The sequence below is a fragment of the Globicephala melas genome, chromosome 10 (genome assembly GCF_963455315.2).
Source record: "Globicephala melas chromosome 10, mGloMel1.2, whole genome shotgun sequence".
NCBI lineage: Eukaryota > Metazoa > Chordata > Mammalia > Artiodactyla > Delphinidae > Globicephala > Globicephala melas.
In genome coordinates this window covers 10,252,469-10,389,439 of record NC_083323.1, presented here as the reverse complement: position 1 = coordinate 10,389,439, position 136,971 = coordinate 10,252,469, and the positions used below count along the sequence as shown (strand labels likewise).

General features: G+C 56.4%; 5 protein-coding genes across 17 annotated transcripts in view; all 5 read left to right on the top strand.

The window, feature by feature from the left end:
* Window positions 1-18,884, top strand: part of GGA1 (golgi associated, gamma adaptin ear containing, ARF binding protein 1) — a 20,131-nt gene extending 1,247 nt beyond the window's left edge. The window contains exons 2-17 of one of the 2 annotated variants that reach the window (XM_060305821.2): window positions 3,077-3,161; window positions 4,427-4,528; window positions 6,080-6,191; window positions 7,181-7,304; window positions 7,696-7,796; window positions 8,476-8,556; window positions 9,605-9,745; window positions 9,823-9,904; window positions 10,993-11,100; window positions 11,767-11,919; window positions 14,761-14,825; window positions 15,296-15,462; window positions 15,930-16,123; window positions 17,047-17,216; window positions 17,434-17,544; window positions 17,636-18,884. In XM_060305821.2, the coding sequence (XP_060161804.1) occupies window positions 3,077-3,161; window positions 4,427-4,528; window positions 6,080-6,191; window positions 7,181-7,304; window positions 7,696-7,796; window positions 8,476-8,556; window positions 9,605-9,745; window positions 9,823-9,904; window positions 10,993-11,100; window positions 11,767-11,919; window positions 14,761-14,825; window positions 15,296-15,462; window positions 15,930-16,123; window positions 17,047-17,216; window positions 17,434-17,544; window positions 17,636-17,746 (1,907 nt within the window). In that variant the 3' untranslated portion in view covers window positions 17,747-18,884. The remainder of the gene's footprint in view (window positions 1-3,076; window positions 3,162-4,426; window positions 4,529-6,079; window positions 6,192-7,180; window positions 7,305-7,695; window positions 7,797-8,475; window positions 8,557-9,604; window positions 9,746-9,822; window positions 9,905-10,992; window positions 11,101-11,766; window positions 11,920-14,760; window positions 14,826-15,295; window positions 15,463-15,929; window positions 16,124-17,046; window positions 17,217-17,433; window positions 17,545-17,635) is intronic. The other variant, XM_030856038.3, reaches the window with a different exon arrangement.
* A 6,033-nt stretch (window positions 18,885-24,917) lies between these two features.
* On the top strand, window positions 24,918-46,422 carry LOC115852827 (chronophin). 5 transcript variants are annotated; one of them, XM_030856034.3, is made up of 18 exons: window positions 24,918-25,100; window positions 26,256-26,298; window positions 26,531-26,635; window positions 27,783-27,859; window positions 28,169-28,280; window positions 28,372-28,448; window positions 28,950-29,088; window positions 29,648-29,716; window positions 29,868-29,958; window positions 30,386-30,531; window positions 31,506-31,617; window positions 31,973-32,054; window positions 32,145-32,225; window positions 32,755-32,871; window positions 33,421-33,518; window positions 33,853-34,018; window positions 35,043-35,148; window positions 37,225-37,397. In XM_030856034.3, exons 1-18 carry the CDS (start codon window positions 25,042-25,044, stop codon window positions 37,360-37,362), a joined length of 1,818 nt encoding a protein of 605 aa, XP_030711894.1. In that variant the 5' UTR covers window positions 24,918-25,041; the 3' UTR covers window positions 37,363-37,397. The 5 variants fall into 5 exon arrangements, with proteins under 5 accessions (XP_030711894.1, XP_030711896.1, XP_030711888.2 ...); XM_030856036.2 differs by having other exon boundaries at window positions 35,043-35,137; window positions 37,225-37,346; XM_030856028.2 differs by lacking the exon at window positions 37,225-37,397 and adding an exon at window positions 36,566-37,126 and having other exon boundaries at window positions 35,043-35,137.
* Window positions 46,423-53,902: 7,480 nt separating this feature from the next.
* On the top strand, window positions 53,903-57,242 carry LGALS1 (galectin 1). Its single transcript, XM_030856037.3, has 4 exons — window positions 53,903-54,133; window positions 55,352-55,431; window positions 56,555-56,726; window positions 57,043-57,242. Exons 1-4 carry the CDS (start codon window positions 54,125-54,127, stop codon window positions 57,187-57,189), a joined length of 408 nt encoding a protein of 135 aa, XP_030711897.1. The 5' UTR covers window positions 53,903-54,124; the 3' UTR covers window positions 57,190-57,242.
* Window positions 57,243-62,216: 4,974 nt separating this feature from the next.
* NOL12 (nucleolar protein 12) lies at window positions 62,217-74,687 on the top strand. 4 transcript variants are annotated; one of them, XM_060307102.1, is made up of 8 exons: window positions 62,217-62,355; window positions 63,898-64,003; window positions 64,286-64,334; window positions 64,872-65,014; window positions 65,760-65,863; window positions 65,974-66,071; window positions 66,471-66,583; window positions 74,643-74,687. In XM_060307102.1, exons 1-8 carry the CDS (start codon window positions 62,273-62,275, stop codon window positions 74,670-74,672), a joined length of 726 nt encoding a protein of 241 aa, XP_060163085.1. In that variant the 5' UTR covers window positions 62,217-62,272; the 3' UTR covers window positions 74,673-74,687. The 4 variants fall into 4 exon arrangements, with proteins under 4 accessions (XP_060163085.1, XP_060163084.1, XP_060163083.1 ...); XM_060307101.2 differs by lacking the exon at window positions 74,643-74,687 and adding an exon at window positions 67,443-73,610; XM_060307100.2 differs by lacking the exons at window positions 65,760-65,863; window positions 74,643-74,687 and adding an exon at window positions 67,443-73,607.
* Window positions 74,688-74,912: 225 nt separating this feature from the next.
* On the top strand, window positions 74,913-132,824 carry TRIOBP (TRIO and F-actin binding protein). Of its 5 annotated transcripts, XM_060307097.1 has the most exons (24): window positions 74,913-75,064; window positions 75,562-75,691; window positions 76,641-76,801; window positions 81,869-82,008; window positions 83,507-83,696; window positions 85,150-85,318; window positions 90,855-93,204; window positions 97,281-97,395; window positions 98,093-99,223; window positions 102,629-102,706; window positions 104,908-105,045; window positions 114,364-114,420; window positions 117,019-117,087; window positions 117,210-117,299; window positions 117,691-117,800; window positions 119,271-119,796; window positions 120,434-120,565; window positions 125,737-125,884; window positions 127,955-128,057; window positions 128,625-128,784; window positions 128,863-128,976; window positions 129,956-130,042; window positions 130,802-130,965; window positions 132,516-132,824. In XM_060307097.1, exons 3-23 carry the CDS (start codon window positions 76,688-76,690, stop codon window positions 130,961-130,963), a joined length of 6,183 nt encoding a protein of 2,060 aa, XP_060163080.1. In that variant the 5' UTR covers window positions 74,913-75,064; window positions 75,562-75,691; window positions 76,641-76,687; the 3' UTR covers window positions 130,964-130,965; window positions 132,516-132,824. The 5 variants fall into 5 exon arrangements, with proteins under 5 accessions (XP_060163080.1, XP_060163081.1, XP_060163082.1 ...); XM_060307098.1 differs by lacking the exon at window positions 104,908-105,045; XM_060307099.1 differs by lacking the exons at window positions 125,737-125,884; window positions 127,955-128,057; window positions 128,625-128,784; ... (2 more) ...; window positions 130,802-130,965; window positions 132,516-132,824 and adding an exon at window positions 120,714-122,006.
* The last annotated feature ends 4,147 nt before the right edge of the window (window positions 132,825-136,971 follow it).

Below are 136,971 nucleotides of genomic sequence, written 5' to 3'. Positions count from 1 at the left end.
CTCGGCTCTCATAACCCACTACTGGACTCTGAGAGCACGGCTTGCTTCCCCCACTGGACTAGGGACAGCTCCCTCCCAAGTCTTTGCTCCCATTCAGGTCACATCTGTACCAGGGCCTCAGAGAGTCCTCTGGGTCTACTTTCATCTCAGCCCCTTGACTCCAGGCACACCAGGTAGCTGCGCAGGGTGATTTGGGATTATGACCAGCCCCTTTTAAGCCAGTCTTGTGCAGAGCTGAATCCTGAGGATGGTCCCAGAAGCACACCGTCTCCACGGATGTTTCAGAGTCAGTTGGCCAGTGGTGGGGGAGGGCATGGAAAGGAAGCACTCAGCGGCCGTGGAGACTGTTCTGGAACGCCAGAAGTGTCCAGGTCTCCGCAGTAACTTAAGGGGGATGGGCAGGGCCCTGGCTGACAGATCTGACAGGCCGCAAGCCTTGAGCCGTGGGTGCTACAGAACTGTGTCAGGTTTAGCAACAGTGGGGACTTTCTGAGAGGCCAAAGAGTCTGATCTGAAAAACAGACAGGAGGCAGGCCCCTCAGGTTTGGCAGGAGGCTAGGCTCTGATAGATCGCGGCTGATGGGGTTTTCTCTTTTCCTTGCCCTTTGTGCCCTAGCAAAATTGTAAGCTCTTACCTTGCAGTGACTGGAGGTGAAGAGTAGCTTTTGGTGGGTAACTGATGACATTGTCACCACTGTAGAGTGACAGGGTGGAGTCATGCCCTGTTGTGAAACAATTCCCTCCTTCCCTCTGTGTTCTACCCTGCTGCCTGCTGGGGAAAGTGCGCCCCCCAGGTAGAGGTGAGAGGGCTGGGAGTTGGGAGCCAGGGCCAGAGAGGTTGGTCAGATCTCCTTGGACCCAGAGGCCCCCGCTCTGAACCAGATGCAGAGAAGGTGTCTCATGATGCCACTACTTCTTCCTCACTGGCTTCTGACTTAGGAGCAGGCTCTAGAACCAGTTTCTCTGTCCTCACTCAGACTCATGTGTCTCTGACACTCTAAGGGACTTCCTGTTTTAGGGTCCCCCGGCTGGATGTCATTGAGTAGGCGATATCCAGCCCCATTCTAGTTTTCTAAGCAGCCTCTGGCCGTGCTGAGGGGCTGGGGGGCTGGGAGGCAGAGTAGATGGGGGGGCAGCTGTTTCTGGTGTTCCTGGGTGGTCAGCAGGGGCTTCATTTCTCCCAGGGACTGGCGGGCTCTGCAGGGCTCCTGGAGCAGAGATTTGTATGCACAGAGGAAATGTTTCTTTCAGATCTTTGCTCAGCTGTACCTCTGAGAGCCCTCCCAGAAAGCAGCCCCCCCCACACACTTCTTTATACCTTCTCCCTGCTCTGGTTTTCTTTCTTTCTTTCTGTTTTTTTTTAATGCTCTGTTTCTCTTTATAGCGCTGTGCAACAGTGTACAGTATCCTGTTTGTTTGTTTATCTGAGTAGTCAGTGTTTCTCTTGCTGGGCGGTGAGCTCCAAGAGGGCAGGGATTTTGTCTTGTTCACTGCTGTGGTCCCACACTCAGAATATTTATTGAATAAATATGAATTGAATGATTGGCTGCCAGGCACTGGGATCCTAGGGCTCCAGGCCTCCGGCCAGAGCACAGGGCCCCAAATAGGCAGGCGTCACAGGCCGAGTCCCCAGCCTCCTCCTGACCACAGATCCTTCCGTGTCCCACCTCCTGGGCTGTGCCCTCCACACCCTCGGCTCCGTCCTCAGGTTTGGGCAGAACTGACCAGCACAGGGTGACGCTTGGAGACAGGCTGTCGGGAGGTGATGAAGATCCAGCTCCGGCTGCCCCACGCCTTACCCTGGATAGAGTTGCTGTCATCCCAAATCACTTCTTACTTTGCTCCAACTTTACAGATGGGGAAATGGAGGTTCGGGGAAGTTAAGTGACCTACTAAATTTTGGGGGCTTTTAAAAAGTCTTACTGAAATACAGCTGATTTACAATGTGTTAATTGCTGCTATACAGCAAAGTGACTCACCTTTACACATATATACATTCTTGTTTTATACTCTTCCATTGTGGTTTATCCCAGGATATTGAATGCAGTTGCCTGTGCTATACAGTAGGACCTTGTTGTTTATTTTTAGCTGTTGTCTCACCAGCGTTGGGGGTCGGGGGGTACTGTCTGGCTTTGTTTACCACCCCTTCTTGTTGGCCCTTTCTTGGCCACTACCTACTCCTGGATTCGGATTCCCCCAGAACCTCCCCTGCCCGCCTGCAGCTGAGCCCGCGTCCATTCACTCATTTACTGGGTGTGCATTTACGGACGTGTGCACACGTGGCTGGGATGCGGTGCAATGGCAGGCTTGGACCCACGATGCAGGTCGGGTCTGGGGGACACAGCAGAGAGCTGCCTCGGCAGTGCTGCCCCGGGCAGGTGGCGCTGTTAGGGAAGAAGGAGGCGATACCTGAGCCGCACTCCTTCCCAAGGTCCCCCATGCCCTGCCCTGAGCTGTTATCCACAGCTCTTCTCACCCGCAACCCGTGAACTGTTCCGAGGCACATCATGCCCAGCCTGGTTAAGTCCCTCCAGTGCTTCTTGTGTTGCCTCTTCCAGGCAGCCTGCCCTGGCTCCAGGCTCCCCTGAGTCCCCTCCTCCAGTTACCGGTTCCCACGGCTCCTTTGCCTCCCTCTGTCACATTCTATTGAGAACCTAGCTGACCTTGGCCCACTTCCCAGCTGCAAAGCTCCTTGAGGTTGGAACTACTGCTTTTTTCCCTTACCTCTGGATCTCCTCTGAGAGTAAATTCTGTGAGAATTATGGGGACACTTCAGGAGCAGAATCAGAGGAGGTGCAGACAGGCGTACAGCAGCAGGGGGTGGGGCAATGCGGGAGGGGAACGACCCCTGAGCACAATCTCTAGACGCGGGGCCCTTCGGGGAGAAGCTGCAAGGAGAAGCCCGCAGACGGCAGCTCCTCTGCGCATTGACTTGACGGACGTCAGCGCTGGGGTCTTGGGGCCATCGGAGCAGGGAGTCCAGGGGAGGCCTTTTCGCATGCTCAGCCATGCGCCAGGGCAGGGGGTGGGAGAGGCAGGGATCCCTTCACCGGGCCACTGGCCCTCTCTCCTCCAGACAGAGCCACAAACCCCCTGAACAAGGAGCTGCACTGGGCCAGCATCAACGGCTTCTGCGAGCAGCTCAACGAGGACTTTGAGGGGTAGGTGGCTTCCCCGTCTTTCACTCACACACTCAGCACCTGCCGTGCACACTCCAGACCCTGGCCTTGGGCAGAGACGAGGATGAGTTGAGACCCAGTTTCCATTCTTAAGTGCTCCCAAATTAACAATGGCAGCACGCACTTTGTACTCAGCGCCACTGTGTGCTACCCTCTGAGGTGGGCCTTGCTGGACCCATCTTACAGGTGAAGAAACCGAGGCTCGGGGGGCTCAGCAGTTGCCCCAAGATCTCGTAGAGAGGAGGAGGTAGTCCCGGGCTTGATGAAGCCCAGGGCTGCCTGACCCGCACCCGTGCTTTGTTGGGGAGGGCCTCCCAGAGAACTGCGTGCTCCCCAGCTGGGAGGGGCCAGCAGGCCCTTTGCTCAAGGAAGAATCAGAACCATCTGCATTAGGATCACCCGGTGTGTTTGTCAAAAATGTCCATTTGTGGGCTGCACCCAGACTCGGACTAGACTGCCCGGCGGGGAGCTTGGCGGAGACGTTGTTAGCAGGCTCCCCAGGTGGCACTGAAGTTTGGGGAGCACAGCTCAGTGTGCTTCGCTTCTGCCGCACCCCATTAGCATAGACGCTCCACTTGGGATGCTGTGCAGACAGCGTGACGTGTGTGCTCCCCAGTCCAGCTGCTCAGGTGACAGTCCCATCCCTTCTGTTAACTGAGTCGCCTGGACGAGTAACTAGATGCCTCTGAGCCCCCATTTCTGAGACTGTAAAGTGGAGGTGATAGTGCTGCCTACCTCGGGGGGCTCTTATGGAGGTTAGGCAGGAAAATGGACGTGAGGTGCCTCGCACATCGTAAGTGCTCCGTATGTGTTAGCTGTTACTGTCACTGGTGACAGGTCTTTCATGATCTGGTAGATGATGTCACCATTGCCACCGTGACTTCTCCCAGCAGAATATTCTGTGCACATTGTCATGTTCTGCTCCCAGGCTGGGCCCTTGAAGGCTGTGGCCATCTCTCCGTACTTGTCCCTACGGCAAGCCAAGGGCACGGCAGGTCACAGTTCTCAGTAAAGCCGGCCAACGGGCTGAGCTCGCGCCTTTCAAAGGTCCCCGGCCTGCGCTCCCTACCTGGTCCTGCCCTCTGGTGCCACAGTCTCCAGCCCCGTCCGGAGAGGGAGCTGGACCCTTGCATGTGTCCTGGAGAAGCCGCTGCCGGCCGCAGTTCCAGTGGGGAAGGGTGGCCGCCCTCCCTGGGGTGCCCGGGGCTCTGTGGCTAGTCTGGCTCTCTGCTGTTCCTCTCACCCAGGCCTCCACTTGCCACCCGGCTGTTGGCCCACAAGATCCAGTCCCCGCAGGAGTGGGAGGCGATCCAGGCCCTGACGGTGAGGAGAAGGGGAAGCACGGTGCCATCTGTCCCCTGACCATGTGGGTGGCACCGGGGGGGCCAAGACTGAGGTTTTTGGGGTCCCAACAGGTTCTTCTTTTTTAAAAAAAAATAAGTTTATTTATTTATTTATTTTTGGCTGCATTGGCTCTTCATTGTTGGGTCTTCGTTGCTGCGCGCGGGCTTTCTCTAGTTGTGGTGAACGGGGGCTACTCTTCGTTATGGTGCATGGGCTTCTCTTGTTGCAGAGCTTGGGCTCTAGGCACGCAGGCTTCAGTAGTTGTGGCACGCAGGCTCAGTAGTTGTGGCTCGCAGGCTCTAGAGCTCAGGCTCAGTAGTTGTGGTGCACGGGCTTAGTTGCTCCGTGGCATGTGGGATCTTCCCGGACCAGGGCTCGAACCCGTGTCCCCTGCATTGGCAGGCGGATTCTTAACCACTGCACCACCAGGGAAGCCCCCAAGTTCTTCTTTAGAGCCCAAGGGAGTTGTGCCCAGATGGCCTTGAATGGGGGTGTGGCCCAGCCCCTGAGGGTCCCGTGGCAACCAGTGAACCGGTGGGCTGGCCTCCCACCCCAGACCCTGCACAGTTAGGCTTCTTGTGGGGAGGAAGCCCTAGGTTGTTCGGGCTAGGGATTCCCAGCTCCAGCTGTGCCTCAGACCTTCAGGAGGCTGAATCAGGGCCCCACCCCAGACCCGCTGCCCAGAACCCCTATAGTATGTGCATCCAGGAATCTTTGTGTTTATAGAGCTCCGTGTTTATAGATGCATTACGGGGCCGGGCCGGGCCAGCCCATCGATGGCCTCCAGGCACAGGACAGCACAGGGGTGCAAGGGGTGACAACTGGGCTCAGGCCAGAGGTTTCAAAGCTGAGCCAGTAGCAGAAGAGCAGGGGGTGCACTGTTGTGGCACCCAAGCATGGGTCAGATAGCAACAAACCATAGAGCAAAGCTGATTTTAGATGGTGGTAGATAAACAGTTTTCCTTTTAATAGTTCTGTGTTTGTTTTAACATGTTAGGGTTTGGGTGGGGTTTTTCCCCTGAAATACATGTTAGTCCTCTGATCTCACACGCATCTAGCTTAGGATGAGGCTGAGATACACGTTAGTCCTCTGATCTCACACGCATCTAGCTTAGGATGAGGCTGAGATACACGTTAGTCCTCTGATCTCACACGCATCTAGCTTAGGATGAGGCTGAGATACACGTTAGTCCTCTGATCTCACACGCATCTAGCTTAGGATGAGGCTGAGTCTGATGGTGCCTATTTACGTTTCAAAAAATCATCAAAGGAAAATAGTAAGAAAGTAATTTACAAGTGGTCCTCAGATATGGCCAAGCCACGGAGGGACTAAGTCGGTGCTGCGAGTTGGGCATCGCCAGGCTCGCGGGGTGGCCCAGCCCTGTCCCCCAGCGGGTGGTGATCAATCTCAGGGGGTCTCTGAACTTCAGAATCCTCTTTTTCTCAAGAGTCATCTTCCCCCTTCTCACTGCCGGTTCCTGGGCTTCTGGGCCCTGGCTGAGGCGTGGGAGGGAGGGTACCTCCTCTGATCCTCCCTGGGGGTCCCCGCACCTCACACCACCCCCCCAGGTGCTGGAAACATGCATGAAGAGCTGCGGCAAAAGGTTCCACGACGAGGTGGGCAAGTTCCGCTTCCTCAACGAGCTCATCAAGGTCGTGTCTCCCAAGGTGGGTGCTCCCAGCGCACGCTCAGACCTGCGCTGTCAGATGGCGGTTGAGGAGGGGTGACTGACTGGCCTCATCCTGACCCAACACAAACACAGACCCTTTCTCAGGGTTCCCTTCACAGCTGAGCCCGGGACGGCTGGGTTTCCAGGAAGAACGCTTCCAGGCTGCCTGGTGGCCGGCCAGCTCTGGAGCTGCCTGGCGCTTAGGGAGGAATGAGTGCACTGAACACAGAACAGCCTCCCCAGCGCGGGCTGCTCGGGCTCTGAGGTCTCTCCCTGCGGACCTGGCCACGGCACCCCGCCTAGGTGTCTAGTGGAGGGTCTCCCTGTCTCCACCTCACAAGAGTGGCCTCCTTGAGGCCTTGGATGCTGAGGCCCCAAACCTGAGTGACAGAGCCTCTGATGGGCCTGAGGAGTCCTCCCCTAGGGCAGGAACATGTTTGATGCCCCTTGGGTGAGAGCCCGCCTCTTCGCCCATCCTTGCTCAGATGCATCCCTTGACCAGAGCAGCTGAATGACCCAGCAGCTCTTCTCAGGAGATGACCAGAGTGAGAGCCAGTTCCCTCTGCTGAGTTTGCTGCTGGGAGACTGAATGGAGCCCAGGGCCGAGCGGTTCCACACCTGCTCCTTCCGTGGTCAGCCCGGAGCCTGGTGGCTCCTCCTTCCTGAGGTCACAGTTAAGGTTTCCACGAGCTGGCCGAGAGCAGGCGCCAGGCTCTGGGCCTTACCTGTGTCAGCTTTGCTTCCCCAGCACGGTGCTGCTGCTGTCATCCCCACTCAACAGGCGGGGCACTGGGACACCCAGGGCTCGCACAGCTAGTGAGCAGCAGCAGGGCCAGGAGGTGAGCTCAGGCCGGTCAGGTGGGAGGATCGTGTAGGCTGAGGTTTCTGAAGGAGTCCTGGGGACGCAGCCAGGTTTAGGCTGGGCTTGGGACTACAGTGAGTGGGGCCGGGCAATGTCAAAGCCGCCTCTCCCTTCCGTCCCCGAAGTACCTGGGCTCTCGGACATCGGAGAAGGTGAAGAACAAGATCTTGGAGCTTCTCTACAGCTGGACGGTCGGCCTCCCTGAGGAGGTGAAGATCGCAGAGGCCTACCAGATGCTGAAGAAGCAGGGTGAGGCACCAGAGGTGGGGTGTGACCACCTCCTCCCTGGGGCTCTGGCAGCAAGGTCCTAGGTCTGCCCTTTTAACTTCTCAAGAACATAGAGCCAGTGGGGCCTCTTTATGGTTCTGCCTGAGGCCAGCTTGGATGGAGAAAAGATGGGGTTGAGTCAGAGACTGGTCCCCATGGTACGGCCTCAAAATACAGGTTTCTAACTGCCCCGACCCCGCACACACACTCTTTGGCGTGGTAGTTCAGGAGCAGGCCCTGACCCCACACAGTGCGGCGCCAGCATGCTGGAGAAAGCCTGCCCTCCACCTTCCAGCCTACCACTGCCTGCCCCCATCCCCTCTCCCCTCCGCCCCAGACGCTGAGACAGTCTCCCCACCGCTGTCCACTGCAGGGATTGTGAAGGCCGACCCCAAGCTTCCAGATGATGCCACCTTTCCCCTTCCTCCGCCGCGGCCCAAGAATGTGATCTTTGAAGACGAGGAGAAATCCAAGGTGAGGCTTCAGGGAGGGCCAGATGAGGACTCCAGGCCCACTGCGGGTCAGTGGGTTCCAGCCCCTGGCGGCCCTGTCCCTGGAGCAGAGGCTACGCTGAGCACGGCCGCCGTGGTGGGTGACGGGCACCGGGTGTTGAGCCCTTACACATGCTGAGTGCTGCCCACGCAGTGCCCTTCACTTAGTAAATGCAGGCCTGAGGCTGGTGGCCCTGGGCTTGGTTTGAGGGCATTTCATAGGTTGATCAGGAAGGAGCTTGCCTGTCTTTATGTCTGCGACCTTCTCAATGATTTTACTAGCTTTTTGTTAAAGAAGCATGTGGTCATGGGCAAGAACTTAAACAGCACGGGGGTAGGATAAAAACTAAAAGCTCCTCTTCTACCCAGGCTAGTCCCGGGGGTAAAGGTTGAGTTTCCTGTACATCCTTCTAGAAGAATCCTCTAGCAATAGTAACGTAATGTTTCGCACCATTTCTGGAAAGCTTATTTCTGCCGGCGCTGCGGAGAGCACTTACGTGCAGTGTGTCACTTGTCCCACGGCCACCCTGTAAGGTGTCAGATCCTTGCCATCCCATGGAGAGCTTAGTAACTTATTCACATCCTACCACCAGGAAAAGGAGCCAGCATGGGACCCCAGGCCCAGGGACTGCTGTCACAGCCACGTCCCTCTGTCTCCACAGATGCTGGCCCGCCTGCTGAAGAGCTCCCACCCTGAGGACCTCCGAGCAGCCAACAAACTCATCAAGGAGATGGTGCAGGAGGTGATGGCCAAGGCCAGAGTGCAAGGAGGTGGCGGGATGGGATGTGGAGCTGAGCCACTGAGGGAGGTCGTGTGTACGTGTGCGCAGTGGCCCAACTAAAGGGCTGTGACAGCAGAGAAAGAGCTGACCGAGTCAGGGGGACCCTGCGGGCAGAGCCAGGATCAACGTGTGGAAGGAAGAATTTCCCAGCAGCCAAGCTGACCTGCATTGGCTTCTGTGAGGCTGAATACCTCTTCTGTAAAAGTTAGAGGGAAATTAGGCCTTACTATGTTCAAAATATAGTATATTTTACATACATATACATGTAGAGAGAATAATATACATGTATCTTATAAGTATGTATACCTGTGTTGTGGGTGCGTGCTGAAAACTTTTTTATTGATAAGGGTATGTCATCAAAAAAGTGCAGTCCAGAGACCCAAAGGGCAGACACTCTTGGCTGTCTTAGGGCAAACTGTGTGCTCTGAGAGCCCAGAGAAAGGGCAGCTCTTCTCGAGGAGGGCGATTGTATCAGACGGCACAGCACAAGCCCACCTTTCATTCCCCAAGGGAGGAGCATGCCTGGTGAGCAGAGTGGGAGAGGGAGAGCAGGGTCACTGCTGCAGTGGCCTTTCAAGGGGGCCACGGCACTAGTTTCTCAGTTGTACTTGGTGACCGCTAAGGTCCCCTTTCACTCTCAAGTACTGAACCTCCTTTCAAGGGACAAATACAGAGAGGGGGAGGGTTCTGTAGAACCACAGGTGTGAATCTAGCGCCCAGCCCTCCAGAATCAGCTGGTGAGTGTGCTGGAAACCCAGAATCCTGGGCCACCCCTAGAGATTCTGATGGACTCGTGCAGAGGCCTGGGTCCAGGGGGCATTGGCAAGAGGAGAGAAAGTGAACACAGGGTTGGTCAAGGGCTTCTTGGACCAGAGTGCCCTGTCCTGGGCCCGAAGGGCTCTTAGCAGGGGCTGATCTCACACCCAGCAGAGGCTGGTGTGGGACAGTGCCTGGCTCAGGTCCAGGCCTGACTCGGGTGCTCTGGGGCCGTTTGCCAATGCCTCCCCAGGACCAGAAGCGAATGGAGAAGATCTCAAAGCGGGTGAGCGCCATCGAGGAGGTGAACAACAACGTGAAGCTGCTGACGGAGATGGTGATGAACCACAGCCAGGGCGGCGCGGCTGCCCCAAGCAGTGAGGATCTCATGAAGGTGCGCCCGCCCCCACCCACCCCCCACGCACTGCAGGGCCCCCGCCGGCCCTGACCTGCCCGCCCTGCTGCCCCCAGGAACTGTACCAGCGCTGTGAGCGCTTGCGGCCCACACTCTTCCGACTGGCCAGCGACACGGAGGACAATGACGAGGCCTTAGGTGAGCTGCAGTTGGAAGGAGCTGCCACCAGGGGGCCCCCTTCTCCAGCAGTGACCTTGGGTTTCTCCACTTTGAGGAAGAAGGAAGCAGAGATCAGGGGCTGATGTGCTTTAGAGACCCTTTGGGTCAAGCCCCTTCACAGACACCTTCTTTACTGCCCGTGAGCTGCACAGGAGGGAGAATTGTCCCTATTTCACAACTGAGCCTCAGGGAGGGAAGTGACCTGTCCAGATCAGAGAGCAGAACGGTGGCAGAGCCAGGATGGACCGGACACTCTCTCCCTCCAGACACTGCCTCCCCAGTAAGGGTGAGCTCGAAACCTAGAGCAAATCCCTCAGGCCTGAGCGCTTCCAGAGCTGGACCCTGTGGCTCCTGCTAGGGCCACACGTCAGGGTCTCGTCCTTTTTTGTGCCACCACATCGGTCAGGGCCTCTCGGGCAGCAGGCTAGGTACAGTCTCAGCCTCCGTTCCTCAGGAGTTCCCTGAGCACCTCCCATGTGCCAGGCACCTGGTCCCCACCCGAGAGGCTTGCCGCTCAGATCCCTCTAAGCCTTGACCCCCAGGAGGTGACATCAGCGAGGGCCTAGTTTGTGCCAGGCACTGTTCTGGGCCCGGGGGGTATGGCAGTGATCAGAAACAGAGCCAAGTCCTCATGGAGCTTGTAGCCTGATGAGACAGACAGTAAAGCAGGGGTGTGAGTGGGGCAGTTTGTCAGACGGTGGTAAGGGGCGTGGAGAAAAACAGAGGCGGGACTGGTGGTGCGGGCTGGGGGTTAGAGAGGGCCTCCCTGAGGTGAATTGGATAAAGACCTGAAGTAGGAAGGGGTGAAGCCATGCAGAGATCCGGGGGTCTCCAGACAGCAGAGCCCGCCTGGAGGCCGGGGCACGCCTGTGTGTTCGGGGGCCGGCACGGGGCAGCGTGGAGGGGACTGGGCGAGGGCAGGTTGCAGAGGGCCTTAGTCTGAGGAGTCGAGGTGGGCTGCCCCCGGGCCCCTCCCACGAGGCTTGAGATGACCGTGGGGTGCTCATCCCCCCCCCGGAGGCCCCCACATTCTTTCAGCCTGGCCTCTCCCCTCCTGCCTGTTGCAGCGGAGATCCTGCAAGCCAACGACAGCCTCACCCAGGTCATCAACCTGTACAAGCAGCTGGTGCGGGGCGAGGAGGTCAACGGCGATGCCACAGCCGCCTCCATCCCTGGTGAGGAGGTGGCAGGAGAGCTGGGAGGGCCCCCGAGTCGGAGGGCCATGGGGTCCCAGCTAGGGTGCTGGTCACAGAGCTTGGTGGCCCCTTAAGATGGGGGAGGCCCCCGCTGAGAGAGCTGGGGGTGGAGTCTGTGCCAAGCCTGCAGCTGCGGGGGAAGAGGTCTGGATGCAGTCGGAGGGGAGGGAGCCGAGGGTTTGGTGAGGACAGGCAGAAGAAGGAAGGCCTTTCTTTCGCTTGACAAGTCTGGCACCTGTTGTGTGGGGCTAGGTCACACCCCCGAGGCTTAGTTTAATTATCAGAAGTGGGCACGGAGGGTTTGATACATCAGCATTACAGGCTGGGCTCCACTCAGGGTAAAGTGACGGCCCCCCCGGGAGAGCTTAGAATTGGCCCTGTTTGGGAGAGGTGGGGGTGGGGTACTACACAGAAACATCGGAGTCTAAGAGGGGCCTTAAAGGATGGGAGGCAATTGGCCAAGAGAGAGGGAAGAAGGAAGTACATTCTGTGAGGAAGGGACACCATGTGCCAAAGAAGAGGCCTGGCAAGCAGATTCGGGGCAGAGGGAGTGTGGCCAAGGAGGGGAAGCCCGCTGCTCCCAGACCCCAGGGACTCAGAGTGGCCTCCGCCCCAGGCTGGCCTGACTCTCCTTTCCCACCCCAGGGAGCACCTCGGCCTTGTTGGACCTCTCAGGTCTGGATCTCCCTCCGGTGGGCACCACTGACCCAGCCACGCCCACCCGCCCTGGTGACCAGGCCAGCCTGGAGCAGCCCAGCACCTCAGCTTCCCTACTTGACGATGAGCTCATGTCTCTGGGTGAGGAAGGGGCGGGGCCCAGAGCGGGACAGGCTCTGCTGCAGGTGGGGGGTGATGCCCCCAGCACACGAGGCAGCTTTCAGAGCGCAGTCAGGTCAGCGTGTTCCTCCTCCTCCTGTGAGTCCTCTGGAGGATGGGGGAGAGGCATCAGGCCCATTTCACAGCTGAGGAAGCTGAGGCTCAGGGAAATGAAAGAGCTTGTGCCAGGTCCTACAGTCAAAGGGTGAGGCTGGTAGGACTTCCCTGGTGGCGCAGTGGTTAAGAATCCGCCTGCCAATTCAGGGCACATGGGTTTGAGCCCTGGTCCAGGAAGATCCCACATGCCGCGGAGCAGTTAAGCCCCTGCGCCACAACTACTGAGCCTGCGCTCTAGAGCCCGTGAGCCACAACTAATGAGCCCGTGTGCCACAACTACCGAAGTCGGCGCGCCTAGAGCCCATGCTCTGCAACAAGAGAAGCCACCACAATGAGAAGCCCACGCACCACAACGAAGAGTAGGCCCTGCTCGCCGCAACTAGAGAAAACCCGCGCACAGCAACGAAGACCCAATGCAGCCAAAAATAAATAAATAAGTTTATTAAAAAAAAAGAATCCACCTGCCAATGCAGGGGACACAGGTTCGAGCCCTGGTCTGGGAAGATCCCACATGCCACGGAGCAACTAAGCCCGTGCACCACAACTATTGAAGCCCACACACCTAGAGCCGGTGCTCCACAACAAGAGAAGCCACCGCAATGAGAAGCCCACGCACCGCAACTAAGAGTAGCCCCTGCTCGTCGCAACTAGAGAAAGCCCACATGCGATAACAAAGACCCAACGCAGCCAAAAGAAAAAAAAAATTTTTTTTTTTTTTTTAAAAACGGTAAGGCTGGCATCACCTCTGATAAGCCAGCCACACCTAGGCTCTGGTGGCCTGTGGGAAAACAAAGGGATTTCCCTGTAGCAGGTTAGAGCCTAGAATTGGGAGCTCCCCAGGCAAGTCAGCATTTCCTCGCCACTGAGAGAAAGAGGTGGGGAGCTCTGGAAGCTCCAGGGAAGCCCGTGTGGGAGCACAGGGCACTCTGTGAGCCACGCTGGTCCCAGGCCAGGCCTGCAGACACTATGGTGGGCTCGGGGCTCCAGAGGCCAGTGGGGAGCAGGCTCATCCCTGGGGAAGAAGCAGAGGGCACCCCGCTGGCCAAGCAGTTTTAGAGTTTGCAGCTTTCAGGCGCAGTAGCGCCCCCTGAGAGCGTAGCCTCAGGAGAGTCTCAGGGCAGCCTCCTCACAATGGCCCGAAGTCGTGAAGAAATAGAGGTGATCGGGTCTGTCAAGGAGACCTTGCCCTGTCGAGGGAGTCTCGGAGGATGTGTTGGGAAACTAACTTGGAAGCCAAGTCAGACTGTGTTCTCCTGAGTTAGTTCTGAGGTGAAAACCACACCGGACGGACTCCGAGAAGCGATGGTGTGCCGGGGTCCCGGCGGGGGCTCCCTGACCGCGGCCTCCGAGCGCTGCTGTGTCTTAGCCCACCCTCCACTCAGCCCAGAAGACGGTGCTGGCAACGGCCCTGGTCTGCAGATACCAGAGCAAGTCACTCAGACTTGCCTGACGGGGCACCAGGCTTTGCACGAGGCCCTCAGATCCTGAAGCCTCACTCGTAGCTGCTCTGACTCAGCTCATCAGTCGGGAACGGGAAGTGAGGGCCTGGAGCGACGAGCGGGAGACAAGGGGGTCAGCAGACCAGGTCCAGTTCCCCTGTGCGGGCCCGTCAGCCAGCACCCCCCAGGAGGCCCTGACCACAGGGTGTTGCGGGGGCTTCCTGAGGAGTCCCACCCACCTGCGCCCTCTTCATTCAGAGCCAGGGGTGACTCAGGGAGAGGGGACCCTGGCCCCGCTTGAGAGGTCAAGATGGCCCCATGACCAGAAGGCACACACAGGCTCGTCCTCCCCAGCAGAGCCTGCGCCGGGCGGCAGCGGGAGCATGTGGCCCAGACCCCAGCGAGGCACTGTGTGCTTTGCACTTCCTGTCCCCAGGTCGCTTCAGCAGAGCCCTGAGCCTCCAGCTTCCTCTGGTTGCTACTCAAAGCAAGGAAAGTGTGGGAACCAGAACCAGAAGTGGCAGGGCAGCAGCCGTCCAGCTCCCCGGCTCGGGGGAGTGGAGGAAGCCTTGGGACCACAAAGGAGGCTCATCCTAAACGGTTCTCTGCGGCAGGAAGGGGGAGGGGAGGGTGGGGTAGGCAAAACGCACTTCCCGTCTGCCGGAGAGGGCGCCCCAGCGCCAGGCAGGCACCGTGTCTGAATCGTCCCGTTCAGTAGTGACAGCAGTCCTCTGATGCAGATGCTACTGTTGTCTCGTCTTACAGACGAGGCACAGGAAAGTTGCCACCCAGCCCGAGGTCACACAGCTGGGTGGCAGAGCTGTGTTTGAGCTCCAGTAATTAGGCCTTGCTCTGTCCAAGTCTAGACTCTATCGCTTTCCAGTTGTGTGACTGCGGGCAGGTTACTTAGCTCCTCTGAGCACCCGTTTCCTCATCTCTAAAGAAGGCATGAGAACCTTGTAAGGCTGTGGGAGGACTGAGACTCATGTCTGCAGTGCCTGACCCGGGGCTGTTAGCCTCCACTGTGTTGTCCCTCCCCTTCGGCCCAGGGAATGGGCTCTTGTGGTCTTTGGTTTCTACTTCTGCTCTGCTGCTGGTTCCCTCTGGGGGGGAAGGGGGCGTGTCCCCTTCGAGCTGAGCCTCTCGGAGGAGGGGGTGCAGGGGGAGGGTAGCAGTCAGGGAACCCTGACTCAGCACATAGTCGCCCTGGCTCTCTTGCCTCTGCTCACGAATCCAGCCGCTCTACCTCGGTCTTGCCTCCCTGCAGGCCTAGGCGACCCCACACCCCCTTCAGGCCCAGGATTGGACGGTGCTGGGTGGAACAGCTTCCAGGTAGGAGGGGCCCATCCCAGGGTCAGAGCAGCCGGGACAGGCAGCCTGAGGGGCAGTGAAGGGATGGCTGGGCAGGAGGGCTGGGGGAAGGGGTGGCCCTGGGGGCGGAAGCACCCATCCCAGGATGGAGGAAGGTGGACGGGCCTCCCCTCACAGCGCTTTTCCCTGCATGTCTCAGCCTTGGGTTTCTCTTGGGTTGAGATGGGGGTTCCCCGTTCCTTTTCTCTTGAGGGTGACTCCGAGGTCCCTGGAACGGGATGGTTTCTCGAGTAGAATCCCAGACCAGGCCTGGCCCACCGATGGCCCTGGGGTGAGAGGGGCGCAGGCTGGCGGGAATGTTGTCCACACCCCTGCTGCTGCTTCCCCAGATGTCTCCTGCCGGGAGGGGCAGGGGCCTCAGGGCAGTGCCAGGTGACCTGACGCCTTCTCAGCACAGCCTCACCCACCCGCATCCTTTGTATGCCCAACAGTCGTCTGATGGCACGGAGCCCCCCCACCCCGCTCCGGCCCCCAACGTGGACAGTCGGCCCCCGGCGCAGACGTCCCTGCCCACGAGCAGTGGTCTGGATGACTTGGACCTCCTGGGGAAGACCCTCCTGCAGCAGTCGCTGCCCCCAGAGTCCCAGCAAGTGCGGTGGTGAGGGCACGCCCTGCCCGGACCCTGCCCCTGCCCCAGGCCCATCAGGGAGAAGCCCGGTGCTGCTTTGTCCCTGTGAGCAGCACTGCCGGAGCACCACCGTGTGCCAAGTGCTGTCCTGGGCTCGAGGGACACAGCAGTGACCACAGCAGGTGCAGGGCCCATCCAACAGGGCGTGGAGGGTATGAGAGATAGGGGACCGTGCCCCACTCACGCCCTCCCCTAGGCCTGGCCTGCCAGCACCTGACAAAGACTGAAGGCCCAGAGGGCTGCCAGGGACGAGGGCATTGACCCCGAGTGGGTGGGGTGAGCAAGAGCTGCCCGCTCCAAGGTGAGGAGACCGAGGCCAGAGAGACGGGGGGCGTCTGAGCCAGCCGTCAGGGACAGCCGGGAAGCCCAGCGTTCCCTGTGCCCCTCGGCTCTTGGCCACCAAAGCTTCACCTCTCAATGCACCACGCCCCAATAAGGGAGAAGCAGCAGCCAGCCCCCCGCCTCACACTCCGGGACCTGCAGAATAAAAGCAGCTGCAGCGTGTCCAGCTCCGGCGCCACCAGCCTCCTCCACGCCGTGTCCCCCGAGGCCCCTGGGCCCCTGCAGCAGCCCACACCGACGGAGCTCTCGCTGGCCAACATCACTGTGCCTCTGGAGTCCATCAAACCCAGTGAGTAGGGCGAGGGCACGGCGGGTACTGGCTGGGCTGGGTCAGCTCGCGGCCCCACCCGCCTTGCCTGCTGTCAGGAGCTGGATCTGGGGCAGCCAGTGGGAAGGCAGGGCTCCCCTCCCAGCCCTGCCCGACTCAGCGGGGCCTCTGGGCAAGACCCTTCCTCTTGCCAGGACTCCGTTTTCTCACTGGTCCCAGAGTGTCACAAAACTGCGTTCTAAACTCCAGGGTGACCCAGGCAAGAGGACTTCTCATGGATGGCCCCTGCGCCCCTCCCCGGGAAGGCAGGGCCAGGACAGGGGAGGTCTGTGGGACTCCCCAAGATCATAAAACCAAAACAGGATAAAGATTGAGGTCCAAGCCTAGGCTTCTGCCTGGGAGCAAAAGGGCCGCTCACGGCACCAGGCTGTGAGCAGACTGATGAAGACGGGCTAGTCTTCTCGGCACTGTCCATCTTGTGAGCTCACTGTGACCAGGGTGTCGCCCCCTTGGGGTCCCCAGGAGCTAGGCAGTGGTACTGCCGTCTTAGCGGCATGGAGGACCCTGAGCTCACAGAAGCAGAGTGGCTGTGCCGGGGCCACACAGAGCATGCGTGAAGCTCAGGCACAGCCCTTCACTCAGCGCTCGGGAGCAGCCGCCCGGCACTCCGGGAGCCTGGTTGGGACGCGGTTCCAGGGTGGGCATTCTGCCTTCACCGTCACACTAGAAGTCCACCTGCCTGTCTGAGCCCCGGACTGCACCCGACTGCACTGCTGCCCAGGGTCAAGGCGACAGCCTGGGTCTGGGTCTGTTCACTCATCCCCAGCAGAGCAGCGAGTGCCCGGGGTCGGCCGGGTGTGGGGAGCTGGTTGGATGTGCTTGGGCTCAGGCCTGGCACCCACCCCCCGCCCCCGCCATTGCCCTCTCCCCTTCTCCTCTGCCAGGCAGCATCTTGCCGGTGACCGTGTATGACCAACATGGCTTCCGGGTCCTCTTCCACTTCGCCCGAGACCCACTGCCCGGGCGCTCCGATGTGCTGGTGGTGGTAGTTTCCATGCTGAGCACCGCCCCCCAGCCCATCCGCAACATTGTTTTCCAGTCAGCTGTCCCCAAGGTGACAATGGGCAGACCCCCCCCCCCAAGGCAGGGTGACTTGGGGCTGGATGGGGGGGCCAGCTCTCCAGGGCGGGGGTAGGGTCTCTGTCTCCGTGTCTCTGTCTCTCTCTTCTTGGGGAGTTGGGGGTAGACGGGCCCCTAGAGGAGGAGCTGGCAGGAGGCTGGGCCTTGTTCCCCAGGGCTAGCTGTGCCCCATCCTGCCCTCCTGTCCGCAGATCATGAAGGTGAAGCTGCAGCCGCCCTCAGGCACAGAGCTGCCAGCGTTTAACCCCATCGTCCACCCCTCAGCCATCACCCAGGTCCTGCTCCTTGCCAACCCCCAGAAGGTGAGGGGCCCAGCTGTGCCCGGGCACCGCTGTGGGGTGGGGCAGCCTCTCTTCCCCGTCCGACCCTCTGCCTTCACCATGTCTGCCCCAGGAGAAGGTTCGTCTCCGCTACAAGCTGCTGTTCACCATGGGCGACCAGACCTACAACGAGATGGGGGACGTGGATCAGTTCCCCCCACCGGAGACCTGGGGGAGCCTCTAGAACAGAGGGGCTGGGGAGAGGAGGGGCGACGGGACTGGCCACCACTGAGCCTGGGTTCCCACGGCCATATTCCCCTGGGTCTGGTGCTTCTCCCCTCCCCTCTGTGGCCCCCTCCTTCCTTGCCCTCTCCCCTGCTGAGCCAAACCCAGCAGGAGGCTAGGCCTCGGTTTGCACTGGTGGGGACCTTCGTCACAGGTGGGAGGCTGGAGCAGGGAAGTGCTGCACACGGGCCCCGGAAGGACTTGGGGTCGTGGGGGAGAAGCATGGCTGTCGGGCAAGGGCCAGGACCTCAGGCCCAGCCCCGACCCCAGCCTGGGGAGGGGTCATCCCTGCCTGTCTCTTATGCCTTATGGGAAGGCCCAGCCATAACTTGGGGCCGTGCTGGAGCCGGGACCAGCTCAGGCCTCCATAGGAACCGGGTGACTGGGGGCGTGGCGCCTGCACCCCCAGCTCTTTGCACTCTCGGGTGTGTGGTTTGACTCTCTTAGCTTTTCTCTCTGCGTGGCCCTGTGGTCACCGTCTCAGGGGGCCCAGTGAGGGGAGCCCCACCTCTCCCCCACTCCTCCTGGGGGTCTCACTCCACTCTCCTGGCCCCTTTGCTGTCAGGCCTCCAGGGGGACTGTGGGAGAGACAGGTGGCCCCAGCTGGGGGCTCCCAGGCCCCTGGCCAAGGGAGGTCCTGCACTGGAGTTCTCAGTGTGTCTCTTTCATTCATTGGGTTTTGTCCATCCGTCTGTCCATGGGCAGAAGTGGGGTCAGTGTGTGAGTGAGAGCAGGAGTATTTATGGAAATAAAACGTCCTTTTTCCTGGACCAGCAGCTCTCGTGGTCCTTCTGAGGTAGAGGGAGTCAGGAGGGGTCCAAGAGTGGGAGGACCCCGGGCTGCCCCGCAGACCCCTCTGCCTCTCCTTGGAGATCAGGCCACGGTTCCTCTGCTCACCACTCCCAGTCCCTGTACCGGAAGAGGCCCAGCTCAGGGGCCTGTGGCCACTGCTGAGTCACCAGAGAGGACCCAGGGCTGTGGTGGGCACAGAGCCGTCCCGGCTGGAAGCGAGCGGCTGCTCGGGCCTGCCAGGAGCCCCAGCTGCTGCAGACGCTGAGGGGGAGGCCCCTGGCCACTCACAACTTCCTCTTGCTGCACTCAGCCCTCAAAACACAGCTGCGGTGCAGCACCACCCGAGGCCCGCGCCTCAGCTGCTCCCTCTCCCCAGAGGCTACTCCCAGGGAGCAGGGTGCCAGCTGCAGCTTGTTTCCGGAGAGGCCCACGGACCCTGCACGTCCCCTGCACGTCCCCACTGGGTTATCAGTGTTTCTCTAACTGGGAGGCTGGGGAGTGGCTTAGAGGCTAGCAGGTGAGGGAGCCAACCAGCACGGAGCAGAGCCAGGAGCTAGTCCAGGGCTTGCTCTGTGGTGGGGAGCCCGCCCTCCGTGCCCTCTGCGCTCTGCTGGGGAGGGTTCCTGCTCACAGACATCTGGGGAAGGCTGCCCGCCCTTCCTCTTCTAGCAGACGGTGGAAGTTCTGCATTTAAGACATCAATTTCCCTTTGTCTAATCTAGTTTTTTGCAGTGTGAACTTGGGCGCTGAACACCTTTACCTAGATGCTATTGAGAAGTGCTGGAGGCCAGCCGAGCCTGCGCGCTCTTTTCAGTTCTGCAAATGAGGGCCCTTCTCTGTGCCAGGCCGACCCTTGGAAGTGCACGGCAAGAGCTCCTCGACGTGGGCCGTGCTGTCAAGGGCACAGGAGAGGGAGCAAAGCCTCAGAGCCAGCATATCCAGTTCCCTACTGCCCCCACAGTGTGACCACCATCCTGCATCCAGGCCCCCAGACACCCTGACCTCTCAGCCACGTGGCCTCCTTCCTGTTCCCCTCCCTGCCCGCCAGGCAGGACTCTGCCTAAACCCTTGTGATGTCTCCGAAAGATAATCTCTTGTTGGAAGCTTCTTCCTTTAAATGAAACAAAACCCTATTCCCTGTGGCGTACCCCTGGGGTCCCAGAAGCACCCTCAGGAGCACGCACTCTACAGGTTGCGTGAGCCTGTGGCTGCCGGCTGGGAGCCTGGGCCTCTTCCAGTGGGGTCTCTAGCTTGCTGTGAGACTTTGAACAAGGTGCTTCCTTCTCTGGCCTTTAGGTTCCTTGTTTGAAAAGGTGGGAGGGACCCAGTGAGCTGTAAGGCCCCTCAGAGGCCTTCTGAAGAGTCCTTGGGCAAAAGGGTCCCCCAGTCGGCTTGGAGTGACCCAGATGTCACAGGGACAGGGAGATCCCTTCAGTCTTTCTGACCACCTTTCCCTGTTCCTAGGCCACCCATCCAGCTGTCTGCCTGTCTGTCCTGCAAGTGCCTCTTGAGCAGCACCTGTGCCAGGCACAGCCCTGTCCTCAGAGCTCACAGCCTGGCACGGGACCCTTGAGCCAGGAGCATGACCGCCGAGAGTTGGGAGGGAGATGCACAGGGGAGCTGCCGCAGGAGCCCGCACCTGTCTGAGGGGCTAGAGGGGGTGTCTGATCAGAGGAGGGGACCCTTTGCTTTCACCACTTGGAGGAGGCATCCCCCAAATACTGCATGTCAATCCAGACACAGGTCCAGAGCCCCTGGAGACCTCAGGCTGGAAGGGGGTACTCGCAGGAGTGTTCTCTGTCTCTGCAAGGGTCACCCCCACCCCCGCCCACGCCAGGAGCAGTGGGACTTCCCAGGCCTTGAAGGCACACTTCCACTTCTATCTGTGCGGCTGGAAGCAGCAGCTCTTTTTTTTTTTTTTTTTTTTTTAAATAACCACAGCACACTGGGCTCGTCTGTTCATAGCAGCCAAGAGAAACAGAAGCCACCGCTCGCCTGGGGAGCCTGTCCCTGCAGTCGTCTTGATGCCCCTGCCCCCATTCTCCGCGGGCCTCCTGGCGGGGACACGGGCCCAGCAAGGCAGATAAGAGGGGAGCCGGCTCTAGCCCAGCGCCGCTCTAGGCCGGCAGCACGCAGCCCCTCCCTCCAGCTGCCCTGTGAAAATGGGAAACCGAGGCTTAGGGAGCTTATGAAGTGCTTGAGGGCATATGTTAGGGCCCAGATGTGACCAGGAGTCCTATGAGGTGGCCACCCTGACTGCACATCGCACCCCCCCACCCCACCCCCATCCGCTGCCGTCCTCTGGGGCCCGGGTTAAGGGCACACGCCCTCCGGGGCTGTCAGGATTGCGGTGGAGTCGCCGTGCCTCAGCCCCACTTGGGGTTCCCCAGTAAGTCCTTTTGGCTGGAGGAGGAGGCAAGGAAGTTTTCGGAGCCCCAGAAGTGACAGCACATGCCTAACTGCTCTGGGCAGAAGCCTCCCCTTGGAGGGCAGCAGTGATACGGCCACAAACAATTTCTCAAGTGTCTGAAGTGGGATGTTCCTGTTCAGTCCCGCGGCCCCACAGCTGACCCCTGCTACCACCGCCTCAGCGCCAGCCACTGGCCTCCCTGCCCACATCCTGCTGGAGCTTCAGCAGCAGACGTTTCCCAGACCGTTGCGGGTTTTGGCAGACAACCTGCAATGAAGCCTCTGGACCCCCCGAAGCAGCCGCAGGGATTAAGGCGGGCGGGGGCGGGGGGGGGGTGGGCAGGGACCAGCATTTCTAGAGTCTTCAGGCAGTGCCATCTGGTACAGCAGGAGAGCACGCGGATGCTTTGGGGCCTGTCAGATCTGCTTTCTAACTTGGCCTCTACCACTCAGCCAGCTAGGGACCTGGGCCAGGAGCCTGGGTCTGCTCACCTATAAAACCACACGAGGGCTTCCCTCGTGGCGCAGTGGTTAGGAATCCCCCTGCCAATGCAGGGCACACGGGTTCGAGCCCTGGTCCGGGAAGATCCCACATGCTGCAGAGCAACTAAGCCCGTGTACCACAACTACTGAGCCCACGTGCCACAACTGCTGAAGCTGGCGCGCCTAGAGCCCGTGCTCCGCAACAAGAGAAGTCACCGCAATGAGAGGCCCGTGCACCGCCACGAAGAGGAGCACCCGCTCGCTGCAAATAGAGAAAGCACTCCTACAGCAACGAAGACCCAACACAGTCCAAAATTAATTAATTAATTTTAAAATAAATAAAACCACATGATACCAACCTCACTGGAGGATGTGCTGAAGTACATGACAATAAATGCCATTGACCCCAGGCTGCAGGACACATTTAGGGGGAAACTGAGGCAGGAATGGGGGTTAAAAGGTCTTTCCGTTACTGACATCGCAGGCTGAATAATAAACAGGGCCAGGCACTGTCCTAAGTAGTTTACAAATTAATTTATTTAACCCTCACAACCCATCAGGTAGATGCTATTATTCTCAAGCTACCGAGGAGGACACAGGCTCAAAAAGGTGAACTACCTCAGCCCAGGTCACCCAGCTGGTGAGAGGCTGAGCCCAGCCAGCCAGCTCCATCCACACCAGTAAACTCTGTCTCTTGGGTTGGAAATAAACGTCCATCGATGCGATGTCTTCGCTTGCCATTCAAGTCGGCTGTGTTTATTGAGCTCCTGTGACTATGGCATATTGCTAGGCCCCTGATTTCAGCCTAAGCCAGACAAGGCCCAGGCCCTCCTCAGGAGGAGACGCAGCAAGTCATTAGAGAAGGGGTTGGCTGGTGACCTCTGAGGTCCCCTTCCGCATCTGCAGTTCTAAAACTATGATCTCAATATCCACTGATTGAAACCTCTGAGTCCAGAAGTCTCTGATGACAACATCCTTCGAAAGAACAGCCAATGACCCAAACTTCAGGGCTTCCAACCTTTTCACGATTCAACATCTGAGTGTGCTCGAGCCTAAATATACCCTAAAACATACCCCTTACCCAGCAGCCCCATCCAGGCTGGACATGGAGGAGCCAGGTGCCCTTCCTGCAAAGGCTCTTGGGTCTGGCTGGAGGGGAGTCTGGAGCCCAGATGGGAGGCCCAGAGCTCACGTGGCCTGATTATACGGCTCAGTTGTTTCCACAGCAGCTGCTGCTACAGCCCACATAGGTTGACCCCTCCCCAGGCTGCAGCTGGGGGCTCAGGCCCCGGGCAAGACTAGGAGGGACAGGGGTAGAAGCCAGGCCTTGCCCTCAAGGACCTTTAGAACAGCTGGGGAAGTGGACGAGCCCAGACCAGTGTGGTCTGGGCCAGAGGCAGGGCTGGAACAGGATGGGGACGCCATGTAGCCTGGAGATTTCCCAAACGGCAGGACAGTGGCACCTGGTGTCAAGTTGCTGCCTTGGGAGTCTTCAGTTCCCTAATTCTGCACACAGTAGGTTGTGCGCATTACGGAGACAGGGGAAACTGAGTCACCACCAAGTTCTGGGATCTGTCCAGTGAGGGAGGTGGAGAGGCCAGGACTAGAACCCAAACATTGCAAAGCGCAGCGCCACATTTTAAGAAGCCAAGTCGGGACTTCCCTGGTGGCGCAGTGGTTAAGAATCCGCCTGTCAACGCAGGGGACACAGGTTCGATCCCTGGTCCAGGAAGATCCCACATGCTGTGGAGCAACTAGGCCCGCGCGCTGCAACTACTGAGCCCGTGAGCCTAGAGCCCGCGCTCCGCAACAAGAGAAGCCACCGCAATGAGAAGCCCACGCACCGCAATGAAGAGTAGCCCCCGCTCACCGCACCTAGAGAAAGCCCACGCGCAGCATCGAAGACCCAACACAGCCAAAAAAAAATAAAAAACAGAAGCCAAGTCTATACTGGACTCTAATGTCTCCCTCCATCGAGGCATTCCTCAAGCCCTGCCCACCCTAGAATCCCCCCTCCAGGGGCCTTCCAGCTGGGAGAAGGGGAAGTGGGCAAGGAAACCTAGCCTGGGATCAATCCCCTCATCCTGGCCTGAGCCTTTGATCCAGGAGCCTCCCAACTTCCGGCCAGGATTCCACACTCGGGTTCCCTTTGCAGCCCCTCCCCATCCCACCAGGGTCTGCCTGGCTCTCCCTTTGGAGAGTTGGAGGGGTGGCCAGCACGTGCCCACTGTGTGCCAGGCCCATGTTGGGCCCGGGGCACACTGAGATGTCTGAGGTGGAGGTCCTGCCCTCAGAAGTGCCCAGTCTGCCCACCCACACACAGTAGGTGCTCAAGTAACCCTCAAATTGAACTGAAACTCCAACAAGGCAAAGTGCAGTAGGTGTGCTAGGACCCTACCCCAGGCCCCTCCCTCTCCCCCCCCCCCGGAGCTCCTGATGCCCAAGGGGTGCAGGGGTTCAGACTAAGAAGAGCCTACTGCTTGCCAAAGGCTCTCATCTTGTATTAACTGGCAGTTATAGAGCATCTGCTGTATGTCCCAGTGTGTTCTGGGTGGAGAGCCGAAGAAATTACTACAGTACCGAGTTTGGGGAGGTCAGAGCAGTATCCACGTCCTTGCCTTACAAGAAGTTAGTGCAGGGACTGAGGAAGTCTGCCGGGGAAGGGATTTCACAGACAGCGGAAACTCGTGGCTGGGGCTGGAAGACGGCAGGGTGTCAGGGAACTGCTCTGGGAGGTTTCGCTGTGGCTGGATGGTGGTGGGGACCCCCGTGAAAAGGGCGATGGGAGCACTGGAGGAGCAGGCAGGAGTGTCTTATCCACTCTTCCAGGTGGGCAGCGTCAGGACAGCTGACCCACAGGCCATTAGAGACAGTGAGTCCAGAGTTCCAGGGACTTGTCCAAGGGCACGCTGCAGCAGCGTGGCCCCAGGAAGCCAAAGCCTCCAGCCCATCTTCCAGCAGAGGAGCAGGGGTTGACCTTTAGCTCAAGGTGGCCAGGAGGTCCTTCCGGAAGGGAGTCTAGGACAGCATCCTTTGGGAGGCCTAGATGGGCCTGTCCTTGGCCGCTGCCTCCTAAACATGGAACGCTGTTTTCCCTTTAAGAGGGTGCCAAGGTTATTTATACCCAGGGCTTGCAGGCCGGAGGGTGGGGCAGGAACCCAGGAAGCCGGGCAGGCGCGGTGGCAGGAACGGGCTTACCTGCTTCCCGCCACCGGGGCTGGGCGGGGAGGAGCGGGGAGGAGGGGCCGCGCGCACAACCTGTGGATCTCCAGGCGGCCGGCGGACCCACACTCGCCGGGACCGTAGGGGGGGCGCCCTTGGGGGGCCCGGAAGACGCGAAAGAGCGAGAAAACAAACTTGGAGAGAGGAGTGACCTGGGGGCCGGGGGCGGAGTCGCCAGCGGGGGAGGAGAGAGTGAGCTGCAGCGAGAGCGCGGCTGGCCCAGGAAGCGGAGAGCGCCGCCCACCCACCCGGGGCGAGAGAGGCGCCGCGGGCAGAGGCAGGCTGGGCCGGGGGCTGCCGGGCCCTCGACCCCCACCGTGACCCCGCAGCCCCCAGCCCGCCCCCAAGATGATGAAGAGGCAGCTGCATCGCATGCGGCAGCTGGCCCACACGGGCAGCTTGGGACGGTGAGTGTCAACCCCTTCCCTTCCAGTCCCATTCTCACCCGGCAGGACCCTAGAGGAGGTGGGAGGTCGGGGGGAGACTGAGGACAGCTGGACAGCCACCTTCTGACTGGCCACCTCTTTTCCTCCCCTCTGAATGCCATCCCCTCTCCTAGCCAGAGCAGGAGGGGCAGGCGCTGGCCTTTGGGGGAAGGGGCACCCCTACCCCTGACTGGAGGGTGGGTGGAGGATCAAGGATGCTGGGTCTTCTCTGTCTCCATGAGCCCCTGAGTGGACGGTCCTCCCTGGCCTCACTTGTCCCCTCTGTACAAGGGGGGACTGTTAACCATCTCTGGTTGCCTGCGGGGGAGGGATGGTCAGGGCCCCAGACCTTGGGGGAGCAGCAGAGATAGGGTCCTGGTAGTGATGGGAGGAGGGGCCGCCCCTGACCTGCCCTGCCCTGCGCCTCTTCCCACCGTCCTCCAGCCCAGAGGCGTCCTTGCTTCTCTGTCTTGCTTCTGCTTTTCTCAGCCTCAGGTGGAAACATCCCCACATTCCCACCACAGTCCCTGAGCTGGTGGTGTGGAGGGTGGAAATTTGGGGAGCTCCCAGGGCCTGTCTTCTCTCCTCTTCCCCCTGCGCTGGGAGTTTCTCATTCTCTGGGCTCAGGGGAGCGGACTGGGTGTCCACAGACCTGCTGTAGTCACACACTGGCAGAGATGCCTATATGAGCGTGGGCAGTCAGGCCGACTTGCTCGGAGCCTGTCCCCACGTGTCCCCGGGCAGGGGCCCAGGACCTGCCCACCACCACAGTCCAGAGCCCTTTGTAACCAACAGCCCAGGAGTCTGAGCTCGCACACTTCCTGTTCTTGGGGCAGCCCGGGCCTCCTTTCCCCAGGTCAGCAGAAGAGAGAGGCGCCCCCAGTCCCCGCTTCGGTTTCGTCCGCCCTCTCTGGGGACACAGCCCTGGGTGGAGGAGGAAAAAGTCCGGTATCCTATTCCCGCCCCCATGGAATGTGTTCCGACGGGGATGAGGCAGGCGGGCCACCCAGGGCGGCCTGACTGGGAGGGGCACTGGAAGCATCTGGGGTTCAGGTGCCCTGTTTGCAGTGGGGGGGCAGGAGGAGGCGGGGGTTTCCTAACCTGGGCCAGCTCAGCAGAAGCTGTCTCCCCCTGCAGCACCCCGGAGACTGCCGAGTTCCTGGGGGAGGACCTGCAGCAGGTATGTGCCTGGGCCGGCAGCGGGTGGCAGGACAGGCCCATGCAGGCTGTCAGCAGAGGGCCAGGCAGGGATGCCAGGTGGGGGCCCGAGTTGAGTCATTCCAATGCTGTTGGCAATGGGGTCCCCAGGAGGAGGGAAGAGAAAGGCAGTTCCTGCTCTGGGGGAGAACAGGACAGTGGGGCATGGGGGACAACAGCCCCCCACGATCCATAACCCCTGGACCCCCTCCCAGGTGGAGCAGCGACTGGAGCCGGCCAAGCGAGCAGCCCACAATGTCCACAAACGGCTGCAGGCCTGTCTGCAGGGCCAGAGCGGGGCGGACATGGACAAGCGGGTGGTGAGTGGGGGTCCCAGGGAGGAGGGGCCTGGGCAGGACACCTCTGTCCAGCGGGGCAGCGGGGTCGGGGCTGGGGTCTCCCCACTAGTCTGAGTCTCTGGCACCAAGGGGGTGGAGACTGCTCTGTCCCAAGGCTCCTCCGGCACCCCACTCATGAGGCCCTATTTCTTCCCCATCCCCTTCTTGACGCCGCCCGCCTGCACCAATCTTCTGAGCCACAGCCAGGCTTCTGACAGCACCTGAACCTCTCTGTCCAATCAGCACCCAGAGCAGGTGCTCACAACTGGGCAGTCTGTGAGGGCTTCCTGAAAGAAGTGCCATTTGAGCTGGATTTTGAGTGTTACTCACTGGTCTTAACCAGTAGCCAGTATTTATGGACTGATTACTGCTAGTCTGTTACTAGGATATCTCCATGCATTGCCTCACTTAATGTGAAAACAACCTTAGGAGGAGGCTGCCCTTATTAGCACTGTGTACCGAGAAGGAAACAGAGACAGAGAGGTAAAGTGACCCACTCAAGGTCACACAGCTAGTAAGTGGCAAAACTGAGATTCGAATTCTGGTCTCCCTGACCTAAGCTGGTGCTCTGTACAACGCTAGGTAGGAATGTGGGGGGCAAACTTGTAACTGGGCAACAGTTCCGTGTGGCCAGAGCAATAGGGAACCGTGGAGGGTTTTGAGCTCCGCAGGGGCTAGGTCAGCCACAGATGCCCTGCGGCAGGGGAGAGGGCCCACTCTGAGGTTGTGTTCCTGGCTCCTCCGCCCTCCCTCTAACTGTGAACTGGGACAAGCTCCATGCCATGCCCTCTGTTTTTAGTTTTCCATTCAGTGATGGGACTTGGTCCATGACTCCTTCCTGCCCAATCGTGTGGCTTCTGGGAGGGGGCAGGGGGGCCTCAGATGGGTGGGGGCTCTGTACATGGTTACGGGGAGCTGTCACCTCCACCGTGCCTTGTCATCTTCCTGCTTCTACTGTCACCTGTGTCCGTGGCCCTCCTGGGTTCCCGCTTCCCCTGTCCACGCCCAGGGCCTTGCTGGGGATTCTGCCCCTAGGAGACTCACCATGTGCTCAGGCAGGGGCGTGGAAGCAACCCAGTGGGCGAGCGCACGCGCTCACGCTCACAGCCGGCCCTGCCCTTCCCTGCAGAAGAAGCTTCCCCTCATGGCTCTGTCCACCACGATGGCCGAGAGCTTCAAGGAGCTGGACCCCGATTCCAGCATGGGGTGAGCACGGACAGGGACCTTGGCCCTCACCTGGAGATGCCAAGGAGGGATCTGGGTCAGGAGAGGGTCCCAGTCAGGGAGGGCATCCACGGTGGAAGGATGACCAGGCTGGGAAGAGTGTCTGGGCTGGGAACAGTGTCCAGGTCAGTGAGGGTGGCCAGGCCTGCAAGGGCGTTGGGCTCAGTGAAGACGAAGGAGAGACAGAAGAGATAGGGGGTGATGGGGAGGGAGGAGGTGACCCTGCCCAGTCTCTCCAGAGGGGGGTAAGGGGCTGTGGGAGCCCGGGCCCACTGGGTGCTGTGTCCACAGGAAGGCCTTGGAGATGAGCTGTGCCATTCAGAACCAGCTTGCTCGCATCCTGGCTGAGTTTGAGATGACCCTGGAGCGGGACGTCCTGCAGCCGCTCAACAGGCTGAGTGAGGTGACCCTGCCCCCTCCCTCTGCCCCCAGCTTCCCCAGCCTCCAGCTCCCACCTCCGCAGCCCGCTGAACCCTTCCTGTGCCCGCCCCCAGGAGGAGCTGCCAGCCATCCTCAAGCACAAGAAGAGCCTGCAGAAGCTGGTGTCTGACTGGAACACACTCAAGAGCAGGTGGGAGCCACAGCCTCTAGGTGAGGTTCACGCCTACTTCAGCCTACGGATGTGGCCACAGGGCTTCGAGGCCCTTCCCCCACCAGGAGGACGCTGCAGGGCCCACTGAGTACAGTGTGTGTCCTTGTGCACACGCCTGGTCCTTAAGAAGACATATGGGGACAGTGCATGTGAGGGTGCCTCTGTGCGCGTATGTGCATGTGCTTGTGCCAGCTGGGGTACCCAAAAGCCCGGGATAGCCATAAACAATCCTCCAAGATCCCTGGATGGCGGGAGGGGCCCCACCCTCCACTCTGGAGGTGCGTGGCCATGATCACCAAGCCCACCACCAGGGGGTGCGCCAGAGCACTCTGCCCAGGGTGGGCAGAGACCCAAGGCCAGTTCAGCTCTGGGATTTGCATCTATAAATTCCGGAACCCTATGTGGTCAGGCCTGTGGAGGGGCCCTTGGCTCTGGACATGCGATGGGGATGTAACCACCCCACCTTGGGATCCTCCCCAGGCTCAGTCAGGCAGCTAAGAACTCAGGCAGTGGCCAGGGCCTGGGTGGCGGCCCGGGCAGTTACACCACCACAGCCAACAAGGTGGAGATGCTGAAGGAGGAGGAGGAGGAGCTGAAGAGGAAGGTGGAGCAGTGCAAGGTGAGGGGCACTTGGGCTTCCTGCATGTGTGGTGGTGGCACGGGTGGGTGCTGTCCCCATTTCTCAGATGGCAAAACTGAGGCTCAGAGAGGTGACGTGACTTGCCCCAGGCCACATAGCTAGGAAGCAGCAGAGCCGGGATTTGAACCCAGGCTGTCAGGCTCCAAGGTCTGTGTACTTAGCCATCACCTTGTAGCCACTTCTGTCTGTACCATACGCATAACACGTGGGCGGGAGAGACGCCTGTTCACCGGAGTCTCAGTGCATTTGCTAAGTGAGTGAATGTATGAATGAAGGATGGGTGAACAAATGAGGGGTGAGTAACACAAGGCACTGTGCTGAGGATATAGGGACACAGAGAAGAGGACTAGGAGCTGTAAAAGCCCCCCAAGAGTTCAAAGGGGACCCTGCGGGCTGGCCCCAGGAGCAAACCGTAAGCAGAGAGAGGAGAGCTGGTTGTGACCCTCCCCGTACAGCTTGGGCAAGTTGCTGTCCCCTCCAAGCTTCCCCGCTGGGCCCCAGCCTCGCTGGTATAAGCCCTCCCCTCTCTGTCCCCAAGGACGAGTACTTAGCCGATCTGTACCACTTTGCCACCAAGGAGGACAGCTATGCCAACCACTTTATCCACGTGAGTCCAAGACCAGGCTCCTGCCACCCGGAGCTCCGGGGCCACTGAGACCCCCTGCGAGATGGTGGGAGGGAGGGGTCTGCGTTTGTGGCCCCTGGGGGAGGCTCAGCTTCCCTCACTTCCCCCGGGGGGTGCCCTCTTGTCCCCATAGCTCATGGAGATTCAGGCCGATTACCATCGCAAGTCTCTGAGCTCGCTGGACACGGCCCTGGCTGAGCTGAGGGAGAACCACAGCCAAACAGGTGGGGACACAGGCAGGCCCCGACCCCCACCCCTGACCCCCACCCTGCTTGGGGCACGTTAAGAAGCTTGCACTCCATCACGAAAGGCAGCAGGGAGCCAGAGATGCGTTCTGAGCAGGGGAGCGCTCAATTAGATTTGCGATGAAGAGATTGCTCCGGCTGCGGCTGCGTGGAGGATGGAATGAAGGGGCAGGACTGGAACCCTGTTAGGAGGCAGGAGGGAGGTGACTGTGTCCCGGACTGGGGTGGGGGCAGTGGAGGTGGGCGGATTCAAGAGATGTGTTGGATAATTTCAGGATGTGTGGCATGGGTGGTCAGGAGGGAGGTGGTAGCCCCTTGAGAATGTCTGGGGATGCCCCTGTCTGCCCTGACCTCGATGCTCAGAGGTGGGAGGACCCTGGGCCGCTGATCTGTCTCGTCCCTGCAGACCCCTCCCCCTCGATGATGGCCGCCCCCTTCTCCAGGGTGTATGGGGTGCCTCTGGGAACCCACCTGCGAGAGCTGGGCCGGGACATCGCCCTGCCCATCGAGGCCTGCGTCATGATGCTGCTTTCTGAGGGCATGAAGGAAGAGGTGGGGCTCACTGGAGTGGGTGGGGAAGGAACACCAGGGCCCTCACTCGGTCCCACACCTCCCACATGCTGCCCGTCGCTGGGACCTGTAATCTCATCACCATTAGCGTACAGGTGCCGGGAGAAGGCGTGGCCTCCTGCTGCTGAAGTGATACCACCTCCCACTTAACGATGCTCACGTGGGCCGGGCACTGTGCCATCAGCCCTTTGCGCTCCTTGTTCCATTGGATTATCCCAATAACCCTTGGTGGGAGCCCTCATTGGCTCCATTTTGCAAGGGGGAGGCAGAGGCCAGTGGGTAGACGTGCCCAGCAGGTGAGAAAGTGGCGGTGAAGCCGGAGACTCCACGTGAGTCACAGCCACACGCTGCCCTCATCCGTCCTTTGCACCTCGGTCGTGCTAGTGTATCGGCTGCTTTCCTAAGGACAGACCCTTAGGAGGTGGACCACACCCAAAGGCAGACCTAGGCTTCAGGACAGTCCTGCTGGGCCTCCTATCTCCCTTTCACTCCTAACCAGACTCCTGTCTCCCCACGACTTTTCTGAGCTCCTCCCAGACTTCCCGGTTTTGTTTTGGTTTTTTTTGTGGTACGCGGGCCTCTCACTGTTGTGGCCTCTCCCGTTGCGGAGCGCAGGCTCCGGACGCGCAGGCTCAGCGGCCATGGCTCACGGGCCCAGCCGCTCCGCGGCATGTGGGATCTTTCCGGACCGGGGCACAAACCCACGTCCCCTGCATCGGCAGGCGGACTCCCAACCACTGCGCCACCAGGGAAGCCCCTAGACTTCCCCTTTTGCTCAGAATCTTAGACCTTAAGAGTCGAGAGGAACCACGAATACGGTGGTATTCACTCTGCCCACCAGCCCAGTGGGCCCCCAAGGCCTACTCCAGGCCATGAGTGGGCCAGGGCCTCCCAACCGGGGTGTCCTGCCCCGCCCACCCCTCTGTGATCCCCACCTTCCCCCTCTCGCACCTCAGGGCCTCTTCCGTCTGGCCGCCGGGGCCTCGGTGCTGAAGCGCCTCAAGCAGACAATGGCCTCGGACCCGTGCAGCCTGCAGGAGTTCTGCTCTGACCCCCACGCTGTGGCAGGTAGCTGCTCTGAGGAGCCCTGGGTGGAGAGCCTTCCCCCCAAATCCCTTCCCTGAAGCTGCCTGAAATGATCCCATGATAGTTGGCTTAAGGCCTGATAGACATCTGAGGAGACACAGGAGTCCTTAATGTTGAGGTCCATGGTGAGCCCCCTGAAACGTGTGTATGTTTTTCTGCGGACAACATCACTAGGCTTCATCATTTTCTCAGAAGGGCCCGTGGCCCAAAGAAATGATCAGACCTAGACACGTTAGTGTGAACAAGAGCTAAAGGTTCCTAACATGGAGAGAGCTGAGGCCTGGGGGTAAAGTTGGGGGCTTGGAGGGCTGCATCTGAGCCCCCGCCACCACTCCAGGTGCCCTCAAGTCCTACCTGCGGGAGCTGCCGGAGCCCCTGATGACCTTTGACCTCTATGATGACTGGATGAGGGCAGCCAGGTGAGGATGGCGGGGGGCAGGTGCTGGGGAGGACGAGGCTACAGAGGGGCCACCCAGGGCAGGCTCACCAGGTCTCTCCCCCGTCCACAGCCTGAAGGAGCCAGGAGCCCGGCTGGAGGCCCTCCAGGAGGTGTGCAGCCGCCTGCCCCGTGAGAACCTCAGCAACCTCAGGTGAGCCCCCAGCCCACACCCAGGCCTCCCCCAGCCAAGGCCCAGCTGCCACTTCAGGGCCGTGGGCTGGTATCCTTGTCCTAAGCAATATTTCTGAAAATACCACTTTGATGTATTAACTGTATTTTCTTTATGCTAGACATCGAACTGAACACATACCTTGAACCTTGAAGCCACACCACCCGGCTTTAAATCCCACCTCTGCCACTATGTGGTCCTAGGCTAGCCATTTAACTCTCTGTGCCTCTCAGCACAGAGTTAACTCTCAGCACCCTCATGTGGAAGACCTGGAGCATAACAGTCCCTACTCTAGGGTGGCTGGAGGTTCTCAACTTAGTGCCTGACACGTAGGTGGTGTTCAGTAGGTCAGCTAATGTAACTAGTAAAAATGTTCCTCAATGTCCTGTGCGGTGTCTGCCACTCTTTGGCAATCCCAGGCTGGAGAAGTCTCAGGTCCTGGGGGGCCTCCATGGGTGTTCATGGCCCAAGATGCCCTGCCCCTGGTCCAAGTGCCCCTCCCACGCCCCAGGTACCTGATGAAGTTCCTGGCACTGCTGGCCGAGGCACAGGAGGTGAACAAGATGACACCCAGCAACATCGCCATTGTCCTGGGGCCCAACCTGCTGTGGCCCCCTGAGAAAGAAGGGTGAGTGGCCACAGGTTGGGGGGAAGGCGGCAGTCCCCTCCCCCCCCCACATCTGCTGCTTACTTTTCCCCTGGGCCTCCGTTTCCCCATCCTCGGAGTAGGTTGAGCAGCTGCAATTGTCAAAGCTGCTGTGACGAGCAGCCAAAGGGATCATGGATCCCATGGGGCTTTGGAGATAGGCATTCTGGGTAAAGGCAGTAATGCGGTGCTTGGTGGCCTGTTACGGGGAGCTGGGCGCCCAGAGATCTGATTCTAGCGCGCCCCCCCCGCCCCCCACCTTGCAGAGATGGGCCTTAGGAAGTCACTCTGGACCTTCATTTCCTCATCTGTAAATGGGAGAGAAACTAGACAGACATTGAGGATGTTTGCTTTGGGAGTTAGATGAGATAATAAACGGAGAACTGTTTTGTAAACTGTAAAGAGCTGTGATATGTGAGGGGTTGTTATTCACCTGGTCCTTGTGTCCCCAGTGCCCAGCACAGGGCCAGAGAGTTGGGGTCACTAGACTTTGCTAAATGATGACTCACTTTCACTTTCTTTTCGTCCCAGGGACCTGGCCCAGCTGGACGCAGCCTCCGTCTCATCCATCCAGGTGGTGGGCATGGTCGAGGCTCTGATACAGAATGCAGACACCCTCTTCCCTGGAGGTAAAGCTCCCGCCTTTGTGAACGTGTCCCTTTTTGTGCCTTCATCTGCCCAGCTTGGTGCCCTCCAGACTCAGCTTCAGTCCCTGGCAACCCTGCAAACTCACCACGAGGCCTGGAGGAAATGGCTCCTCCACTCTGAGCCTCCGTTTCTCATCTGTAAAATGGGGATGATGATGCCTGCTTCGTGGGATTCTTGTGAGGCCCACCTGGGAGTGGGAAGGCGAAACATGGTCCAGACAACATCCGGAGAAAGGGAAAGTGGTCCCAACACCGGCTGAGGAGGGGAGGCCTGCGGAAACTCTGTAAGTTCAGATCTGCTCCCTTCTGTCTGCAGATATCAACTTCAACGTGTCAGGCCTGTTCTCAGCGCCTGCACCCCAGGACAAGGTCAGCGACAGGCCGGCTTCCGAGGAGCTTCCATCGATTGCCACACCCACCCCGGCCCCTGTACCAGCTCCGGCTCCGGCCCCTGCCCCAGCCTCAGTGGCTCTCAAGGAAAGGTAAGGACTGATGGGTATGAATGGCCCCTGTCCTGGCCTTGAGATGCCTAGCCTGAGACACCATCTCTCAGGGTGTCCAGTAGCATTTTAGGAAATATAATTATTATATTTTCATCCCAAATACCAGGTTTCCCAGTTTGGAGTGGGTAGGATAGAGACCTCAGAGGCATATTCTTCTCAACCTCTGATGTGTTCCCTTCTGTGTTATATGCTTCTTTACTGAGCACCTACTGTGTGCCAGGCGCTGTTTCAGACCCTGGAGATTTAGGGAACTAGGGAACTGATCATTTTGGAATGTGTAAATTCTGTACCTTCCAGTCTTCTCTTTGATCCTTTAAATCGGGAGGTTTAACACGGTGCCACGTTGCCTCCGTACCCAGCGGGTATTGATCAGTTATCACAGACTGCTGGGGCCCAAACCATGAATTTCCTCAGATGAGCAAGACAGACAAATGCTGCCCTTAGAGCTCGCATTCCAGGGAGTGGGGAGACAGAATCAACCAGAACACTGATAAAGGCACAGTATAACGTCAGGCAGTGATGTGTGCTACGAAGGACAGTAGAGCAGGGTCGGGGGGTCGAGTAGGGAACAGGAGTCAGGCAAGGGGGGCTCAGGAAAGGCCTCCCCAAGGAGTAGCCAACGGAGCAGAGCCAGGAATGAGCCCTGGCCTCCTCCCCTGCTTCTCGTCCGTTCTCTGGCTTCTAGTGGCCAGAACATCCCGTAAAGGTCACATGGAGGCTGAGAGCTGAGATACAGGGGAGGCCCTGCTTTCTACCCCACATCTTGGTCACATGAGGGACCTCAGACAGTGTCGCAGTGTCACACAGCAGCCAGGGCTCAGTGGATACAAACTCTGGCCCATGCCAGAAGCATCTTATCAGATCCCAGGCCCAGCCACAAAGTGGTGGAGAACAACTCCTGGGAGGACCCAAACTCAGCCTGTTGGCTGGAAATCTCCCCAGGATTCCAGGAGTCCTCTGGGTGATGGCCAAGGCTGACCCTGACCCTCTCCTTCCCTCGCAGGGCAGAGTCTGAGGCACCCCCCAGACCAGCCTCCCCCAAGGTCAGTAGGAGCTCCCTGGAGGCAGCGACCCCAACAGAGGACATGGCTCGGAGGAGTGAGTTGGCTGTGGGAGGAGAAGGGGGGCAGAGGGTGGGCAGGGAAAGGGGCCGGGCAATCCCAGACTGTCCCATGTTTTCAGACAGCCAGGGGAGACCAGGAATCCAGGTGGCTAAGGGCCCAGGTTTGCTGCCGGACACTCTGGGTTCAGATTCCAGCTCTGTGACCTTGGGCAGGTGACTTCACCTGTCTGTGCCTCAGCTTCCTCCTCTGTGTAATGGGACAATAACTGCACCTGCCTTGTAGGGCTGTTTGGAGAATTAAATGGTGCTGCCTGGCCCATACCCAGCACACAGTAAATGCTCGATAAAGGTCAGCGATTGAGTGTTGGGGGCGGTGGAGTTCAGTCCCTCAAGAAGACCAGGGATCACAGAGTGAAGAGGGAGGATGGGGTCTTCAAAAGACAGCGAAGGAGGGTGGTGGTGGTGGTGGTGGTGGTTTGGTAGCCTCCTTCTGAGCCCCTTTGGTGCGTTCACCTGTTCAGGTGGCCTAAAGCCAGGCAGGTGAGGAGGCCGAGGGTTCAGGTGCAGAGTCTGCCAGGGTAACTAGGACACTTGGGACACCCAGCCCAGGAGGCTCTAGAGTTTTCCACCTGGATGGGAGCAGATGGAACAGCGTCAGGAGCCTCTGGACCAGCAGGAGCTGGCAGGTCGCACAGGGATCTTCTTACAGGAGGGGGCTTCTAGCCACCTTTCCTGGATGGGGTGCAAGCAGGATGTTTGCTCACTGGAGCACAAGTCAAAGGACGGTCACAGCATCACCTGCGCTGGTCCTCACGTCAGCCCTGGGAGGTCAAGGCTGTCATCTTATCTCACCGATGAAGAAACTGAGGCTCCCGGGGGCAAGTGATTTGCCCAGGCCCTCCAGTGGGTGGAGACAGAGCTAGGACCAGGGGCCAGATGTCCTGCCCCACCTAGCCCCTCGGCTGCCTTGTGAGGTTGGACTGTGCAGGGGCATCTGAGCGCTGGGGTGGGGCAGTTCTGGTGGGCTTCTGAGAGGAAGTGAGGAGGACCCAGGTGGCAGGTGGAACAGGCAGCAGTTCTTCATTCAGCAGCTCTGTACTGAACACATACACGGCGCTAGCCAGCTGGACATCAGCTGGCCTCACTCAGTTTACATTCTAGTCAGGGAGACAAGCAATAATCGAGCAAAATTAAAACTGACGAGATCATTTCAGAGGGCAAGAAGTCCCGTGAAGAAAATGCGACCGGAAAATATGCCAGTAACTGGGGCAGGGCGGGGGAGGGGCCCTCTAGCTGAGGACAGATGTGGACCGAGGCCCGAATGGTGAGCAGCCAGCGTGGAAACTGTTCCCGGCAGAGCGAACGGCAGATACAGCAGATTCGAAGATCCCAGGGTGGCATCGAGCTTGGGGATTTGCCGCAGGCAGTGTGAACGCCTAACCGCCCCTCTCCTTCCTCCACAGCCAAGCGCCCAGCGCCGGCCAGACCCACCATGCCGCCCCCCCAGGTCTCCAGCACCCGCGGCTCCCCTCCAGCCCCACCCCCGCCCCCTGGCTCTGGCAGCCCTGCGACCCCCCGGGCTCTGCCCCGCCGTCTGGTTGGCAGCAGCCTCCGGGCCCCCACGGTGCCACCCCCGTTGCCCCCCACTGCCCCCCAGCCTGCCCGGCGCCAGAGCCGGCCCCCACCAGCCTCCCCCAGCCCGGCCTCCCCGGGGCCAGCCTCCCTCGTCCCAGTCTCTCTGAGCACACCTGCCGATGTGGACCTGGGGGCGGCCGCAGAGGAGGGAGGGGCCCCTGAGGCTGCAGGCAGGGCCCCCACTCCCCCGGTTATCCCCCCTCAGCCCCGGCCCAGGAGCCTCGCCTCAGAGACCGACTGAGCTGGCGGCTTCTCCCCGACAGCCCTCAGCATCCCCTCCTCCCCACCTTGTCCTCCCAGGACACAGCCCTCACCCCTCCCAAGGGGGTGAGGGCCTCCAGCCTTTGCCTACAAGTGCCTCGGTGTCCGCTGGGTCGGCCCCCACGGCAAGGAGGACTCAGGACAGTCCTCCACTTCCAGACCTCTTACTCTTGGCTCCACCCTGGGCTTGGGGGCGCCCCTCAGCCAACTCCCCACTCTCTGGCAGGGTCCCAGGGGAGCCGCCGGAAGGAAGGAGACGCTTGCCTGCTCCTACAGGACTTTTATTTTTCTCTTGCCAACATATTTTTTTGTAAGGCTGGTAAATAAATTATTTTGGACAAAACTGGAGCAGCTGCCCAAATGATAGTTTTATTTTCTGTTCTTGAAATAAAGAAGCCACTTTGATAAAGGGGAAAAAATTACCTATTCTTTGCCTCCTTTCTTTTTCCCTGTCTGAAATAATAACAGCCAACATTTTTAGCACTTACTCTGTGCTACCTATCATGCTTTTCTATTCATGATTTCCATTTAATCCTCTTCCAGGGAAGTAGATCCCATTACCTCTTACAGGTGAGGAGACTGAAGCTCAGAAAATGACCAAGGTCACGTGGCAAGTGAGGCATGGACCTGGCCCAGGTCTGCCTGATTCCAGAGCCTGGATCAGTCCCTCACATCCTGAGCAATTTATTTAACTTCTTGGAGTCTCCTTCATCTGTGAAAACATTTAACAACTTCCACCACAGAAATGTTGGTTTGAGGATTAAAAGAGACACACTTGTAAAGACCAAGGTACCGCCCTTGCACACAGAAGTGCCCTATAAGTGATGACTGCTTGCTGTTTCCCCCAACCTGTGGTGTTCTCTGTTCCCAGAGAAGGCAGGGAAGGCTCCCCTGTGGAGCAGGGATGGATCTGTCCTCAAATATTCCCTGAGGCTGCTCTGTGCCAGACTCTGGGCTAGGTCCCAGCTCAGCCCTATGCCCTAGGAGCTCCTGGGAACGGACGGGCAGGAGAACTGACAATTACAATCAAGTGTCATGGGGGTTCCCTGATGGTCCAGTGGTTAGGACTCCACGCTTTCACTGCCGAGCGCGCAGGTTCAGTCCCTGGTTGGAGAACTGAGATCCCGTAAGCCGCGTGGCAAGGCCAAAAAAAAGAAAAAGAATCAAGTGTCATGGCACTGGGAACCCATGTTAGCACACTTAGGGGCAAGCCAATTAACCCAGACTGGTGTGTGTGTGGGGGGGGTGAAGGCCAAGAAGGCTTCCTGGAGGAGGTGATATTGAGGGGGAGTCTTTCAGGAGCTGGCCAGCTAAAAAAGGGAAGAAGGAAGAACATTCCAAGCAAAGGAGACCACCTATGCAAAGGCCAGGAGCAAATGCCCAGGGCACTGAGGCACAGAAAATATCAGCCTCAGAGCCTGAGTGACAGGGTGTGGTTTTTCCCAGGTCTTTGAAGCTCCAGTTGCTCCTGGGGGTCAGACACGTCTTCAGAACCTTCTCAGAGGTTGGCAGACCACCTCAGAATTGTGACACATTCCTCCCCAAGTGGGGACCTAGGCAGCTGGGTCCCATCACTGCCCTGGGCAACTGGCTACTGCTGCTCTGTCTCCTTCCCGCTCCAGGGTCCTCGGGTGACAGACTGCCTCTAGCCCAGTGCCTCTCCACTCTGGCCTCACAGTAGAATCCCTGGGTAATTAAAAAAGCAAAGAAATTTTGAAATGCCAGGTCTCACCCAAAACAATTAAACTAGAATTTCTGGGATCCTGCAACACATTGGTATTTTTAAAAAACGTTTCTCAAAAGTCATGGAACTGGACTTCCCTGGTGGCGCAGTGGTTAAGAATCCACCTGTCAACACGGGGGACACAGGTTTGAGCCCTGGTCCGGGAAGATCCCACATGCTGCGGAGCAACTGAGCCTGTGCGCCACAACTACTGAGCCTGCACTCTAGATCCCGCAAGCCACAACTACTGAGCCCGTGTGCCACAGCTACTGAAGCCTGCGCGCCTAGAACCCGTGCTCCCCAACAAAGAGAAGCCACCTCAATGAGAAGCCCGTGCCCGCAAGGAAGAGTAGCCCCCACTTGCCGCAACTAGAGAAAGCCCACGCACAGCAACGAAGACCCAAAGCAGCCAAAAATAAATAAATAAAATAAATAAATATATATTTTTTAAGTCATGGAACTGTACATTTAAGATCTACACATCTTACTGTATGTAAATTATATCTCAAAAAAAAAAAAATTCGTTCCCCTGGGGACTCCACCGCACAGCCAGATTGGAGAACCACTGGTCTAGACCAAGGGCTCCAGCGTCCGAGAGGACACCGTGTGCCTCTCTCCTCAACACACCCACACTCTTCTCAAGACTTCGCTCGTAACTGGTGTGATCACGGTTCAGAGAGCAATGAGATTTGACCCAAAGATCACATCTCCTTTAGCATCTGTTTTCCTCCTAGCAACCAGCCGTCTTAAGCTTCTGATTGGCTGGGGAACGCGGAGCGGGCCATATTTTCTACTTGTAACTCCTTATTGGTCAAAAGGAGCGTCAGTCTCTCAGCCTCCCATCCCTGCAAGAAGCTAGTTAGGACTGAAGCTCAGCGACTACTGGCCCAGCGGAACTAAGGGGAGTGACGAAGGACCAAGCTAGGCCGTCGTTGGTCCCTTTCCCTCGGTGGCGGCCGCGATTCCGCCCTTTTCTCCAGGTTCCCTTAGCTCGCAGCCCAGCTCCTCCCCGAGACTCTAGCCCCCATTGGCCGCGGGCCAGGCCGTGACCCCGCCCCCTGGCCCTTGCGGCGCGCCGATTGGCAGGTGCCGGAAACCAGCCAGCTGCGGACGAGCGCGCCGTGCCCGCGGAAACAGAGCGGCGCGGCGCGAGCGTGCGGGCAGCCAGCCGGCTGCATGGCGCGCTGCGAACGGCTGCGCGGCGCGACCCTGCGCGACGTGCTGGGCCGGGCGCAGGGGGTCCTTTTCGATTGCGACGGGGTGCTGTGGAACGGCGAGCGCGCCGTGCCGGGCGCCCCGGAGCTGCTGGAGCGGCTGGCGCGGGCTGGCAAGGCGACGCTGTTCGTGAGCAACAACAGCCGGCGCGCGCGGCCCGAGCTGGCCCTCCGCTTCGCGCGCCTCGGCTTCGGGGGGCTGCGCGCCGAGCAGCTCTTCAGCTCCGCGCTGTGCGCTGCGCGCTTCCTGCGCCAGCGCCAGCTCGGGCCGCCGGACGCGCAGGGCGCGGTGTTCGTGTTGGGCGGCGAGGGGCTGCGGGCCGAGCTGCGCGCCGCGGGGCTGCGCCTGGCGGGGGACCCCGACGAGGACCCGGGCTCGGCCCCGCGCGTGCGCGCCGTGCTGGTGGGCTACGACGAGCACTTCTCCTTCGCTAAGCTGAGCGAGGCCTGCGCGCACTTGCGCGACCCCGACTGCCTGCTGGTGGCCACCGACCGCGACCCGTGGCACCCGCTCAGCGACGGCAGCCGGACTCCCGGTGAGCGCGGGGCTGGCGGGGAAACTGAGCTAGGGCGCTTATGCCTCCACTCCTGCGAGTGGGGTGGGGAAGGGGCGTATCCAGGTGCCAGGTGGGGAACAGGAGGGATGTGAGGGCGGTCCCCACCCAGCAAGAGCCCAGGATGCTTTCATGTCCACATGTGGTAATTCTTGCAACCGTCACCCTGTGAGGGGCAGCAGTGGGGTCCCGGTTTGACAGATGAGGAAACTGAGGCCCATTGTGGCTCAAGGAGTTGCAGGCGGAATCCAGGGCCCCGACTCCCAATCCTAGCCTTTCTGAACCAGCCTCAAGGGCTCCTGTCATTTTCCCCACCCGCCATCGGGGTGAGGTCGGAGAATTGGGGACAAAGCCTGGAAGGATTCCCCCCGCCACCGTTGGAGGTTTGGAACAGGAGTTTCTAGCGGCAGGTTGAAGGCAGGTGTGCGGGGAGCACAGAAAGTGGATGGAGTTTGACCTGAGTTCCAGTTCCAGCTCCAGGGCTCTGTAATCTTGTTAAGTTACATAACCTTTGAGCATCTCTGCCCTGGGTGTAAAATGGGAATAGTAACCATGACAATTTCGCTGAGGAGAGAGTGATCAGGATGAGTGCCTGCTACACAGTAGGTGCTCAGATGATGTAAATTGTATCCAAGACCTCTCCTATTACAGAGCTTTATGAAGCACCTTGGTGTCTTATTTTGTTTCAGAATTACTCTGGAGATGGAAGTTATTGTCCCATTTCCCAGTTAAACTGAGGCTAAGAGAAGGGAAGTGAGCCACCCAAGAAAGAGCAAGAGGATCTGAACTTGGCTCTTGAGGCCACCTTACCCCCAGCCTCTAAACCCCACCCCCTCCATCCAAGGCACTCTTCACTGCTGTCATTTGGGAATTCAGATCTGCAGAGAAAGCAGGAGCAAGTGAGCCTCCTACATCTTGGAGGGTTCAAGTTAGACAAGAGCAGGTGGTAGCAGAGGCTAACTGACAGTAGTGAGTGTGTGTGTGGACAACCAGTCAGTAAGCTGAGGGCAGGGTGAGATCTCCATGACTCACTCCCTGCTGGCCGCTGACTCGATTGATACCAGACCCTAGGAGGGCAGGGTGGGATCGATTGAGGAGTAGACACAGTATTAAGATGGGTGGCAGGGAGGTCCTAGAGCTGAGGAGATCTGAGAAAGCTTCCTGGAGGAGGCATCTTGCAGGACAGGGCACTAGGGAATGGAACAGGGCTTGAGCCATGGCAGAACCAGTTCCAGGCTGAGAATCTTATAGTTCTAGGCCCGTCTTAGCTTTGCTGCATGACCACTTCAGTCTCAGTTTCCCCATAAATCCAAGGTGAGGGCGCTGGTCAGGGCTCCCAGCTGCACTAGCTCCTGCCTACCCTAGGCCATGCTATGAAAAGTGAGTTTCTTTGGGGGCCTCAAAGCTCAGGTTAAGGTTTTGGGTTCAGAAGCTCCCCCAGGGGCTCAGGAAGGATGGTGTGGAGGAGCTGGGGAGAGACCAGGCCCTGCCCACGCGTGCCCCTTGGGTCTCACCACCCATCTGGCTTTGCCCGCCAGCTCTGCTGGTCATTCCCACAGCCAAGAGGGGGAGACAGAGCTTAACAAATACAGCGCTGGTGTCCTGTTTGGGCACAACTGAATCATGCAGCTTTGAAAGTGGAATAAAAACACTAATAAAGGCCCCAATATGCATAAAATCTGAAATAATGCTAATCTCACCCCAGTTCCCCCTCCCCAGTCCCTATGGGTCTCCTAAATTGTGTGTTTACCTATCTACCATGTGGCAGCCACTTGAGATGGCAAATAGAAATGCCTGTTGTCTTAGGAATACATCACCAGCAAAACATACGCCAGCCTTGGATGACAGGTTGTTGAGAAGAGTGGGATGTAGTGGTCTGAGGACACAGTTACGTTCATAGACTCCCCTGCTTGGATGCTCGCTCACCCAGGGTACGGATCTTAGCTTCATTCACTGCTCTATTCCCAGTGCCTCACACAGTGCCTGGCATATAGTTGGGCCTCAGTAATATTGGCTGAGTGAGTGAGGTGGGACATGGGGGGCCAAGAGGGATCGGCTCCGACCTGGTAGGAAAGGAAGATGCTGGGACTTCCCTGGTGGCTCAGTGGTTAAGAATCTGCCTGCCAATGCAGGGGACACGGGTTCAAGCCCTGGTGCGGGAAGATCCCACATGCTGCGGAGCAACTAAGCCCGTGCACCACAACTGCTGAGCCTGCACTGTGGAGCCCGGGTGCCACAACTGCTGAGGCCCACGCGCCTGGAGCCCATGCTCTGCAACAGGAGAAGCCACCGCAACAAGAGGCCTGCACACAGCAACGAAGAGTAGCCCCTGCTCACTGCAACTAGAGAAAGGCCCCGTGCAGCAACAAAGACCCAACACAGCCAAAAATAAATAAGTAAATTTATTTTAAAAAGGAAAGGAATATGCTAACAGAGCTACCATTCTTTTTTTTTTTAATATTTATTATTTATTTATTTATTTATTTATTTTGACTGTGCCAGGTCTTAGTTGTGGCATGCAAGATCTTTAGTTGCGGCATGCATGCAGGATCTAGTTTCCCGACTAGGGATCGAACCCAGGCCCCCTGTATTGGGAGCACGGAGTCTTACCCACTGGACCACCAGGGAAGTCCCCAGAGCTACCATTCTTTTTTTTTTTTTTTTCTCTTTGGCAGCACGTGGGCCTCAGCGGCCATGGCTCACGGGCCCAGCCGCTCCACAGCATGTGGGATCTTCCCGGACCGGGGCATGAACCCGTGTCCCCTGCATCGGCAGGCGGACTCTCAACCACTGCGCCACCAGAGAAGCCCAAAGAGCTACCATTCTTGAGCTGAGAAAATCACTTTGGGGTGACGCAGTTGAGCCCTTCCCATCCTGGAAGGAATTTCTAACTAACAGGGCAAATGGCTTTTCTTCCCTACCCAGTTCTCAGGAAAACAAGCAGGCGAGTTCTAGGTCAGAGGTCAGGGAGACCTTCCCAACAGGGTTGCTCTGGGCCAGCTCTGCCTTGATCCTAAGGAAGTTCCTCCTCATCTGGGGGCCACAGGGCTGAGGATTCTTCCTGTTTGTGCACCTTCTGTGTCTTGGGCTTAATCAAGTTGAGTGTCATCCCCTATGAGAAGGGAGACAGGAGGCCCAGAGCATTTGGGGTCAGACCAGTGGAGTACTGATGTCTAGGAACTGGAAGAGTCTTGATTTATGCCTTTTGCCAATTTCTGTGGTGTAAGTACTCCCCCCACTGTGGCTGATTTCAGCCTACCAACGTGAAGTCACTTATCATGGGGTTGGGAAGATATGTACACGCCATTCTGTAATATTTCCATCATTAGGATGCAAGTAACCTCAAGAGCATAGATAATGGTAAAATAATTAGGAAGTGATGAGTTTTGAGAATTTATTAGCTTTGTTTTAAACATATTTCACTTGATTGTTAAGTTTATATAAGTTGACTTTTAATAGTGGCTTTGTTTAACCACCAACTCATTTCAGAATTCCTGAAAATGAAACATTCAGCACTCCCAAGCCCGTACAGGCTGGCCCTGCATGTGTCTGGGTCAGACCTACCTGAATGCATATCCTTTATCTGCCACTTATTAAGCTGTGCAACCCTGGACAAGTTACTTAACGACACCGAACATCAGCTTTCTCATCTGTAAAATGGGCGTTCATGAGCTCCCACACAGCCCCTGGCACTTTAGAATGTGCTCATCATTAGTGTGAAGGTAGAACATTCTGGCACAAAGATGTACCCCTGAGACGGGCACAGTGGACTCATTGTGTGGGACAGGATGGTACTGGGCTGGGAATTAGCCTTTTCTAGACAGTCCTCCTATTGTTAAACACTTGGGTGTGTTCCACAGTTTTGCTTATTATAGTTACTGAGGCCACGGACATCTTCAACCATGTAGCTGTTTGTCTCCAGTTTGAATTCTTGCCTTGTGATCACTTTCCCAGTGGAGGCTGACTGGGTCAGAGGTGCGAACATTTCTGTGCCCTGCTGTGTTCCAAAAGGGCTGTGCCAGTTTCTGATGCCAGGAGCACACATTCTTGTAGCAATGACCACAACTGCTGTTTGTTAAGGGCTTTTCTGTTTCCAAAGCATTTGCCCCTGTGGTGCTCACAGCACCTCTTTGAAGGTAGGCATTACTTGGATCCCCCTTTCCAGCGAGTCTAGGGAAACTCAGAGAGGTTGGCTTGCCCAAAGGCGTGTGGCCGCCTGGGTAAACTTGTGAACGGCACGCAGGGCTGACTGAGCCAGGCCCGGTTAATGCAGTGGCTCAGTCAGGCCTTACAATACCCACGTGAGATACTGCCATTGATATCCCCATACAAGAGATGGGAAAACTGAGGCACAGGGAGGTTAAGTAGCCTGCCCAAGAAAGGTGGAGATGGGGTGTGAATGCAGGCATCTGGTTGCAGAGTCTGTGCCCTTAACCCCTACACTAAGACTTGGAAGCAGGTGGCCTTTTAACTCATTTCAGTGCCTAATTTGACCCCCATGCCAAGCTGCCTCGATGGGAATTCCAGTTTCCGAGCCTGGATGCTTTCCCCGCTGCCACCCGCATTAACCGAGTCTCCATGTCCCTGCAGGCACCGGGAGCCTGGCTGCTGCCGTAGAGACAGCCTCAGGCCGCCAGGCCCTGGTGGTGGGCAAGCCCAGCCCCTACATGTTTGAGTGCATCACAGAGCACTTCAGCGTGGACCCCAGCCGCATACTCATGGTGGGCGACCGCCTGGAGACCGACATCCTCTTCGGCCACCGCTGTGGCATGACCACCGTGCTCACGCTCACAGGCGTCTCCCGTCTGGAGGAGGCCCAGACCTACCTGGCAGCCGGCCAGCACGACCTCGTGCCCCATTACTATGTGGAGAGCATCGCGGACATGATGGAGGGGTTGGAGGACTGAGCCCACCTGACCAGCAACTGTGGCTGCAACCCTTGCTCACCCTGTTCCTGTAGATGGAGGTGATGGGCCAAGAGCTGCATTAAGGGCTACCAGCTCCCTGGCCCCAGTTTCTACCCTGGTGGGGCTGGAACCCAGGGAAGATGTCAGGGCCCTCGGACCCCCTTCCAGCAGTGGCTGGGCACTCTCCTGTCCCAGAAGCTGCCCCCTCCCTGCCACTGGTTTACCCTGGCCTGACCCAGCCAGGTGGCCTTATATCCTGACCTGTGACCTCCGCTTGTTTAAATCTGGGCCCTGCTGCCTTGTGAGGACTTCCCCCAACCCTGAGCACTTAATCCCCTACCTCCTCCCTGGGGCCTCTAGGGCTCTGCCTGCTCCTGGGTCCTGGCCCTGGGTTCCTATTGACCGATCAGAGGTCTAGGTAGCCATGAATCATTATTGTCCTGAGCCCTGAATGGACCGATCAGAAGGCTAAGTGATAGTGACTCGTTGCTGTTGGGTCTTGAGTGGACCAGTTGGGAGCCTAAGCGACAATGACCCTTTCTTGTCCTAGGTCCTTGGTAGACCAATCAGGACCCTAGGTAATAATGACCCATTAGTCTCTTGGATCCTGAATAGAACAATCCAGAAGTCTGAGAGACTGGCCTCTGGACAATCTGGGTCTGACTGGACCAGCCAGGGGTCCAGATTTCTGTTCATAAATACGGGTCCAAGTGCTGAAGACACCCCTCCTCCACAAAGGGGGCCACTTGGTGGCTCTGGGGGCTTCTGTAGCTGAGAGCCCCACCCTCCCTGATCACGGTACCAGACCAGTGTTGACGGTGGTCACAGCTTGGGAGGGGGGCTTTTGTGGCCCGCCCCCCGTGCTGTCAGTGTTTGCTGTGCCACCTCTCCCCCGCGCCCACCCCCAGCTATTTATTTATTATTGCGTGCCCGTGATGGTGGGGATGGGGGCTGGGCCTTCCCTGCCACCTCCACCCCTGTTGTAACCAGTCCTCCCGTACTTAATAAAGTGCGAGTGGGAGTGTCTGTGGGTTGAAGTCTGTGTCCAGGGTGGGGCGGGGGGAGGAGCCCCTGCCTGAGCCTGCTCTCCCCGGAACTGGCCCACCCGCTTCGTGAAATGATTTACCCCAGTTGCAGAGTATTCTCTGTGTGCAGTGGTACCTTAGCACAATAGCACTTTGTGCCTCACTGAGTCGTTATATACCAATCTGCCTCAGTCCTTCAGAAAATCCAGCAAGCTTGCATTACTCATCCCACTCTACTCCTTGGGGAATGAGCATCTTAAAGGTGATGTTAAGTTAAACACGACGGCACACCCCTGGAAAGTGTGACCACCTGAGGCAGGATCTGAACTTGTGTGGGCTGACTCCGGGAGGCTGCGGCCCCTCTCTGTGGAGACAGGTGCGAGACCGGTCCTCACCCTCCAGGAGGCTCAGGTGAGGTGCTGCGCACCCCCCTCCATTTCAGGCATCCTTCACACCTGGGCTGCTGCTGTGAACGTGTGCCCTGCTGGCCTCGAGCATCCTCAGTGCCTTCTGCAGAGCAGGTGGCCATCTGTGAGCTGGCTGAGGGGAGGACTTCGAGGTCTGGAAAATTCTCTTCACTATGATTCTTCTGGGGAAGAGGGAGTACTTGACTGAGCCTGGCTGCATCAGGAAGTGGGAGCAAATGTGCTCTTGTGGAGACTTCTGGTTGTGACGGACTTGGCTCAACCTGGCTAAGGCGTAAGAGAGTTTATTGGCTGCCCCAACACCCTCCAGGTGCATCCCTCTCATCCTCTCACTCTTCTGGGCTTTGGGTGTGGAAGCGGTTGCAGCTATTATGTGATCGCAAAGCATGGCCCAGTGTATTTCTCTGCTTGTGACTCTGCTTCAGAAAGATGGGAAGAGCTTGTTGGGGTTGTTTCCTCCAGACCTCTAAAAGTTACAAACCAACAGAAAAAGTCTAAGAACAGCACAGTGAATACCATATGGCCTTCGCTGGACTCCCAGCTAATATTTCAGGAAGCTGATGACACCAATCCACAAAATGAAACAACTCCTTCACATTATACCCCCTGGTTTCAATAGTTACCTAGTTTTGCCTCCCTCCTCCCCCACCCCTGCATGTTGACTACTTTCTTGGTGACCAGAGGCCTTAGGGGTACTTTCTGTTGTCCCTGCCATAATTTTTTCCTCTGGGGGTGGCTCTGAAACAGTGGCCGAAGCTCAGACTCGCTGAAATCTGAGCTTGGTCTAGCATCAGAGTCCCACCCAGCACTCTTTTTATTTCACCTTAGCTATTAGAGATAAGCATAACCACAGGACTGTAAGTTTTACTTTTTTCGCAATTCCTTATGCATCAGTAAGCCAGCTCCCCAGGACTTGGAGCCATGTCTAAATTCCATTGGTAACGTTAACCTTTTTAAAAAAAAATTATTTAGTTAGTTAAGAAAGCACATAGGGCTTCCCTGGTGGCGCAGTAGTTGAGAGTCCGCCTGCCGATTCAGGGACACGGGTTCGTGCCCTGGTCCGGGAAGATCCCATATGCCGCGGAGCGGCTGGGCCCGTGAGCCATGGCCGCTGAGCCTGCGCGTCTGGAGCCTGTGCTCCGCAATGGGAGAGGCCACAACAGTGAGAGGCCCGCGTACCGCAAAAAGTAAAATAAATAAAGCACATACTCTTGGGACTTCCCTGGTGGTCCAGTGGTTAAGACTCCACACTCCCAACGGAGGGGTCACGGGTTCGGTCCCTGGTCGGGGAACTAAGATCCCACATGCCACACAGCATGGCCAAAAAAAAAAAAAAAAAAAAACTTTTTTTTTTTTTGACTGCAATGCATCGCTTGCGGGATCTTAGTTCCCCGACCAGGGATTGAATCCAGGCCCTCGGCAGTGGAAGCATGGAGTCCTAACCACTGGACCACCAGAGGATTCCCCCACGTTTACCTTTAGACAATGCAGCACAGCTGCTGCTCATGCCATGGGTGACCACGTGACCACATAGGAATCAAAGGTTCCTCATCCCGCGCCGTTTCACACTTTCTCTTCCCAAACCACACGTTCCCATGAGCCAGGGCCTTTGTAGCAAATCCCACTTGTCTGACACCAACTGAAAGGGAAAACTGTTTCCTCTGCCCACAGAGTACAGCACTCTGACACCAAATGTGTGTGTTTTCTACATCAAGCAACTCACCAGTTTTCTGCAGACACCAACTGGGTATCCTACAATCTATCAATAATTCAATTCCGACACTACCTGGAGTTCGTGCAGACCCCACAGGTTAAGTGCTCAGTCCCCCAAGACTTTCCCTCACTTCAATGCCAGTCGCAAGTGTCAGGTCATCACCTGGCACTCTGACCAACTGGCTATAAATCAGAGGCTCCCACAGCTCCCCTCTCGGGTCTGATCATTTGTTACAAAGGCTCACAAAACTCGGGAAACACTACGAATACGGTTTTATTATATAATAAAGGATATGATAAAGCTTACGGATGAACAGCTAGATGAAGACATATACGTAGCGTGAGGTCCTGGAGGGTACAAAGTGAGGGGCTTCTGTTCCCGTGGGGTTAGGGTGTGCCACCCTCCCAGCATGTGGATGTGTTCACCAAACCAGAAGCTCTCCAGACTGTGTGGTTTGGGGATTCTCATGGAGGGGTTCATCACATAGGCATGACTGATTGTTAGTCTCTAGTCCCTCACCCCTCCCTGGAGGATGGGGGGCGGGGCTGAAAGTTACAAGCTTCTGATCACTGCTTGGTCTTTCTGGTGACCAGCCCCCCTCCTGAAGCCATCCAGGTACCCACCAAGAGTCACCTCATTAGAACAAAAGAAGATCCTATCACCCAGGAAATTCCAAGGGAGTTAGGAGCTCTGTGTCAGGAACTGGGGTCAGAGACCAAAATGTTAGAACAAAAGATGCTCTTTCAGGCACCCATATCACTTAGGAAATTCCAAAGGATTTAGGAACTCTGTGTCAGGAACTAGGGTCATGGACCAAATATACATTTCTTATTGTGTCACACTCCCCAAATTTTAATTTAGAAATGTTTCAAACCAACAGAAAGGTGCAAGAACAGCACAGTGAACACTCACGTGCCCTTCACCTAGATTCCCAATTTGTCTGATTTGCTTAACTGCTCTGTATATATTGGGTTGGCCAAAAAGATCGTTCACTTTTTGGCCCATCCAATATCTTCACATTTTTTAACTGACTCATTCGAGAGTCTGTTGCAGATGTGAAGACAGTTCATCCCAAATCCTTTAGCCTGTCTGTCCTAAGAGCAAGGATGAATTGTGGATTGTGGTTGTGCAGCAGAGCAAGGACTGTCTACATGGCCACAATCCATGATCATGCAGGAACCCAGATCTTTGATTTCATTGAGCCACTGCATTAACCTACCATGGAAACCTCCTAGCTCCAGACTGCTTGGTATGTGAATTTTCCTTAATTTTCAAGCAGTTTTCGTTGAGATTTCTGTTATTTGCAGCCCCAAACTCTCCTGATACACAGGTCCCAGGCACATTATAGAAAACATTAAAATGTACCCACAGGCCCCATTAAATATATTTATGGGGTGTTTTTGCTATACATTTTTCCAAATATTTTTATGCTTTTGTTTTAGACATGATTTGGCTATGGGGATCTAATTTAGGAGTGACCAACCTCTAGAGAGAACTGGGCACACTTTCGAAGAAAATTCAACCCACAAAATGGTTTTCAAGGTAATACAATTTTTATGACTACCGAGTGTTAGGTTTGAGCACAGTAAACGTTCATTAATTTCAGCTCTTCAGTCTTAGAATTTTGGGGCCAACACATTTTTTTCTTCAAGTCTCAAATATTTTCTAAGCTTTTAAAAAACTCTTAGCTTCCTCTGAGTCTATAATTGTCACACACACACCCCCCCAAACGTTTAAAAAAATAAAAAAGACTCATGCCTGAGCCCTGGAGGGCTAATGAATGACAGGGTCTGGACCCCACCCAGCCCTCCTATGAGAGGAGGAGTGTTCCCCAAAGGCGAGCTGGGGCATGTGTTCAGAGGGCGACAAACACCAGGTGGGAAGGCAAAAGTGACAGAGTGTACTGTGTTTGGGGAGGTGGCTGGCTGGGGCAGGTGGAACAGCATAAGCAAAGGCAGGGAGGTGGGACTGGATGAGTGGGTAAGTGGGGAGGCGGGCTCCAGCACAAACTGGTTGGAAAAGTATCTGAAGTTGGGGGCAGCCCCCAACTAGTCCTTCCTTCATGGAGCAGGAGGAAAAGATCATTTTGAGGTCCAGGTATCCCCAGACCACAGTGTTCTTTCCTTGGCTAGGCAGATGAGAGGGCTGCAGCGCTAGCTCCATGTGTGACCCTGGCCACGTGGCCACGCTCTCTGGGTGGTCTCTGCATCATTCAATGAAGGAGCTCTGGAGGCTCTGACCACCCACACTTTCCCCAGCTGAGCCAGCCAGGTTGCCTGGGGGTGTGGATGGTGTCTCAGTGGGCCTGGCAGCCCTCTCCACCACGGCCAGCTGGAGGAGGCGCGGCCTTCACGGGGGGCAGGGCAGGAGTGGGCAGGCTGGGAAGGGCCGTGCTGGCCTGGATCCCCTGTCTGGACAAGTTCAGCTCATTTCTCATGGCAGCAGCCAAGGTCCAGCCCATAGCACCAGCCTGTAGGATGGAGGAATTCCAGAGAGCTCGCTGCCTCTGCGGCAGGCCAGTGAGGGGGAGGAGAGTCCCTGGGGTGGGTGCCCTTGGCCTTCGGGGGTGCAGGAGAGAGAGCTGACGTGCAGCCCCTCTCACATCACTCCTGCAATCCTGCTACCCTCCAAGATGGGTAACATTCCCACCTTCCGGGCCTGGATACAGGTTCAGGGAGGACAAGGACCAAGGCTAGAGTCACAGCCAGGTAGCCCCCAAATCAGGACTTGTCCGTCTTCTCTGATTCTAACGTCGGCTTCATTTCAGGGCCCCAGAGCAGCTTCCCTGTGCAGAAGTTTCACCCACGTGGCCTGCTTCAGGAGGGAGGTGAAGACGAAATGAGATAATGTATGAAAGTGAGGCGCCGGGCACAGGGCCTGACAGATAAGTAGGCGCCACCAATAGGAGGCCCCAAGATGGGGGCGGGGGGCACACAATGCACCTTGTCCCTGGTCCCTGCCTCAGGAAAACTGCGGCCCCTGTTATAGGGGTCACTGGACTCTGGGGAGACTCCCCACCGCAGCCTAGGCAGGAGGAGACTGCCAAGGGATGGGGGGTGGTGGTGAGGGGAAGGCCTCCCAGAAATGCCGACCCAGGAAGGTGAACTCAGCCTGGGAGAAGAGACAAGAGGAAGGCTAAAACCTTCTGAGACTCTCTGAAAAAAATAATCATCTATTAAGTACAACAGACCTGAACTCCACCTTGTACTAACCTTATGCAGGAGAGCAGGGCTGCACATCCCCAATTCACAGACGGGGAGACTGAGGCAAGCAGGGAGAAGCAGCTTGCCAGGATGCCCTGGGGAGGGCGTGGCAGAGCTAGAACCAGAACCCAAGTCTCCAGACTCCCAAAGGGGCCTTTCCGGGAGCCTATACACCCTGTCACCCTGCCACTCCATCTCTCGACAGGCCAGATGCCGGAGAGGAGTAAAGCAGCCCCTCATCCAACAGCAAACGCTTCCTGGTGCTGGACCCGTCTTCTGGGTCCTGGTGCTGGACCCGTCCTCCATTCCATTCCAGGAATGGAGGAGCAGCTCCTGAGGCCCTGAGAGCCCAACTACTGGGTTGGAACAGCCAGCCAGTCCCACCTGATGGCAGTCACAGCAATGACTGCCTGGACTCCTCCTGAAATGTCCCCATTCCTTGACCAGGCAGAGAGAGTGTCTGTGGGCCTCGGAGGGGAAGCACAGAGGAAAGGCAGTGGAGCTAGGCACCCCCCCCACCCCTCCCTAATGCTGAGGTTTGGGGGAGGCCCTGGAGGAAAAAGTGAAGCTCTGTTGTTGGTTTCCGTGGCAGCTGGCTTGCTCTAGGAGGAGGGATGAGGGGCTTGCAAGGGGTGCGACCCAACCTCTCTGGGCCTGCCTCTCAGCCCCGGGCAGCCTCTCTCCTCCTGTGCCAGCGTGGGTTTCAGTCATCTGGAGGAAGGTGGGGTCTGGGGAGGCAGTGCAGGGCAGGGCAGGTTTGCTCCAGATGTGAGTCACCCCCGGTCCACATCTACTTCCCTCTTCAGTGCTGGTGATTTCAGAAGGGGGACAGTGACGTGAAGGTGGTCCTGTTGATACCTCTCTTAGCAAGCCCCCCACCTCACCCAGTGCTCCCCGCGCTCCTTCCTCTACCTGGTTTCTGAGTGTGAGGTGAGCACCCCTCCACCCCACCTTCAACTCTGTTGCTGCAGTGATTTTCCCTGCAGCCTGAATCTGGCCTCAATACTCACTCTTCCTATAACCTTTGGTGGCTCCCCAGCACCCTCCGATAAAACAATGCCCAAACCCCTCAGTGAGGCCCTTCACGATCCAGGTACCGCTGGCTTCCCACCCTCATGCCCCGTCTTTCCCCAGCACACCCTAAACTCCAGCCATGCCCAGACGCTCACTGTTCCCCAGACTTGTGCCTTCTCATTTCCGAGCCTTTGCCCACGCTGGAATGCCAGTCCCTGCTTCTTCACCCATCCTTCAAGACCCACCTTCTTCCCATTCTGGACCATCCCATCCAGGTGCTCGCTCATGACTTCCCTCAGAGCCTGCATCGTGCTACTTCTTAATTAGATTCATGGCCAGATTCTGCCCCAACAGTGGGCTACTCGAGAACAGGGACTGAGGGCTTCATCTTTGAATCCTCTGAGGCTAGCTCAGGGCCAGGCACATAGTAGGTACTCAGTAAAATAAACAGATGGGGACAGGGAAAGCTGTGCCGGGTGTCAGAGGGAGACATGTGAGGAGAGTGGATGGGGGTGCACAGACCGGGGACCCCATCCCCTCATGGTCTGGCTCACCCTGGGCCCTCTCCCAGGCCTGAGCCTCTCGGACAGGACAGAGGCTGTCAGGCAGGGGCTCTTGGAGGATCCCCGGCAGACCCCTCGGGAGGGCAGAACGAAGCCTGAGGCCTGAGCCCTGAGCCTGGGCGGCGGCCTCAAGCCTGGCACCGGCCCAGCCTTTCTTTAGCGCTAGCGAGGAGCACGAGAGCAGCAGCCGCAATCTCTGCTTCAGAGGGAGGCCCAGGCAGGGGCAGGGCTTTGTGGTTAATGGGTCCTGGGTCCTCTGCAGAGGCGCCCAGAGCGGGCCACGCCCTGGCCCCTGCCAGGGAGCAGCCTCACGAACCCCAGATCTAATTCTTGAAGGACACTGCACCTCCTCAGCCGCCTTCTATGGGGGACCCCCTGAGCTCAGCTAGCTGGCCCTGGCCCTCTTCCAGCCAACTCTTGGGCCTAGCTCATCCTCAAACTATTTTCCACTGGCTTCCCCCAATCCTTGCCACAGCATAATTTTGGGAAGGGGTAAGAGAATGGGAGGTGGAGCCTGGGCCGTGGGGGAGTGGCTAAGAAGGAATGGGGGGGGTCTCCACTCTGATTGGTCATCTCTGCTCCAGAACTGGCTTCAAAATTCCATTGACTCCGCCTCCCGTGGCCCCCATCTCCTTTCTGAGTTACAATTGGCTCAGCATCCAGGGGGCGGGACTCACCCGGGTCTGGTCCAGTTAAAAGGGTGGGAGCGGGCTGTGGCCCATCTCTCGGGTAGTCTTCAGACAGCTGGTCCCGAAGTCCCAGGAACATCCTCCTCTCCTCAATCATGGCTTGTGTGAGTATGGAGACCCCACCCCAAGGCCCAGAGACGGCGTGGGGGCAGACAGCCAGGCATAGTGAGGGCAGATCACGATCTGGGTTCTAGTTCTTGTGGTGTGGCCTTGAACACGTGTCTTTTCTGGGCCTCAGTGGCCGTGTCTGTAAAATGGGGGTGGGCTCCATGCTTCCCCAAGGCCTTCTCTGGCTTAAGAATTTTCTGGATTCCTCCAGGGTCTGACAGCAGTTATTTCTGCCAAGGGCTTACATTCTGCAGCTCTCTGAGAAGTGGGAGTGGGAAGGGTGTGGCCGACTGGAGGTGGAGTGGGGCATTTTGAGGGTGCCCAGGCCACTATCCCTTCCCCCTTCCCCCCAAAGAGCCTCCTGTCCCCTCCCCCCTGCAGCTGTCCCCGTCACTGGGCCAGGGCAGAGTCACCCTCTGCTCGCGAGCAAAAGTCGCCAGGATCTGAAACAGGCTGCCGGGAGGGAGCCTGCTTGGGTTAGCCCGGGGCGGGTGATTCTGTCCAGGCTGGTCAGGTGGGGGCATTCCCGCTCAACCATTCCTCCAAGCTGGGGGGTGGGGGCTGTGATAAAGGAGCAAGAAAGCAGCAAGAATCTTCTGCAGGCCCCTAGGGAAAGGATTCAAGTTTCTGGCAGGAGGAACCACTCACACCAGTGAAGCTCTGCGCTGGCTCTTGTTAACCCCGAGCCAGCCAGGTTGCAGGCTCCCGCCCTGGGCTGCTCTCCCTTCTTAGAGGGGTCTAGCTGTGCCCCTTAGGGGTCTCCTCTCCAGCCCCTGCCCCTCTCTGCACAGAGGAGCTTGAAGGGGATGGTGGGGGATGGCCCAGCCCCAGGCCTCTTCCTCGCCAGCAGAGGGGCAGGCGCCTCACTCACCTTCCTTTGCCCCCAACTCGCAGTGTGACGCATTTGGAGCCTGGTTCTCTCCATCTATTCAATGAGGCGATGGAGCACAGCACTCCACCACCCAGGCTACTCTGCATCTAAAATCCCCGGGCTAAACCGCAGAAACTTCTAGATCCTGTCTTCTAGAACCTCAGTCATGTTACAGACAAGAAACTTGCCCAGGACCACACAAAGAAGGAGAGTCTAGAACTTGCAGCCGGGTTCCTCAGCCTTCGGGTCGGCCTGGTCAGAGCAGGGCTGGTCTTCCCGGCGCGGGGCACGACCTCCCACCCTGCGTCCTCTAACCCGGCTGGGCGGGGTCTTGTCTGCGCAGGGTCTGGTCGCCAGCAACCTGAATCTCAAACCTGGGGAGTGCCTCAGAGTGCGGGGCGAGGTGCCCCCGGACGCCAAGAGGTGAGGGAACGACGGCGGGGGCGGCGGGCAGCAGGCGGCGGGGGCGGGGGCTGGAGCTCGAGGGTCCCGCCCCGCGCCTGGCAGGGGCGTGGCTGGCCAGGCCCGGCTCCTCCCTCCGGCGGGGCGGGGTTAATGTCGGCGGCTGCTGAGGCTACGAGTTCTGGGTGAGTCACTTCCTCCGCGGAGTCTGGACGCTCCCACCGTTGTCGCCCCCTTAAACTAAACCAGCTGCGGCCTCGTCAGCTGCCTCGGCTGGCCTTCCCCTCCCTACTGCTGTGGGCGGGACCAGAGGCTGAGCGGGGCGGGGAGAGGGAGTGAAAGGGTGTCACCCTCGCTGCCCGCCCTCTGAGGTCTGTGTATCCTGCGCTCTTGACTCTCGACTTTTCACTCCTTCCGTCCTTCCTTAGCTCGTCATTCATTCGGCCAGCTGGCCTAGTTTCACCGCAGCCTTGTGAGCTTGGACCAGTCAACCAACCGCCTTGAGCCTCGTTTGTTAATCAGTTAATGGAGGGGGGAGGTTGTGTGGAGGCGAAATGCTGGGTCATCTCACACGTTGATGACCAGCTGACAGTATAGAGCCGCACGCTTCATATGCACTGCTCATGTCATTCCTTCTAAACCCTCCGAGGGAGGCCTTGCTGTTACCTCCACTCAGCAAATGCATTATTGTTATTCGTTCATTCGCCCCACGGTTACAGAGCACCTACTGTGTGTCACGCATCATGCTGGGCACCAGGGATACAGAGATAGACAAGACAGACAGGACACTTGCCCTCCCAGAGGTCACCATCTGGAGGGAGTTTCTGACCTTGACCAAACGGGCAGGGACACAAATTCATGTCTACAAGAGTCCTGGCTGTCAGCATAGCAAGGCCCTTAAGAGATACTTCCTGTGGAGCCCCTACTGTGCAGATATGGAAACTGAGACCCAGATGGAGCAGGGACGTGCTCAAGGTCACACAGCAAGGAGGTGGCAGGGCACAGCTAGAATCCAGGTTTCCTGCCTCGGCTCCATGCGTTGCCCCGGTGAGGTCCATTAACGTGGACTGAGTGGCACAGACCGGTCGGCCTGAGGGGGCTGCAGCGGGAGGGGGCAGCCTCAAGCCCACCCGCTATCCCCTAGCTTCGTGCTGAACATGGGCAAAGATGGCAACAACCTGTGCCTGCACTTCAACCCCCGCTTCGACGCGCACGGGGACACCAACACCATCGTGTGTAACAGCAAGGATGGCGGGGCCTGGGGGGCTGAGCAGCGGGAGTCCGTCTTCCCCTTCCAGCCTGGAAGTGTTGTGGAGGTGGGCTGGGGTCTGGGGGTGGGGTCAGGGCCCTGGGTGGGCTGGGGCAGAGCTGGGTTGAGTGGCTAGAGACCTGGGTCCCACCCTGCCCCCCCTTCCCTCCCTCCCCATCTCCCCTCCCTTCAGTCACCTGCTGTGTGATCCTCGGTAAGAAGCATCCCCTCTCCCAACCTCAGGGCCTCACCATGAAGCGGGGCTGTTGTCAGGGCTACGTGAGGAAAGGGCTCTGGGGGGGCCTAGGACCTGCAGGCCGTGGCTGCAGGGCCGAGGCTCCCGCTGTGGGGTCCACACGCTCACTGCTCCTCTCCACCCCCAGGTGTGCATCTCCTTCGACCAGGCAGACCTAACCATCCAGCTGCCTGGTGGATACGATTTCAAGTTCCCCAACCGCCTCAACCTGGAGGCCATCAACTACCTGGCAGCCGATGGCGACTTCAAGATCAAGTGCGTGGCCTTTGAGTGAAGCCAGCCGGCCCATGGCCCCCAATAAAGGCAGCTGCCTCTGCTCCCCCTGAACCGGCCTCCTGTGTGTGTGGGTGTGGAAGAGGAGGGTTCCGCCGACTCCCCCAGGCTCCGCCCCTTCTTCACTTCCATTCACTGCCTCGGTGCACGCATACACTTCCATTCATGGCCTCGGGGCACGCATACCTTTTTTTTTGGCTGCGCTGTGCGGCTTGTGGGATCTTGGTTCCCTGACCAGGGATCGAACCCGGGCCCGTGGCAGTGAAAGCGCCGAATCCTAACCACTGGACCGGCAGGGAATTCCCTCGATGCATACCTCTTAAGTGCTAGTGACATCTTGTTCCCCTGGGTCCCCTGGGCTGAACAGAGAGCTCAATACACAGCGAGGGGCTCAGTACTAAATAAGACCCAGTCACTGCCCTCAAACAGCTCCCAACTCACTGGGCCCGAGCACACAGTAGATGCACAAAAGATGTTGAAATAAACGAAAACGGGAAGAGAGGCAAGGACAGACTGATTCATGCCATGGTACCTGGGGCAACACGGGGGGAAGTGAAAGGAATACCTGGGGCCCCTGTCATTTGTTTTCATGAACTAGAAAGAGATATGGTTCAGACAGTGCAGGGAAAGCAGCTGTGTGCCCCTGTGGGCCTTAACTGACCTCTCTGAGCCTCGGTTTATTCATTTATATGAGGGGGATGATAGCACGGAGACTACCGTGGGACTGTTGTGAGGATGAAATGAGGTGTGTGATGGAGGATGAGTGTAGGGCCTGGCACAACGTACACATGCAGTGGATAGCGTTTCCCGTCGCTGCCGCACTACCTCTTGAGATCTTATCCCCCGAATCTGAAGGGGAGTAAACAGGCTCTGAGTGATGACTCCCTGGTCTCTACCAGGCCCAGCTGAGCCTTCTGGGGCTCCCCAGGCATCCCAGCTTTGTGGCGCCAGGCCACACACCTCAATGCTACAGTGTAAGGGCAACCAGGGTGCTAGTCTGGAAAGTCGGGTTCTGTGGCCCTCCTCAGGACCCTCAACCCAACATAGGGAAGATGGGCTTGGGCGATAGTCCTGGCACCACCAGCTGGCCCGTTTCTGTATAGGAGGAATTGGGGTCGGTGGCAGGATACGCCAGCCCCTGCAGAGAACCTACAAGTAGAGGCCCGTGGGCCAACTTGAAGCCCCGCCTTCAGGTTCTCAGAGGCCTCCTGCTGCACACAGCCTGTTCCCTGCACCGCAGAGTGCGGGAGACTCACCCTCCCTGAGATGAGGCCTCCGTGAGCCTCTCCTCTGCTGGTTTCCAGAGGACGTGTTTTCCAAGACCGGCCAGGCTCCGTTACCTTGGAGGGCAGTCACACTCACTTGTTGCAAGTGATGGGACATGAGCTGATAGCTGGGCAACTCTGCGACCACTCCCCTGCACCTTCTCCTTTCTGCTCCCTGCTGTAGGGCCCCCTACCTCCCTGTGAAACAGCCCCTGGGAACTGAGCCAATGTTCCAAGAAGGCTTGGAATCAGGACCTCAGTTGGCACCCCCAACCCCCAAGGCAGTCTCCTGAGGTATGTGTTGGGTGGGAGCCTGGCAAATCTCACTCCAGGACAGCCAGCACTAGCTGTGGAACCCTGGCTAGGTCTCTTCCACCCCCCAGTCTGAGTTTCCTCATCCATAAAATGGGGGTCATTATTTGCACCTTGGCCCTTTTGGGTGGGTGATTCCCATCTCAGTGGGTCTGCTGGAGGGCACATCTCTATAAGAGGGCCAAGAAGGATGGAGCGCAAAGGCTGGGAGCTGCCATGAGCCACACCCAATCTCCAGGCTCTCCTGGGGCACCCAACTGGCCACCCAGAGAGAAACAGCTTTGGCAGTCTGGCTGTGGATGGGGCGCCCTCTGCTGGACATCAGAGAAAGTGTCTTCTTGACTGCCTTTCTCTGATCCCACTTATTCTCTCTACACTGGCGGAACTCAACGATACTCCAGGACTGGGACTACAACCAGACAGAGGAAAGCCCTGGGGCAGATAAGGAGAGAGACCACTGGCAGTGGAGGAAAGGAACTGGGCTCGGAGTCAGACAGACTTGTGTCCAAACCCCAGCTCTATCACTGTGTGCCCTTGGGCCAGTTAATCAACCTCTCTGAACATGTTTCCTCATCTATCAAATTGCATTAGTACTAGTATCCACCCTGTGCGGCCGTTGCAAGGATCAGCTGAGATAACGTAGAGAACTACACTGTGCCTGGCACATAGTAGGAGCTCCGTAACTGTTGGTTCCCTTCACCTCTTTTAAGACTCGGTGTGTCTCAAGAGCCTGTGAAACTGGGTCCAGAGAAACTAAGCAGAGTTCTGCCCTTAGACCACCCAAGCTTCACCCTCAGCACTTGCTCTTCTTGTCTGTGTGACCTTGGGTAAGTGACTGCACATCTCTGGGTCTCATTAAAATGGAACTCATACCTCAAAATAGATAATCGTGTAAAGAGCTAAATTAATGGCAGCTGCCGTAATTCTTTTGGCTCATCATCTTCATCATCATTTCTATTACGGAGAACGTACCACCTCTTGCTGTGCCTGGCACACAGCAGGGGCTCAATAAACATAAAAATAATGTCAAGGAGAAGCTGACTTAAAAAGGGAAGTGTTTTAGACTGTGAGTTGCAGTAAATGGCTCTCAAGCTTTTGGAATCTGGGTGGGGTTGCCAGTCCTGCATCTCTTTTCCTGGAGTAAAGGGGACCTGGAACTCCCAGGGAAGAGTTTGGAGCAACAGCACCTGCCCGAAGTGGCGAGCTTCACTCTGCACTGGGAGCTTTCGCAGATGTGACCTTCCTGAACCACTCGTGGGCTGGCAGTTCGGGCCCGGTGGGCTGCGAGGGCGGACTGTACAGAGCTCCCCACACGAGGTCCTGCATAAGCAGGTGTCTCCTTACTCGGTCCCCAGTCTCTGCGCCTGACCGGAAGCTCCGGGAGGGCAGAACCACTCCACACACAGGGCAGCAATTGAGGATGACGCTGCACACCACTTAATAATGGGGTGACTTTGCTTAAGTCACTTATCTCTGAACCTCCACATAAGGCGGCTCGCTGGGCATCTTTTTGGGGGGCATCACTGCATCCAAGGCAATGCTTTCTCCCAGGAGGAGGGTGCCAAGGGTGGCATGGGGCACTGCCACTCTAGGGTGGCAGAGGGGCAGTTGTGCATCACCCTGAAGCCCCCCGCTGTGCCCTGTATTTGAGGATAACTTCCTCTCAGTGCCCAACGTGGAATCCCTCAGGCAGAGGACCCTTGTGGAATGGGTTCAACATTCGTGGAGAGATGCACCTACTGTGTGCCTAGCTCCTTTCAAAACTCATGGTCAGGGTCTGCGTCTTGCCCCCGGAGCGGGTGTGCTGCTACTGGAGAGTGATCCCTCAGGCCAGCGCCCCAGGATGCTGGGCCATGAGGCCAGTGACTCAGGTCAAGTCTCAGCTTTACCAAAGAACAGCAGTGTAACCCTGGACAAGTTGAGATAACAGTTGCCTTCCCTGTGTGCCTGGCACACAGTAGGCACTCAATATGTGTGTGCTTACTTGCTCTCTGGGCTCCAGTCACTTGTCAAAGAAGAGCATTGGGTCCTAAGAGTCTGTTATCCGCACTCCCAGATTGTTCTGTGGTCACCTCCTCTGGGAAGCCCTCCACACTGGAAGAGCCAACCCTGAGCTCCTCCGGCCTCCCGTGAATCTCACAGCAGAGGTGTCATCCCCTGGACTGTAATGATCATTGACCCTGTGAACCCGTGAGTCCTTAAGGGCAAGGGCCGCAGCTTGTCTGCAGTACACAGCACAGATGAGTTGAGAATGGGGGATTCAGGCATACAATCCCAGCTACTAAAATTCCCCTTCAGGTGTTTTACTTACTGCCTTCACATTCGTGCCCTCATTTTTAGTAGAGGATGTGTTACTACATCCCAACTCCATACTTGGGGAACTGAGGCACAGAGAGGGGTGATGGCTTGTGTAGCAAACACATGTGTGGCATGTATTATGTTATACATACACGCTACATAACACACTTATCCCTCACAATCAGGGTTCTCAACATTTGGTCTGTGGATCAGCAACAACAGCATCACCTGAGAACTGCCTGAAGTGCAAATTCTGGGGCTCACTCCAGAACTGCTGAATCAGAAACTCTGGGGTGGGCTTCCCTGGTGGCGCTGTGGTTGAGAGTCCGCCTGCCGATGCAGGGGACACGGTTCGAGCCCTGGTCCGGGAAGATCCCACATGCCGCGGAGCGACTAGGCCCATGAGCCACAACTACTGAGCCTGCGCGTCTGGAGCCTGTGCTCCGCAACAAGAGAGGCCGCGATAGTGAGAGGCCCGCGCACCGCGATGAAGAGTGGCCCCCGCTTGCCACAACTAGAGAAAGCCCTCGCACAGAAACGAAGACCCAGCACAGCAATAAATAAATAAATTTAAAAAAAAAAAAAAAAGAAAAAGAAACTCTGGGGTGGGCCCGAGCGATCTGGGGTTCAGCAAACCCTCCAGGGGATTCTGATGCGCGCCAACGTTTGGAAACCACTGCCTTACAATACCTACCAAGTCACTATGATTAGTCCTCTTTTACAAACAGGGTGATTGAGGCACAGCGAAGGCAACTGGTCCAGGACCATACAGCTGTAACTGGGGTACCAGGATTCTAATCCAGGTAGTTTGGCTCCAGAAACGTGCTCTTGGAGACCACCACGGAGTTGACATCCAAATCAAAAGAAGGATCAGCAATCTTCGGCCATTCACTAATAACTCTGTATTGAGGACCTACTGTGTGCAAGGCACCGTGCTAGGCGCTGGGACCTCTGGGTCTCGCTCTCACCGTTGTTAGTCTAAGAGAGGGAGTGGGGCTGGGAGTTGCGGAGGTGGGTTGGGGAAGGGCAGGAATCTTGCCTGTTACAGGCAGAAGAGAGGAACAGGGAGACGGGCTGGGCGGCCCCTTTAAAAGGCGGGGCCTGGCGAGCGGAACTGCGGGGCGTCTCTGCGGGCACTTCCGGGAGGCTGGAAACGCTACACCGGAAGTATCAGGTGAGAGGGAGCGGCGCCGCCGAGGCCTCACCGCTATGGGCCGCAACAAGAAGAAGAGGCGAGATGGCGACGGCCGGCGGCCGCGGCTCATTTTGAGCTTCGACGAGGAGAAGCGGCGGTGAGTGTCAAGGCTGGACCGTATCCTCTTCGGACCGCCGGGCAAGACTAAGGCTAGGTCCGCCGGCACACGCTCACGCGGAGGGCCCTTCCGGTCCCGCCCTCTGGGCGTGGTGCGAGGCTCCCGGGGAAGGAAGCGGGCGCACTGGGCCCCCAGCCCAGAGGAATGGAATCGTCCGACCCGCCCTTACTTCTCTTTTCGGCTCCCCAACCCGCCTAGCGCTGCTGTGCGCGCCGCCCGAGAGCGGGGAGCTCGGGTCTCCGAGCGGTGGCTTCGACCTCCCTAGCCCAGCCCGGCGGCCCCGCACGCAGCAGACTCAGCTGCTTTTGATGAACGATGAGTGAATGAAACGAGTGGCTTAAATTCATTTATTCGCCAGGCGATTACTAAGCTTCTTCGGGGTGTGCGCGCCAGGCCTCGGAATTCCTGAGTCGGACCCTTAAACCTTAGCGTCCGGCCCATCACATGTCCCCCACTCAGAGTGCCACCTGGGTATATGGTAGTGGGTCAGCGAAAAGCCTAGCGTTGGGCCCCGGAACAGATGGCAATGGTGCAGCAGGCTCTAGAGAGATGAGAGGGGCTGAGATCAGATAGGGGGAGGGAGGGAAATGCTGAAGAAGCATCAAGAAACTCAGGGTGGGACTTCCCTGGTGGCGCAGTGGTTAAGAATCTGCCTGCCAATACAGAGGACATGGGTTCGAGCCCTGGTCCGGGAAGATCCCACATGCTGTGGAGCAACTAAGCCCGTGAGCCACAACCACTGAGCCTGCGCTCTAGAGCCCGCGAGCCACAACTACTGAGCCTGCGTGCCACAACTACTGAAGCCCATGCGCCTAGAGCCTATGCTGCACAACAAGAGAAGCCACTGCAATGAGAAGCCCATGCACCGCAACAAAGTAGCCCCCACTCGCCGCAACTAGAGAAAGCCCGCGCGCAGCAACGAAGCAGCCAAAAATAATACATAAATATTATTTATTTATTAAATAAATAAATAATAAAAAGAAACTCAGGGTGGCATCAGCACAACTTACAGATGAGTCCAGGGGCAGGGTCCTGGGCAAATGGGGGGTTGGTCCAATGGAGAGTTCGTGGAGGTCTGGGTGAGGGTGGCCTTAAAAGCCCCACTGGAAGTGGCTTAATTCACTGAGTAATGGAGTTTGCCAGAGAAGAAGGGACCCTCACCTGTTCTAGGTTCAGAGGCCCTCAGCCTGTGCCCACCACCTGGCCCTGTTGCTGGCAGCTGAGAGTCCTGGAGGGTAGTGAGTGGAGAGAGGCAGCATCTCCCTCTCTTTCCCTATCTTACGCTCTCTGTGACCTTGGGCAAGTAACCTTGCCCCTCAGTGTCTCCCATCTGTAAAATGGGGATGTGTACCTACTACGCAGGTTGCTGTGAGGATTATATGAGTGAACGTACATTTTTGGAATGGTGCTTGGCACGTGGTGAGTGCAGTATTAGGTTTTCTTTTTTTTTTTTTTTTCTCTTTCTAGAGCAAGCTCTTCTTTCCTTGTATCCTGACTTTCTTTCTTGCCCCTCTGCTGTAGGGAGTACCTGACAGGCTTCCACAAGCGGAAGGTGGAGCGGAAGAAGGCAGCCATTGAGGAGATCAAGAAGCGGCTCAAGGAGGAGCAGAAGAAGCTCCGGGAGGAGGTGCAGAGGGAGAGGGCAGGAGAGTGTCTCTGACTTCCAGGGGACTTGCAGCCTTGATGGCCCGAAAAGGGGCACCTGCAGGGATGAGGGGAGGTGTGGGCAGGCCTGGGGAGCAGTTTATACAGATAGAGACACCGTGGGCCCAGGTCTGGGGAAGGTTTACGGTGAGATCTCCTGGCCTTTCTGTTCAAGCCATGGTCTTACCCTGGAGGTGAGCAGCGCCTCTGCCTGAGGTTGGGCTGAGAGGCCATACTCACCATGTTCCCTTCCCTTTGGTTTCAGCGCCACCGGGAATACTTGAAGATGCTGGCAGAGAGAGAGGAGGCGCTGGGTAATCCCATCCTTGGCCTGTCCTGGAGAATAGCCAACGGGCTGAGTTTATTTATGCCTTGGTGGGTGGGAGGGGAGGGGTGTGAGGGCTGCACAGAAGCTGACGTGCCTTGCTTTAGGGATCTTGGTGGTGACCTGGCAGCCAGGGGTAGTCCTCAGCTGTCTCTAAACGTCAGCGGATCAGAGACCAGGAGGAGATCCAAACCTCTTGGTAAACTGATCATGAGCAGAAAGGCCGGCTTCTGAGGCCTGGAGGGACTGGGGGTGGAGGGGTAGGGGAAGCAGCAGCTCCTGGTGTGGCTCCAGCTTTGTCCTGGTGGGGACCAGGGGGTCTGAGGTCTCCCTGGAGCGTGAAGGGAAGAGGTGGGGGTCATTTACAGCATTTGCAGGCCAGGCTCTGGAGCTGGGGGCTTCCTGGATGCCCTCCAATAGAGCAGGGGAGGCCACTGCACTCCAGGGCTGGGGGCAGGGGGCAGTGGCTGGAGCCTGCTTACTTGTGCCCTGGGGCTGAGGCCTGGCTCTGTGCCCACTCGCACAGAGGAGGCAGACGAACTGGACCGGCTGGTGACAGCAAAGACAGAGCCGGTGCAGTACGACCACCTCAACCACACGGTCACCGTGACCACCATCAGCAACCTGGACTTCTCAGCGGCCCGGCTGCTCGGACTGCCCCCGCCTGAGGTGGGTCTCCCTCGCGGCACCAGGGAAGAGGGGACACAGGGGCAACCTAGCTGGCCAGGGGCTCACTAAGTGCGGGTCCATGTCATGGGATTCCAGTGTGAGGGGCTCTTTCCTCTGGGGCACCCTCCAGGGCCTGGACAAAAGCCCTGAGCCTGGGGCTTCAGGGGCCGGCTCTACCACTAGTGGCTGTGGGAACCTGGGCAGGTCTCTCTGCCTTGTCTGCTTCTCTTCACCACTACCTTGGGGTCGCTGATGATAGCAGCTGCCTCGTGGGGTCGCTGTGGAGGATAAAAGTGGTGGATCCACTAGAAGCAGGCGAGAGAGCAGTTGATTGTGATCACTCACTGCACGGTATGTCTCTGTGCCCTGATCTGTGGGGTGGGAGTCATAGCAAGTTCCAACCAGCATTTTTTTTTTTAAAGAAAAGGAACACAATATCATTGAAAATATCAGAAAGCATCACAGCAAGTGCTGTCTTATGAAACGTTTGTTTCAGTTAAACTTGTGTTTGGGTCGCGTAGGGGTTTATATGCGTGTGCACGTACAGTCACCAGGTAAACCACAGCCCCGAGCATGGGTTACGGTGTCCTTAAGTTCGAGGGCCACCCCTTTATTACATCCTTTCTGAGCTCACACTCACCTTGTATTTGGTGCTCATTCTTCTGTAAGTTCTGATGCAAAGACCAGTCTCGTCTCCGTCTTAGAGTTCGTTCATTTGTGAGTGTTTTGAGTGTGTCCACTGTAGGCTGTGGTGGTGGAGAACTTTGGAATCCAACTCTGCCCGTGTCATCCCTGCTTTAGGGCACACGTGGCCTTTCTGCCCACGGCCTTCTCTGAGCCCCGACCCAGGTGAGGGAGGCGGCAGGTCATGCCCCCACGCGACAGAGCCGCAACTACTCAGGGTGCCCAGGCGCCTCGATCCACCGCTCCCTGACAGTCCTTCTCCTGTGCTTCTTTAGCAAGGGGCCGGGCACAGGTCTGAGGAGGGGGCGTCATCCGCGGAGAAGCCGACCAGAGCCTTACGCAGGAAGTCCAGAGACCCTCTGCTGTCCCAGCGGTGAGCCCTGGCCTGTCCTCCCCTGTGAGCCTGCTGCTATGGCTGGCGTTGTGAGGGCGCCTGTGGTGGGTGGTGTGGGGCACGTGTGGGGCCCTGGGCAGCCCTCTGCTCTGCTTGTCAAGTGATCTCCCTCACTGCCCCCCATCTCCACCCCCTGAGAATGTCTGACCCTGGGTACCCCTAGTGCCTGGGGTAAGGGCCTTTCTTGCTGTGAGCTGAGGAGCTGGCAGGCCCTCGGGGGACAGAGCGTGCTGCCTTTGGAATGGCGTCCATGGCCTGTCCTGATTTCCCCTCCATGAGCTGGGCCATCAGTCACCCCCCTGCCCAAACTTCCACCCGCACCTTGTTCCCCAGGGTAGACTGAGGCCCGAGCCTCACCAGCCTTCCGCCCTCCCACAGGATCTCCTCTCTCACGGCCTCACTGCACGCGCACAGGCGCAAGAAGGTCAGGAGGAAACATCCCAGCCGGGCCCAGGACTCCACCAAGAAGCCCCCAAGCGCCACTCGTACCAGTAAGACCCAGCGCCGCCGGCTAACAGGCCAAGCCCGGCACAGCGGGGAGTGAGCCCTGAGACCCAGGCCGTGCCCCAGCCTCGGCTGCAAGGACCTGTCCTGTCCCAGCTTGGCTGTCCCGTAAGCCAGCCTGCACCCAGGCGCTGACTCCTCAGCCCAAACTTGGGAGGCCAGCACCTCTCCGGCCTGGGGCTTAGACTCCAGCCGACGCAGGCGGCTGAGAGCTGGCATCCGCCAGGGGGAGCCTCCAGGGCCACGTTTGGGGCATCTTCCCAAATGTATACCCCACCGAACCTTGATTACATTTGTGAAAGTAAGCGCACATGTGGACGGTTTGTCCCTGGCCCCCATGCCGCATGCCGAGGGTAGGCGTTTGGGGTGGAGGGAGCTGCTGGAGTGTGGGTCATCCTCACTGTCCAGCAGTCCTCCCTGTGGGCACGAAACGCTAGCGCTAGGCCCGGGCCCCCAACCCGGGTGAAGGCCGGCGCCACCACTGGTAGAGGCCAGGGCCTCCCTGCAGCTCTGGGACCTGGGCCGGTGGCTGAGCAGAGCTGGGCTCTGCCTTTTCCTGGCTGGGACCTTTTGCCTCTTCCTTCTCCTTGGCCTTGTTGGCCTCCTTAGCTGACGTTGAAGGGGTGGAGACGGGGAAGTCCCGGAGTATTCCTCACCCCCGCAAACTTGGGCAGCTGCCCCAGGCTTCCAGCAGCTCCCAGACAAAGCCCCACAAAGAAGGAGCGATTAGTCCCTTGTAAAGAAAATCCACCTCCACTCGCCTGAAGGCCTGGCCCTTTCAGAGCAGCCCCTCGTGAGGCCGGCTGGTGCTCAGTGAGGCCTGCTGCTTTCTCACACTTCTTCCAGGGAGACCTTCAGGTGCGGCTTCAGTGCTGATGGAAGCCAGCCTGTTAGTGACCCACGTCACCCACACTCCCCGCTCTTCTCCGGACCGAGCTGGGCTGGTGGCAGAATCCAGGTCCAGCTGCCTCAGGTGGATGTGGTGCCGGTGAGGACAGCCGGAGCATCTGTTCTGGAGACTGTCAGACCCCACTTGCGCTGACTGGTTCCTGTGACTCTGGGCCAGGGCACAGGAATTTCAGGTTGCACCCTGATTAGTGGAGCTGTGTCGGGCCCTGACACTAGGACTGCAAAGGCGAGACACATGAGCTCTAGGCCCCTGTGCAGCTGATGCACTAGTGAGTGTGTGTGAGGGGAGCGCAGGTTCTGCTCAGCCGTGGGACGCGGGGGCTCCTGGAGGAGGGGAGCAGGGATCGGGGGTCCGCAGAGCCGGCCTTCCCCTCCACTCACCCCGTGGCGGGGCTGCCAGGAGCAGCCCTGGCCCTGCACTGGGCAGGCGTTCTCCCCTGTCACCATCAGCCCGCCGTCTGGTGCTGGCTGCTGCGGGGCTGAAGGCCACACCTGGCCGTGCGAGTGTGAAGCTCAGGGCTTGTGGCTGGGAGGCCCGGTCACCTGGCTTCTTGGCTCCTTCCACCTGCTCTCCCTGCTGCCTTCCTGTTGTCCTCCCCGTGCTTGGGGTGGGGCGACTTGCCCCGTTCGGCTGCCTCTATCCAGGGCAGAGGGCAGAGCTTGTACAAGCTGTCCAGGTGGTTCTGGTACTTGGCCCGGGGCAGTGAGTCTCTCCCTCACAGCCCCTTGTGATCAGGAGCAGAGATGAGCCTGGGGAATTCGCGCACACAGCCGGGCTGGGGTTTGAGTCCTGGCTCAGCCGCTGGCCCACTGTGTGAGCTCCTCACTGCTGACTTCACTGGGACTGTTTCCCCACGTGTGAGATGTCATAAGACACCTATCTCGCAGGCCTGCCTGGAGGCTGAAGGGAGACCATGTGCATTAACCTCTTCCCACGGCTCCTGACTTTCCCAGGTGTGTCTTCCGTGTGTGCGTGGCTGCCGCTGAGACACCATGCCGGGCTCTATTCTCCACCCCCAATGACATAGGATGTTTTACAACTTAAACCTATATTTGTAATGTTTACTAGTATTCAGTTCTCATCCACTCTCTCCCACGTGTGCCCTCGGAAACCAGCAGACCAAGGAAATTGAATCATGGTAATTTTTGCCAATCCTAAGATTGAAAGTGATAGAGTCAGAACTCTCTGGAGAACTTGTCTTTTCTCTCCATGTTCTACCTGGATTCTTCCTGTCGCTCCCCATCCTGTGGGCCCTGTGGTTTGGGACCTCTAGGAGGTTAATCAGGAAACATTAGATTTAGCTACATATAATATGAAACAAGCTTTTAAAATAACTGGCTTATGTAAGAGAGGAATTCTCAGGTTAACAAAGATGGAAGGTAGCTAGCCTGGAGTGGAGATGGCAGGCTTTTAGCTTTTTGTTTTGTGCCATTTTCAACATATGGGTTCCACCTCGTGGTGGTCCAAGATGGCTGCCTGAGCTTCAGCCATCATATCTGCCCCTCAGCTGCAGGAAGGAGGAAGGGACGAAGGTCGGGGCCCTCCTTTTAGGAACACTTGATGCTTGTGCTATTAGGTAGGCGGCAAAGGCTTAGGGCAGGAGGAAGAGGGAGCTCCCAGTTGCAGGGAAGGCTGGGGTCCGTGGTCTGTTCTGGAAAACCGTGTACCCACTAAGAATTGGGGATTACGTTACTAATGGGAGAATTGGTGTTGGGGTGCAAGCAGCACATTCTCACACAGGAGCCAAATATGTAAAGGGCTGTCCAGAGGGGATCCAACTGTGGAACTAAAGCCATAGCAGACGCTCATCCAGATGTTCCTGTTACCGCAGTGAACTTCCCAGATGGGTCAGGCCTGTGCTAGTAAAACAAGGAGCAATGGCCATGGTTACTGGGAGCCAGGCCTCAGCTCAGTAGAGGAAAGAACTCTCCTAGTAGGATCCGTTTTGGGGTGGCCTGATTCTCCCCTGGGGGCTGAGGTGAGCAGGCTGGGTGGAGCTGCCTGCCAGCGCCTGAAACTGAGGAGGGGAGGGATCTGATGTTAAGCCTCAGCTTCCTTCCTCTCCAAAAACCCCTTGACCTTGATGTTCCCTGGACTTGAGCTGTTGCCCTCCCTTTAGCTGTGTGGAGGACTCTGGGGAGGGGTTCCCAATTCATCGTGAGCTTGGAGGGCTTACTGCCTGCTCTTTTGTGAGCAGGTCCATCTTAGAAAAGCCCTCCTGGGACTTCGTTGGTGGTCCAGTGGTGGTTAGGACTCCGTGCTCCCAATGCAGGAGGCCCGGTTCGATCCCTGGTCGGGGAAATAGATCCTGAACGCTGCAACAAAACTAACAGATCCCACTTGCTGCAACTAAGACCCGGCGCAGCCAAATAAATAGTTATTAAAGAAAAAGAAAAAAGAAAAGCCGTCCTGTTCCGAGCAAACATCTGCCTCCTCCAGATGCCAGAGAAGCCCTTTAGGTGTTTGCACCCTGCCCTCCACCTTTCTCACCTCGGCTCTGAGCTGCCTCCTCCGGGAAGCCTTCCCTGACACCTGGCAATCAGTCATTTCTCCATCTGGGCTCCCGGGATACTTTGCGTTTCTTTCTTTTAAACACTGAACGTATTATAACCTGGTTACCTCTTTCCCCCCAGCCAGGCCCTGAGCTTTCTGAATGGGAAGTTGTGTCGGTCATTTCTGTGTTTCTGCTGTTGAAACAAGACCTGAATCGCTGTAGGTTTTTGGCCAGTTCTGGCTGGATTACACTGGACCCATTCCCCCTCCTCACAGGTGTTCCCACGTAACCCTTGAAATAATCTTTTTGAGATTTTCTTGGCCCTAGTGCCATTCTTTCCTGTCTGCAAGTTTCCGAATCTAGTTTTTTTTTTTTTTTTTAACATCTTTATTGGGGTATAATTGCTTTACAATGGTGTGTTAGTTTCTGCTTTATAACAAAGTGAATCAGTTATACATATACATATGTTCCCATATGTCTTCCCTCTTGCGTCTCCCTCCCTCCCACCCTCCCTATCCCACCCCTCCAGGCTGTCACAAAGCACCGAGCCAATATCCCTGTGCCATGCGGCTGCTTCCCACTAGCTATCTACCTTACTACGTTTGTTAGTGTGTATATGTCCATGACTCTCTCGCCCTGTCACAGCTCACCCTTCCCGGAATCTAGTTTTTTCTCCTCATCGCCACAACCGTCTCCCGTGGGCCCTTGCTGAAACCTTCCCTGTCCAGTGAGCTTTGCCCTCTCCCTTCCCCCTTAGCCATCGTGATTGGCAAGTAACCAAAAGAAGGAGGACGGAAAACAAATTTACCAAGCACCTCCAATGTGCCAGTGATGACATTAACTCAACAGCAGCACTGTGAAGTGGGTAGTACCTCCATTCGACAGTTGAGAAAACTGAGTCTCAGGTTAAGTTACATCAAAAGTTACCCCGTTATAGATAATAAGACATGATCCTCACGTCTCATGAGGGAGACAGACACATAGAGATCACCCTGGAGGTCGGTTCAATAAAGTATAGGCCCGGGGGGCACAGAACAGAGAGGAGGCGACATTGAAAGGAGTCTTGGAAGATGGCTTGGCCAGGTGGATGGGAGAGGGGATGGGCAGGCCGAGAGCCCTTGGTGAGCAAAGGTGGGGGAGGGGTGGTCAGCGGAGAGGAGAAAGCTGCAGAGGCCGGCAGGGACCAGACCCTTAAGGGCCTCAGATACTGAGCTAAGGATCTGGACCCTTATCTTGGGGCAGCGGGAGCCTCCGATGTGGGAGTGGGGGTTGAGCCTGGGGAGAGTCAGAGTCAGGGATTCATTTGAGAGAAATCTCCCTGGTGGCAGCGTCAGGGTGCACCAGGGGGACTGGAAGCTCCAAGACCCTCCAGCAATAATCCAGGGGAGGGGTGGGTAGACCCTTCTCTCATGCAGGTACCACTTGCTCTCTCAGCAAGTGTTTACTGAGCACCGGTAGGGAAGTGCTTAGTAAAGCACCGGTATTGGGTGGTTAGCACTGGGGATACACTGGTGAGCAAGACAGGGTGGTCCGTGCCCTCCAGGGACTTACATTCCCTGAGCTGTTTCTATAGGGACAGAGAGGAGGAGAGGTGATAACATTTACTGAGCACTCACTGTATACCAGGCACTCTTTACCTGGTTCAACTCACTGAGTTCTCACCATAACCCCACAGGGTAGGGAATTCCATTAAGCCCATTTTGCAGGTGAGGCACATTGAGATGCCCCCCAACCCTTCCCTGATGTCCTCCAGGACACTGTTTCAGCTGAGTTCTAACTGCTCACTGTCTCTCAGTTGGAGCTGGGATTTAAGCTGAGGGTCATCTCTGGCTGGGCACATGTACATCTCCAGGGAAGGATCAAGAAGGTAGATATACCCAAGCCATGGGTCCTTCCGCAAAGAAATAAGTCACACCCTAGATACCTACGTTAACACTGCCGGACTCACTGAACAAACCCAAAGAAACGGGAGGTGGAGATGCAGGATCTTACCTCCAGGGGGCGCCACTCACATGGTCGACAATGTGAAAGACACCCCAGGAACAACGGGAGTCTTGCACAGGAGCCCGGCAGAGTGAGCCCTCACTTAAGGCTGGGGAAGCCAGGGAGGGCTTCCTGGAGGGGGTGGGCATTTAAGCCATAACTAAAGGATGAAAATCTGTGATTTACCATTTCAGAGACACTGCATAAAAGAGAAGTCCTGAGGATTAGTTTGATTTGACTCACATAATGTTTAAAAACGATTTGACGTAGCCATATTTAAAATTTTTTGAGGTTTTATATAAAAGTTCAGATCTCCAGCTTCAGCTTCTGCAGGCTTTGGATCACCACTTTACAGGGTAGGTAGCTTTGGGCTGGAGCCAGCCCTGATGACTGCTTTAGAGACTCATAGCTTCCAGCCCCTGCTCCACTGGGTTACAGCCCCCTGCATCGCTACCTTGCCTGCCCAGACCATGTGACACTCCAACAGGCCTGTGAGCCCGGAGGCCTGGGATGACCCTTCCCGCTTGATCAGTGAGGAAACTGAGGCTCAGGAGGGTAGAGTGGGATTAGAACTGTCACTTACTGTTCTGCTTCCCCAAATCTCTGAAGAGGTATGTCTGCGCCGAGGGGAAGGGCGTGAGCCAAGGGGTGGAGGTGAGCAGGCACAGACTCTTCAGGGAGCAGAAAGGGGAATGGGAGGCTGGGGCTAAATGGTGACAAGTGGGATGCTGCCCTGGCTGCCACCATTATGCCCTGAGCCATCCCACAGAACTCAAGAGTGTGTTTTCAGACCAGGCACTATCATCGAGGGTCTGGGTGGCTTTGGGCAACTTGCTTGAGTCTTGAGTTTCCCATCTGTACAATGGGGTTGTAGCTGCCCTTCCCATCACAAGGATGAAAGTACCAGTGTCCCCCACAGGAGGGGGCTCCCTCCAACAGACCCCTTCACTCGTCCCAACACACCCTTGGCTCACCGGCCCCCTTCAGGACCCTGGCTGCTGCCCAACCCCGATCCCCCCACCGCAACTGTTTTCCCTGCCCTGGAGGAATGTAACCAGGTAGCTCCAGAGCTGCGGAGAGCACTCAGGACAGCCCACCAATCCCACCCACTGACTGTCCCCCTCACCTCCTTATTCTTTCCCCTCCAGCCTCACCGCTTCTTTCCCCTCAGCCTGAAATGCTTTTCCCAGGACCTGCAGGCTCACTGCCACGTCTTCTCCAGGTCTTTGCTCAAAGGTCGCCATCTCAGAGAGGCCATCGCCGACCACCTTATTTATTTATTTTTTAATGTTTAACATTTTCTAAATAATTTATTTTTGGCTTTTTGTGATGTTAAGTAAGAAATAGAGCCATTGGAATTGTTTTATTGACTAAATATATATGTGTATATATATGAGATCCAGCTGTAAATACTTCCTGACCACCTTATTTAAAAAGTAATGCTCTTGGGCTTCCCTGGTGGCGCAGTGGTTGAGTCCGCCTGCCGATGTAGGGCACATGGGTTCGTGCCCCGGTCCGGGAAGATCCCGCATGCCGCGGAGCGGCTGGGTCCGTGAGCCATGGCCGCTGAGCCTGTGCGTCCCGAGCCTGTGCTCCGCAACGGGAGAGGCCACAACGGTGAGAGGCCCGCGTACCGCAAAAAAAAAAAAAAAAAAAAATGCTCTCCCCACACCAGCCACTTCCAACCCCCCGACCCCTTCATTTTTCTCCTTAGCACCTATCACTAGCCGACATACTCCATGTATTGCTTCTTTATCTTGTTTGGGATCTGATCTGTTTGTCTCCACTAGAATGTAAGTGCCACAAAAATAGGAGTTTCGCTCTTTTGTTCACTGATGTGTCCTCAGCACGCACAACAGACAAAGTAGGGGCTCTGTAAGTATTGAATGAATTGAAGTGTCAGGAGTGCCACGCTGAGTTGGCCCCAGATTTTACTGGTTGGTGGGGGCTAGAGAGCTGGGGCCATACCCAGAGTTTCAAACTCAAACCAAGCACCCACCCACCCCCTGACTCAGAGAGGTCAAGTAACTGTCTCAGGATCCCATGGCCTCACTACAAGAGCTAGAGCCTCGCTGCTCCCTGTTTTGCTTACAGTAATTGGGACTAAGCAGAAAGATCATTATCCTTGTTATGAAGGTGTGCTTTCACCCACTCCGTCCTGTGCCAGGATGACCTGTTTAGGGGTCTGTCTCTCCCCCTGGTCAGTGGGCTCCCCCTCTCAGAAGAAGCCACGTTTTATTCATGTTACCATATCCCTGGTGCCCAGCACAGGCCTGGCATGTACCAGGTACCTGTGAATGTCTGAGTGAACTAGTGAATGAAGATGCTCTGTATTGGCCAGTGGAGTCCAGACACACCAGGGTTTTAGTCTTGGCTCTGCCACTTACTAGCTGGGTGACACTGGCGAATTAGTTCATTTCTCTGATCCTAGTTGCTGTGAAATGAGGATCTTGGTACTTAATCCTTCAGGTTACTACGTCCTCAAAGATGTAAAGATTTTGGAATAGAAGCTGGCATAGTGCAGAATGTTAGAAAAGAAGGCATATTTTTTAAAAAGGAGGAGATTTGCATTTTGTGAGTGAGCTCCACGTCAGTGGAAGTGTGCAAATGGATGTGCAAATGGTCGAAAACCCCTGGGCATTTCATTTCATCCTCACAGGTACTACTGCCACCTCCATTTTACAGATAAGAAAATTGAGACGCAGAGCCAAAGCCAGCCTAGGAGACTGTGGCGGGAACGAACCGAAGGGAAAGAGATTAAAAAGAGCCAGAACCGCCAGTGCCAGCCCTCTCAAGAACCCCCTGGGAACCCTGCCACTGCTGCTCGGGCTGAGCGTGCAGCGGGTCTGGCGCTCTGAGGCATCTGGGCGCCGCCCGCCTCCGCCCCGCCCCTTGCCCTCGGGTTGTCCAATCCCAAGGTCTTCATGTAAATGAAGCACCTAGAAAGAGCCTATGCGAGTGGCAGGGGCGTGGTCTTCGTCCACCTTCAAGGCAACGTTCTGATTCATTGTTAAAATAGAAAGGCTGTGACCCCTGGCACCTCACCCCAGCACCCCCTTGTGTGTGGAAACCCGAGCCGAGGTTAGTCCCGCGAGCGGAAAGGTTGAGAGGGAGGAAAGGCTAGTGGGAAAAGGTAGAGGGCTGAGGGACACGAGGAGGGACTGTCTGACTAGCTGGATGGAGGGAGGTCCAGGGGTCCATTCCCCGGGTGGGGCATGCATGTCCGCTGAAGGTTTTTCATTGTTATATCCACACCTAAAGTGCATTTTAGAGAAGGATTCAGCCAATTGGTTGGGGGTGGGAGGGGGAAGCGGGAGCAGTGAGGGGCATGTGTATAAGAGCACCCCACACCCGCCCACAGGGGATTAAGCTGCTTTCTCAGTCCGAGGCGTTGCTCCTTTATGTGGCGGGATTGGGAAGGAACCGCCCAGGCTGGGCAGGACGGATGCCTACTCTCTGCACTACTGGGAACAGGGAACGACGCAGGGAGATAACAGCTCGGGGAGAATTGGAGACCCCGGGGCCACTGAAGTGCCAGTGGTGCCCCCAGCCTCCACCGTGCCCTGCCACTTCCTCAGGTTTGATGGTGAAGGAGCCAGGAATCTTCTCCCTGGTTGCCCCAGGGGAGGATGTGAAATTCCCCAGCTCTCCGCCAAGATTGGCAACTAAGGCCAGATCCCCTGTGACGCTTTGGAGGAAACTCGACAGGTATGAGCAGACGACCTGGGGTCACAGTAAGGTGCATGTGTATTTGGGGATATGGATTCCTCTCACCCCACCCCGCTTGCTGGGGTGAGGAGAGCATCTTCAAGTCGCTCTTCTGACGGGGCTCCCCCGCCCCGCCAGGGCATGGGGTTGGAGCCCTCAGTGGCGCCCAGAGGAAGAGCCCTGTGCTCAGCACAACACCAGGGGTTCTCTTTGGCTGAGCTCTGCCAGACTCGCAGAGTGACCTTATGTTGTTCACTTTCATCCATGATTTTGTCCTCAGTTCTGAAAATACCTGGCTGGCCACTTGCCTCACTCTCAGGGTTTCCCAAGGGACCTGTGTGAGTTGGCAGTGTGATCCGGTGTCCCTCACGCCCACCTCTGGGAGGATGGGGAGGCACAAAGACTGGGTTTGAATCCAGTTCAGCCACTGGGCCTTTGAACAAGTTATGGAATCTCTGTGAGACTTAGTTGCCTCATCTGAAATTAGCATTAATTTTATCTACAGTGCAGGATAACTGTAAGGCAAGGGTACGCAAACTTTGGGGTGCATTGGAATCGCCTAGGAGACATGTATAAAATGCATTGTATAAATGCCTTGTATGAGTGCCTCACCTCCAGAGATTCTGGCTGGGTGGATCAGGGAAGGAACTGGGGATATGCATTTTATGAGCAGCTCAGCTGAGTCTAATGCAGGGTCCTCAAAATACACTTTGAGCAACACTGCAGTAACGACTAGAAATCACGTGTCAAATGTTTGGCAGAGTGCCTGGTGCTTAGGAGGTGCTTAATGAGTGTTTGTTGAGTGAATAAGTGACCAGGTGAAAGAATTGATGGATAACCTCATTTCCTTGGTCCTTGGCGGTCTGGGGGCAAGCTGGGGCTGGAGTCCGGGTGGGCTGCCAGCCAGTCAGCTGGTCTTTGCCTCCCCCCGACCCCTAATTCTTCCCAGGCCCCACCATCGGATTGCAGGAGCTGCCCTGGCCTGATTCAACTGATATGGAGGGGGTGGCTGGGAATGCCCCCTGTGACCACTTTGAAGCTAATGTGCTTGCCCAGAGATGCTGTCAAAACTGCTTCCACACTGAGGAGGCCCACAGAGCAAGGCATCAGGTAGGCAGGCTTTCCTGAGTGGTGGTTTGGGACAGGGGAGTCTGTGATGGGGGTGCCTGGCTGGGCCACTAACTTGCAGCTGAACTCAGACACTGACCTTCCTTGTGGTCAGAGCCTCAGTTTTCCCAGTCTGTACAATGAGTGGGACCATGTTAATGCTTCCCAAATGCCAGTTATTCTCCTCCTGCTCTTACGATTTTTCTGCCAAGCCTCATATAACCTATTACTTACCGTACTGTCCATTAAATCAATACGCATTTTTTCACTTATATTAAAACAAAACTTTACATCACCACCACAAATAGAAAACTAGAATCATATTCTTTATATAGAAGGTTCAAAGGAAAGAATAAAAGAGGAAAAAAAAACCAACCCAGAAATGTCACTAAATTCTAACTAGAGAGTGTTGTCAGCTCAAGGTTCTGAGCCTGAGCCCTGCTGTCTCTCTGTTAAAAAGGGAGATTGGTAGGTGTTAGCCATTAAAGATACACACATCCACTGGAGACTTTGTCCTTGAAGGTACGGAAGGAGTGAAAGGGGAGGCATTTTCTCACTTTGTGAAGGATGAGGTTTCAGGCTAAGCCCTGGTCCGAGTAAACCCAGAGCTATGCGAAGCACGGGACTGTGAATCTCCAAGGGCGCTGCAGCCTTGACCCCCTCATGGCTCTGTGTCATTCTCAGTGAGACTCGAGGCTCCCCTTGAGCCTGGCCGCCATCTCCGTGCAGGCATTAGCCTCTAAGAGGTGGCCATTATAAGCGAGTTGCTGTTCAGCTTTGGAGCCAAGCAGACCAGAGTTCCAGTCCTAGGTTTGCCATTTACCCGCTGTGTGACCTTGGGTCATTGACTGCTCTGGTTTCACTCTCCTAATGGGTAAAGTGGGGCAACAAGTCTTCTCACCCAGGGCATCTGGCCCTGCTTAGCCCAAGTCACATGTGGCTAATTCGATACACATTCGTTTCCTTTCTTCCTCCTTCCCGACCAGAAGAGTCAACCTGGGAGATTCTTTTCTACCTGTCCTGATACCTCCAAAAACAGCTCCCCTACCCTCACCCCCAAGTTCAGGGAGCAGTTGCCTGAAATCCCTTTGAGTCCATCTCCCATGCAAATGACCTTCTCCCGGTGGGTGGGGAGATGGCAAGCCTGGAACAGGAGGAGAAGCTTGGATTCAGACAGGTCTGAGTTCTAGTCTCAGTCCCACCACTTCCCAGTTGAGACCAGTTGGGCCAGCTCATGTGTTCACATATATTGAATCGGTGCTTAAAATGTGCCAGGCATTATGCTAGATATTGGGGAAACAGTGACAAATAGAACAGACACAGTTCCTGGTTCATGGGCTTGTAGTCTAGCAAGAGAAATGGAGACTAAGAAAGTAATCATGCAAATAAGTTTTTAATCATGGTTGTGATAAATGTTGTAAAGGAGCAGCAAGTGGCATGAGGGTAAATGATAGGACATTCGGGGACTGTTTCTCGAAGGAAATGCTACTTTAACTGCTTGGTAAGGGCTGGGAGGGCATCGCCAGTGAAGCTGGGGTAAGAGGAGTGGAAGGGAACAATAAGTGCAAAGCCCCTGAGGCAGCAAGGAGGAGGCACACTGGAGGGTGGAGAGAAGCCAAGGATGGAGAATGGGGTGGGGGCTGGGTCTCACCGCCTGTGGGGACTTGTGGACATGCTGAGAACCTTGGACTTTTTCCTGAGACGCATGGGCAGCCACTAAAGATTTTAAACAGACGAGTGATGTGATCAGATTTGCATTTTCAGAAGTCACTCTGACTGCAGGACAGAGAATGGACAGCAGGGAGTGAGAGTGAACAAGGCGACCAATGAGGAAAAAGTGCAATTACTCATATCAGAGGTGACAGAGACTTTTTTTTTAATTAACTAATTTTATTTTGGCTGCACTGGGTCTTCATTGCGGCACGCGGGCTTCTCTAGTTGTGGCGCACAGGCTTAGCTGCGGTATGTGGGATTTTAGTTCCCCAGCCAGGGATTGAACCCAGGCCCCCTGCATTGGGAGCATGGAGTCTTAACCACTGGAGTACCAGGGAAGTCCCTGATGCTGGAGATTTTGAGATGGAGACAAATGGACACATTTCAGAACTAACTGAATAGGAGAATCTAAAGGATTTGGTAAATGAGTAACGTGGAGAGGCTGGAACATGGCTGACTGCTGTGTTATTTTCTGAGGCAGAGTTCTTGGAATGGGAGGCCCATTTGGAGTTGTTTGGGGTGGTGAGTGGGAGGTGCCTGGGGGACACACTGGAGATGAGAGGAGTTTACTTAATATGAGGAGCTCAGGAGCCAGACCTCTGCAGGAGATAGAGGCTTTCAAGTCATCAGGATCTGGCGCTGATGAAAGTCCTGCTCATGGATGAACAGTTTCAAACACATAGAGTCCCAAAATCTGTGTGTTAGAAAAGCATCCCCCAGCCAGATCCTTAATTACACTCCAGCACACACTCATCCCTGAGGGGCCTGATAAAGGTATCACCTGGGGCTAGAGCCAGTTCTGACATCTTCACCTATGTTAGAAAATGCAGGGACTTCCCTGGTGGCGCAGTGGTTAAGAATCTGCCTGCCAATGCAGCGGACATGGGTTCGAGCCCTGGTCCGGGAAGATCCCACATGCCGTGGAGCAACTAAGCCCGTGAGCCACAACTACTGAGCCCATGTGGCACAACTACTGAAGCCTGTGCGCCTAGAGCCCGCGCTCCACAAGAGAAGCCACCGCAATGAGAAGCCTGCGCACCGCATTGAAGAGTAGTCCCTGCTCACCGAAACTAGAGAAAGCCCGCGCGCAGCAACGAAGACCCAATGCAGCCAAAAATAAATAAATAAATAAATTTATTTGAAAAAAAAAGAAAGAAAAAGAAAATGCAGAAAGGGCCCCAGGTCACAGAGCAAACCTTTCCCAGAAGCTTGCTCCAGTTCCCCATGATCCTGGGCTCTGGATGCATCTCTGCTCTGCTCTCAGCTGAGTCTCCCAGGCTGGGAGGCGTGAGGAGGGCTTATCCCTGGAAATCACACAGCCTAGACCAGGTCATGGCCAGGTTCTGGATGGAGAGGGGAGGGTCTTGCTGTATGCCAGGCCCCATACATTCCTTTTCAATGCATCTATTCTTAAGTGTCTTTAACATTTTATTGACTTAACACTAATAAAATTCTATTGAATGTTTTTACATTATTTATTATATTTAAGATGTACAGACCTGGCGGTGTTCTAAGCCCTTTTACTCATATTAACTCATTTAATTCTCATAACACCCCTAGGGAGTGGGTCCATTAATCACCTCCGTTTTGTAGATGAGGAAACCAGGCTCAGAGAGGGAAGTCACTGGGCTGAGGTCACCCAGCTGGGAAGTGGAGGCGCCAGGATTGGGCCTGATGACTGTCTGAGGCCAGAGCCCGTGCTGACCCGCCAGACAGGAAATCAGAGCTGGGGATTAGTTGCTGGGCCTACTCGTGTGGATGGTGGGTAGTGACGGGGGCTGGAGGTGAAGGCAGGGAGGAGGTACCACGACAGGCTGGGGCTCCTGCCGGGCCCAGCTGGGCTGGGACCCCTCGATGATGCCCAGAGTGCCGCTCCCTCCTTATTCACGCGGCAAGGTCCCCAGGGTAGCCAAGGCGCCAGGCCGGGCTGCAGATCTGACACCTCCCGCTATGGAGCGCTGATCAGAATCTGGCTCCCGGGCAGGGGGCGAAACTGAATCCAGAAGGGCCTTCCTTCTCTGGCTTGGATGGCGCGGCAGACACCCCAGCCCCACTCCTTGGCACTGCCCAGGTCCCAGAGTGGCGGCCTTCTTGGAACCCGGAGACTCTGTGCCCACCCCAGGGCTGCGGCCAGGCTGTGGCCTCCGTCCCGGTTCTGGGCTCCAAGGTCCCCAGGGAGCCCGGGCCCAGGCCCCCGCCCGGCCCCGCTCTCAGGTGAGCCGCGAGGATCGGGTTCCTGCGGTTTCATGTCCTGCATTGTTCTTGGCTGGGCCCCGGCTTATGAAACAGTAATGAGGGGCCCCTGCTCCCGCAGCCGGCCCCTCTAAGGTTTCCACTGCCTCGGCTGCCGCCACCTCGGCCCAGAGTCGGGGCCTGGGAGGGCAGCAGCGTGGGGGCCTGAGTTGGAGCCCCCCGGGTACGAGGGTGCTGACAGCCGCCAGCCGCCACTGCCGGAGCCCGCCGCCCAGGTAATCCGAGAGGAGGCGGGGTGCAGGGTGCCGTGGCCGCTGTCCCCCTCACCGGGGGGAGGGCCCTGCCACCCTGGGAGGTGGGGAGGAATGGGGGGGCCTTCCCGGAGGCGAGCAGCCGTTCCCCCGGGTGAGCCCAGCACCAGCCTTCGCAGGTGTGGCCCTGCTCAGGGCAGGAGGGAGAGAGAAACCCTCAGCCAGCTCGGGGGCCCTGACCCCAACCCCTGGAGCCTTGACCTTCCAGCCCTGGAGGCCCCGGCCCTCCTTTAGGAGCGCACATCTCTCCTTTTCTCCAAGGTCTTCCTTCCCATCTCCTCCTCCCTCAGACTACCTCTTCCTGCCTCAGACACTTTCCTTCATCCTCCGGACTAGCTTAATCCTCCCTCTCCCTCCTCATCCTTGAGTTCTGGCAACAGAAGACCCTTTTGGATCCTTTAGTGCCCTTCACATCCCCAGGCACAGACTCATACCTGTGTGCCGAGACACACGTGCTTGCTCGTGTACACAAGTCAGGTGGGTATGCTAATGCGTGTGTTTATAAACACATATAAACAAACGTCCATGCACTTATGCAAACAGACACATCAGTGTACCCACCAGACATGCATACACATGCGTGCACATGCGCATACTTGCACACACGCAGGAATTTATACGAACACATACCTGTAGACATGTGCGCATGCACATAACCTGTACCTCTGCCAGCCCCCAGCTTGGGTCCCAAGGAGCACTTCCAGTCTGATGGACAGCTCTCCCTGAGAAGTGGAGATCCCAGGAGGAGCTGTCTGGAGACTCTTCCACACCGCCTGGTGGGGGGAGGGGCTGCACAGGGGGAGGGGAGCCCCCACGTGGGCGACGAGCTGCCTCCTCTCCGACTCTGTCTCAGGAACCCGGGAGCCCTCCAAGTGCTGAGGCGCCCTATTGCGACCTGCCGCGCCGCCCAGCCGCCCCTGAGGACCCGCTCGGTGCCTCGACCTCCAACTGCCAGTCTGTGGTGGGTTCGGGCCTTGGGCCAGGGCCTGAAAGGTGGGTAGAACCCTGGGGCCTGAGGAGGGGTTCCCGGGGTTGGATGCCCTCACCCATCCCACCCCACACCCCTTCATGCTGGCAGCCTCCGTCTGTGATGGCTGCTGTCGTGGGTCACATGGTCAGTCCACTCGGCCTGGGTACAGGCAGCAGTGGGCATGTTCCATGGGCCCTAGCTCAGGGGATGGAGCGCGTGCACCCACCCTGCTGTGGGCATGGCCCACAGGCCACTCACATTTCCTGGTTCCCTTTGCACTGCTTTAAAAGATTAAACAGTCTCAGCGCCCAGGGGCGCTTTTTATCACCCACCTACCTGACCATGCACTGCCCCTAGGCTCTGGAATTCCCTCCACCCCGGGGCCTAAGTTGGACCGAAGTCCCTCTTTGGGGCCATGGTGCCTTGGGAGGACATGGCTGAGGGTCTAGAGACCTGGGTTCCAGCTTCAGCTCCTTTCCTGATGGGCTGTGGGACCTTGGGCAAGTTATTCCCTCTTTTTATACCTCAGTTTCCCTGTTTAAAAAAGAAGCGGGATTGAATCAAATCAGCATTGATTTGCGAACATGTGTTCCTCATAGGTAGGCATTATTTTACAAAAAACAAAAAACAGCTCTGCCGTCAAATATGTTTCAGAAAGTCTGGTATAAACAAATTGGAATATTGTTTTTGCAGGACTTGTCAGAGCTTTTAGTTTGCTAGCATGCACTGTGCTTTTGGGTGGGGAAGGTAGGAGAAGAGTGTAATATGTCTCAAACTTATTTGATCACAGACCTCTTTTAAGGGTCATCACTCATTTCTGTCTCATAGGCCAATTTGTGGGTCACTTTTTTTTTTTAATTTTAGAATTTTATTTATTTTTTATACAGCAGGTTCTTATTAGTTATCCATTTTATACATATTAGTGTATATACGTCAATCCCAATCTCCCAGTTCATCACACCTCCCCACCACTTTCCCCCCTTGGTGTCCATTGTGGGTCACTTTTTGGGGATACTGCCAGCTCTAACCTACTGGCTTCTTTAAAGCAGGGCTTTCTCTACAGCTCCCTCCCTTGGCATCCAGACCGGTGGCCCTGTCACTGCCCCTGGAGCCCTGCTCCCTCTCAAAGCCCCCTATTAGCCCAGCATGATTCTGTCTTAGTCTTACAGAGCTTGGGGTCCTCTCTCCTGCTCCAGTAACATGGTGGGGGTTGAGGCCACAGCCCTGGTTCACAGTGCATCTCTGCCTTTTCCTAGCTCTGTGACCTTGGCCAGTCCCTTGACCTCTCTGAGCCTCAGTTTCTTCATCTGTAAAATGGGAATCTTTACACTCACTTCGAAGGGAGGCTGTTGGAGCTAAACGAGGCAGCCCACGTGAAGGGCAGAACACAGGCAGCCCTCGGTGTTAGCTCCCTCCTCCACTCAAAAGTGAGGTGTGTGTGCACCTGGGTGGTGGTGGGGTGTTACTCCTTAATTCCCATCACTTTGAGGGAAAAAGTCATGGGTCTGTCTCCTCTCCCAGGGGCCCATCAACAGGGCTCCCTGCAGAGGGCCTCACAGCCACCCCCAGGACGCAGGAACCCGAGGCAGCACCCTACCTGGAGGGCCTGGCCTCCTCCCTGTGCGGCAACTTCAACGAGAGCCCTGACTCTGGCACCAGCTCCAGCTCTGACTGCGAAGCCCCTGATGATACCAGCGACTCGTCTTCCGTGGTGAGAGGGGGGCGGGAGGCCAGGGCAAGAGCAGGTGTCTGCCCCTGGGCCAGCCCTGGGGTCCCACGCAAACCCCCAGACGGGGCTGAGCCTCTCACAACAGGGAACGGAGCCGAGGTCCTCTGGAGCCTTAGCCAGCATGTTGGGCTGCCCCAGACCATGCACCTGGGAGGGACCGGGGGCTCTGCAGGGCCAGCCCAGGGGGCTGAGGGTCTGGCTATGAAAAGGTGGAGGCAGGTGTTTCAGTTGACAGGGAGCTTGTGCATCGTCAACGGGCTCCAGCTGCCAAAAACTCTCAGTGCACGGAGGGCCGGGATGTTGGGTGTGGTATCCAGATCAGGAGTGGGACTGGACCTAGGCCCTGCCCTGGTCACACACGGCTAAGCCCCATGGCCAGCCCTGGCATAGATCTCCGAGGGTCAGAGGAAAGGGAGCCGGCTGTAGGGCCTGGCAAGGGCGGGGAGCTATTTAGCCAGGAGAAGAGGAGACTCAGGGGAACTTCTTGGGACATGCGACCCTCAAAGTGTTGTCCCGGGACAGAAGAGGCCAGCTATCCAGGAGACCCCAGGGGAAAATGATAAGATTCAGAATAAAACGACCCAGCCCTGCAGGCATTGTCTCAGGAAGACTCACCACCCGACTCTGAGGTGGAGAGTTTTATGTCCCTGTTTTGGGGCAAAAAATCTGAGGCTCAAAGAAGGGAAGTGACTTACTTGAGGCCACACATCTGGGAAGTGGTGGGGCTAGACTTTAGGGGTTTTTTTGTTATTATAAATTTATTTATTTTTGGCTGCATTGGGTCTTTGTTGCTGCGCACGGGCTTTCTCTAGTTTTGTTGAACGGGGGCTGCTCTTCAATGTGGTGTGTGGGCTTCTCATTGCTGTGGCTTCTCTTGTTGCGGAGCACAGGCTCTAGGCGCGTGGGCTTCAGTAGTTGTGGCATGCGGGCTCAGTAGTTGTGGTGCACGGGCTTAGTTGCTCCGTGGCATGTGGGATCTTCCCGGACCAGGGCTCGAACCCGTGTCCCTTGCATTGGCAGGAGGATTCTTAACCACTGCGCCACCAGGAAAGCCCCTGGGGCTAGACTTTGAACTCACCTACTTCTCTCTGGATCCTGGGGGTGTCTCTGGGGCAGGGACCGCTATTCGAAGGCCCTCCTACCACACGGAGTCTGACTACCCTGGATTCAAGTCCCCTCCCATATAAACCATTTCCCAGCTGTGTGACTTTGGGCAAGTTCTTAGCACCAAGGGACATACCTACTGCACAGGGTTGATTGAACCTTCGCTGAGTTCACACCTTCCAAGAGCCCAGCACAGTCCTGAGCATACAGCAGGTGGTCTTGCAATGTCAATTCCCTTTCCTTCCATCTATCCATCTCATGCTGGGAGTGCAGGCCCTGGGCTCTCTCTCCTTGCTCTCCAAACAGGCTTTCTCCTCCCCTTCCCTGGCAGGACTGGGACACTGTTGAGAGGCAAGAGGAGGCCCCCAGTGGGGACAAGTTCACCGTGATGATCCCACGGAAGCCACAGGAGGGGCCAAGGGCTGACAGTGCCCGAAGGGCTCCTCCTCTCCTCACCCGGTCCCCTGTAGGAGGAGACACTGCAGGCCAGAGAAAGGAGGGTGAGTACCTTCTGCCAGGCCAGGTTGGTCCCTGTGACCACAGGTGTGGTGATGGCCAGGGGCCTGGGAACCAGATAACCATTTCTCTGGCTGCGTGGGCCCCTGGGTACATCTTACTTTGACAGCTTGCATCTTAATAACAGTAACGGTCCCCATATAATTATGGAGCAGGCAATGTGCCATGCAATCTGCTTTAAATACATCATCTTGCAACTGGTGGGTCAGGATCTTCAGGTTGCAAGTGATGGAAACTGGCTGAGTAAAAGTCTAGAGGAATGCCTTCGGGCATGGCTGGATCCAGGTATGCAAATGGCATCAGAAATCTGGTGTCTGCTCTTCTCTCTTCATTCTCAGATCCTCCCCTGATGGTGGCAGGATGAGTAGCAGCGGTATCAGGCTGTATCCTACCTAATTTTCAACTCCCACAGTAAGCGGGCACAATCTTCCCTATAGATATAGCTAAAGTCCCAGGGAGGGTTCTCCCTGGGACCCAGCATGGGTCATGTGCCCAACCTGGAGATCAGGGATGGGATCAATCCCCTGTTCAAACTTCATGGTCTGAGAGTGGAAGAGAGGAGATGGCTCAAAGGAAATCAAGGAGGTGTTGTTTCCAGAGAAAGGCAGAAGGCTGCTGGTCAGGCCAAGCCCACAGATGCCCATGACACTGGTCAGCGTCTCACTGGTATGTGAACCCAGGATGCTGGACCCCCAAAGTTTGGGCCCTCCATCACTACTGCGCTGTGTTGCCTCCTGGTCTGTGTCTTCAGCATCATCAGGATTTAGAGATGTGGGGCGGGGCATCCATGTCCTAACCCCAGAAGGCAGTCTTGGCTTCCTACGGCTCCTGTAGCATTCAGTCATCAAACACATGAGCACTAACCATGTGTAAGACCTGATGCTAGATACCTTGGGCATTCAGGAAGAGCCAGTCATGGTCCCTGCCCCGAAAAGCTCATCATCCAGTAAAGCAAACAGATGGGAGATGACAGACAGCAGCTCAGGACAGAGGAAGGGCAGAAACAGCTGTGCGGGGTTGTGAGAAGGGCTGGGGGTGAGGGTCGGGGTAGGTCCGGGGTCCGGGGAGAAAGAGCTTCATTCCAGCCGAGGAAGGACTCAGAGGAACACCTTTTGGACTTGGCACTGTAGCTGAGGAAACAGCTGGGTAAAGGCATGGAGGTGTGAAAAGGGAGTATCCTGGTATGCACAGCTTTAGCAGAGGTGGTGGTATATAGCTGGGCCAGACCATGCGGGGCCTCTAGAGTCTAGCCAAGGAGTCTGGACTTTCTTTTGTAAGTAGCAGGGGGCCACAGGAGGTTTTTGCGAAGGGGAGCGATGTAATTGGTCCTGTGCCTTAAGAATTTCACTAGGGCAAGGTGTGAAGGATGAATTGAAGCAGGACGAGGCAGAGGAGACTTTTGCAGTTTAGGAGACCATTGCAGCCACTGTAGTGATAACTGGTTTAGGCATGAATCACCGGCTGATGCTAAATTCCTGGGTGAAGGGTTGTCAGGGAACAGTATATTCACACGGTCTCAGAGTATCGCCCCTCAGATTACATATCGATTACAGAGGGAAAAGGCACCCTTAGGATGGGAAGATCTGGCAGACAGCACCTTAACCAAGTGGCCACTCAGCATCCCAGCATGGGGCAAACTGGCCAGGTGCCCCCATGTGTTGCACGGGGGAGGACGTGGCATCTTTTCCAAGTCCAAGAGAGTGGGAACTGATTTTTGGACAATTAGACAGGAGGCTGTGAGAGCAAGTGGCCCGTGGACAGGGAGGGCCTCTCTGGGGAGGCGACATTGTAGCTGAGATCTAAGTTCAGAAACAGAAGGAAGAGCCATTGCAGAGCCTTAAGGAGTGGGCAGAGGTGGCAGGTTGGAGGAGAGAAGAAAGATGGGGTGATAGGAGCATGTGGAGTGTAGGAGAAGGGGGTGCAGAGGAGGCCGGTGTTGGGGGCCACCAGTAACCTGACCCTCCCTCCCAGCCTGTTCCTCCTCCAATCTGTTCTATGTCACCACCCATCCGGAGGCTCAGGTCCCAAATCTCGTGTTATCCCGATTCCTCTTTCCTCACGTTTTACATCCAATCAGCAGCAATTCTGGTCAGCACCTCTAAAACACACCCCAAATATGTCTCCTTTTTGCCATCTTTACCACTGCTCCCCGACCAAACCAGGGGTTATTGCCACAGCGCCTTCAGATCTCCTGTTTCTGCCAGGCCCCTTTAGTCCATTCTGCCCCCAGCAGCTGAGCCATCCTTTAAAAACATTCATCAGATCTTGTCAGCACCCCAGCCTCCACTGCCCTGCCCCATCAGGCCCTGGGGAGAGTGTGTATGGGAAGAAGCGCCTCCCCAGTGCGAATGGCCTGAGAGCTGGTGGGGTTTTGTACTAAATCCCTGCTTTCTTGCTCTTAAACACAGGGGCCGTGGGGTGGGGGGACCCTCACTATGTGACCTGCTTGATCAAAGGCAGTCACCACTGTCTGCCTGGCGGCAGGTTCCCAAATTGCAGCAGGAGGCCACGGCCTGGGGGGAATTAGCCAAGTCCAAGATGCTGGGAATGCCTTGACATCCCTCTCGGGGCACCTCTCAGTTTGCAGACACACTCCATGGGGCAGGCTGTGCCGAGCCCGGCTAGCTGAGGGACAAAACACAGATGCCCTAGAACCTCTGCACAGCCTGCCCTGTGTGCTCACTAAGGGGGCTGCAGGAATGAAGTCAGATCCTGGGTGGGCCAGGCTCCAAGGGATGCTTGTGATGGGTGGGAAAGGGAAGAAACCGGGGCTGGGGGTGCTGACCCAGCTGTGAGCCACTGGGAGTGGTGGTAAACGCCATCTCAGCCAGTGCACATGCTCAAAGGGTGGGAAGACTCCAGGACGAGGTGCAACTCAGAGCTGGAAGGTGGTGGCACAATATTATTGCTCACTTATGGTGTGCTAGACACTTTCCTAAGCCCAGTAGACACAGTAATAAACAAGAAGGCGAGGCCCCTACCCACAGGGAGCTGGGAGGCCGGTGGGGGCAGGCAGAGCCTTGCCACACATGGGAAATGCCTGGATTTTATTCCAAGTGCAGATGGGAGCCCTTGAAGTTTTTGCTTTTTTTTTTTTTTGTGGTACGCGGGCCTCTCACTGCTGTGGCCTCTCCCGACGCGGAGCACAGGCTCCGGACGCGCAGGCTCAGCGGCCATGGCTCACGGGCCCAGCCGCTCCGCGGACGTGGGATCTTCCCGGACCGGGACACGAACCCGCGTCCCCTGCATTGGCAGGCGGACTCCCAACCACTGCGCCACCAGGGAAGCCCTGCATTTTTTTTTAATCTTTTAGAAGAGTTGCAAGGATAGTACAGAGAGTTTCCATCATACCGCTTACCCGGGTTTTCCCAGTGTTGACATCTTACATAACCATAGCCCTATTATCAAAATTAAGAAATTAAAAAATATATATGTTAAGAAATTAACACTGGTAACAATACTACTGACTAAACTACAGACTTTCTTTGGATTCACCGTTTTTCCACACATGGCCCTTTTATGTTGCAGGATCCAATCCAGGATCCCACATTGTGTTTAGTTCCCATGTCTTTCAGTTTTCTCCCATCTGTGACAGCTTTTCGTCTCTCCTTGTAAGCAGGGGTGATCTAGCTAGATTTGCTTTTGGAAAGGATCTCCCTGGATGGGTGATGACCTTGGGCCCAGAGTGCACATTGTTGGGGGGCTATTGCAACCATCCAGGTGAGAAAGGAGGGTAGCTGAGAGCGGGGAGGTGGGAAGAGGTGGATGAGAGGAGCGTGCAGATTTGGAACGTCGTGGGGCATCAGACCATCACGCAACCACAAGGCAAATTTTTTTTTTGGCCGAATCGCCGGCTTGCGGGATCCTAGATCCCGGTCTCGGCAGTGAAAGCGCCGAGTCCCAACCCCTGGACTGCCAGGGAATTCCCAACAGCGCAAATTTTAAGTGCTGCTCTGTGCGTGGTTCCAGTTCCTCGATGGGTGCTGGAAACTCAAGACTTCAGTGACACCAGCTCAGAGAGTTTGGAGGAGGCAGAGGTTTCAAAGTGTGAGAAGAGGGTTTCCATTTTTTTTTTTTTTGGCCGCGTTGCATGGCTTGTGGGGTCTCAGTTCCCCCACCAGGGACTGAGCCCTGGGCCAAGGCAGTGAAAGTGCAGAATCCGAACCACTAGGCCATCAGGCAACTCCCCAGAGAAGAGGGACTCTTAAGTGTGGACTTTAATGAATGCAGTCGTGGCTCCTTCAAGACACGGCCACAATACCCGTTACTTCTCTCCTGAAGTACCAGCCCAGGGACACGCACACAGCTGGTGGCCACCACATGCTTGGTGACCAAGGGACTGAGGGGGGTGTAGGGTGACACCATGATCATGGCGGCCCCTTCATGGGGATGGGAGTTGTGAGGGGGTCACTGATTAGCGAAGTTACATGAATCCCTTAGATCAGGGCTTCTTAAACTGTAACGTGCATGCAAATCACCTGGGAATCTTATTAAAATGTGATTCTGATGCAGTGCACCCAGGGTGCACCTGAGATTCTGCATTTCTTAGCAAACCCCCGGGTGAGGCCAATGCTGCTGGTTCACAAAAGGAACTTTTTAGAGCGATCACACAAGTCTCACTGGAAGAGAGGGGGGAGTTTCTCGGAATCCAGTTGCAGGAAGTAGAACAGAAATGAAAATTTGTTGGTAGCTGCTATTCGATCCAGCTCTCCCTCTCTGGGTCACACAGGCTATTTTATGCTTCTTTCTTTCTTTTTCTTTTCTTTAAAGGTTTTTTGATGTGGACTATTTTTTTTTTTTTTTTTTTTTTTTGCGGTACACTGGCCTCTCACTGTTGTGGCCTCTCCCGTTGCGGAGCACAGGCTCTGGACGCGCAGGCTCAGCGGCCATGGCTCACGGGCACAGCCGCTCCGCGGCATGTGGGATCTTCCCGGACCGGGGCACGAACCCGTGTCCCCTGCATCGGCAGGCGGACTCCCAACCACTGCGCCACCAGGGAAGCCCAATGTGGACTATTTTTAAAGTCTTTATTGAATTTGTTATAACATTGCTTCTGTTTTATGTTTTGGTTTTTTGACCGCAAGTCATGTGGGATCTTAGCTCCTCGACCAGGGATTGAACCCGCACCCCCTGCATTGGAAGGCAAAGTCTTAACCACTGGATGGCCAGGGAAGTCCCTCACAGACTATTTTCAAAACTGCTCTTTACGAGTTTGCCTCTTTTCTAACTTGTTCGTGAACCCCCAGACTATGTGACCTTCGGCTCTAGAGCCCACCCCACTTTGACCGAGTCATCCTGGTTTTCAATTTCAGATTCCTGACATCAGCTTGAGAGTGGCATCTAAGCCCTCCTCCAATCTGTTGCTCAGAGGGGTGGAGTTGTGTGATAGGGAAAGTGGGTCCTCTAAGGAGACAGTGTGGGGTGTGCCCCAATCATCTGTCCCAGGGGACAAAGAAAGGTAGGCTGTGGGAGCTGCCTAGACCTCTGCCTTTACCTTGAACCTAACTCTTCTCTCTCTAGGCTCTGGTGGTGGGAACCGAAGCGCCGGACAGCACTGGGCGAAGCTCCGGGGAGAAAGCGCGTACTTCTTGGAGCGGCACCGGTCGGCGCTGACCCCGGTCTCTCCCGCGACACCACAGAGTGGTGCTCGAAGTACCACCCCCCAGGCTTCCTCTCTCCATCGCTCTGCTTCCACACAACTCGATACCTCCCGAGCCTCCTCTCCCCCACGACTTGCCCAACGGGACAACCCCAGAACCTCATCCACCCAGCAGGACACCCCCAGGACCTCTTCCACACAGCGGAACACCCCCAGAGCATCCTCTCCCTCAAGAGTCGCCCAACGGGATAACCCCAGAACCTCGTCCATCCAACAGGATACCCCTAGGGCCTCTTCCACACAACAGAACACCCCCAGACCATCCTCTCCCTCAAGAGTCGCCCAACGGGACAACCCCAGAACCTCGTCCACCCAACAGGACACCCCCAAGACCTCTTCCACACAGCGGAATGCCCCCAGAGCATCCTCTCCCTCAAGAGTTGCCCAACGGGATAACCCCAGAACCTCGTCCACCCAACAGGACACCCCCAAGACCTCTTCCACACAGCGGAACACCCCCAGAGCATCCTCTCCCTCAAGAGTTGCCCAACGGGATAACCCCAGAACCTCGTCCACCCAACAGGATACCCCTAGGGCCTCTTCCACGCAACAGAACACCCCCAGAGCATCCTCTCCCTCAAGAGTCGCCCAACGGGACAACCCCAGAACCTCGTCCACCCAACGAAATAATCCTCAAGTTTCCTTTCCCCCCAGAGCCACCCAACAAGACAACTCCAGAGCCTCTTCTACCCAACAGGACAGCCCTCAAGCTCCTGTCCCTACTTGTACTCACCAGAGGGACAACCCCAGACCTTCTTGTATTCAACAGAACACTCCCAGAACCTCTTCTACCCAAAGGGACAACCCCAAAACCTCTTGTGCCCAACGGGACAATCCCAAATCCTCTTCCTCACGGCGGGAAAACCCAGGAAGCTCCTCCTCTCAGGGCTGCACCCAACGGGACAATCCCGGACCTTCCTCTCCCCGTCGTTCCTCTCAGCGGAACAATCCCAGGAATTCCTCTCCCCATCGTACTAACAAAGACATTCCATGGGCTTCCTTTCCCCTCCGGCCAACCCAGGGTGATGGCCCCCGAACCTCTTCCCCATCTCGCTCCAAGCAAAGTGAGGTTCCCTGGGCATCCATTGCCCTCCGGCCAACCCAAAGCGACAGGCCTCAGACCTCATCTCCCATCAGACCAGCTCAGCGTGACTCACCCCAGCGCTCCTCCAGCCCCACCCAGCACAACTCACCATCCCGGGCCACTTCCTCCTCCCACCTGCCAAGCCACCACAGTGCCTCCCGGACCTCCTCGCCTCTGCACCCTGCTACCCGCGGTGCACCCCAGACCTCTCCGGAGCCCTCCCAGCCCCCCTGCCCTGTGTGCATTGGGCACCGGGATGCCCCTCGAGCCTCCTCGCCTCCTCGCTATTTGCAGCATGACCCCTTTCCCTTCTTCCCAGACCCCCACGCATCTGAGAGTGAATCGCCCCACCATGACCCCCCCTATATGCCCCCAGCCGTATGCATTGGACACCGGGATGCCCCTCGGGCTTCCTCACCCCCCCGCCACACCCAATTTGACCCCTTTCCCTTCCTCCCAGACACGTCAGATGCTGAGAACCAGTCCGCCCAGCACGAGCCTCCTCAGTTCCCCCCCACTGTGTGTATCGGGCACCGTGACGCACCCCGGGCCTCCTCCCCGCCGCGCCAAGCCCCAGAGCCCTCCCTCTTGTTCCAGGATCTCCCCAGGGCCAGCACCGAGAGCCTTGTCCCCTCCACAGACTCTCTGCACGAGCGCCTCCACATCCCCAGCCCTGTATGCATTGGGCACCGTGATGCACCCTCCTTCTCGTCCCCGCCCCGCCAGGCCCCCGAGCCCTCCCTCTTCTTCCAGGACCCCACTGGGACTAGCATGGAGAGCCTGGCCCCCTCCACCGACTCTCTGCGTGGCTCCCCAGTGCTGCCCCCTCAAGTGTGCATAGGGCACCGGGATGCCCCTCGAGCCTCCTCTCCACCCCGCCACCCGCCCAGTGACCTAGCGCTCCTGGCACCCTCACCTCCGCCAGGCAGCTCGGGGGGCTCCCGGGGCTCGGCACCCCCGGGTGAGACCAGGCACAACTTGGAGAGGGAGGAATACACCGTGCTGGCCGACCTGCCCCCACCCAGGAGGCTGGCGCAGAGGGAGCCAGGGCCCCAGTGCAGCAACGGGGGCCGCACCCGCAGCCCTGGCCGCGCAGAGGTGGAGCGCCTCTTCGGGCAAGAGCGCAGGTGAGCCCAGGGCTGGGGCAGCCAGGTGGGCTGGGGCGGAGGCTCGGCGGCGGCAGGACAGGTGGAAGGTTCACAGGCTTAGGTTCCAAACCAGGAAAGGGTTTAGGCCCCCGCCCTGCCGCTTACTGGCTATGTGACCTTAGGCAAATCACTTCACCTGTTTCCGCACCTTAGGAGTTGCTTTTGACAATTAAGTGATATTGTGCATAGCCTAAGAGTAAGAGCGAAGACCAGGGTCAGGCAGGCTGGGTTCAAATCCTGGGTCAACGCCATTCGCCAACTGGTGTGATGTGGTAAAGTGATCTACCTAAGCCTCAGTTTCCTCATCTGTAAAATTAGAACATTAGTACATTAATTTAAATGAGGTTAAATTCTCAAACCCTTTGTTTGATCCAGAGTCACAGGTTTATTTATTTATTTTTTACACCTTATGTGAGGGAGAAGAAAGTGTCCCAGATTTTTTTTCTGCCTTAAAGAAGAAAGCTCACAGGTCCCTTGCATTTCCGAAAACAGAGATGTCAATTTAAAACGTATGGCCAGAGCCACATATTTTAAATAAGAGAACCCACAGAATGACAGACTTTTTTTAGAGGTTAAATATTCCTTTCCTGGGACGCAGCGACAGCACCTGAAGTCCAGGAATCCCACAAGTCTCCTTGGTCAGTGGCTCCATTCATGCGGGTGTTTACAACCCAGCAGAACGTCTGCTTTTCCCCAGTCTTGGGGAGGAGAAATGTTTCCTCCAGATCCGGCTGAGATTTCTTTCTCCAGCAGTTCCAGCCTCAGAGTCTTTAAGGATCAGGGCTGAAATTCCATTCGCTAAGTTCAAGAGAACAAAAAAACATAGGTCTGAAAGTCTCAAAACTTTCAGTGTAGAATTCAATAAATTATAGCATATTTACCGAGGCTGAGGTGTGCAACCACCACCACAACATAATTTTAGAACATTTCCATCACCCTAAGGAGTGGGTAATATTTTGCATCCACAATTCCTCTCTTTGTTGTTCCTTAGAAAACATTTTCTCTTAGATTTGAATCTGCACGAGAAACCTTATCTCTTATTCTTCAAATTTCCTTTTCCAGTAAGTTTTATCCATTTAAAACCCAGACGACAACCTTTGTGGTCTCCAGCATTAGTGTAATTCTTTCTTTGGCCTCTTAAAAAAAATACTTTCGTTTTTTTAGAGCAGTTTTTGGTTCACAACAAAATTGAGCAGAAAGTACAGAGATTTCCCATATACGCCCTGTTCCTACACGTGCACAGCTACTCCACTATCAACATCCCCCGTCAGAGTGGTCCACTTGTTGCAATCCATAAACTTACACTGACACATTATCACCCAAAGTCCATAGTTCACATTAGGGTTCACTCTTGGTGATGTACATTCTGAGTTCAGACAAATGTATAATGACGTGTGTCTACCATCAGAGTATCACACGGAATAGTCTCACTACCCTGAAAATCCCCTTTGTCTTTGGCCTTTTATGATGACTATTTTTGGTCTGATGTCAATTTGCATACCTTTGACTTTACCTGATGACTCAGCAGGGTCTTTGAACCAAAGTTAAATTTTCTTTCCTTCTTTTTTTTTCTTACCGTAATTAACTTTTAGAGAGATAAAGCGTTTATAGTAGAAGTCTGGAATATTTATACTTTTATTAATCATTTAATTGTTTTTACACAGATACTTCTATTCATTTTGCTCTCTTTGAAGTAGATTTACCTTTTTTTTAAAGCTTTATTGAGGTATGAGTGATATATAAAAATTGCATATTTAGCATATATGTTTTGGTGAAGTAGATTATTTGCTTTTAACCAAGGCTTTACGACTCTACTGAGTAATTAAAATTTTCCCTCTTGTATGGCATTTTTTCCAAGTAGAAAACCATTCGTCCTCTGAAGATAAAATTTTAAAACCTACTTAAATATCTCTAAGGGACAGACTGAAATTTATGAGTGGGTGGCTGTAGAGCTGTACTCTTACTTTCTCCCATTCATTCATTCAACATGTATTTATTGAGCATCTACTCTGTTCAAGCATTGCTCTAACTGAGGCTGGACGTTTTTTCTTAAAGGGCTATTATCACATTAAAGCATTAGGAATTTTGGCTCGATATCTTCATTCCTGCCCTCTTGATACCTTTGGATTTTCTTGTCTTAGAATCATATAAGCATTTCCTAGTATCTTGAATTCAAAACAGAGCCTTCATGGAATTTACCTGACTTGACGGTCGCTGTCCTTTAATACCCTCTGGAGGTGGAAGAGCCCATCCAACCTTCTTTGTCATCCTCGGTGCAGAGCCACACCAACCCTCAGGAACAGGTGGCCCGAGGAAATACTGTTGCTTCAGCATCAGGAGGCTGGGTCTCTGTCCAAGTCTCAGAATTTTCTTGAGTTCTCTCCCCTCTCTCCATTCCACACGGGGGGAACCTTCTCAGACGGAATGCTCACTGAACAAGCTGGAGTTTATATGGAAAATGCATTCATTCGGAAGAGAACGCACGTTTGCCACCCTGCACAGGGTAGTTTCTGCCATTATCCTCCCCACCTAGTCAACGTTGGGGTTTTTGCTTCGCAGAGGCTCCTACACCCCGGTTCTGAGGGAAATTCACTCTAAGGCATCAGATCTCACAAAGCAAGGAAACTCTCTCGCTTCAAATTGGATTAAAAATTGAACCTGATCAGGCAGCCGTCAAACTTAGAAACAGTTACTCCAGAGCAGGGAACTTTGGTTTCCTGTGAGTCCAATGCTAAGAATGGCTAAAAAATCAAATTAGTTTATGGATCTGATTCCAATAACATTGGCAAAAGCCATAAGACAAGAACAAAGCCCAAGGCCTTAATTGTTTCACTTTCTAAAGCCTCTGCAGAGTTTCAGCCTAGTCCCCAAGCTGGAGGCAGACTGCAGGGTATGGGTCCTGGCTCAGACCTGAGGAGAGATTCTTCTTCCTGTTTCACTGGCTGGGTCAAGGTCAGCACCTGGTCATCTTTCCCAGCCTTCTGGTTTGGTTCAGCCACCAGAGACACAGCTCCATCTGCCAATTTAGATGAAGTCTGACTCTCAAACCCTCTTGCAATAAATATCCTGAATACCCAGTGGAGTGGTTAGGTCTTTTCTTTTGACCCCCTCACACACGGGAGGGGAGAGATGTACCCAGATTCTGTTTAATGTTCCTACATTTCAACAGAGATGTCACGTTAAATGTTAATAGCCATGGCTAACGATTATTCAGCAAGACAGCTAGCTGGAACTAGGGACTTTCCGCAGCTTAGAGGTTGTCTTCGCCGGACGTGGCAACAATGCCTGAAATCTGGGTGTTTTAGAAATGACATTTGCATGGGCGGTTTTATGTTGGCCTTTCTGGAGTTGTGGGGAAAAGAGGATGTTTCTTCCTTCTGATCTTGCTAAGAGCTCTTTAACCAACAGCTAGAGGGCTGCAGCTAGTACTGAGGGGAACAGGTTGGCCTGGGAAGTCCAAAATTTACCATATGGACAGAAAATGGGCAGAAAGAATGGAATATGGGGGCATATGTCATTCTGCCTCTCCTGTCTCCACCTCATGGATTGCAGGAGTTGAAATGAGATAGTACAAGTGCCTGGGACACAGGAAGTGTTCCATAAATGTTTGCCATTATGATCACGCATGCACACTGCCTACGACACGGTAGGTGCTCAATAAATCTTAATTCCCACAAGGACCAGTCTAGCCTTTGTCTGAGGGTGAACTGTGGGCTGCCAGTGGGGTGGCGGCCAGAAAGGAAGTACTGAGTGAGACAGGAGGCGGTCAAGGCCAAGGCTGAGCTCCCCAACCTTTGCCCACCCCTTTTCTCATTTCATCTTCCCAACAGCCCCATGAGGCAGGTAGAATAGGGCAGTGTCGACTATCCCCATTTTGCAGAAGGGGAAACTGAGGCCCTGAAAGGATCCTCCCTCACTTAAGGCCCTTCAACGAGCTTGTGGTGGGTCCCTGGATCTGCTACATCTCTTCCACTGGGGGTGGGAGTAGAGGAGCTGGGGTGCCGGGAGTGGGGCAGTCCCAAGGGCCCTCAGAGGGGCGGTGCGTTTGCTCATAGGAAGTCCGAGGCACCGGGGGCCTTCCAGACCCGGGATGAGGGGCGGTCGCAGCGGCCCAGCCAAGTTCAGAGCCAACCTCTCCGAAGACAGTCCAGCCCTGCCCTCAGCAGGGAGGTGAGCACTGCCAGCCTGCCCGGGGCCCCTGCACCCCCAAGGGGTGAGCCACAGCTTCTCCCCTCCCCCAGGTGCTGGGCGGGGGTCCTGGGAAGGGAGGTTCTTTATGAAAGGGTCAGAGTCCCAATCATGGGCGTCCAGCTCCTCCCTCTCCCAAAGAGCCAGCAAAATTGAGCCAGACCCCATCAGTCCATCCTGAAGACGGCCCTTCCATGCTGCCCCCGTCCTCCATTAGGCACCTGCCATCTTGAGAAGTTTTCAGGGAAAACCTCCCCATACGTCAGTCCAGCTCTAAGGGCTGTCTCTTCCAGGGTGGGGATTGGTATTTTTAAAGAAACTCTTAGATGGCAGGGCCCAACCCAGTGTGAATGGAGTATTGGTGGTGGAAATTCCGGCACCTGATAGCCCAGGTTGGAATCAATATCTTGGGGGGGAGGGGGAAGTCCGGAAAGTGAGCAGCTGTTTGCAGATCTTTTTCTGGAACTGAGGAAGGTGGGTGAGAGGGAAGGGCTGACACCCCCAGGGAGGGAAGCCAGAGACCCTAGGTACTTTTTGACCTGCTTTAATCCAGCCTGCCGTGAGGACAGAGCTTGCAACTCCCTGAAGCCTGGCTAAGACCCCAGTTTCCTGTCCTCCTAGACAGACACCACCCAGTCAAGGTCCTGGAGCCTCACCCACTCCCTCACCTCATCCTCAGGTAACCAAGCCCCTCGCGAAGCAGGCAGAACCGGCCCGGCGGAGCCGAGCAGAGCCCCCTCGTCCCAGGAGCCCCGAGAGGCGGCCTGAGGGGGAACGGCGGCTCCAGGGGTCCTCGCCGCCCCCGAGGACGTCAGCCAGAACTCCTGAGAGGGAGCAGCGGACAGAGAGCCCTCTGGAAAGAGGCCGGGCGGGCCCAAGACGGCCCCTGGGAGGGCAGCAGAGTCTGGAGGGACCGCCAGGATCCGGGGACCCACACGGACACCTGGAGAGAGGCTGGGGCAGGCAGGAGGGCCCAGGCCTGGGGGGCTGGCTAGGACTTGGGGGGCCCAGGCAGGGGGCTGCCAGAGCCCCAGAGGAAACCTGGAGGGGCCCTCCCAGGGAGTCTGAGGAGAGCTGGAAGCTGCTGGCTGGCCCCCCCTGCCACAGGGGGCAGGCAGAGGCCTGGGAGGAACCCCCCAGTGCTGGGCCATGGGAGCCCTCTGGCAGGCCAGCTCAGCGGGGCTGGGGCAGCCTGCAGGAGCTGTCCAGTCCTCACCAGCCTATGAGGCCCCCAGAGAGCTCCAGGGCAGGCCCAGGAGAGTTCTCGAAACCCCGGAGGCCTGAGACCACCCCTGCCACGGGCTGGGGGGCTGAGGGAGCCTGTCCACACCTGCGTGGCCCCGAGAGGCAGCCCGAGCTTGACTGGAGGGACCTGGTGGGCCTCCTCATGGCCCCCAGAGAGGGGGCCTGGACCCACTCGGGGGAGCCGACACTCGCCTCCACTCTTCCGAGGCTGGACTGGGAAGGCCTCCTGGAGCTCCTGCAGGCCCAGCTGCCCCGCCGGGACTCGGCTGGACACTGGGGTGGGCCAGGCACAATTTCCCCAGGCACGAAGGGTACTCTGGAGCTGGAGCCAGAGCGACACACCCAGTCTGAAGGAGGGGCAGGAGCTACTCTGGTCAATGGATACAGCCCTGGGCAGTGGCCCCAGAGCTCCGCCCAGCCGCCCAGCCCTGCCGGCATCTCCACCCAGTGGCCAAAGACCAAAGTGACAAGTGGACCAGAGACCTCAACTATGGCTGGTCTGGAGGAGACAGGCCAGCTGAGGGGCAGGAGCCCTGCAGAGGGCCCCAGCTCGCTACAATGGGAGGTAAGTCAGCCTCACTTCCGAGGGGCAGCCTGAAAGTCAGTCCCACCGCACACAAGTGTCCCGAAAGGCCTCCCCTCAGCTTCTGCACACAATCCTCCTGACCAAAAGCTTCCCCTAGCACAAACTGCACAGTGATAATGAGAGCACTGTTTTTGAGCATGTACTGTGTGCTAAGCCTTGGTCTGAATGCTTCATGGTATTTTCCTCATTTAATCTCCACAGCAGTCTGATGAGAAAGGCACTATTTATTTACAGACAAGGAAACTGAGACACAGAGAGGTTAAGCCACTCACCCAAGATCACACAGCTAGTCAGGGCCAGGGTAGGGGTGGACCCCGGGTCTGCTCTGTGCAGATCACCCTGAGGCCTCAAGCAAGATGCACTGGCCAGGCCCTTCTCCCCTCCTGGCCCTACGATACTTGGTTTGTGTTGCCTCTGGTGGCTTCTACCTGGCCCTGTCTGGGACTGCAGCCAGCGTGGTCGTGTCCCCTCGCCACTGCTGTATTCCAAGTTCCTTAAAGTCCAGGAGTGAAGCTTGACAGCTTCACTTACCTTTCTCTGGCCCATACAGCTCCTCTCAGGCACAGAGAAGGGGTTGCATAAATGCTCACTGGGCTGAGCTGGCTGCTGAGACAGCTGCTTAAATGGGGGCCTGTATGTAAAGTAGGCCCAGTGCCTGGCGCATAGTAGGTGCTCACCAAATCCCTTCCTGTCTCTTTGGCCCAGGGGCAGGGTCACAGAGTCAGTAGTGCTCTGGTGCTGCCCAGAGCATTTACCTGAAGATGGTCAGTGGGAAGGGTCCTGGAGGCCAGAACCCTGCAACCTGGCCTCAGCTCACCAGGAATGCAGCAGGTGGTTTTGGACACCCAGACTCTCTTGGTCCTGGTCTTCCTCTGTAAAACGGGACCAACTACTTCCCTGACAGGCACTACTGGGGCGATGCGGCAGCTCCTGCTCTTTCATCCAGACCCTCCTCTTCTCCACAATGTGCAGCCCAGTACCGCCTCCCCCACGGATGACAGGGGAGGGCTTATGGTGTGCCGGGCCTTGGCCTTGGGGCTTCGCATGCTTTGCCACATGTGCCTCAGCTAGATACGAGGCCCAGACTCATTCAGCATTTGCTGGGGGTCACACAAGTATAAGTCGAGAGAAGTGAGATCAAAGTATTGACTCCAAAGCCCGAGTTTTTACTTTTTAAAATTTTATTGAAGTATAGTTGATTTACAATGTTGTGTTCATTTCTGCTGTACAGCGAAGTGACTCAGTTATACATATATATACTTTTTCATATTCTTTTCCATTATGGTTTATCATAGGATATTGAATATATTTCCCTGTGCTATACAGTAGGACCTTGTTGCTTATGCATCCTATATATACTAGTTTGCAAGACAAAAGACATTTGTCTTTCTTTCTGACTTCATTTTGTATGATAATCTCTAGGTCCATCCGTGTTGCTGCAAATGGCATTATTTCATTCTTTTTTGTGGCTGAGTAATATTCCTGTGTGTGTGTGTGTGTGTGTGTGTACACCACGTGTATATACACCACATCTTATTTATCCATTCATCTGTTGATGGACATTTAGGTTGTTTCCATGTCTTGGAAAAGCCCAAGCTTTTAACCACTATTTTGTGGAGCCTCTGAGCCCATGGAAGGACTAGGGAGCCCCCTTCCCTGCATTTCCCTGAGGCTGCTCTCGATTTCTCCCCTGATCAACTCAGTGCACAGACACCAGAGATGCAGGGATGAGCCAGCTTGGTCCTGCCCTTGGGACCAAGAGGGGACTTGGGGCCCCACACGAGAGGTTGCTATCAGGCTTGTTGGGCAGGCAGGTGGACCACCACAGGCAGCTCAAGGAGAAGATGCTGCGTCCCAGTGGACGCTGGGATGCTGCAGGCTGGTCTGGTCAGAAGAGAAGAGGGAGGAAAGAGAGATTCTCTAGCTAGAGTTACTCCATGGTGAGGCGCAGGGGTCCCTGGGTGGTTAGGAGATGGTGACTGGGGAGGGGCAGGAACACCAGGTGCTTCAGGCCATTTCACAGATGACACAGCAGAGGCATTCACCAGGTCCTGCTGGGGCTCCAGCTGGTCACCTCTAGGAAATCTTTGGCATGGCATTCAAGGCCTCCTGGCCTTCCTTCCCCCACAGATTTGCCCTCTAGCTGTGCTGAGCTGGCTGCAGAGCTCTGTGAGTACATCTCCCTGCCCTTGTGCCTGCTGTTTCTGGCTAGGAAGCTCTTCCCTTCCCTCTTCACTCACCAAACATCTGTTCATTGTTTGAGTCTTAGATCAGCTGCCCTGTTCTGAGACGCCTTCCCTGAATACTCACGCCACCCCTGGATTGGTGATGTTTCCCTTCCGGGCTTGGTAGTTCTGCTACTCTTCATCTGGTCACACTCAGTTGTCATTTTCCCTTAAAAAACATGAGCTCCATGCGGGCAGGAGATGCACCTACTTTATCTCTGTACCCCTGGCCCCTGGCCCAGGGTCTGACACAAAGGAGATGAGCTTAGTGGCTGGTTGACCAGTGAATACATGGATGCTTGAGGGCTTGCAAGAAACAGACAGAGGGTGGGTAGGTCCGTGGGTAGTTGATGGATGAATGATGGACGACAGATGTATGAACGGGTGATGGATAGATGATATATGTTGGACAAATGAGAAACAGATGTTGGATGGATGACAGATGGGTGGATGGATGGATGGATAGACGGGTGATGAATGAACAGATGACGGGTGCTGGATAGATAGATGTTGCATGGATGGGTAAACGTTGTGGAATATGGATGATGGGTGGTGAATGAATGTTGGAAGGATGGGTAGATGGATGAATGGATGTTGGATGGATTGAGGAAGGATACGTGGATATAGTTTTTTTTAAATTAATTTATTTATTTTTGGCTGTGTTGGGTCTTCGTTGCTGTGCGTGGGCTTTCTCTAGTTGCGGTGAGTGGGGGCTACTCTTGGTGGCGGTGAGCAGGCTTCTCATTGGGGTGGCTTCTCTTGTTGCGGAGCACGGGCTGTAGGCGCACGGGCTCAGTAGTTGTGGCTCACGGGCTTAGTTGCTCCACGGCACGTGGGATCTTCCCGGACTAGGGACCGAACCCACGTCCCCTGCATTGGCAGGTGGATTCTTAACCATGGTGCCACCAGGGAAGTCCCGTGGATACAGGATGGATGAATAGATGATGAATAAATTGAGGATGGATGTATTGGGATAATGGATGTTGACTAGATGAGTGGGTGGATGACATAGGATGGATTCTGGATGGTTGGATGGATACATGGGTCTATTGATGTTAGATTCTAGATGGATGTTAGATGGATGGATGACGAATGGATGCATAAGAAGTTGGAACCTGGGGAATAATCTGACCTAAGCTGTGTTCTTTCTTACCTCCAGTTCCAATCCAAGGAGCCTGAGGAGTCAGAAGGAAGCAGAGGCCAAGACTCACTGACTGACCAGAAGCAGGCAGACTCGGTAGTTGGGTCATGGGTGTGGGCACAGAGGGAGGGGAAGGGAAGGGAAATCAGGTTGGAGGTGCGCTGAGGCCCTCAGATCATCTCTGGGGTCATCCAGACCAAGGCTGGCTCTGCCATGGGGACATCGAGAAGAGTGGCTCCACCGCATCTGGGTGGGTGGACAGTCCTAGGGTCAGAAGCCTAGGGCTCTGCTTTCAACTTGCTAGGATGCCCTGAAAGGTCGCTGCCCTTCCCTGGGCAAATGGCAGTTTGGCCCTGATGGTCTCTGAAGGCAATGTCCTCCTGATTCTGGAGGGTTGGCCAGGCTGGGAGAAAGGGTAGAGCTTCCAGGAGCTGGAGCCAGAGAAGCACTGAAGAGGGCCAAGGAGGTACAGAAGTCAGCTGGGCCTGGAGGAGCTCCAGGGTCCTGGGGCGGGAGAGATGTGTGCAAGGGGTGGGACCCGCCGAGGCCGCTCTGAGGCCTGGCTGCAGCTGGAGCACATGCTCTGCCCCGCCCCTCCCCACAGACCTGCCAAACAGACTGTTCTCATCACCCGCAGCCTCCAGAGAGGTGAGGTCAGAGCTGAGGGCCTGGGGCAGCGGGGGGCGAGGAGAACACCAGGCGGTTTGAGGCTGTGCTTTTCTAATCCTGCTGTTGTTCTGCTGTTCCCCATGCCGCTTCCTGAGAAGCTGGGTGTGATGGGGGTGGGGGGCGGGGGGGTGTCTGTCTGGCAGTCTGGAGCCCCCAAGTCTGGCCCTGCCGCTAGTCAGAGCTGGAGGGAGCCTGCCCAGCCCCTGACTGTGCAGATGAGGAAAGGAGGGGTAGGCAGTCATCTCAGATCACATAGCCGGTCGGTGGTCGGGCTCAAATTAGGACCTAGGGCTCAGGATCTCCTACCCAGCGCTCTCTCTGCTACCTCCAACGCCGCTTCCTGGCTCTGCCCTGATTGCCTGCGTGGCCTCGCATAGTAGAAGCAGCATTCTAACTGCTTGGTGGGCCAGTCTTCCCATCTGTGAAATGGGAGGGGACGGGGACTGGTCACCAAAGGCACTTCCAGCTCTCACAGGGACTCCGGCAACTTTGCTCTTCCTCTTTCTGGGTTATTTCTTCATACTTCCTGGGGCCAGAGTTTTGTGAACAAAGAGGAAACAGCAATACAGGTGTCCCCCTCTAGTCTCCATGAAATTGGCCTGCCCCAGCAACCCAGAAAACCTCTCAATCCCCCCCCGCCGAGGAAGCCTGGACTGGACAGAATTGATAACTGCCTCACTCATTCATCCACATACCCTTCGTGAGCACCTTGTGTACGCCTGGGTGTGGGCCAGGGCGACATGAAGCACCAGCAAGGAGCCCACGGTCTAGTGGTCAGGGCTGTGATGGCGATGAGGTGCAGGGTGGAGGCAGGCCTTCCCCCCAAAGCCCCCTCAAGGAGCCCACGGTCTAGTGGTCAGGGCTGTGATGGCGATGAGGTGCAGGGTGGAGGCAGGCCTTCCCCCCAAAGCCCTGGATCTGTGCTTTGATGCTTCATGTCCCACGTCCAGAGAATCCCTGGATTCTGAAGAGTTGGGACACCTGGGCTCTGCCCTGCCTCTGCCAGTAACTTGTTGTGTGACTTTGGGCAAATGCCTCTGCTTCACTGGGGCCTCAGTTTCCCCAACAAGGATGACTCCAAAGAGGGTGCACTGGGGACTCTGCCGGGTGTGTGGCTGTGGAAGTCTGTGACTCATTCCCTTCACAAAGGGGAGGAGAGCAGGCAGATGGAGGACTCAGGATTAGGGGGCCCTTGAGTGACCCCTTGGCTCCAGAGGGTTGTTGCCTTGGGGAAGAGGAGCCCAGAGTTTCTCCATCTTTAGATATTTCAAGAGGAGCTGGAAATATGTAGCTATGTGTTAAACTACATGATTATTTAACACTGGAACCTAATGCAAAATAATCTGAAAACCTTATGCGGGCTGAATACACATCTGTGGTCCGCACTGCCCTCCCGCCGGCCACCTGGGGTCTGACCTGAGGGTGGAGAAGTGCACATCCCCAAGGGCGCTGAGCCCCAGGAGCCCTGTCAACCAATACCATGCGGTGTGAACACGTGGCAGTCCACCTCGGCAGTTCTGGGAGAGGAGAAAGATGGCAACCCTGGGCCTTTGAGGTGGGCATGGCAGCATGGGCAGGGGAGGCTGTCGTCAGGGACGTGGGGGCCAACACTGGACCCTGTTTGACAGGCAGACAAGAGGCCAGCGGAGGGCAAGGCTGAGAGCCCACTCAAGGGCCGACTGGTGACCTCATGGCGGATGCCCGGGGACCGTCCCACGCTGTTCAATCCGTTCCTGCTGTCTCTGGGGGTCCTCAGGTGGCAAAGGGTAGGCTGGCTCCAGTGGGGTGGGGCTGGGGTGAGGGTGGGGAGAGCAGGGGAGGGGAGGGAGGAGGCTGGTGTCAGTCAAAGAAAAGCCAGTAGGGGCTCAGATTGAGAGATGTGGAGGCCCCATGTGAGGAAGGAGAGCTGGAAGCAGAGCCCAGAGCTTCCGTGGTCTCTGCAGTGAGGGGGACGTCCCACCTGCCGGACGAGGCTGGGGCTGTTTTCAGCTTTCAGGGTGAGGGGTGATGGAATAATCCACCCAGCTGAAAGCTCCCAATCAGCAAATAGGCCAAGGGGAGCCAGGCTGGGAGCAAGGGGGAGAGGGAGGGAGGGCCTGCGAGGGGCTCTGGGATTGCAAAGTGTGTCTCAGACCTGGGTCTGAGCCAGTTGCACAAACATCTGGCATTACGTAACCCATTCCCTGCCCAGAGAGGGCTGTAAACACTCAGGCCTCTGGTTGGTGGTTTTCTCAAGGGCGGGGAGGGGAGGCAGCTGTGACTTGTGCTCTCCTGCCCCCTTCACGGTGGGAGGGAAGAGGCCTGGCCATCTCCAGGAGCCACAGCCTGGCTCATGGGGTCTCTTCTCTCAGTGACAGGCTGACTCTCATACTCTCATCAGCTTGGGGTCTAGCTCTAGGCTGAGAGCCTGTATACCCATTCTACAGATGAAGGGACCGGGACTCAGAGAGGTGAGGTAGACTTGCCCGAGGTTGCACAGCTATGGTTTAGAGCAGCGTTCGCCAACCTTTTTGGCACCAGGGATCGGTTTCGTGGAAGACAATTTTTCCATGGACAGGCGGTGGGGGGGATGGTTCAGGCGGTAATGTAAGCGACGGGGAGCGATGGGGAGCGACGGGGGAGTGGCAGATGAAGCTTCGCTCCTTTGCCCGCCACTCACCTCCTGCTGTGCGGCCCAGTTCCTAACAGGCCAAGGACCAGTACCAGTCCACAGCCTGGGGGCTGGGGACCCCTGGTTTAGAGGAACTGGCCTCTTGCTGATTTTCCTCATTCCTAGATGAGAGAATGGCAGCAGCCAAACTCACCAAGCCTCAGTTGCAACATCTGTCTAATGGGGAAAAAAAAATCTATGGAGATGATCAGGGCTGCAGGGAAGGCTCAGGGAAATCAGGATGCACAGAGGTGTGATGGGGTGGGGTACGGGGTAGGGAGGCGTCCAAACACTAGCTTCTCCATCCACTTCTTAATTTCCTCGCTGCTGCTCTTTGGGGGTTAAGGCACAAGGGTAACCAGGCAAACGTGGTTATCTGGGCAGAGTGGTATCTTCAAGCCATGGGCGGGAATTACCTTATCAACCTCACTAAGGGTCACTAACACACAGCAGTTCTGGCAGGAGGGGGCAGGTAAGTTTTTGGCTGGAGAGAAGGGGGAGAGAAATGGGGAAATGGACTCTGGGATGATGATGATGGTGATGATGGCCAGCATTTATTGTGCACCTACTATGTGCTCAGCTCTGTGTTCAGTGCGTGGCACATCTGATTGCATTGAATCCTCACCACTAGGCATACTAGGTACAGTTCATATTGTCCATTTCATAGATGAGGGAATGAAACTCACTTGTTCCAGGTCACACAATGGGGGAGAGCTAAGATTTGAACCCTGCTCTGGCCGACTTCAGAGCCCACCCCCCCACCTCTGTGCATCCGTATCTCCCTGAGTCCTCCTTGCAGCCCTGAGAGTCTCTGCAGATTTTCTCCATTGGACAGATGTGGCAACTGAGGTTCAATGAATTTGCAGCTATTCTCTCACCTGGGAATGAGGGAAATCAGGAGCTGAGAGATGGAACTGCTAGTGGAACCACCCAGACAGTTACTTAAAGCAGCTTCACACATCTCTTGGGCTGGACAGTGAAATCAGTCCAAGGTCAAGAGCTAGGAAGCCTGGGCTTGAGTTCTGTCTCTGCCCCTAACTTGTGTGACTTTGGGCCATCGTCTCCCTTCTCTGAGCCTCACACTGTTATCTTCAATAGAGTAACGCTTTGAGACTGGATAACCCCAAGGTTTGGTGGCTCTGTTTAATAAGTCAATCCTGGGTCCCTGAAGCCGTGCCATCTCTGTCTTACCGGGGCAAGTTGCAATGAGGCAGTCATTCCTTCATTTGTGCATTCATTCACTCGACCAATGTTTACTAAGGACCTAATGTGGGCTGAGGCCCTAGGCTTACCATGATATAGACAAAAACCACTCTGTTCCTGCCCACAAGGAGCTCACAGTTTGTGAGGACACGGACATATAATTGATTAGAACACTGTGTGGTCATCACTTGAGTTGGGGAGTGTACAGATGCAGGGAGCTCTGGGCAGGGAGTTCACGCAGGCAGCCCTGGGAAAGGAGCTTCTAAGTCTGTGCTGGGGGCACTCTGGCTTCCTTTGGGCTGAGACTTGAAGGGTAAGGAGGAATTTTCCAGGCAAACAAACATGTGGAGGGAGGGAAGGGAGAGAGTGAATGTGCGTGTGTTGGGGCATAAGAGGACAGGAAGGGAAGTGTTCCAGGCATGGCACAGCACAACATGTGCAGTTAGGGAGGTACAGAGGACCTGGCTTATTCTGGGACTTCCCAGCGTTGTGTAGCCCTAGCACGTGAAATGTGTGTGTCTAATGATAGAGGACAGCAGGCAGGGGCCAGATGATAATGGACATGACTGCGGGCACAAGGATGTGTGTATCAACAGTGGAGAAGTGTTGAAGAACTTTGAGCAGGGGAGTGTTCTCATCACTGTGTTGAGGGTACTAGAAGGGAGTCCCAGAGGCCAGGAAACCAGCAAGGAGGCTGGTACTGCCAGGTGTCCACGCCACTGCGGTAGGGCATTGGTGGTAGCTGAGGTGTTCTGTTTGTCCATGCACTCTCCCAAGGACCAAATGCCTGAGGGAGGTACAGGGTAGTGTGGGAACACTCAGCACAGGGATGCCAGAAGGCCAGTGTCTAGGAGGACTTACCCTTGGTCTCATTCCTCAGGGTGGAGGAGAGAATTCCAATGGGAAATGCTGGGAAAACTTCAGCTCCCTGGGCCTCTGTTTATCTGTGAAATGCAGATAGTGATTATAATCATGACAGCAATAATTTTCGAACCCCAAACTGAGATGGCAGAATCATTGAAGTGGTAATTATTCCAAGCTCCCCTGCGCCCCTACCTAAGGAGAGCTAACTAGGGATAAAGGGGTTGTTCTAGGTGCTTTACTTAAATTAACACTTAATACTTACAGTAGCCTGTGAGATAACAGCATTATCCCATTTTACAGAGGGTGAAGTTGAGGCACAGAGAGGTTAAGGACCTTGCTTAAGGTAATATAGGGTTTAAGTCACAATGCCCCATAAGCCACCTCATGCAGTTAGCAACAAATTCCACCACAGTACCTCCTCAGCTGCAGGCTTAGAGGAGATTCTGCAGGGCAAATGTACTCTTACAAACCACCAAGTGTTCTGGGAAAGTGAGAAACGGGTATAGCCCACACCCAAGAACCCAAAATGAGGTTCTTAAGGCGAGAAAGACCCCCGGTGAGGAGGGCACGTTTAGGAAAGGCCCTACCAATTCCAGAACTCACTTTGTGCTTAGATTACTTCCTAGGAATCCCTTCTCTTTTTACTGTGTGACCCTGGGCAAGTTGGCTCACCTCGCTGAGCCTCCGTTTTCTCATTAGTAAAATGGGGACAAGGATATCACCTGTCGGGTTTGTGGTAAGGTTGAAAGTCCATTACATGGGTAACGAACAAGGCTTGGCGTGTGGGACCCGCTGAATTGGTAGTAATGGGTGCTTTGCCCATGTCGCCATCAAACCGAGGCGCCGAGGCCTAATGGACCCATCGCTCCGTCCGGCGGCTGGCGTGGGTCGGGAAGCCGTTGCTGGACGACGAGGGTGCCACACCCGGCTGCCCCCACCCCGCACTCCCTAGCCGTGGCCCGACGGAGTCACCTGCACGTTAGGCCCTTCCTTCCTCCTAGCTTGCCCGCCGTCAGAGCTCGGCCCGCCCTCACTTCCCTCCGCCCCCATCCGCCCCCATCCGCCCGCCCCGACTGCCCCAGCTCACCCGTCCCGTCGCGGCAGACCCCGCCCCCGGGCCCCTCCCGCGCTCCTATTGGCCTACTCGCGGCCCCCGCCACTGTTTGTCTCGGCTTCCCCGCCGCCCATTGGCCCGCCCGGATCCTCCCAGGAAGTTTGAAAAAAAAAAAAAAGTTTTATGGGCGGATGGAAGGGGCTGGGGCAGCGCCGGGGAAGGGAAGGGCCGGACGAGCGGCGGCGGCCGGCCGAAAGGGGCGGCGGCGGCGGCGGGATTCCCGCGCCGCTGAGCCCGGCCCGAGAGCCCTTTCCACCTTCCTGCCTCCTGCTCTCGCCGCCCCGGGGTGCCGCCATGACGGTGAGTGCCTCCCCGGGGGGCAGCCCCTCTGCGCCCCAGGTCCGGATGAGAGCAACGGCCAGAGCCAGAGCCGAGCCGCTCCCCTCCTGGGCAGCCCCCTCTTCACTTCTCGGAGGCGAGAGGAGGTCTCGGCCGGAAGACAGGGCGACCCCGGTGGCACGGGCCGGCCGTCCTGCCTCACCTTCCCCCGGCCTCCGCCTCACCTTTCTGGGCCAGAAGCCCGGGCAACCCCCGAGAAGATGGGAACTCTCGTTCCCAGGCACCACCCCCTCACTTTTGCGGGACCAATCACGGACAGATTCCGGGTGGCCTTTTCCCTTCTCCTTTCCAGCTCCCCCCTTGGTGAAAACCTGATCTGATCCTCCTAAGCTGCCAGATCCGTAGGGTCTCTCAGGGTTCTGGGCCACGGGAGGAGCGGAGATGGGCCTGGCCTGGATCTGGGTCTCGCCGGGGCCTGGAGAGAGGCGCTCCCTGGTTCGGATGGGTCGCGCTGATGTGGGCCTGGGAAGGCTGTACGCCTGTGTGGGCGCTGGCCGGAGGTTGGGTGGGTGAGAAGGGGCCGCCTCTTCCCATCCTGACCAGAGCCTGTCCTGGGACTTCTGAAGCAGCAGGATACCATGTTTTCTCGGGCTTGCCACTTCGAGCTTGCCACTTCGCAGCGGCGCTGGGACCTTGGGTGGGGCAGGCCCGCTCTTGGGGGTGGGGAACACGATGGCAGGGATTTGTCTTTCTCTTGGGGATGAGCCCTACCCAAGCTCTCTCAATACATGCGCCTTATTTATCATATTGCACCTCATAGCTGAGTTCACCATTACCCCCATTTTACAGTCAGATAAACTGAGGCTTGGGGAGGGGCGTTGGTGAGTTGCCAGAGGTTACCCTGATTGTAAGGGAAGGAGTAGCCCTTTTCCACGTCACTCTGGCCCCTTGACTGTGATGTTCTGGAAGAGAGGGGCAGGACTGCTTTTGGTTTCTGGCAAGTGACTTAGGGAGGCTCTGACAGCCTGATGAGGAGGGTGGGGAGAGTTGAGCAGGGTGCTGTGTGCAGGGGCCCTGCCCCTGTGAGTGTGATGACCTGCTCACTGCCTGGACTTCCTCAGGCTCTGCACATCCTGCCACCTCTCTGCCGGCCCTTCCTGTTGTCAGCAGCCTCCCCTTCCCTGTCAGGGAGGAGTAGAGAGGGATGTGGGGGGAGGAGCTGAGTCAGTGTCTTGGCCGCCCGCCCCCGCCCCCCCAGCAGGCTAGTGGGGGGTGGTTTCATTGCTGACTGGGTGCCTGCCAGGCCCTGAACTGGGTGCTTTCACATTACCACATTGGAACCCTGAAGGTTGATGGTAACTCCCCATCTAACAGATGAGGACACTGAGGTGTAGAGAGGTGAAGTTACAGGTGACACAGCTGGGCCCTGGCCGAGCCAGAGTTTGTAACCAGGTCTGTCCCAGTCTTCTCTCAGGATGAGATAAGAAATGTACACAGTTGCCTTTCCTGGGGAAGCACACATTGAACAAGGGTAAGGCTGCTAGAAGCAGCATGTGGAGGAAGACAGCACATCCCTGCTGATGGGAGGGGGCTTCCCGAGGGAGAGGTCCTCCTGTGACTGTAGGACTTGGTCAGGTGGAGATGGGCTGGGGGAGGAGGGACAGTGTGGACAAAGGCTGGTGGCCATATTTGGGGAATTAAATGGTGAAAACGTAGAAAAGGGACTTGGGGAGGAGGCCTCAGAGGCCAGGAAGAGCAGCTTGGGCTTTGGTCAGGGGCACTGGGGAGCCATGAGAGGTTTCAGAGCGGAGGGGAGGCTCACAGTCACCTTTGACAGCGTTTACCGGATTCATCCTGGCCGCTTTCAGACCTGAGCCTGCTCCAGGCCGGGGTCCTTCCTGTTTCATCTTCATACCCTTTTCCTCTCTTCTGGCCCCATCTCCCCGACCTCAGGAATCTGAACGAGCAAGTGGCAAAGGTGCTGTGACTGGGTAAATGCTTAGAGGCTTCGGGAAGCCAGGCCTGGAGTCAGGATCTGCTCCACCTCCTTTTGCGCTAGCCGGGTGCAGCCTTGCCCCTGGAGCTTCATTCCCCAGCTGCTACCCGGCATCAAATTATATACCTGTGCGCTTGTTTATTGTCTGTTTCTGCCCTGAGTTTTCACCAGGGCAGGGGCCACATCTCTTGTTCACAGCTTATTTCCTGGCGTAGAACAGGGGCCTGGTTCCAAAGGAAAAAAAAAGAAAGAGAAAAAAAAAAGAAAGAAGAAGAAAGAAAGAAAGAAATTTTTATGAATGTTCCCTGAGTCCTCGGGTCTTGGGGCATGAACTCCCTGACTGAGTTGCTTCTAGTCTAGCCTGTGAGGGATAAGTAAATGGCTTCAAGACAATCACAGATGCAACAGAGGCCGTGGGAGGTCGCCTGGTGTGGTGTGTGGTGTGTACTGGGAAAGGGGCCTCTGCCGTGGCAATTAAGCCGGGTCTTAAGGCATGAGAAGGGGTTTGCCTGGTCGAAGGAGGAGGAGGCGGCGGCCTGGTATTTCAAGCAGAGGACACAGGCATGTGTGGAGGGCCCTACTAGTCCTGATGTGTTGGGCATCAGAGAGGATGTGTGATGACATAAACATGGGGCCCCCTAAGCAGTGGGGAGTCCAGGTTGAGGCTTTTGTGCCATCCTAAGGCAGCTGGACCTTGTTCTGAAGCCATCTGGAGCCATCCCTGGAGGTTTTAAGCGGCTTGTGACATTCGGCCTTTTGGATCGGGTCCCCTGCCAGAGTGTCCTTACAGGAGGCTGTGTCGATGGTCCAGGCCAGCGGGAGGCAGTGCTGACCTGTGGCCAAAGGAACGAGGGCCCACTGTGAGGACCTGTCAGTGCTCCGGAAAGGAAAAAGGAGAAAGGGAGCTTCCTTCGGGAGGAGGAATGGTGTCTGGGCCTGGGGGCCACGCGTGAAGGTGCAGGGGAGGCGATTTATGTTATCAGACCTTGTGACCCCTGGGGGGGTTCCAGGGTGACTTCAGGACCTCTCCTGCCAGCAGGTTTAAAAGCTCCTGTCCCCAAGGTCACTGCACCATCTCGTGCTTGATGCGGCACGTGTGCGGCACGTGTGTGGTGTGTGTGCTGGCGTCTCCATGTGTGGCCCATTCAGTTCTCTCACGGAACCGGCAGGAGGGCAGGGTCCTGCTATCATTAGCCACATCAGGCAGCCGGGCTCAGGGAGGGCATGTGACTTAGGCAGGTCACCGTGACCCCACTTCCCAGGCAGCCCTCAGGGTCCCAGCCTGTCATTCCTGCCCTTCCTCAGCCTCTGGAAGCCCACGGCTGATCTCCCAGCCCTGGCTCAGCTCAGTCCGATTGGCTGGGTTATCTGCTTGTCCTTTCCGGGGGCTCTCTTCGGGTCAGCACAGTGATGCCAGCTCCGTGGTCCATCCCAGAAGGCCTCCCTTCTCATTCTCAGCGCCAGGAGGTGGAGGTGCGGACTGCCTCAGCAGCACAGGAATTTAGATCAGGGAGGAAGAGGAGGGTGGATGTTTCTTCAGCACGTTTCCCCTGGGGCCACGGGAGCGGTCTCCATCTGCATGTGGACCCAGGTGACTTGGTGGCCCTGAGCGTGGCTAACCGGTTTTCAGTCTTAGCTTAGAACCACGCTGAGCGGCTTCCGGCCCACGTGGGGAACAGGGTGGGGAAGGAGAGAGAGCAGACAGGGCATATGCAGCCTGGGGTTTCCCAGGTCTGGGCAGAGCCTGTGTCCCTTCCCTCAGACAGGTCTCCGGGCAGGGGCTGCGATGCAGGAGTTGGGCTGCCGGCCTGCCGAGATCCAGGGGCCCTGGTCCCAAGGCCATGGCTGGAGACGGCTCAGGATGTCCAGGCTGCTGGCCCAAGCCCCTCTCAGGTCTCTTCCTCCACCTGAGGAAGAGGAGAATGGGGCTCCCTGACAGGAAGGCGGGTCAGGGGAGGTGGCCAGGTCAGGTGGCTCCGGTTTCCAGGTTTCCAGCCGCCACCGCCATCGCCGCCTACCCCACTGAGCCATGCCACCCGCTCCCTCCATGCAACCGGACACCTTGGCCTGGTGAGGCTGTGATGCAGGTGCTGATAGGTGGGCTCAGAGCCATGGCAACAGGTGGCCGCCTCCTCCCTGCCTGCCAGCCTGGCCCGCCAGTGGGCACGAGCTGAACCTCTGCAGGCGGACCGGGACTTAGACGAGAGAGTGGTCTCCCCAGCAGGCAGGGAGGGTCTGTGGATAGGCCTGGCCAGAGAAAATGCCTGGATGAGCAGTTTCGTCATCTAGGGTTAGGTGGGGGACCTAGCTCACAGGCCCCCGTGGAACATGCTACAGCTGGGAGCCCCCAGACCCCGGGGCCGTGCCCCCCTGAGCAGCACCCGGCAGGTAGGGCTTGCTGGGACGGAGGTACCATCTCCCCGGCCCTTCCAGAGATCTAGGGGGGACCAGGAGGTCTCTGACCTCAGCCTGGGCCTGGCTCCATCTTTCAGGCTCTCCAGGAGATGAGGGAAGTGCAGGGCTGGTTGGACCCTGGGAGGGTTAGTGGGTTGGGAATGGGTAGGAGCGTTAAGGCATTGTCCTGCTGGGCCGCTTGGGCCTCATCAGCGAGAAGAACTGGACGGTTCGCTCAGCCCTGCTGATCTGGCCTGTCCTCTGAGCTCTCTAAGGGTCCCTTTTTACAGTCAGAGATCTCCTGCCCCCTGTCCCACTCTCAGGTGAGGAAGCCGGCTGGTGGGAAGGGAGCTCAGAGGTCTGTGGTGGGTGGCCAGTCACCCAGCCCACCTCTCAGAGATTGCCGGATGTTCGGGAAAGGGACCAAGGCTGCCTCAGTGGCTGGGGAGCCTGCCTGGATTTAGGGGGCTACCTGGGCCCTCAGCCCTCCCTCACTCGGGGGCAGGATGGGCAGCCCCCCTTCCTCCCCAGGCCCCTTTGGTTCTTGCTGGGCCTGACTCATCTGCCCCCTCCTCTCCCCATAGCCCGATCTGCTCAACTTCAAGAAGGGATGGATGTCAATCTTGGATGAACCTGGAGAGGTAGGAGGGCTGAGGCGGGGGTGGGGTGGGGGGTGGGAGGTGGGGTTGCTGCAGGGCCCAGGTGGCTGAGCTGCTTCCCTGGCCTGTCCGGCTTTCTAGAGACCCTGGCTTCAGGGTGGAGAGGGTACAGGGTGGGGGCCGGAGTGGGAGGCTTGAGGGTAGGATGTTTCTTGTCCTGTTGGAAAGAAGGCCTTGGGCTGTGGGGTGGGAGGGCAGAGGCTGCTAGTCATCTCAGCCTCTCGGAGCAGTCTGCAGTCTGTAAAGGTCACCAGGAATGGCGGCCTCCTGGTGCTTCACGCCCTGCACCCCATCCCCTCCTCTCACCAAGAGCCCCTCAGCCCTCCCACCTCTTGACGACCCTGGCTGGGTATCCAAGGGTCTGGGATGGAAGCGTTCACAGAGATCATCCAGCCTGAGACACGTACAGATTCCCAAAGACTCAGCTTTACAGCAGCTCCCCCCAACGCTGGGGGTGGGGCTCAGACCACATTTCTTGAAGTCTCACCAACCTGGGGCCCCATCGGGTGAGTCACAGCTTCCTCTGGCCTCGGTGGCCTCATCTGTGAAATGGACATACTGGATACTAATAGTTCTTTCCAGGGTGGATAACGGAGTCACAGAGATTAAGCATGTAAAGGGTCCCACACAGCCCCCAGTGCCTGATGGGCCTCAGCTGATAACCTTCCCTTTCTCTAACGTGTGCCTCTTTACAGCCAGAAGGGACAGTAGCCTTGCACCAACTCTACCCTTCTGGCTGCCAAGCTGAAGCTGGAGCTGGCCTCCTGCCCACCCAGCCTGAGAAGGGACATCTCCCCGCCCAGGTCCTGCATGCGCCTGCGGCTTGAGTCTGTGTGCAGCCCGCATGCCGGGGAGGGCATGGAGCCAAAGGGAATCTCATTGTGTTTCCTACCCACACGCTTTATTCCCTCCAGCCTACAGCCTTCGTACCCGCTGCCTGCTTGCCAGTCCTCTGGTGGCTGGGCTCCAGGCTCACACAAGGCTGGGCACCCTGCCAGTGACCCTTCCCGGCCTCCCCCACCCAGGGTCTCTGGAGGGCAGAGATTATGGGCTCCACCCAGAACTGGCCATTACTCATTCTCTTTCACAGGGTTTTGGAATGTCCGAGCTGGAAGGGCCCTGGGAGTTCAGCCAGCCCAACCCCTCAGTGCACAGACAGGAGACAGGCCCACAAGGGCTTTAATCTCTTCCGGGCCTAGCAGCACTTTGGGCAAACCCTGGCCTAGAACTCAGGGCACCTGAGGCCCATGCAGCTGCCATCTCAGGCAGTCACAGACTAGGCCTGGAGGGGCCAAAGAGATCAGTTGACACAGAACCCCTGCCCCACTTTACAGAGGGACAGTTGTCCTGAGCAGCAGCTCGGGCCATTCAGAAGAGCAGGGTGGTTCTAAGGCCAGCCTCTTAGAACGATCCCCAACAACCTAGTGCCTGACCCTATGCGCAGTGCCACGAGAGACGTTCCAGGGAGGGTTAGGCATTTCTAACTTCACTAGGAGGCTTAGGGTCTTATTAGCCCTACTTTATAAGTCAGAAAACTGAAGCTCAGAGAGGTCGAGACACTTGACTAAAGACACACAGCTAGCAAGGCATACAATAGTTGTAACCTTGGTCTCTTGGATGCTAAAATCGTATTTGTTAGGGGAGGCAGTGTGGAAAGAAGTAGAAAGTATCATCCTGGCACATCCTTGAAAACTTACTGTCTTCTTGAGGAAAGAAAACGAAGTACTTGAAGTAATAAACAAGGGCTTAGTGATGTGGGAGAGCACCAGGAGGACATGCACTGACCCTGGCAGTGGGTGGACCTCGACTGGCCTTTCAGTGAACGGTCAGAAGCCCAGAGGTGGGCTGAGCTTGGCACTTTCATATCAGGCTGTTCTGATGCCCCCACCCCTCTCTTATGTGTCCTGCCAACCTAGTCCTGGTTGGAGCAGAGAGAAGCCCACATCATAAATGTAGAGATAATGTATTCACATAGCTGAACACGCATGTAACCAGCACCCAGATCGAGAAACAGAATACGACCAGCACTCGCATGCTTCTCCCTGGGCACCCTTCCAGTCCTGCTCTCTGGTAGACTTGTCTTTGACCACTGGGGTGATTGATCTGGGGTCAGTGTACGGAAAAAGGTTTTTAACGTTCTGGCCCCCGACTTGCTAGGCAAATGACCTTACACAGGTCATATCCCCTTCCTGGATTGCACTGGGTGGGATTTGCATGTAGGAGCCTTGGTGATCTTGGTGGAAAGTTATCAGGAAGCCTGTGGAAGTGTCAACAAATCAGAGAAGGGCCCCGAGAAAGAAAAGAAGGGTGTGGTTACTGAGGAAAAGCCGACCCATTTCACAGATGCTGTCCCCGCAGAGAGGAAATGGGGGGGCTTACTTCAAATGTGGATTTTGTGACTCTGCACTGTCCCCTGTCCCCCACCCCTCAGCAGAGCAGATGAGGGTGCCAGGCCCCTGCTGCAAACAGAACGGTTGACCTGGCAGCGCCCAGGATGCCCGCGGAATGGTGCACACACGCACGCACGCTGTCATTCCACACCCCCGCACCCCCTCCCTCACCACCATCTCTCCTTCACAGTGGAAGAAGCACTGGTTTGTGCTGACCGATTCAAGCCTCAAGTACTACAGGGATTCCACTGCTGAGGAGGTGAGACGATGAGATGGGAGGGCTCTCTTCCCCATCAGGTGCCGGGGGACACCTGGAAGGGGCTTGGGGGTCCCGGTAGGGTCACTGGAGTCCAGGGACCATCGTGAGCCCTCCTGCTGCAGGCAGATGAGCTGGACGGTGAGATCGATCTGCGCTGCTGCACGGACGTCACCGAGTATGCGGTGCAGCGCAACTATGGCTTCCAGATCCACGTGAGCCTGCGGGCGGCTGGGGGGCGGCATGCCTGGAGGGCCCCCCAGAGGAGGTGTCGGGGTGGGGCGTGGCCCAGCAGACTGGCTCCTATCACTCATTTACCTGGAGATCCTGTCCTCAGAGCCAGTCAGAAGCCCTGCTGTCAGCGCTGAGCATTTCTGGGGCGCATCCAGATATCGTTGGCAGGGCTATTCAGATGTTGGAGAGATCTTGGAGCCGATGGGACTCTCCTGAGGCTAGTGGAGGGGAGGTTTTGCATGCTCTGCTCACCTCCAGGCTTAAGACCTTAGATACCCACCTGGGAGGGAAGGGCACCTCTTTGGAATCCATAGTGGGGAGGGAGCAAGGGGGCTGGCCAGGTGGCAACCTACCTGTGGGGTGGACTTACAGACCAAAGATGCTGTCTATACCTTGTCGGCCATGACCTCGGGCATCCGGAGGAACTGGATCGAGGCTCTGAGGAAGACTGTGCGTCCAACCTCAGCCCCAGATGTCACCAAGTACGTGCTGGGCTGGACCGGGGCCTGCGGGGAGGCACTTACCCCGCATCCCGAGTGGGTTTCCGGCACTCACCTGAGGGCCCTGTGGCTCTACCTGCTGGGCCTCAGTTTCTCCACCAGCAGAATAGGGAGAGGGAGAGGGCACGGGGTATCCGTGGCAGTCATCCAGAAATACGTTGAGGATTTGAGGTTTGCCTCTTGTCCCTCTCTATCTCCCCACATCTTGAAAAGGCGGGGAGTGGCCTTGGCTCTTTGGAGAAGATGCCGGTCAGTCACAGCCCCATGAGGTGGCTGATTGACTGTGTGCCGCAGGGGCTGCGTCTGAGCCTGTGTCAGGGAGAGGGGATGGCTACTTAGTCTGGGTGGGGAGCTCACTCCCTGTGGCGGTCACTGAGGGTAGAGGGGCAGGAGGACCGAGTGACCTGGTGGTAGAGCCCCACACAGGATAAACCCCAGATGCCCGTAGGGGCTGAGACTCTGGCTGCTGGGCAGTAGGAACGGAAGCATGGTATCGAGGGGTGCTGAGTGCGCGTCCACCTGCCTGGCCACACCCTGGCTGGTCAACCTTAGGCCAGTTGCCGTCTGGCCTGAGTTTCATGTTCCTCACGTGTCACACCGAGGTGTGTCATGCGAGGACGTGCATGGAGGCCCCTTGTAAACTCTCAGCTACCGTGCAGCTGGACTGTGATTTAGTATATAGGCTCCGCTGCTACAACAAAGAAACCCCAAACACGGGTTTAAACAAGGGACAGGTTTCTTTCTCGCTCCACAGCAGCCCACAGTCTTGCCTCTGCGCCAGAGCACTGTTCACATTCTCATGGGTCCCAGCCAGGAGCCAGGCCAGGGCGCGGCTGGTCCTTCAAAACGTGCCACCTCTCGTATGCACTGGGCAGAGTGGAGTCACACGGCCACGTGTAGCCCCAAGGGATGCTTTAGTGTTTGGCCGGGTAAGCACGTACTCAGTATTGCTATGGAAGAAGAGGGGAACTGCCTCAGTCGTTACGGGTCTCCACAGTTTGTGCTCTGTGCACCCACCCAGAGGCCACCGTTCATCTCACCAGCAGTGACCCTGGGCATCTCCCCTATTCCGCTGTGAGGCTCTTGAACCTAGGGCCTTGTCAAACAGCGCACCCTTAATACTAATGCTTCGATCACATTCTCGAAGGGCTTCCTGGTCGCTTTGCACACGTTTGCTCACCTAGTCCCTCCTGTGCGTGGCACTGTTGTCCCATATCACAGATGAGGTAACTGAGGGTCAGAGAGAGAGGCCAGGTATCCTGGACCCTCTGCCGGTAAGTGGCTGAGCTGGGATGGTTCCCAGGGTCTGTTAATGATGAAGCTCTAGTTCTAAGCTGCTTCCTCCACTGGGGTCTGTCCCCTGACCCCGGTGCACGGGCGACACTGCAGAAGTGCTTGTTTTGGGACCAAGAGGGCAAGGTCTCGCCTGATGTGGCTCTGCTGGCCCCCTAGGCTCTCAGACTGCAATAAGGAGAACACGCTGCACAGCTACGGCACGCCGAAGGGCTCCCTGAAGGCGGGGGAGCAGCGGGCAGGCTCTGAGGTCATCGGCTGGGGCGGCCCCCGGAAGGCGGACGGGCAGCGGCAGTCACTGGACTACGTGGAGCTCTCCCCGCTGACTCAGGGCTCCCTGCAGCGGGCCCGCACCCCGGCCCGCGCTCTCGACCGCCCGGCCAAGCAGGAGGAGCTGGAGCGGGACCTGGCCCAGCGTTCCGAGGAGCGACGCAAGTGGTTCCAGGCCACGGACAGCAGGGCCACGGAGACACCGGCCGGCGAGGGTCCGCGCCGGGGCCTGGGTGCCCCCTTGACTGAGGACCAGCAGAACCGGCTCAGTGAGGAGATCGAGAAGAAGTGGCAGGAGCTGGAGAAGTTGCCCCTGCGGGAGAACAAGCGGGTACCTCTCACCGCCCTGCTCAACCAAAGCCGCGGGGAGCGCCGGGGGGCCCCAAGCGACAGCCATGAGGCACTGGAGAGGGAGGTAGGCGGCACTGGCCTCTGGGAGCCTCCTCACCCTACCAACACCCTTCCTATCCCTGCAGTCACTCTATGGCATTTATCTTGCATACCTACAATGATGGGGAGCTCACCCCTGACCACTGACACCCTGCCCCCGCCCCCCCCCCCGATTCCTTATGAACTAGAATCTTCTTTCCTGGACCTTGGGGACTTTTTGTTTTTGTTTTCCCATCTGAGTTCTGTCCTCAGCAGTCACATAGAAGGGAAGAGGAAGAGAAGGGAGAGACCATTTACTGAGTACCTTCTGCATCCCAAGCCTTGTGCTAGGCCCTCTTTACCTACATTGGCTCATGTAATCCTCACAGCAGTCTCATGGTCCCATAGGGTAGACCTCATCACCGTTTTACTAATGGGAAACTGAGGCTCCAAGGCATTTCTCCCCACCTACATAACGTGGGGGTGACCGCAGTGTCCTGCTCCCAGCCCTGTCGATCCTACTCTGGGCCAGCACTCTCCTGGGTTTCTGACCTGACCATCCAGGAAGCACCTAGAATGTCCCCCTTGCCTGCATCTCCACACGAGGGCCACTTCCTCCCATCAGCTACATCCCCACTTTCAGGCCCTCGCTGACCTCGCCTTCCTGCCCACCCCTGCGATAGGTCCAGTCCCTTCGTGCCCAGTTGGAGGCCTGGCGTCTCCAAGGGGAGGCTCGGCGTCTCCAAGGGGAGGCTTCTCATGGTGCACCCAAGTCCCAGGAGGACGGCCACATCCCCCCAGGCTACATCTCACAGGTAAGGCCAAGAAGCTGTTGTGTTGGGGGTGGGGGCAGGTTTCTGGTTGCCACGTTGTGAGAAAACGGCTAATATTCTGGGAGCCCTTCCTGTGTACCGGAACCCGTGTGAGGCATTTGACATTCATCATCTCATTTAATCTCCCCAGCGGGTGGACGTGAGCACTGTGCCCATTTTTACAGACAAGGCCACTGAGCTATGAGAGGTTATGTGACTTGCCTGAGGTCAACCTGCCTGCAGATGTCAGAGGTGGGATTTGAGCTTGGGTCAGGCTGACTGCAGAGCCTGTGTGTGAGCCCCCACGTGATCCTCTGTACTTAGACCCCTTCCCCTGCATGTCTGGGGAAGAGGGGACCTGGTGGAGAGTGGGATTCCTAATGGGCAGGCCCCTGGAAGTCGCCCCCTAAACACAGGGAAATCCTGCCCATGCCTGCCAGGCCGAGGCCCTGCGCAAGGTGGTCTGCGGGACGTGGGCGCCTCCAGTGGCCCTCGGGAGACGCACGGTCTGCCTAGGACAGCGGCTCTCAACCAAGCTGATTTTGTTCCCCTGGGGCTATTTGGCCGTGTCCGGAGACACTTTTGCTTGTTATGCCTGGGACAACTAGCTCTCCAGAAAAAATACATGTGTGTGTACACACTGACACACTTGTATATGTTTATTGTAAATTTCACTGATATAAAGGATGTTTAGTGTGCAACTTACAAATAAAAAGTATGTAATGTTTTTTATTGTGAATTCCATATAGCAAATTGATTTTTCTCAGAATACTTTCGTTGATTTTTTCCGAATGCTCGTATCCACAGCCAGCTGACAAGCGAGTATCGTTCTAACACGAATGTCGTTTGGCCTTTTCGTTTGTGTGAATGAGTAAGACAGCAAGACAAATGTTGAAACTTTACTTGGTCAATGTCATAGCAACTTCTTTGCTGAATTAGAGGATAGTTTTGTGTTGAGACTATTTGAGGATATTCTTTTAAGAATATTTCTCAGGCTTTTGTTCTGTGTACAGCGTGACGGTCGTGGATAGGGCGCGCCGATTTGAAGTATAATCTGTACTGTGAGCATTATCAGCTCTTTCTCATCTCTTGCTTAAATCTGGACAATCAACAAAACAATAAATCAAGCCCTGATTTGTAACGTTTACCAATTTCCATGGTGTAAATACTCCTGCTATGGCTGATGTCCCTGAACACAGAGTTGGGAAGCTGTGTGCCCGCCGTCATAATGACATTTCCACCCTATAGATACAGGAGACGTAAATAACCTCAAAGCATAGCTACTAATAAAGTGCAGTGAAATAATTAGGAAGTGATGAGTTTTGAGTATCAGCTTTGTTTTTAATGTAACAAGTAATTATAAGTTTATATAATTTCTAATAATGGGTATGCTAAATAACCGTGCCACAGAATTCCTAAAAATTTTGACAGTCGGCTGCCCCCAGCCAGCACGCCCTTGACTGAAGCAAAAAAGAATGCTGGGATCCCAGGCTCTGGGCAGGGGGACCTTCTAGAAGTTCTGAGGGGGCGTGGGGCTCTCAGGAAGTCTTCCTGGAGCTGTGGGTGGGAGCGTGGGCTGCAGCAGGAGGTGGAGGGCCAGTGGGTGCCTATCGTGGAGACCCCCACTGCCAAGCTAAGGAGCTGGGATCGCATCCCACAAATCTGAGGAGGTTTGGGGTCTGACAGTGACATCGGGAAGGTGGGGTTGGAGTGCAGGGGGCTTGGGAGGGGGTAGGGCCAGAATCAGGAGCTAGGACTTTGCTGAAGGAGAGAGATATATGGGAGGGCATGTGGAGGGAGGTGAGCTTAAGGCTGGGCCACTGCCCCAAGGAAGGCAGAGGGGAGCGGCTGGGAGCTGGGGCCTCCATGCAAGGCCAAGGGCCGTCTGGGGCTGAGTGGTTGATGGAACGTTCAGCTGAAGGGAGACCAGGGCCAAGGGGAGTTGGGGTGTGATATAGAGGCCTAGCTTGGGGATCACCTGACATGGGGAAGGGGGAAAGGGAGGGCCCAGTGTTGTCAGGGCTCCCTTGAGGCCAGAGGAAGGTGGGGCATCTCTAGACAGGGTGAGGTCCAACACCACCACCACCTGAGGCATCTGGGGACCTCAGAGATCCCCACCCAGAGGGCTTCAGACTTTGCTCTGTGGAGGGTCCATTCTGGGTGGGTTCATTCACAGTCACCAGTACCAGAGCAGCTCCATCCTTGTCCATTTTACTATTAGAACCTGCATTAGATTCCCTTTGGAAGAAGGTTTCTGTCACTAAAATGAAGTTTGAAAAGCACTGCTCTGACTTCTCAGCTTACAGATGGGGAAACTGAGGCCCAGAGAGGGAGCGAGACCTTGCAGCTGGCAGCAGACCTGTGTCTGCAGTCCAGGTTTCCTGGTCCCCAGGCGCCCACTGGGCACCCCAAGACTGTCAGCATTTCGTCCTGCTAGGTTGGGATGGGCAGGAGGAATGGGGGGTGAGAAGGGCATAATGGGGAGACGGGGTGGGGGAGGGGCACCAGAGGAGAGGAGCCGAGCCATCTGCGTCCCCTTGGGTCCCTGGGGAGGCAGCCGGAGAGTCACTGGACCCTGGAGAGGTGACAGCAGGGGAGGGGTTCCCCAGCCTGGTATCAGGCCGAGTGGGCACCCCTCTTCCAGCTTGTGGGGCTTTGCCACCACAGGACAGCAGCCAGGGGCCTGGGGCTTCACCCCGCGGGTGCTTACTGCAGTGGGGGCCACGCGTACTTCTTTATCTACTTTGATCCATGTCAGAGGTGGCGGCCAACACGTTGGGCCCTCGGGAAGGCAGGTCAGAGGGAGCAGCGCCTGGCCTTCTGGGAGCCCCTCATCGTGGGCTGGTTCCCACCTCCTGATGTCAGCCTCCAGATGCCCTATTGGCTGCCGGGTCTGCCTGCCTGATCTAGCTCTTTAAGAACAGCAGTCCCATCTCCCACAGTGCTCCGGTCTCTACAGGTCGGCGATCTCTACAGGTGGACTCTGACTTACCTTAGGGACCCTCCTGAGTTGGTCTTATGGGGTCTGTTTTACAGATGAGGAGATTGAGGCTGAGAGAGGGAAAGGAGCTTGCTCGAGTTCGCTCCATGGTACAGCCAAGACTAGGACCCAGTCTGTGGAATTCCAGAGCCATGTTCTCTTGCCCTTACTGGGGGCACACACAGAGGACAGGCACAGAGGCTCAGTGGGACAGGTGTCCCTTGTCCACCACTCAGAACACCTGGACCCAGGGGACCTGACCCTTGCCCTTCCCCCAAACTGGCCCGTGCAGCCCCCAGATGTGGCTGCTGGCGAGGTGGGGGTCAGTCCCCACCGGCCGTGAGGTGCCCTGTGGCACGGGGGAGAATGCAGCCTCTTAACTGGCCCTCCGTGCCTCAGTTTCTTCCTTGGCTCTTCCCCTTCCCTTTTTAATGATCTTAAACATTTTTAAATTATATAATGAATTTGTTTACATTTTCAAAAATAATTCAAACAAATCAAAAGGTTAGAAACAAACACGTGAACTCTCCTTCCCCTGCCTGCTCCCAACCCCAGGGAGCCTTGGTTACCATTTGAGCACATCTATAGAGTTTCCTGTTGCAGCCGTAACAAATTAACCACTAACATAAGACACAAATTTATCAGCTCACAGTTTTGTAGGGTGGAAGTCTAACACAGGTCTCGCCAGGCTAAAATCCAGGCATCCACAGGATCGTGTTCCCTTCCATAGGCTCTGGGGAGGCTCCGTTTCCTCACCTTTTCCAGCGTCTGGCAGCCGCCTGCATTCCTTGGCCCGTGGCCCCTTCCTTCACCTTCAGAACCTGCGAAGGAGAGTCAAGTCCTTCTCACTTCCCACTGAGCTCCTTCCGTAGTCCCTTCTGCCTCTCCCTCTGCTCCCCTGCCTCCTCTTCCACATTCAAGGACCCTGTGATTACTTTGGGCCCAGAGGATAATCTAAAATAATCTCCCTATTTTCAGGTCAGCTGATTAGCAGCCTCTGTTCTCCTTGGCCATGTAAGGTAACGTATTCGCAGGTTCCGGGAGTAGGACATAGACATCTTTGGGGCACCATTGCTTTCCACAGTATCTTTCCATACCTTTCTCTGTGTTTTCATGTACATGTACTCAGACCTACAGCTCTAAGTGTCTTGTGTCCGTGACTGGGGTCCCACCATGTGTATTGTCAGAAACCAGTTTTCATCACCTAATTTTTGGGACACTTTCTACAGCAGTCCACGTGGGCAGCTCTGTCTTTTAACAGTTGCCTGGGTCCTCTGTAAAACTCAATCCCATAATTTATTTAAGGGCTTCCCTGTTAGGTATTTAGATTATTTCCAGTTTTCATCTGTTACCAACCTTGCCACAGGGAATACCCTTGTCCAAGAGTCTTTGTACACGTATGACTTTCTGTGGGATCATTCCTAGGAGTGGACCTGCTAGGTGAAGGGGTCGTTAAAATTAGATGATGCCACCAAACTGCCCTCCATGCACCCGGTCGCGGCTGGCTCTCCCAGCAGTGGGTATTGTCAGTCATTTAAACACTTGCCTGTCTTGTCTACACAGCCCCATTCTGCAGTGAGCCATTCATTTCAGCTGACTTGCTCAGCACCTGCCATAAACCAGGCCGTAGCCCAGACCCCGGGGGCTCTGAGCTGGATCAAATCTTCCTTCTTTTGGGGGAATTTATGATCTGCCAGAAGCAGAGCCTTTGGAGGCAGGGGAGGGGCTGCCCAGAGTCAGAGCTAGGAGCATCTTTAAACTGGTCTGCTGGCCAAGTGAATTACCCAGGAAGAGAAAGTTGTAAAAGAATGTTCCAGGCAGTGGGAACATGAGCTAAAGCTCAGAGGTGTGAACATGCCATGAACTGGTTGTGCTTTTTTTTTTTATATAATTACGGGACTTCTTGGTGGGGAGGGCCAGGGATGAGACCACCAGGGTCAGAAACTGGAGCAGGGACTTGGCTCTGCGGGATGGGGAGGCTCAGAAGGGTTCGAAGCAGGAGAATGACAGGGTGAGGTTTGCGGATGGCGGGGAGCAGGGGCAGATACAGGCCGATGATGCCAGGGTCTTGGGGGAGGTGGTGAAGCCTGGACCAGGGCAGGCCTGCCCCTGAGACCTCTTGTCACAGGCTGGGAAAGGGCCACCAGCCAGACAATGGGGGCAGCCCCGTGACCGCCTGGCCTCCCACCCGCAGGAGGCGTGCGAGCGCAGCCTGGCGGAGATGGAGTCTTCGCACCAGCAGGTGATGGAGGAGCTGCAGCGGCACCACGAGCGGGAGCTGCAGCGGCTGCAGCAGGAGAAGGAGTGGCTCCTGGCCGAGGAGACGGCGGCCACAGCCTCAGGTGAGGTCCCTGGGCAGGAGCGGCACGGGGGGCCCATCCCCATGAACCTCCAAGCAGAGGCTCCTCCTGACCGGATTCGGGAGGCCTGTAAATAGGAGGTGAGGGCCTGATGCCAAACCTGGGGTGAGGGGTCAGGAGCCCCTAGATCTGGCCTCTAACCCTGCCTGCGAAGAGGAAACCGAGGCAATAAAAGACCCCGACTCACAGACCATGGGTTGTGACTCCTCTCCCTCAGGGGCCTGCGGCCACTGGGAAGCCCCCCTCAAGCCACACACATGCCCTGAGCTGCAACTCCACGTCCAGGCCCATGCCGTGTGCTGGGGAGAGACCGCTCAGCCATAGACCCTGCTCTCATGGCAGTGCCATCTCACTGGGCATGTGGTCTGGACCCTGGGGAGAGCAGGGAAAGGTGTGAGGATTTACCAAGCCCGTTACCCACGTGAGCAACCTTAGTCCTTGCAGTGCCCGAGGGAGTGAACCCATTTCACAGATGAGGTAACTGGGGCTCAGCGAAGTTAGCGACTTGTCCCAGATGGCATAGCTTGGAGGTGGCAGAAGCTGACGTTGGAGCTCAGAGCATTCTGACTGCAAAGCCATTCTCTGAACCCTTCCCTCTGCTCTCCCAAGTCAGAAACAGGAATGCCCAAGATGCTGGCCAACTCTCCCTCTCCCCTCTGCTCTCCCAAGTCAGAAACAGGAATGCCCAAGATGCTGGCCAACTCTCCCTCTCCCCTCTGCTCTCCCAAGTCAGAAACAGGAAGGCCCAAGATGCTGGCCAGCTCTCCCTCTCCGTACACCTGCTGTGTGTGCCTGGCATCCTAGACACTTTCATAAGGTTTGCAGAATAATGGAAATGATGAAAGAGGCCACATGATCTGGAACTTAACCACCTGCCAGTGCTTCAAGCACTCAAGGCCAGGGCCCCTCATCCCAAACCCTGGGGTCAGTGCGTTTTGCATTTTAGAAAGATAACCTGGTATGTATATTAAATATCCTCTCCCAGCAGGGTCTGGGCTTCACCCTGAAATCTAGCACTAAGGTTTTGGCAAATTTTGGAAATTTCTCAAAGTCACTTTCTCAAAGTCTCAAAGTCACTTAAGTGGGATAGTCATGATCACAAACAGCCTTGTGTCCGTTCAGGTTGGGGGTCGCCACCAAAAGAGTCCAGTGTTCAGAGCTTTGGGATTTTGGAATTCTGGATAAGACTATGAATGAGGGCTTGTTTTTTTTGTTTTTTGTTTTTTGCGGTACGCGGGCCTCTAACTGTTGTGGCCTCTCCCACTGCGGAGCACAGGCTCCGGATGCGCAGGCTCAGCGGCCACGGCTCATGGGCCCAGCCGCTCCGCGGCATGTGGGATCTTCCCGGACCGGGGCACGAACCCGTGTCCCCTGCATCAGCAGGCGGACTCTCAACCACTGCGCCACCAGGGAAGCCCAGGGCTTGTTTAATCTTCACAACAACCCCGTTTGAGCGTGGAAAGAGACTCAGTCCTTGGGGGCTCACAGCCTGAAAATAACCAGTGGGGGCCAGTGTCTGAGTACTGACTCTGTGCCATGCATTGTTCTGCTTGCTCTACACATGTCTCCCAACAACCCACGAGAGAAGGTGCTGTTGTCATCCCTGTTCTCCAGATAAGGAATCCAAGGCACAGAGGGGTTAAGTCCCCTGCACAAAGTCACACAGATTTGTACCGACCGCAGAGCCTGCGTTCTTGACCACTAGGCTGGGCCAGGCAGATGGACCTTGTTAAAGAACCTTCCAGGCTCTGCAGGGAGGACTGTGTGGGGTCTTACCAAGAAATCACTAACAACAGGAGGTACCAGTGGTCAGACATTGAGGTGTCTCCCCAGCAGGGTCCATCAGACAGGCACTGTCATCCTCCCTTGATAGATAGGCTCAGAGAGGTTGAGCACCTTACCCAAAGCCACTCAGTCCATGACACAGCCCGGCCCAGTGCTCTTTCATTACCACTCTCTGCTCCTGTCTCCATATGGAGTCCCGGAGGAAGTGGGGCTTGTTGCCGCTGACCCCTCCCCAATCTCCCTTCCACCTCTCTGCCCTGCTTCCAGCCATCGAAGCCATGAAGAAGGCCTACCAGGAGGAGCTGAGCCGGGAGCTGAGCAAGACGCAGAGTCTCCCACAGGGCCCGGATGGCCTCCAGAAACAGCACCAGTAAGATGGCAGTTGGGCCCTGCGGTCTGGGGACAGGGGCTCCCTCTGAGCCAGGAGCCCGGCTGTCCACCCTGCTGATTATGCATGGGGGACCTGTGCTAAGACCCCTGGCAGAGGGCATGTCAGTTTGCCCCCAGCTGAGACGCCTGCTCCGGTCGCATGGCACCGGGAACGGAAGCAGTGGGACCTCAGCCAGACCCGCACGCCAGTGCACACAGCAGTTCTCAGGCCCCTTCTTGTCTAGCCAGTCTCAGTCTCCACCCTTCTCTTCCCCTCTTTAGTGTCTCCCTAGAGCTGGGCTACAGTATCAGCCAGTAGGTGCCCCTCTGCCGTGGAATGTTGGGGCTATGGAGGCTTTAGAGATGGGCTTCTCCGACCCCTCCCCTCATAGAGGAGGCGCCTGCAGCCCAGAGAGGCTGTCACTAGTTCACAGCCCCAGAGCTGGCTGAAGGCAAAACTAGGGCGGGAACCAGGAGCCCTAAGCTGCTTTGAGTCTATGTGACCTGAGCCAGCTTGGCAGAGAGCGAGAGAGCCCGGGCCATCCTTCCCCTCCTCTGCCCTGGGCAGGTCAGATCTGGAGGCACTGAAGCGGGAGCTGCAGGTGCTGTCAGAGCAGTACTCGCAGAAGTGCCTGGAGATTGGGGCCCTGACGCGGCAGGCGGAGGAGCGTGAGCACACGCTGCGGCGCTGCCAGCAGGAGGGCCAGGAGCTGCTGCGCCACAACCAGGTGGGCCTGGCCCCGCTGGGGTGGGGGTGGGGCGTGGGCATCCCGGCGCCCCTGCACTGACCATCCCACCCCTCCCAGGAGCTGCACGCCCGCCTGTCCGAGGAGATCGACCGGCTGCGCAGCTTCATCGCCTCACAGGGCACCGGCAACGGCTGCGGGCGCAGCAGCGAGCGGAGCTCCTGTGAGCTGGAGGTGCGTCCACCCCCTGTGCCAGGCCGCCCAGCTGGTTCTTGGGGCCTGGGTGTGGGGAGTGTATCCAGACAGGTTGGGTCTGCCCTGTAGCCGGGAGAGGACGGGGCAGCTAGGAAGGATGCCTGCTGTGCACCCAGCACTAGTGGGTGACTGGGTGAAAGCCCTCCCGTGGTAGGTCCTGCCACCCACCTGCTGTGTGACCATGGCAAGTCACCTCACCTTTCTGAGCCTCAGTGGCTCATCTATAAAATGGAGCTAGCACCTCCCTTACTGGGAGAAGCCGGGGTGATCCCAGGGCCACCCTAGCCTTTTGTTGTATTTAACAAAAATTTATATACAGCTTTACTCTGTGGCTGGCGCTTCTGTAAGCCCTTATATCTGCTAATTCATTGAAGCTTCCTAACAGTCCTATGAGAAAGATGCCATTACTGTTCCCGTTTTATAGGTGAGGAAACTGAGACACAGGGAGGTCAAGTATCTTGCCCAAGGCCACATGGCTAGTCAGTATGGGAGCTGGTATTTGAACCAGGCAACCTGGCTCCAGAGTCTAAGCTTTTAAGCCTCCTTCGTCCTGGCTGAACCTGTCTCCTCCTTGGTCAGGTCAGGGTAGCAGTACCTGCTCATCAGGGTTTGGGGAGGTCTTAACGAGGAAGCCCAGCCCACTCTGGTTCACACTAGGGCCACACTATGGCTTCTTTTCATGCTCTTTGCCCTGAAGTGGAGCGCCTGGTACTGTGTTGAGGCCATAGCAGAGGTGACCATAAGCTACCCACTCACACTGTATGGACAGGGTGAGAGAGCAAGGAGAAATCAGAGAGGACTTCTTGGAGGAGTCTGCTCCTGGGGACATGGGTCTTGGTGCAGGTTGGGAGCTGCATTCTAGGGGCCTGAGGCAGACAGAAGCCATGCTTCAGCGGTGCGGTGAGCCAGGGTAGCTCTGGCCTCTGGCCCTGCATCAGCCTGGCACCTGTGACCCCAGGTGCTGCTGCGAGTGAAGGAGAATGAGCTGCAGTACCTGAAGAAGGAGGTACAGTGCCTCCGGGATGAGCTCCAGGTGATGCAGAAGGTGAGTCCCAGCCGGCCAAGGCAGGGCGTCAGCGGGGTGGGGAGCCCCTGGATCTAGCTGTGTCCCATCTTGTGAGCACCTGCTCTGTGCCGGCCACTCCTGGCCTCATCAGGCTCTCCCCGTGCCTCCCCCACGTAGGTGTCACTATTCCCATTTACAGACAAAGAAACTGAGGCTAAGAAATGTAAGAGACTTGCTCACGGCCACATTTGCTTTTATTTAGTCAGAAAATATTTATTGAGCACCCACTATGTGCCCAGCACTGTGCTGGGTGCTGGGTGACAGCCGTGGGCAAGACCAAAACCCCGCACGTGTGCAGCGTGTGTCGCAGTGAGGGATAAGCCGTGTTGCTGGGAGTTGGGGGACCAGGATTCGGGGCCCAGTCTGGCCCACCCTCGGTGCCATGTCCCTTTGTCTTTGACACCCGCTGCATGCTGGTGGCTCTGAAATGTGTGTGAGCCAAACTCATGGAAGGGGCCCAAGCACTGGGCCGGGCCGACCTGGTTCTCCTCCCAGCCACTCACTGCTGTTTGATCTCGGACAAAAGCTTCACCTCCCTGGGCCTCAGCTGTCATCTTGAATGGGATGAAAATGACGCCGAAACCTGTGTCACTGAGTGGAGCCGGGGGCCATCTAGGGGGGCCACCTGGAGGGAGGAGGCCATGGGGGCAGTGGAGGGGCCTGGCTGCTTTGTGCCGGCAGGTGGGCAGGGCCAGGAAGGAGGGCTTCGTGCCCTCACAACCCCTCCCCGCCCCCCAGGACAGGCGCTTCACCTCGGGAAAGTACCAGGACGTGTACGTGGAGCTGAACCACATTAAGACGCGGTCGGAGCGGGAGATCGAGCAGCTGAAAGAGCACCTGCGCCTCGCCATGGCCGCGCTGCAGGAGAAGGAGGCCGTGCGCAACAGCCTGGCCGAGTAGAGGTGGGCGCCCCGGGCTGGGCGGGGCTGAGGCCACGCGGGGCCTGGAGGTGTGAGCTGAGGCTCATCTGCACCTGACTCCCCCTGCCGTGGGGGCCAGGGCACCTCCCTCTCCTAGCCTCCGTATCCGCACCTGACTCCCCCTGCCATGGGAGCCAGGGCACCTCCCTCTCCTAGCCTCCGTATCCACACCTGACTCCCCCTGCCATGGGAGCCAGGGCACCTCCCTCTCCTAGCCTCCGTATCCGCACCTGACTGCCCCTGCCATGGGGGCCAGGGCACCTCCCTCTCCTAGCCTCCATATCCCTTTCTGTAAATGCGGACAGTGACACTAGCGACTCGGGGTTGTCGTGGGGACCTGTCAGACTCAGCCAGAGGCTGCTCTGTAAACTTGAGCATGTGTCTTCAGAGGCGGGCCAGTGAGTTCAGGGTCTGATTTTCGCCCTGTCCCTGCCATGTGACAGCGGGTGCTTCTTAACACAGAGCCACAGCCACAGCCCGAGCAGTCCACACCCCTCCTCAGGGCTGGCAGTGCCCTAACTGATCTGCCTGGGCTTGGGTGGCAAATCCGGTGTGGCCACCCCCTCATTAGACCCAGCAGCACGGCGCGCATCACTGATCACCCACAGCGTTCCTTCCTCCGTGCTTCACACCCCGGACATCACTGGAGGCCGTGCTCTGTCCTACTTCTGCTCACGGTCATCCCTGACTTGGCAGGGTGTGAAACATTTTTATGATGCCTTTTCCTACTGCTCTGTCTACCTGGAGCTTCCTCTTTCTAACACATCCCTGGAGACTTCCTAAGGCACTCGGGAGAGGCCACCCTGTGGGCCAGGCTTGGGGAGAAGCCCGGAGGAGAGGATCTGGCCCAGCCTTTGGGGCCAAGAGGCATTGGAAGGACCTGCCAGCCACCCTTGCCTGGCCTAAGCCAGACTCCCACACTCTTTTTTTTAATTGAAATGCAGTTGACTTACAATGTTGTGTCAGTTTCTGGTGTACAGCAAAGTGCTGCAGTTATATACAGAAATACATACATACATTTCTTTTTCATTATATTTTATTACAAGATATTGAATATAGTTCCCTGTGCTATACAGTAGGACCTTGTTATTTGTCTGTTTTATATATAGCAGTGTGTATCTGCTGACCCCAAACTCCTAATTTATCCCTCCCCCCACCCCTGCTTTCCACTTTGGTAACCATAAGTTTGTTTTCTGTGTCTCTGTTTCTGTTTTGTAAATAAGTTCATTTGTATCATTTTTTTTTTAAGATTCCATGTATAAATGACATCATAAGATATTCGTCTCTCTCTGTCTGACTTACTCCACTTAGTATGTTAATCCCTAGGTCCATCCATGTTGCTGCAAATGGCATTATTTCATTCCTTTTTGTGGCTGAGTAATATTCCACTGTATATGTATACTTTATCCATTCATCTGTCAGTGGATACTTAGGTTGTTTCCGTGTCTTGGCAATTGTAAATAGTGCTGCTATGAACACTGGGGTGTGTGTATCTTTTCTAATTAGTAGACTCCTCCACTCTTGTCTTCTAGGTCCTCGTGGTCCAGCCCTGCTGCAGACCCCCAGCCCAAGGGGACCAATCTCCCTCCTTCCCTGCTGGATGGACGTCAGAAGCCAAGCTTTCTCCCCACCCTCTGTGGGCCGCACATGCACTCACACCCACTATACACACACACACACACACACACGCACACACGTCCACACACATACACATACACACGCACACTCTCTGCGTATCTGAGCGCGCCCCTAGCACTGGGTCTTACCTTGCACCTTCTTCAGGATTTTATATGTGAAGAGATTTTTATATAGATTTTGTTTCCTTTTTTTTTTTCCCCAAACACTTTATACTTTTTAAAAAGCAATTCCTGGTGGCGTGTGCCTCTAACACTGGCTCCCCCTGTGTCTCCAGACGCCTGCTTGGGCTTCTGGGCCCACAGCCTGGCCCGGGGTCTAGCGGAGGCCCAGCAGCAGCTATGGCAGGGTTGACTCTGCTGGGAGAGGCCGGGAGCCAGCCACCCTCTTTCTACCCTACCTCCCACTAACTACTTCCTGCCCTGGGGGGACCCACTCCCTGGGACTCTGGACAGAGGGACAGATGGACAAAGGGAGCCAGCAGCTGTCCCCATGGCCCCACCCCCTCCTCTGAGGGGTGCTGGGCATGGATCTGCGGGGACCACCCCGTGCAGGCAGGCGTTTCTCTCCTGCTCTGTGAGCCTTAACTTAATAAAATGTTCTGGCAGCTCTGGTGTCCTGGGTGGCTGGGCAGGGAGGGCAATGGAGGTTGGGGTTTCTTAAAGTGGCTTCACCACCTGCCCCCGCCAGCGCTCCACCCTTCCTGCAGGGGCAGCACGTGGGCTTCTGAGGGTGGGGTTGTGAATCTGGTTCCTCCACCAGGCTTTGCAGCTCCACGTGGGGTTTGCAGACCAGCAGGAACAGCAGTGACACCAGGGAGCTTTTTAGAAACACCAAGTCCAGGCCCCGCCCTGACCTACTGATTCAGGATCTGCACTTTAACAAGGCCCCTCAGTCTGAGAAGCCCGGGAGTGGGCGCTGGGCCCAGCCTTGGAGGGAGGACTGGAGCTGAGGCTTTGCCGGTGATTGACCTTGGGCAAGCCACGCCCCTCTCTAAGAGCCTTAATCTGCTTCTGCATCAAATGGGTACCTTTCAGCCCCAGTCCTGTACTGAGGCTGTGCCCAGAGGGCTTGTCCAGCCCTGGCAGGGTTGGGGGCGGGAGCAGTGGACGAGGCCACCCCAGGCCCATCAGGCCAGGAGGCCTCATCCCTGCTGGCTGGCTGTGCTGATTGTGGCTCCACGTGGGGCTGAGAAGAGGCCCCAGGTACTGCCAGTCCAGCCTGGGCTCTCCGATTTGCAGGGCTGTGGCGAAGGTGATGAAGATGAGGGGACAACTTGAGCCGGCCCCATGCGCTTCCCATCAACCCTCGGGCACCTCCTCTGGGCTGGGCACTGAGTGTATAGAGTTGAACAAGAACTGGCCCTACCCTGCACCGAGGCCACAAAAACAGGTCACATTGGGTTGGGTCCCGGAAGGCTGTGGGAACCCAGAGGAGACCCCCAACCCAGCCCGCAGGTCAGAGAGGGTTTTTGGAGGTGGCTTTGGAATATGACTTTTCTAGATGGAAAAATCAGGAAGGGCATTCCAGTTCCAAGGGAACAGCATGATCAGATGCCCTGTGAACTTCCTGGTACGTTCAGGGAATGACCCGCAGGGGAGTAAGCTTGTGGGCTGTGGGGGAGATGTGCCCCATTCCCTTGCCAGTGATGGGTTTAGGAATGAGCATGGGATGCGTTGCAGTTCCAGCCAATGAGATGCCAGGGAAAGTCTTCGTTGGGGTGGAGGGCTGGAGGGGGTCATCTGGAAAGGTCTGCCTTGCTCTTAAAAAGGAGCACAAGGAGGGAACCCCTTGGCGGTTCAGTGGTGAGGACTCTACGTTCTTACTGCCGAGGGCCTGGGCGCAATCCCCGGAGGGGGAAATAAGTTCCCACAAGCCGCATGGTGTGGCCAAAAGGGGGGTGGGGCACAAGGAAGGGAGGCCTCTTTCTCCCAGCCTTTGGACACTGTTGGATGAAGTCCCCACATTGCCACCATCTTGCCTCATGAATATGCTAAAAATGGCCGAGCAGAAAGAAAGGAGAACCAGGACCCCGAGCCATCAAATCACCCAGGCTTGGCACTGCCCTGCCTCGAGACTTCTGTCTCATAAGGAGCAACCCATGGGCAGCCCCATCCAGCACCCTGCCCATCCTCACCACGCTCTGTTGTCTCCCACCAGCACCCCCAGGCTTCCCTCGAGTCCATCCTCTGTCTTCATGACTCCCTCAGCCCAACTCGGGCTGCCTGTGTAGCACCTGGGCTATGGGAACGTCCTCCTCACCGGCTCCCTCCCACGCCACCCTCTCCTCAGGCAGGGCTTCCTGGACAAACCAAAAACTCTGGCCAACCTATGAACAGGTGCCCCACCTGAACCACTTAAAGACAATGAGAGATCACTTCCACCCCACCCCACTAAAACATAGCTCAAATTAACAGGACTAATGATACCAAGTGTCTGAGGATATGAAAAACTGGAATTCTCACGAACTGCTGGTGGGAGTGTTCTTGGTACTAGCACAGTGAGGAACTGTTGGCTTTTTTTTTGGCCCCACTGCACACTATGCGAGATCTTAGAAGTCCCAGCAGTTTCTTATAAAGTTAAATACGCACCGACCCTGTGACCTAGGATTTCCACTCCTGCGTATACACCCAAGAGAAATGAGTGCTTAGGTTTATAAAATGACTAGTACAAAAATATTCATATCAGCCTTACTCACAGTAACCCAAATCTGAAAACAATACACGTCTATCAAGAGTAGAATGAATAAACAAATGGTGGCATGTTCATCCATTAGAATACTATACTGCAAAAAAAAAGAATTATTAGGACTTCCCTGGCGGTTCAGTGGTTAAGACTCCGAGCTCCCACTGCAGGGGACACGAGTTCGATCCCTGGATGGGGAACTAAGATCCTGCATGCTGCGCGGCACGGGCAAAATAACAAAAAATTACTGCTACCTGCAACAGCATGATGAGTCTTCTAGACATAATGTTAAGTGAAAGAAGCCAGCCACGAAAAGTCCATTTACAGGAAGTTCAAGAACAAGCAAAACTGTTGCTATGGTGATAGTCATCTGGGCTCCGGGTAGGGTGGGGCACATTGACTAGTGGGAACTTTCTGGGGTGCCAGAAATGTAGCATATCTTGACCTGGGTAGTGGTCACATGTAAAAATTTGCCACTTTGCACACTTAATGATTTGTGCATTTGACTGTGTGAATCACATCTAATTAAAAAAAAAAAATCCAGGGTTCCAGCAGGTGCCCAGGTGAGGCTCCTGGGGAAAACCCCAATAACCTGTCACACAGGGAATCTGGCCGAAACTACAAGGTTTGACTGCTAGGTCTGGCCTCCTCAGACAGCCAAGTATGTGCTACGGAAAGAGCACAGGGTGGGGTATCAGACAACCCCATAGGGGTTCAAACCCCAACTGCTGCCTCCAGCTGGCTACATGAATCTCACAGAGTCACATCCCTCTCTGGGCTTTATTTTCCCATCTCTTAAATGGGAATGATAATGTCTACCACAGAGGGTTGTTCAGGTATTAAATTACCAACTGGTTCAATGATCTATTACTGTGTAATCAACTACCGTAAACTTAATGGCTTAGAAAAACAGTTTTTTATTATCACTCCTGGTCCTGTGGATGGACTGGGCTCAACTGGACCATTCTCTTGGTGTCTGTTTTGCAGTTGCAGTCAATGGTGGCTGGGCTGGACGTCCAAGACGGCTTCTTCATTCGTATATCTGGTGCCTCAGCTGGGGTGAAGGTGGCAGCTGGGGGGGCCACAGGACAGATCTCTCCCTTTCTCCACGTGGCCACTTCACGTGACTAGCTTGGGCTTCCTCACAGCATGGCAGTCTCAGGGCAGTCTGTAGTCCGACTTCTTACATGGCAGTTCACTTCCCTTAGAGAGTTTCAAGTGATGCTGGTGGAATCTACAAGCCTCTTATGACTCAGGCTTGGAAGTGCTGTGGCACTTGTTCCGATCAAATTAATCAAAAACAAGTCACTGGACTTCCCTGGTGGCGCAGTGGTTAAGAATCCGCCTGCCAATGCAGGGGACACAGATTCGAGCCCCGGTCCAGGAAGATCCCACATGCCGTGGAGCACCTAAGCCCATGAGCCACAACGACTGAGCCTGCACTCTAGAGCTCACGAGCCACAACTACTGAGCCCACGTGCTGCAACTACTGAAGCCCGTGCGCCTAGAGCCCATGTTCCACAACGAGAAGCCACCGCAATGAGAAGCCCACACACTGCAACAAAGAGTAGCCCCCGCTGGATGCAACCAGAGAAAACCTATGCGCGGCAACGAAGACCAAATGCAGCCCAAAATAAATAAATAATAATAATAAAAAAAGCAAGTCAC

What these genes read in the sequence shown, in the direction of transcription:
- LOC115852827 (XM_030856028.2), top strand. Translation starts at nt 25,042, where the DNA reads ATGATGAAGAGGCAGCTGCATCGCATGCGGCAGCTGGCCCACACGGGC. An exon ending in ATGCCAACCACTTTATCCAC is followed by an intron (nt 29,717 to 29,867) that starts GTGAGTCCAAGA and finishes TTGTCCCCATAG; the next exon opens with CTCATGGAGATTCAGGCCGA. An exon ending in AGACACCCTCTTCCCTGGAG is followed by an intron (nt 33,519 to 33,852) that starts GTAAAGCTCCCG and finishes TTCTGTCTGCAG; the next exon opens with ATATCAACTTCAACGTGTCA.
- LGALS1 (XM_030856037.3), top strand. An exon ending in GTGCCCCCGGACGCCAAGAG is followed by an intron (nt 55,432 to 56,554) that starts GTGAGGGAACGA and finishes GCTATCCCCTAG; the next exon opens with CTTCGTGCTGAACATGGGCA. An exon ending in AGCCTGGAAGTGTTGTGGAG is followed by an intron (nt 56,727 to 57,042) that starts GTGGGCTGGGGT and finishes CTCCACCCCCAG; the next exon opens with GTGTGCATCTCCTTCGACCA.
- NOL12 (XM_060307100.2), top strand. Translation starts at nt 62,273, where the DNA reads ATGGGCCGCAACAAGAAGAAGAGGCGAGATGGCGACGGCCGGCGGCCG. An exon ending in TCGGACTGCCCCCGCCTGAG is followed by an intron (nt 65,015 to 65,973) that starts GTGGGTCTCCCT and finishes GTGCTTCTTTAG; the next exon opens with CAAGGGGCCGGGCACAGGTC. An exon ending in GACCCTCTGCTGTCCCAGCG is followed by an intron (nt 66,072 to 66,470) that starts GTGAGCCCTGGC and finishes GCCCTCCCACAG; the next exon opens with GATCTCCTCTCTCACGGCCT.
- TRIOBP (XM_060307097.1), top strand. Translation starts at nt 76,688, where the DNA reads ATGGAGGGGGTGGCTGGGAATGCCCCCTGTGACCACTTTGAAGCTAAT. An exon ending in CTTGGGCCAGGGCCTGAAAG is followed by an intron (nt 82,009 to 83,506) that starts GTGGGTAGAACC and finishes CTCCTCTCCCAG; the next exon opens with GGGCCCATCAACAGGGCTCC. An exon ending in CCCCAGGCTACATCTCACAG is followed by an intron (nt 120,566 to 125,736) that starts GTAAGGCCAAGA and finishes TCCCACCCGCAG; the next exon opens with GAGGCGTGCGAGCGCAGCCT.